A 133,447-nucleotide genomic window follows, 5' to 3' on the forward strand; every position below is an offset into this window, starting at 1 on the left:
CATTTTGCCCCCACCAGCCTTGCACGCACCTCCACTGTCACAAAGGCCATATCAATTTTGGTGTGCAGCGGATATACTCCTGAATAATACGGAATTTGTCTACCGGTCAGGAGCAGTGCCCAGCACAATTCTGTGACCTGCGTATAAGCAGCCCACTGTTGGAGCATTCAAGTGTTAGCTGACACCTGTGTGCCGGAGACCAGAGGGTGCAACCTATCCAACTGCAGATCTTGGACACAGTTATAATCACCACACTGGATAGCCAGAACCTGCACCGTGGTGAAGAGAGTGGCGGTAAGAGGCACATAGAAAGGAGACTGGTTGGCATTCAGTGCATACAGTGCCACCAGTGCCAGAAATGCTCCATCTAAGTTGCCCTCGAGTACCACATACTCTGGGTTTATCCTGGTTTGTCTCACAGTGAACGGTACACCAGCCATTTCCCAAATCAGTAAAACATGTCCCTTTCATAGTTTGGCACATTTTTGTAGTTTCCCCGCCATCAAATGCGTTCCCTGCAGTCACGCAAAATGTACATGCCTGCGTTTAAGGTATGTGTATATTTTGTAATGTTTCTCATTCGTGGCCATGCCATGGACTTCCACATCAAGAAGAGAATCCTGCCATTCTCCATGTCACCACATGGTGCCCCCCCCGCCAGCGGGGTTCCCTCCTCATTCCCCACACTGTCTCCGCCAAGCTTCCGTTTTTGCATACTAACACTTGCTTCAAGCATCTAAACATGCAAGCAAACACTAACCCCAAATACTCCCCTTCCCAGACTAAGCAACCGAACAGTCTTAGCCAGACAGACTGCACGCAGAACATGTGCATAACCATTCCACTTGAATTGTGAGGTGACGTGGTACAATGCAGCATTAAAGAGGCCATACGTTATGCAACCCGCCTTTCCCCCAAGTCCCCAAATGTTCCCCAGATACAGATGGTAGCATCAAAAAGACCTCTAGAACTGGAGTCCACAGCCAGCACCCACTGGTGTTTCTTGACATAACACTGGACTCCCCAGCCCCATCAAGTTGCTTGATCAGCCGTCATTGGGGTGATATCAGGTCCTACCCTCTATGTCTCCACCAACTCATTGATAGTGTCTTGATCCGGGGTCGCAGGTGACCCCGCCCGAGTCCCAATCCTCTAACTCCAACGAGCCCCTCTCTCCATCTCTCCCACCACTCGTGTTCTTTCATGTGCTCCCTGTTCTTTAATTGGTATGTTGCGGGTCCTCTTGCCGGTGCGACGGCAAGCACTCCCCTGGACTCAAACCAGTCCCATGCTTCCCGCGGCGTCTGAAAGAAAAGTGATTTTTCACCATCCTGTATTCAAAAGTGCAGGGAAAAACAATGTGTATTTGATGTTCAGTTGTCGTAGTTGGCGTTTGACCTCCCTAAACGATTCCTGCTTCCTTTGCATGTTTGCACTATGGTCAGGGAACACTGCAACTTCTGTTCTCCACCTGCCAGGGACCATTGTTGCGCTCTATCTGCTGGATGTTGTCTCTGTCACTGTAGCTGAACTTGCTCGCCACTACTGGGCGGGGCACTTGGCAAAAGCCGACATCCGGGAATCCTATGGGCCCTTTCCATCGAAAAAAAAGTAGATGTCTTGCCACCTAGGACTGCGGTCTCCAGCCACTATTTCAAGTATAGTTCCACACTTGGGCCCTCCACCCATTTGGGCAGGATCACTACCCAAATGTTATTGCATTGATTTTGGCCCTCTGCATCATCTGCTTTCAGTTGCAGAAGGTGGACCTCTTCCATTAATGTTGTGATCTGGGATTGAGCCTCTGCAAGGGAGGGATGAACTGCCACCAGTGCCCGTTCTTTTGTGTCCATGCAATCCCAGAGCTCCCGTTAGTCATCTCAAAGGATACCCACCTTCACCACCAATTTCCCAATCTTGTGGCCCACAGAGGTTTTGTCAGGGCTTTAAGTGGGGTGAATAAAATGGAGGGTCTCTCAAAGGGGCGTGGACAATGTAATTAAGGGTGTGGCTTAAAGCACATAAGCTAAAGATCTGTGCTAAGCATAGTGTGCCGCCCGACTTGTATTTTGTTGTTTCTGTCATTGCATCTAGATATATGATACAACAAGTAACATCATACCTACAATAAGTCAGGACGATTGGCTTTGTCAATGATTGTTAGTTGCCTGTGACACCACGACAATGTTGCTGCTCCTGAGTTTCAAAAAGAGAAGGGAAATCCAGAGAGAAAATGACTCTTGAAAGGATAGCCCTTCCCCTACAACGCTCACCTGGCATGATGTCATTCCGTCACTTCTCCACTAGTGAGAAGTGAGCAGAGTACATCGATGTGCCAGCTGTCACTGCAGTTCGGAAAAAACACAGACCGCCTGTGCCAGGGCACAAATCAGAGCCCGATAGAGACCCGTTTCGAGGCCTCCTATAAAAAATAGCTGGTGCTCAGAACAGGTGAGACCCGGCCCACTTAAAGCCCTGTGTTTTGTCATTTAGTAAAATCTGCAGCAATTCAGCAAACGTATCACTATATTCTTGCAACCTGCTCTCTAGGGCATTGGTTGACAGTGTTTTTGCAGGCCACAGGGTCCCAGCTCCCTAACTCACAGTCTTCGGTTTCCCCATTTTCTCTCATTGGAGCCCCCACAGGACTCCCAAAGCCCCTATCACCCTCTCTACACTCCCAGAGGCCCCTCCAGACCCATCAGCTGCAAGTTGTATTGGGCTGACTGCGGGGGATGGGGGAAGGAGAATTCACAAGTGCACTAGGATATATACAGCACCCAATCTACAGTTCGTCAGGGCTGCTCGCTCTACATGCATCAGAAAGGGGCAACACCATAGTCACATCCTTGGTCCCCCAGATGTAGCAACAAGCATCCCCTGGTCAATCACCCCCCTTTCCGGGAGGCCCCTGGCTCCAGATCTGAAATGACTTCCCAGGCGGGAGTCGTTTCTGTATGCGCCTAGGACTTCAGGCACAGGACACACAACGTCCCGGTCCTCAACCCCCCAGGCCAGAGAGGGCTCATCCATTAGCCGCCTGCAAACGGTTGCAGTGCCACCATCACTCTTCACGGTGCTGCGGCCCCCCAGCAAATACTCTGCTCCTGCGATTGGGAGCTTCATGGTCAGCAGTCAGTGCCTGTAGTGTGCACCGGGTGTTACCTCGGTGGGCCACCAGGGTGGGGGTGGGTTTTAGGCCACTGGTGGACCATTTTTGTTACCGGTGGCTGTCAATATCGGCCCCGAATAACAAAATCAACTGAAACTGGTCCTAGCATACAGCTCGGCTGCACCCCCCTCCTCCCCCTCAAGGGGGCCAGCCGAGCAGTTCGCTGAGGACGGTTTCGGTTCCCAGTCCGGCCCTGTCAGCAGTCCAGGAACACAAAGAGGTGGCTGCCACATCAGTCTCTGCTTGCTGTGTATCACTAGACCCCGATGCTGCAGGCAGCCAGTCCGTCGCACCTTGGTCCCCAGGGCTGATACATGCATCAGAATCAAGTAGCGCCCGTGCCGATGCACTGCCCTCGGTACACTGCTGCCATCCGATATGAGAAAAAAAGGATTTGGACAGATTTTGTCTGGGGTTGGGTGCGAAGCTCCACACTGCTAATTTTTACTAAAAGTTTAAAAAAAATTGTAGCCAATCTAAACACAAAAGCACCCAATACAAAGCAGTCTTAGACAAGAATCCCAATGGAAAGTATTGCCTCTGCCTTCTGGAACACCTTTAAATCAATAACAGCATGACTCCACATCACTGAAAATATCAACAAAGACATCTAAATACACTCTAAGGAGACTTCATTCCAGACTGGATTCCCAAGAGGAATAGCAAAGCCAAGTTGAGCAGAAACAAAAAACCCTGAGCCCATTTCCTCACTGCTTGTACCACAACAGAGGTGAAACAATCAATCAATCAATTAATCATCCAGAATCATGCAAAGAAACAAATACATTCATAATAACAGTTCAAATTTACAAAATAAAATCACACTTAAGCATATCATTCCAAAAGGTCAGAAACCTCTTTAAACAAAAAAACATGAAAGCAACCAAGATTTAATGCAGCATAATGCAAGGCAAGACATACACAAATACAAAAGCCAACCTACTGTTAGGAATCACCAGATAACTTCCCGATCTCGGTACATCCCAAATAAAATTACAGACCGTAAAAACAATGACTGGAGTATTCAACAGCTGCAAAGCCAAACTTTCTGGGCGACATGACCTGTCCCCTAGATAAAGATAAGGTTTATGTACATTATGGAAAAGTGTAATGTGCTTTCTCTTGGATGATGTTAAAGCAGCCATATTGTCAAAGATCACTCCTTGAAGTGAAGTCAAAATCCCATAAAGTAGCATGATGGATTCAATTTACTAACAACTGGCGATGCGGATGACACAAAGGGAGGGACGATGGGGGAATGCATCTGGAGAACAGGACCTCTGGGACCTCCCTGGTCCAATGCCAAATAGTGAATCTGGGGCTATCTTTATGACCGGCTGAGATGGGTACAAAATAATCAATCCCTGGAAAGATCAATTTTCACAGAAGGTTTTTGGCAGGAAGAAGTTGGAGAAGATATTTCCTGTTGCTAAATATTTAGTGTCAAAACGAACAACGACCTCTCATAAAATGTAATACACCTGACAGGCTACTTACCAGACACTGTCCCGGGAGTCTTGACGTTCTCCTGTCATTTTATAATAATCATCAATGCTCAGATTTACATCAGTGTCGTGAGCAGACTCAAAGTTTGTGATGGTCCGGGCAGGTATTCCCAAACACCTAAGTACTGGTGAAATAAGAAATTATAAATACTACAAATGTATAATTCTGAATCTAATAGCCTCATTGCGAATGCCTCGTGTAGTGCAGTTGGATAATGGAAGTATTTACCATAGATCTGCAGGAATATCACAGCTCTGTTGTATTTCACCTGGACTCATGATCTGTGGAAACCTGTGGCCCCCACCCCTCCTGGACAATGTCCCCAGTATAAATTGGGGTAGGAGGGCAACTGGACGACTTTATGGCTATCTTGTAACGGGACCCATAGCATGCTTCCAGCACCTCTCTCTGTAATATCTAGATGTGAGCATGTTCACAAACAGAATTTTAATGAGGTTTTATACTCATGGGAAAGGAATGACGTACCTGTGCATAGGACCCCTCCAAAGACCCAGCATTGCCCGTATTTCACTGGCTGATAGCTGTCCTTATACCACTTTCTCAGGATGGCAGCGCTTCCACTCCAGGTAGTCGGCTGAACCCCACCTGTGTAAGGCTCTCTCCACCGTCCTGCAAGTACTCCATTATCGTCAATGGAGTTCACCTAAAGAGAATGCAGTACAACTTTTTTTCCAGTTCTATTGGCATTTAGGTTATTGACAGTGTTAGATATTCATTCTATTGTTATTGCTTTGGTATATCTAAAAAAAAAAACATTTGTACAGAGACATCTATGTTTTTCATACAGAGCTTATACCTGCATCTCCCTCCTGTAAAATCTAAAACCTACCGCAATGTCTCCTGGTACCGACTTTCCATATCTCCAGTGTGGCAACCATACATTCTACAACTTATGTGTTGTGTAAAATTGCCTCCACCTACTTAATCAACCCATTACTTGGGGATGTCCACAGGAGTACTTTCTGTTTGATGCTAATTATATCAAAGATTAACCAAATAACTAACAACCTTGAGGAACTTTCAAAAGTGTGCAGTAAAACTTAAGTCATTTTCATTAAGTCAAACTAAATAGGCTGGGAAAATTGACCTGTTGGTGACATACAGTGCACATTACCTCTCTCTAAATGAAGTGAGCACAGGACATTAGAGATGGGATAGAAGATATGAGAATCCATCTTTGGGAAAATTGACCTGTTGGTGATATACAGTGCACATTACCTCTCTCTAAATGAAGTGAGAACAGGACATTAGAGATGGGATAGAAGATATGAGAATCCATCTATGGGAAAATTGACCTGTTGGTGACATACAGTGCACATTACCTCTCTCTAAATGAAGTGAGCACAGGACATTTGAGATGGGATAGAAGATATGAGAATCCATCTATGGGAAAATTGACCTGTTGGTGACATACAGTGCACATTACCTCTCTCTAAATGAAGTGAGCACAGGACATTAGAGATGGGATAGAAGATATGAGAATCCATCTTTGGGAAAATTGACCTGTTGGTGACATACAGTGCACATTACCTCTCTCTAAATGAAGTGAGAACAGGACATTAGAGATGGGATAGACGATATGAGAATCCATCTTTACTTAGATGAACAGAAGAAGCAATTCGGTCAACCTGTTACTTTAGCGACACAAAAGATATCTGCAGATTAAGGCCCTGTATTTCCCATTAAACTGGACAAAAGTAACAGATAGGTGCTAACATCACCATCAGCCATGTCTCTGTTATTTCGGAAAAGTCAAGACATATTGGCACATAACCGTTGTTTCCACTGGTCTTTACCTCAAATCTCTCACGGCATTAAAAAAGCTGTATGGTATTACCATCCCAGTCCCTGTAATTTCTGGAAATATTTGTAATGCTCCACCGAAAAAACACTCTCTGTAACTTAAACACTGCATCGACAGTTAATTAACCCTGTCACTTGACATTTCTGTAGGGCCTGGAAAAAATAAAAGTACTATTTGTATATAGATTTTTTTAAATCTCAGTAAGGTGTTTATATGTGTTGCACTGATGGGATCAAAGTTTTTCTCATTAACTGTATGAAACAACAATGGTTGGTATAGCTCTCAGTAATATTATGTTATAGGAAAATACGGAAGTAATATAGCAAACATATAAGTGGTTGTTCTACATGGAAAACTGATCGATTTCTATGTTAAACCTTTTTTTGATGACAGATATTGTAACGTATTTTTAAAATTGTTTTATGTGATTTTATACTGCAGATGAGACTATTTGTATCACAATTTTTAATAAAAGGACAGATATATTTTCAAAAAACAGGTCTCACAGTGTAGTTGGTTAAAGGATAGAGCGTTGAATGTATGTCCCAGTAAGGTAATGATAAATAGACAAACACAGAAAGGATACACAAGAGGGACCTTTTTATGTTGATAAAATGTAAAGTACGACGGCGTAATTCGAATGATTTCAGGAATTTTGTGTTATGCTTGTTATCAAAATTCCAGAACTTGCGCCATTACACCACACCACTTATTTATGCACTGTTCATGGGAAAAATGCCCTATTTGTGAGAAAAAAAATACCCGAATTGCGAAAACAACAGAATGCGAGTTGCTGCTTTTGTTTTGTAACTTTTTTTTTGTGTAATATGCATCTTCGCCTTAAAAATGGACGTGGAAATTCCTATCACATTTTATATCACGAAAGGATAGATTTGCATTTTGCATACATATGCGTAATTTAACGTATTTTGCGCATAATTAGGCGACAGCCTATTACACGAATTTCGCACATTCCCTACAATTCTGTAGGCAAAGTCTGAATGAATCTTTTGGTGAAAATAGGCAGAACATTTGAGAATTACAGTAGAATCATGTGTGGTCTTACAGTGCTGTTTTAAGAATTTTTAGGGCCTTGTGAACGATCCATCTCGTGGCCCTCTGTAACAACTTTCAATATGTTACCATTTTTATGATACTTCAAGCTCTTGGGATGCTATATAATATAATATTGGAATATACGTTAAACTTTCAGAAACTAGGCCACACAAGAACAGCCACAATTTCAAGCTGCCTGGCGTCAGCAATCCAAATTGTATCAAAGGAAATCTTGAACAGGCATCTTTGACACAAGGCATTTCATGTTGTACTTGCACATTCTTTTTGTTTGTGTCTTTCAACAAAACAATTTTGTGCGAAATCCAGCAGCGTGTTCTTTCCATTGGGCATACGACACCTTAGTGGTGACTTAGAAGATGTTCATTTGACTAGTGCATAATATTAAAAAAACACATATATCACTTGAAAATGGAGTGCCAATTGCCAGATCTCTGGCTAGACAATGAGCTTCTCTGAAGAGTAAGAGAAATGGAAGGCAGCAGCAAAAAGACAAGGTGGTAAAGAGACAATATACCAAGAGAGGTGAAGTAGAGAGGCAAAGTAGGCAGAGCTAAAGAAGAGAGAGAGATAATTTAGGGAGAGACAGATGTCAATAGACAAAAGTGTGGTAGTCAGAAATGTTGGTAGAGGTGGTTTCTAAAATAGAGGTTGGTGAATGGTGGGATTTTATGATGCGGTAGAGTACTAGAGAGCTAGAGATAGGAAGAAGGAAATGTAGAGAGATGGAGAGGGGAATCATACAACAGGGGTGCAGTAGAGCAAGAGGTAAGGTGGAAATACTGGTGACTTAGCAAAATTTAGTGATGAAGAAGGACAGAGGTGGACAGAGTGGTGAAGTAGTGAGAGACATACAGAGAGACAGTGCTTAATTTGAGGTACTGATTCGCGGAATAAGGCACCAGCACTTATTGTTGGAGACTGGTACTTATTTTTCCATAAGATATTTTACACATGCAAGAGAAGGAAAAACACACTTGAAAGACTGAGGAAGCAAAAGACGGCAAAACCGTCACAAACAGAAAGCGGGAACCTGCAAGAGTAAGAAAAGGGAGCAGGGAGTGTTTGGTATTGGATTGAAGACTACTGGCCTTGGTAATCCGCATGCCAACATATAATTGCACCAGTTGCTGGCTATGGAGCAGAGCTTCAGGCACCGGCACTCTTTCTTTTACAAATTAAGCATGCAGAGAGATGCAAAGTAGAGAGAGTGTGTTAAGATAATAATGGGAAGAAGCCAAGACAGGTCATAACAAAGAGAGTAGTTAGGAGAAAGAACAGTAGAGAGTGGAGATTGATAGAAAGAGATAATGAATGCAGACCCTTACAAGATGAGCAAATGAAACACAGGCGACACAGAGAAGGAGAGGTGTGGTTGATAGAGAAGCAGAGAGAGTGGGGATGAGGCAGAGTTATGATCTAGCGAGAGAGGTGGAGACAGAGAGGTGAGATATACGTATAAAAAGAGAAAGGTTTGGAAAGTGAGGGAAGTGAAGGCAGAAAGGAGATGAAGAGATTGACAAGAGAGAGCGCCAATAATGACAGAGAAAAGAGGCAGAGGTAGATACTGAGCGGCAGCAAGAATGCAGTAAGTAGTGAGAGAGGAATGAGATGAAGAGAGTCCCCAGGCAGCAAGAGGTGGTGCAGATAGCTGAGATAAAGAGAGAGCTAAGAAGGAGGTAGTGAGAGGTGAGTTATATAGAAATGGGGAGAGAAAGAGGTGAGAGGAAAAAGAGTAATGAAGTAGGGGGAAACAGCGTTTACAACGCTATCATTGCATCGTGCTACCATTACAACTCAGTCGTTTCAACGACCGCGTTGTTAGTATGTGATGGCATTACATTGCAAGTCATTACAACGACTTGCACTAAAACATTGCTTAATTTGACCCAGTGGTTTCCGGTGCTCTGCACCGGAACTTAATTGGCAGCATCGGCACTTATGATAGTCTGCCACATAGTGGGCTGATTGATTTAGAGGAAGGACCACAACAGTTGTTTACACATTCAATATATGTTAAAAATTACTAATACCTGTTGTCCATGCTAATTGTAATGCTTTGCAGGCTTGCAATAGTCTGAATTGTCACACTTGTACAGTGTGAAGGTTAGTAGCTGGTTTGGTACTGTCATTTGCAGCACGAGCAGGGGCAATGGATGGTGTAAGCTGCAGTGGCCTCCTGATGGGGGCCCCGACACTTCATTTTTTACAAACTAAGCACTGCATAAAAAGATACAACATGCCTATCATCAGAGCCTCCATACTACTAAATCGTTGCTTGTAAATTCCAAAATAAATGTAAACTTACACAAAAGAGTAAGTTTACCTTTGTGAATCAGGTCCAGAGTGGTGAAGTAGAAGTGATATTGTTTAGGAAGGTGAAAGACATGAGACTGAAAAATGTGTGTGTTTTTTTTTAATGTGATTGCCTCTGACTGCTGAGTGTGCGAGGGTTAAGGTCAGTCAGCCTGGGCAAACAAAGCAAACTTTTGTGAAATCTACATGTCCAGATGTCAAATTAAAAGATAATAGCTTTTATGTACACCGTTATTGCTTTAGTAAAGTAGTGAAAAATATTCAGTTTTACTGCGCACTGGAATTACATTTTACTGTTGAATTTCAGGCTGTCTCTATTCTTAGAACCTCCTTGGAAGTTGGGCCTCTGTGCCATTAACCACTTTGTCTATGCTTTAAAATGTCTCAGGATAAAGCCTAAGCTCCTCCCTACCACCTTCTGATTGTTTTATATGATTACAAGGGTTCTGCCATCTATAGCCAAACTCAATGGAGCTCTATATGGATAAACAGGAGTACTGTGATGAATCTACGGTGGTTACCAGTATAGAGGAGACAATTGGCACCCACTGGTGGGTGCCACTCAGTATGATTCTGGTGTGTCTTTTGGAGACAAAAAACAGACCACAGTCAGGATTCACGGTGCCAATGAGGTAGGGGTTGCAAAAATCTATTAATATCAATTGCTGGTACTCATATCCGACCAATAAAACATCAAGGACTTGTATCCCAGAAACCAAAGTTCACAGTCAGGAGTTTCTGGGGCACCCAGGGATCCGGAGGCTTTTACTGGAATTTACCAAGAATAGAACCAAGCTGTTGTGGGGCTAAGATTGCATGAGGATATTTTAGCACCAATAATTCAGGAACTGTTCTTTCTAGGATAATGGTTTAAATTGTTCAAAGTAACCACGCTTAGATGGAAACACCCATGGGGTATATTTACAAGAACGTGTGATAAACATCACCAAAAAATGTTAGCGCAACTATACACCTTGCAGCCTATTACGGGAAAATAACCCTGTGTCAACGTGGAATTCAGAACAAGGCGGTACCATGCGATAGTCTGCCGACACCGTGGACAATGTCCGCGGTACAACCACCTCGATGGAGATAAAAACACAAACCACAACACAAAAAAACCTGCGATGGGCCAAAGCATGATAAGAAAACAGTGACAACCAGCGCGAGGGCAGCAATACTCATGTGTGATGCGGAAAAAGCACAAGAGCAGCATATGGAAAATTCCACAGAAAAAATACATCAACTGCGGAGTACCACGGACGAACCCTGACCGACTGCAGAGGACAACATGTACCCCACAATATCCAAGCACCGTGGAAAAACAGAACTGACAGGCACACCGCATGAAAGAGACCAGTGGCAGACAAATCATAGCCGTAGGAGAGACTCACACACCGTGCAACATACGCACATAAGCATAAGTGTACCTCGACATTGACAACATCCCGGTACAAACAGCAACACCTCCACAACAGAACACAGGACACAACTGGTTCCGCAAATGTGCACAACATGGCAAATCACATCTGAAACCGCAGGAAAATGTAACATGACAATGTACAAGTTCAACCTGTAACCTACAAATATGTTTTAATCACACATGCTGTGCAATTGGACATCTTGTATTGTCCCATAATTGCCATGGACGGCCACAATGCAACGTGCTCATGAGAAGTAAGTGTCAATAATGGTGTTCCTACGGGCCATTCCTGCCGCAGCTGCAGTGGGATGTGAGCTACCTGCCTCATCATCACCATCATCGTCCGGTACCTCTGGAACTGGGATCCATGGGGCATTGGTGCCAACACAGACGTTTTGCAACACACAACATGCAACGATCATCTTGCACACGATGTTCGGGCTGTACAGGAGCTTTCCACCTGTGCCGTCCAGGCACCTGAAATGTGACTTCAACACGCCAAATGTGCGTTCAACGATGCCCCTGGTGCATATGTGGGCTGCATTGTACTGCCTCTGGGCGGGTGTGTCCGGGTCTCGTGGGGTGTCCAAGGGCAGAGTGCATATCCTTGATCACCTGTGACAGTGCAGGGAGAAAAGAGTCAATACTTGGTTCGGCAGGATGTGATGGCGGGCCCACTAATCCAGTGACGCTTATGCTGGCTCTGGATGGGGTGAAGGTAAGCCAGCCCTCAGGGAGTAGCTGGCAACAACTCCAACAGTCATCAGGCACTCAGAAATGCAATGTCAGAACAACAAGGGGGAATTACTTGGGTCGCACAGGGCTAGTGGCCCCAGATACACAGCAGCCGACGCGGGTCCACCGCCACGGGACGCTGACCTGTGGGAGACTGGGGTAGGGTCATGAGGGCAGAGCAGGGCCTCGCATGTGTTATAGCTGCCTTCCGCGGAGTGTCATGGGGTAGAATGGGAGGTCTAACGCCAGGGCATGATGCAAAAGGCACATGCCAGCTGTGTCCGGCAACATGGTGGATATGAATGCCACAGACCCATGCCAGACACCAAGTCCATACCTGCCCGTTGCTGATGACAACCCCCAGGCCACAGGCTCAGACACCAACTATGTTCTGCCGGAGGATGACGGTCACTCATGGCGCACAGGATCAGTGGCACCACGTTTCGCTGGCTTGCGTTGAACAGGGTTAGTGGCACCATGTGTCGCAGGCCTGCGATATGGAATTATGCCTCACTAATCGAAGGGAGTCTGGTGCTGTGGCCACTGCCACGAACTTGGGGTCACTGCCATCCAGGACTCAGGACATAGTTCCACATGTGGGACCTACTGGGTCAAAGAGGACGCTGGTGGAGTATGTTAATTAAAAAGGAGTGATGTGGGCCAGCATGGGGGGGGAGCAGAAATGGTCTGTGGAAGGTGCAGAGGTTGCTGGACTGGGGCTTGGAGGATGCACCGGCACGTGGTGGGCCCTCTTTGACAGTGTGGCCCTGGCACGCTGGGGCGGGAAGGCCTGGTCTGTGCATCGGCATCCTGGGGTGCAGCAGGCGCACAGGGTCACAGGTCCTGCTGCTCACGGTGTCGGCCTTGTGGCAGGCTGTGCGGCACCTCACTGTCAGTTGGCCTTCCTGGGAGTGAACCACGCTCTGCGCAACAGGGTTTTTGACCACACCCCTGCACAGCCCTGGCGTACTGAGGGCCAACCCACTATGCTCACGCACACAGGGGGACCCAGCGTGTGACACTTCCGCTATCTGACCCACAGCCTGGAGTGACATGGTTGCGACCACTGCTCACTACTCTCCAGTCACCAGCAGTTGTGGTCTGCATGGACATGTCTGTGGTTTGCATACCCATGTCTGTCCTGCACATCCACGCCTCACTTGTCGTTGTGTACATTCCCATTCACGGGTCACTTGCACCCTTCACACATGGCTGCATCCCGCATCTCCACCCGTTCAGCGTTGTGTGGCTGTGGTGCCTTTATATGTCTGTACTGGGTGCAGGTGTAGCCCAGGATGACCATGGAGTGGTGTTGTCATGTCTGGTAGGTTTTCAGGTAGTTTGACATGTTGTATGTGGTTTGGTCACGTGTGCATTCTCACAGTTGTGCATTGTGTGTTGGTGGATCTGGGGTGTGTGATGTGTTGATTTAGCACTTACCAACGAGCAGTCCAGTTCCATATGTGCCATGAGGGAAGAGGTGTGGTGCCGCGGCCAGGGTGACTGACTCCGGAATTTGGGGATCACGGTTCGATCCCCAGCGCCGGTGGCAGATTAGCGCAGCACCATGTGACTTTGGGCAATAGCTTGCTTAATTTTGCTGTCGGCCTCCAGCACCTAGAGACCCTTACGGGTGATTGTTCACGCTTTATAAATGTGGATATTATATTATAATCCTGGAAGCGCTGGTTGATGATGGACTGTTGGAAGATGATGAAATCATGCACACTGCCTGGGTAGATGGCGACGACTTTGGTGAAGAGTCCCTGGTGTTCCACTATTGGCTACACATTGATGGAATGCGTGTGCTTTCTGTTGCGGTAGTGGTGTGCAGTATCAGCAGGGGGCACAAGTGGGACATGTGTGCAGTCTATTGCCCCTAACACCCCGGGAATCCAGCTATGGCGTAGAAGCCTTGCTTTGTCTCCAGCTGTTCCTGCGCAGTGTTGGGGAAGTGAAGGTACTGGGGTATGAAGCTGAGGATGGCATCCAGGACAGGTGTGATAAACTTTGAAGGGCTGGCTGTGAGACACCTCTGACTCTGGCAGTTGTTGGTTGCAAGGTACCAAAGGCCTACAGGTGCGGCACAGCACAGTCAGCAGCTTTGTCTGCAGAGGGATGTTGGTTCTCCGCTGTTTTGGGACCGTCAGCCTGTGGGCGATGTGATGTGGGTCATGATGCGGAGGATGGTTGTCCTTTTGAGTCTGTAGTGGGCAATGACTTCCTTGGGCATTAGGTATGTGAGAGTGGTGCATTTTCAGTAGGTCTGCTGTCTTACTCTGCGCTGGCGCTGCCTCTGTGGTGGTCCGGGGGGGTGGGCCGGGTCCTGGGGGTGGTGGCTGTCCTGGGAGTGGTGGTGGTGGGTGATATGGCCCTGTTGGGGCTCCAAGCTGCATGAAGAGTAGCTCCATGGCGTTGTTTGTTCTTCAGGTGTGGCTGTGTGTGGGACTTATTTGCCTACTGCAGTTACTCGTCTGTCTTTACACCTGCTTGAGGCAGGTGTTAAATACCTGTGGCTACCAAGACTTATCGCCTGTTTTTCGCTTCGCAGATCTGTCAGTTCGTTTTGAAAGTGGTGTTGTGGTTTTTTCATGTGTTTTTGCATACATAGGCACGCCTACTCTGCATCTCATTAGGGTTAGTTGGTGGTGTCCACCGTGGAGATAAATTTTGGGGCAGTTATCGCGGGAATACTGGCGATGTCTGCAGTTTGCACCAGCTTGTGAATAGGGTGTTAGATCTAGCTCCACTTTTGATGCATTGAGGTGGAGATGAATCGCAGATACGTCCTTGTGAATATGCCCCCAAGTGTCTTGGCTGCAAGGGCTAAACCTCAGTGTACCTCTTGGTCTTGGAAAGGGAAAACACACAAGCTAAATGAACTGAAAGTAGTCACATCTAACCTTTTCAGGCCACACACATGTCCACCACTGTGTCACATGCCTAAGCACAGGTTGCTGTCTCCTAAGGCAGGTATATACGGGTGGGCAGTTCAAGTGAAACAATGGACGACAGTAAGCTCACCAGGTAGATACCATATTTCTCCGGCACTTCCCATTGTCTATGGTCCCTTGGTTCATTTGTCCGCTGGACTTCAGATTCTCACGGCTACTGGAACCTTATTTCTTCATGCAAGTCAAAGGCAACTGATGTTCCTCTCTCAAGTGTCCAGTGTCATAACCTCTGCCCACCACAATTGCACCTTTTGTTCTTAAACTTCATGATCTCTCCACAGCATTTGATACTTCTGATGATCCAAGTCTACTTCCTCCCCAGCTAATTTTGTGCTCAGAGACTCTGCTCTCAACTAGTTCCTTGAACATATACTTTATTACTATACAGATCATATACTATTTACAATTTGCTTAGGATTAGGAACCACTGTTTTTACCAAACTGAATAAGCCTGAAATCCCGTGGCAGAGATAAAGTGACATTAGAAATCTCAAACTTTTGGCAATGTTTTGCTGAAGGGATAGCATGCCTCGCTTTTAATACTGATTCTAGGATCACTCTTTTCCAATGCATTTTGCACGAAAATATTTTGACTGTATGACCCACATTTCTTATTGAAAGGTTTGTTACACACTGACATTGTGCCTTACCATAGCAGTGCAGACACGTCCCACATATACTGGGTCATTCCTGCGAGAGTAGTCTTTTTTACGGTCCTTCTTGTAATTCAGGTTACAGTCCAGCAGGGCAAGGCAGATCATCAGAATATTTTCTTCAAACTGTAGAGCAAACAAAAGCATGAAAACTAAGTCTGTTGCAGAGAAAAATGGTCAAGCCTCTCATTATGGTGACCTGGTTTGGAGCACCTAAATAAATCCAACCTCAATCCTGAGACAAGCTGTGAGTGACGTCTCTTTAGTAGGGCACTCTCCATTTTTGGAATATGCTTGAGTTTGAAAACTGGAATTCTTGAGTATACTCATTCAATGGCTTGTTTCAAATTCACTTTTATTGACCAAGCCTGGATGCTTTTAAAATAGGTATGAGTTAGCTATACAACTTTGAGTTCTTGAATCTTTAGTTAAAACTAAACTGTAAAATGTTTGGACACTCTTGATTACATTTTTGACATGGATTATTAAAGAGAAGGTTTCTGATGGGGAACATGTGCCTGTCTTTTCTGAGTGTGTGTCTTGAATCTGCATGTTCTACATTTTCCCAGTGCCTGCTTGAATTACTGGAGGGCCTTTGTATGCAGCTTGGGCTCCTGAGTCAATTGATCCTTTGTATTTACTATGATGTTTGTCTAGATACCTGCCCATAGTCCCATTGGCAGCCGCTGAAATCTTCTGCATTTCCACGGTAAATGATTCCACCATCATTCAATACATACTCTTCTCTCTCTTCATGGTTCCCCAAGAAGACGCTTTCACCTAAAAACCCAAATGACAAAAGTGGTGTTAAAACTGATAATCTAGATCTTAGAGGTTCAGACCATACTTTCTCCTATTAACATGGGTTTAGTCCTGAAAGTCTCTTGCTTCAGCAATGAGAAGTTAAATAACCTTATATCAGAGGTCTTTAAACTGTGGGGCGCGCCCCTGGGGGGCATGGATGGGTTACCAGAGGGGCGCGAAGGCTTCTGCAAGCACATGTAAATAAAGATGGCCCAGAAGTGCGCTATTTATTTTCTGCATTTCCAGACTGTCTTCATTTACCTGGGGCCGAATGTCAGTGAGTGTGCAGCTGTGGGCTCGGCTGGGCAGTGTCTGGAGTCTCATCTCTGGCACACCCACGTTTTTCACAGGTCTTTAAAGATCATTTGCATACCTTTGTAAACTGGTTACCAAGGCTTAGTTTTTTTCTGTTTCCAGTACCCCCTGACCCCACTCTACCTATTCCTTACATTTGTATTTAACATTTACAGCTGTAGTGTGAAAATGCATTTCATGAAAAGGAATATAAAGTATGGTTGCCAATAGAAAAAACTCCAGCCATGTATGTTTAAAGAGCCTGCAAAGACCTTGTCTTGACACTAAATAGGGTTATAAATAAAAAAAGTATGTATTCATTTGTAATGTGACTTTTCTGTCTGTTCCCTTTTATCAGTCATGAATCATTCAGCCCACCCTAGGACACAATTAAAAGTGCTCCCTATTTATATTTGCTGTTCGAAGTACACACAGATAAGTACTGAAAATAGGGCTTTAGGTGACTGTTTATTTTTGAACAGTCTGCGACATCAAAATAATGAGCTGGCAATCCTAATCATAAAACTGGAAGTTTGTTGCAGGATCAACACATTATTTATTTTCTTCACCCTCGATCCCAGATTAATGCCATAATAGCAATAGTTTAACTTAAATCTCAAACCCTACGCCCCCGTCAATAACATGCTGAGATACTTCAAGAGTCTGGGAATGCACCCTGCATTCAGACAACTCGCTCCTCATTCTCGCCCTTCACTTTCACTCTTACCCTGCACTCACAGCGCATAGTTTTGGATTTCCCGCATTTGCCACATAATCCATCATCTGCTGAATAATTTGCAGATTAAAAAAAATTGTTTCTAGCTCAAACGGTTTACAAGTTACTAAAAAAGAGCAACACGTTACCTCGCTGTGGAAGGCCCTTTGTAAAGGTTGACTGGTCACCTTTCTGTTGCTTATTTCTATATGTGGGTATAAAATGTGGTGCTTATGAGGGGCATTAAAGGCCAGGACAGTGATAACAAGTGTAAAAACAGCAAAATAATGCAGTAATGCTCTCACAAACTTTGCAGCATAATTCCAGTGACTCTGCTTAAAGCTTCATGGTGGCAAAGATATATTCTTCTTGAGATGTAATGTAAGAGTGTTATCAGTTGAGATCTGGAATAGTGGAGACAGTTACAAAAATGTCTGCATTACATACAATTTGATTACTGATTACTAAAAAGTATATTTTGTAAGAACTTGTTTTATCTCAATCACTGCATCATTTTGCAGCAGCCTAGCTTAATGTATGTAAATACTGTTTTAAAATAATTACTTATATATTCACAGTGATTTATGAGAGGCAGGGAGACTGGAGATGGGTACTGTGAAGGCTGTGTGTGTGTATGGATACCAGTAAGTGGCAGGGTTTATTCTGAAAAGTAAACTGGTGTTATACCTTTAAATATATCAAAGCACTAGACAATTAACTTTTGGACCATAAGAACTCTATCACCCACACTGTACTTCAGTGCCAGGACAGCTGGGGGAGGTGGGCTATTTGTATTTGGCATGGCTAAGGTTGCACCAGTTCCCCACTGCGCAGGAGTAATACCTTCTATTTAAGGTTGAGAGTTCAGTTCCAGTGAACTCTCAGTACCGTGCATTCTGTGTTGGAATGTAATGATGTAAGTGCTTATGGAATGCAGTGTTCATGATATTGGCAGTTTAACTGTTGCTTTAACTGATGCTGGCAGCGGACGGGTTTCTGCATGTTCCCCCTCTGTTAAGGTGTAGCTTATCAGTAGTAAAAAAACGTACTTTATCTTGCCTTATCTCTCTGGCGTAATATTTTTATTGTGTGCAGTTTTTCAGTTGCCTTTGCCTCTTCAAGCATGAAGCCTGTCATCTACATTTCCTCATCTTTACAGCCTGGTATCTGGTTTGTGAGGACAGCAGTGACATCTACATCTTCATGGTCCCAGTGGTAAGGTCCATACTAAATGTGTACTGTTCAGGTTTATAAGGAAGGCATCTTCCATTCGTTTCATGGTGGATTTTCAACCTGAGGGTCCCCAGCACTTTGAGTCGGATCATTGAGTTGGATCATTGAGTCAGAAAGAATGTAGGGATGAAAAAAATTGAACACTGCCCTTATTTTTGTTGAGGGGCATTTACTTTGGCCCATATTGTGCTGGTTGATAGTCCTCTGTGGTGCATAATTTTGCATGCACTAAGGCTCCCATTCTATTGTTTGATCTTGGCATTTTGGGAGGGTATTTCTACCATCCTTGCCGTTATATTCCAAGCCTTGGAATGTGATGCAGCTTATGCACAGTTTGGCATCTTAGTGGCCAGTTTGTTGAGGATCTGCGTTTGTCACTCTGTGTTTCAAGAGCGTGCCGGTCATCTTAATTGAGGAACTGTCTAATTGTCAGCTTGCAGGTGACATTGTATCTACACGGGCAGTCTATCGCGCTGATCAGCAGTGCATTGCGGGGGCGTGAGTTATAGTTAGCTTAGCTAGCTATAACGGCCAAATTTGTCTGGCTTTGTACAAGTGAAATGTCAGCCTAACTATAACGTCCTTGAAACCTGTTTTTTGAAATGCTTATTCCTAACTATAATGTCTCTGAAACCTCCGTTTTTTTCAGTGAATTTGTAAGGTTTTTTAAATGTTAATTTCTAACTATAACGTCCCTCAAACCATTGTTTTTTTCAGTGAATTGCTAAGGTTTTTTAAATGCTAATTTCCAACTATGCCTACATAGGTAGAGCATGTGCAGAAGGAGGAAAAAAGGCACAGAAAGAAGCAAGAGAAGTGCTGAAAGAATCAAAAGAGGTACAGAAAGAGGGGTGCAGAAAGAGACAAGTATAGTGTAGACAGAAGGAACAGAGGTGCAGAAAGAAGCAAAAGAACTGCAGAAAGAGGAAAGAGAAGTGCAGAAAGAGGCAAGAGAGGTGCACAAAGACAGAAGAAGGGTACAGAAAGAGGCAAGAGGGGTGCAGAAAGAAGCAAGAGAAGTGCTGAAAGAAGCAACAGAGGTGAAGAAAGAGGGAAGAGTAGTGCTGATAGAGGCAAGAGGGGTGCATAAAGAAGCTAGAGCGGTACAGAAAGATGCACAAGAAGTGCAGAAAGAAGCAACAGAGGTGCAGAAAGTAGCTAGATGGGTACAGAAAGAGGCAAGAGAAGTGCATAAAGCTGTAACAGATGCACGGAAGGAGGCATGAGAACTGCAAAAAGAAGCAAGAGAGTTGCAGAAACAGGCAGAAGAGGTACAGAAAGAGGGAACAGGGGTGCAGGTAGAGGCAAGAGAGGTGCAGAAAGAGGGAATAGGGGTGCAGAAAGAGGCAAGAGGGGTGCAGGAATTTACAAGAGAGGTTCAGAAAGAAGCAAGAGCAGCACAGAAGGAACCAACAGAGGTGCAGAAAGAGGCAAGAGGGGCCCAGAAAGAGGACAGAGAACTGCAGAAAAAGGCAAGATAGGTGCAGAAAAAGGCAAGAGTGGTGCACAAACAGGAAAGAAGGGTACAGAGAGAGGCAAAAGGGGTACAGAAAGAAGCAACAGAGGTGCAGAAAGAGGCAAGAGGAACAAAAAAGAGGCAGCAGGGGTACAGAAAGAGAGAACAGGGATGCAGAAAGAGGCAAGAGAGTTGCAGAAATAGGGAAGAGCGGTGCAGAAAGATGCAAGAGGGGTAAAGAAAGAAGCAACAGAGGTGTAGAAAGAAGCAAGAGAAGTACAGAAAGAGGCAAGTGAGGTGCAGAAAGAGTCACGAGAGGTGTGGAAAGAAGAAAGACGTGCAGAAAGAAGTAGCAGAGGTGCAGAAAGAGGCAAGAGTGCTGCAGAAGGAAGCAAGAGAGGTGCAGAAAGAAACAACAGAGGTGCAGAAAGAGGCAAGAGAGGTGCAGAAACAGGCAGCAGAGGTGCAGACAGAGGGAAGAGGGGTGCAGAAAGATGCAAGAGCAGTGCAAAAAGAAGCAAGTGAGGTGCAAAAAGAGGTAACAGAGGTACAGATAGAGGCAAGAGAGGTACAGAAAGAAGCAACATAGGTACAGAAAGAGGCAACAGAAGTGCAGAAAGAGGCAAGACAGGTACAGAAAGAGACAAGAGAGGTGCACAAAGAGGGAGGAGAGATGCACAAAGAAGGAAGACAAGTGCAGAAAGGGGCAGCAGGGGTACAGAAACAAGCAAGAGAGGTGCAGAAAGAGAAATGCAGAAACAGGCAGGAGAGGTGCAGAAAGAGGGAGGAAGGGTGCAGAAAGAGGCCCAAGGGTGAAGAAAGAAGCAAGAGAGGTGCAGAAAGATACAAAAGAAGTGCAGAAAGAAGGAACAGAAGTGCACAAAGATACAAGAGGGGTGCAGAAAAAGGGAAGAGATGTACAGAAAGGGACAAGAAGAGAATTGCTCAAAGTGGGAAGAAAGATGCAGAAGAAAGAGGGGTGCAGAAAGAAGCAAGAGACATGCAGAAAGAGGCAAGAGAAATGCAGAAAGAATTAACAGAGATGCAGAAAGAGGAAAGCGGGATTGCGGAAATAGGCAAGGGAAGTGTGGAAAGAAGCAACAGAGGTGCAGAAAGAGGCAAGAGAAGTGCAGAAAGAGGCAAGATTGGTACAGAAACAGGCAGGAGAAGTGCAGAAAGAGGGAACAGCGGTTCAGAAAGAAGCAAGAGAGGTGCAGAAAGAGGGAAGAAGGGTGCAGAAAGAGGCAAGAGGCATGCAGACCAAGTGAGGTGCAGAAAGAGGCAAGAGAGGTGCAGAAAGAGGCAAGAGAGGTGCAAAAAGTGGAAGAGATGTGCAGAAAGAGGCAAGAGAAGTGCAGAAAAAGAAAGAAAGGTACAGAAAGAAGCAACAGAAATTCAGAAAGAGGCAAGAGAGGCGCAGAAAGAACAAGAGTGTTTTACACACCATTAGTACCAATTTAACACCCACATTTAGCAATAAGAAACTAGTGACCATTCTAGGTTTGCAAAGGGCCTCCCACCAGGCTGCATTTTTGGTAACGTTTGAGCTGTTTGAGCTAGAAAAAAGGTTTCTTTTTGTTCAAATCTGCAGAATATGCAGCAGATGATGGATTATGTGGCAAATGGAGTATAATTGTGCGAAAGTCGGTGCAGCCAAACAGTTGCATAATTCCAGTGACCCTGCACATACCTCTGACCAGGTCCAAAAGTGCTCCTCAGTGGTTCCTTCTTTTTTTTGTCTCATTGAGTTTATGGTTTAGCTTCTATGGAAACAAGGTAGACTAAACCTAAGGTTACCACTCCACAACACATACTACCATACCACATAATTACTCTCTATAACACATAATCACACTATACATAATTCCTATACACTAAATACCACATGCTTTCTATCCACAAAATATCACTGCACAACATAACACATACTTCCACTACACACAACCTACATCCACTCCACTCCAAAAAACATTAGTATAAAACTTTTACATTTACAACACCAAAAGCTCTAAGTCTTGCAAATGCAAGACCTATTACATGGCAAATGATTAATTAACTGGTAGTTGCGTTTGCAGATTGGTGGAGAAAGGGGGCTGGGCCAGCCTCAGAAATTCAGAAATTCCGCTGCATAGGACTTACAGGAGGTACCAGTAGGGCTTTTTGGCCCCCAAAGTCCCTCAGGAGTAAAGTGGACGTCATCCCCCAACCAATTGTTTGCCAGGAGGTGCTTTTGCAGAGTGGTGGAGAAAGGGGAGCGTGGCCTCCGAAGACCTCTTAGCAATCCCACTGTGTGAGACTTAATTGATGTAACAGGTGGGTCCACTTTTGGCCCCAGGGACCCCATCCCCCGGGGCCTGGCCTCAGGTCACCCCATTAGTTTTGAAAATTTCACGAAGATTCGTCAAACGGCGCCATAGATATTGGCAAATCAAAAAATGTTTTTGCTAAGGAAACTAGGTTCTAACTATAACTACCTACTAGCAACTGCCAGTAGGCAATACATATATATATATATATATTATATGCTTTAATTATATGTTTTAGATTCCCTTTATATATGGGGAACTCAATATGCGCGTAAAAAAAAGTTTTAAGAATGATAAATTATGTTCATACAAGCATTAGTATGTCTTCCATGTTTATCAATGACGATGTTGCACTTGCACTTTAAAAATGGGCAATTCTGTGACGAATGATCAGGTGATCAAGGCCGCTTGGACGGCCGAAACACGTCCTGACACAGAGGAAATAAAATAATAATGCTGCACAAGTTGGTCTACGCTGGTGATTTCCGCGCGCAAGCGGGTTAATATCGCAAGTTGCTGTGATATATATATATATATATATATATATATATATATATATATATATATATATATATATATATATATTATCTACTGGCGGTCGCCAGTAGATAGTTATAGTTAGGACCGTGTTTCCATAGGAAATCTGAAAATTCTATTTTGAATAACTTTGGCGCCGGTTGACGAATTCTCGCGAATTTTTCAAAATAGGTGGGGCGCTCCGCTCCGCACCTACCCTGAAAGTCTCGGGGTGATTAGTCAAGCAGGGGCTGAGAAAAAAGGGGGGTCCCAAAACGCGTTTTCCCCATGCATTTTTCCATAGGGACCTTTAGTCCAAGGTACAGCCCGAACGGCTGAACAGAATTACTTGAAATTTGGCAGAGAGGTAGTCCTCAGGTCAGGGATGTGCCTTTTGAAAATCTGGAGTCAATCTGTTCTGTAGTTCCTGAGAATATTTCAGTTAAATGTACATATATATCTATAAGCGCGCACCGTGCGCGTACGGTAAGCATACCATACGTGCACGCTGCCGTGGGCGAGCGTAATTCTGATTGGTGGTTACATGACAGTAAACATTCCAGTCGGTCGAAATCAGGAAGTGTCGGCCGCCATTTTGTGTGTCTCACACTAAAAAACAAAGGTGGAAAACGTGAAAAGGGGGCAAGGTAGAGAGTTGCAGACCCCCTAGCCTTTGTCAGGGGGTCCAAAAAATCGCGGGGTACGCGTTCCGTGCGCGTACGCTAAGCGTACGGCGGAAAAAATAAATTCAAAAAAAAGAAATAAAAATCCAAATGAAATGTTTGGATGTTGGTTGGCTCTAAAAAGAGCCGTTGTGTTCATGGAGTGTTTTTTGTACCTATAAGTAAGTATCGATGCAGAGTCTAAAGTTCAAGAGGAAGACTCTGTTCCCTTCATCATTGAAATGTACACCGTCTCCTCTATAAATGTCTTGCATGTTGTAACGCAAGTTGTTGTGGTATATAGAACCCATTCCATAGTCTCTGAGGAAAGTAGAAACAGACTTATTGACGTGCTTTCTTGCTTTGTCAATCTGCAGACAAAATTGGTTGGACCAGTTCCACTTTTGCCTTTGGCATATATTAGAATATACAAAGGCAGTTTGTGGAAAGAGTGACATCAATTGCACAAAGGTGTCCTTAATAAGCATTTCCAGAACTACCCCAGTTAAAGTGCCTAGGTCATTTCCACCACAGTGCACAATAATAAGGTTAGGCTGTGGGAGATGTAGAAAGGTTTTCACCAAAGGCATTAATTGGTGCCACTTTAACCCTCTCTGACCAATCCATTTAATGTCTACATTTGGCAAAGCAAGGTCTTTCACAATACCTCTTTTTTCTGCAAACTTTTCACTCCAGAAGACATAGCTGTGACCTACAATCCACACTGTGAACATCTTCCAAGGAGATCTGGATGCACTCAGAAGGTGTCTTTCAGTAGAATGGCAATATGAAAAGAAGGATAGATGTAAAATGGAGGGTAACATACTTTAAAAAAACAAAAAAAAACTGATTGGCTGATTCAAACCATTTTACAGTTAAAACTAGGCTGTATGTTTAGATTTTTAAAAGCATGTTTTGTATTGGTTCAGAAAAATGTGCACCCACAGAACATTACTTTGAATTTGCTGTTAGGTTTGAAAAGTCAAGCACTCTTGCTCTTTGGCTTAGAAACATTGTGTGCTGAACTTCTGACCTCTCTGCTCACACCCGTGTTCCATGATCTGTTGCTATGGTAGCAGTCAGAAGTCATGTTGGGGGAAGGGATCATTTGGAAAGGGATGACATTTGCAACCAATAGAAATGTGTGTTTCCATTTTAAAAAATTGTGGGAAGGACTGTGATTTGGAGTTAACATGTATATGTGTGGAAAAAGAGAGGGAAACATTGCCATTAACTGGTTCTGGTGAGAGGAGAGAGGTGTACAGCTCAGAGATTCTGGCTCTGCTAATCTGCTGTTTGAGTGCCACATTTATTTCTGAAATAACTACTTTTAAAGGTGAGTTATGAATTTGAGAGGGAATGTATGTGGAGCATTTTGATATAAATAATAGAAATGTGATTCTTCTTTTAAAGTTGTTTATCACATTTTGTGTTTTGGGAGATATTTAACTGTCTTGAACTTGTCAGATATTATTGAGTATGTCTTCACCATAAGTTAAGGTGTACTGGTATCACCCAGGAATAATGTTTTCTGCCTAGAATAACACCATGAGTCTGTGTGCACAGAGGAATTGTTATCAGAGATTTAATTTGTGTTGCTCTTGCTCTGTTAGCCTTGCACTCGTAGGCAAGGGGTAGCTTGTTTTTTGGAACTGTGATGGTTTGCATTCAGCATAAAAAAGCTGTTTGGGCATGTGCTAATTTCTGTTTCTGAAAAATAAAATGAAAATGTGTGAGACTTAAAGTAATTATCACTTGCTCTACCACAGTAGTAAGTGTGCTTTCAAATTGCAAATCAAATTTCGTTTTCTGCCTAGAATCACACCATGAGTCTGTGCGCACACAGGAATTGTTGTCAGAGATTCAATTTGTGTTACTCTGGTTATTTCAGAATTGCATTCGTGGGAAAGGGGCAGCTTGTTTTATTGAATTGTGATGGCTAGCATTGAGCCCAAATTAATATGTCACAAATGAGAGGGGAATGCAAACACATTTGACATCAACATGGTAGATTTTCCTTACACTCCTGCAATGGGTCATGTAGTTTGTATATGTTCAGAAGTCAAATTAACCCTTACCACACATGTAGTGTTACATACATGTCTCCAATGTTTATGCAGTTGCGCAAGGATCAATGCATATCTCTTTTGCACTTGACAGTAGACAGTCTCCAGAAGCACACTCTTAGCAGAGAGCAAGCTGTTTCTCATGTACAGTGAAGCTTACTATTCAGCGCTGTGTGGTGTTTCAGATAGCAGTGAGTAACGCTAATACATTGAACCTTACCAAGGCTCATTTCCTTTGCTAGAGTGTAGTATGTCATTCAGGTTGCACATGTTCATGGTCTGAAAAAGCAGTTTGGGCATGTGCTGTTTCCTGTTTCTGAAAAATATAATGAAAATGTGTCAGACTGTTACAGTAATTATCACTTGCTCTACCACAGTCGTAAGTGTGCTTTCAAATTGCAAATCAAATTTCGTTTTCTGCCTAGAATCACACCATGAGTCTGTGCGCACACAGGAATTGTTGTCAGAGATTCAATTTGTGTTACTCTGGTTCTTTCAGAATTACATTCGTGGGAAAGGGGCAGCTTGTTATATTGAATTGTGATGGCTAGCATTGAGTCCAAATTAATATGTCACAAATGAGAGGGCAAGGCAAACACATTTGACATCAACATGGTAGATTTTCCTTACACTCCTGCAATGGGTCATGTAGTTTGTACATGTTCAGAAGTCAAATTAACCCTTACCACACATGTAGTGTTACATACATGTCTCCAATGTTTATGCAGTTGCGCAAGGATCAATGCAGATCTCTTTTGCACCTGACAGTAGACAGTCTCCAGAAGCACACTCTTAGCAGAGAGCAAGCTGTTTCTCATGTACAGTGACGCTTACTATTCAGCGCTGTGTGGTGTTTCAGATAGCAGTGAGTAACGCTAATACATTGAACCTCACTAAGGCTCATTTCCTTTGCTCTAGTCTAATCACTCACCCACGTTCCACATGCTCATGGTCTCAAGTAGCTGTTAGGACATGTGCTCTTTTCTGCCTCTCTAAACTATAAGGAAAATGTGTCAGACTGTTACACTAATTATCACTTGCTCTACCACAGTCGTAAGTGTGCTTTCAAATTGCAAATCAAATTTTGTTTTCTGCCTAGAATCACACCATGAGTCTGTGCGCACACAGGAATTGTTGTCAGAGATTCAATTTGTGTTACTCTGGTTCTTTCAGAATTACATTCGTGGGAAAGGGGCAGCTTGTTTTATTGAATTGTGATGGCTAGCATTGAGTCCAAATTAATATGTCACAAATGAGAGGGCAATGCAAACACATTTGACATCAACATGGTAGATTTTCCTTACACTCCTGCAATGGGTTATGTAGTTTGTACATGTTCAGAAGTCAAATTAACCCTTACCACACATGTAGTGTTACATACATGTCTCCAATGTTTATGCAGTTGCGCAAGGATCAATGCAGATCTCTTTTGCACTTGACAGTAGACAGTGTCCAGAAGCACACTCTTAGCAGAGAGCAAGCTGTTTCTCATGTACAGTCAACCTTACTATTCAGTGCTGTGTGGTGTTTCAGATAGCAGTGAGTAATGCTAATACATTGAACCTCACCAAGGCTCATTTCCTTTGCTAGAGTGTAGTACGTCATTCAGGTTGCACATGTTCATGGTCTCAAAAAGCAGTGTGGCCATGTGCTCTTTTCTGTTTCTGAAAAAAAATAATGAAAATGTGTCAGACTGTTAGAGTAATTATCACATGCTCTACCACAGTAGTAAGTGTGCTTTCAAATTGCAAATCAAATTTTGTTTTCTGCCTAGAATCACACCATGAGTCTGTGCGCACACAGGAATTGTTGTCAGAGATCAAATTCGTGGTACTCTGGTTCTTTCAGAATTGCATTCGTATGAAAGGGGAAGCTTTAATTCGTGTTGGTTTTATTGTGTTTTTCACTTGTAGGAAAGGGGGAGATAGTATTATAAGATTTGAAAAGCACAAAAAAAGATAGTAATAAATTTAAATTACATTAAGGTATTTTTTTTTTTAGTTTCTTTCAGGTATTGCTGAACAACAGTGAAATAAGTTAAAGATGCCTATAAAATCAAGGAAGAGAAAAGAACAGAAAAAACATTTATATTTGAAGACAACTGGAGGACCCAAATTAGTTGAAGATCCTCATGTTGGAAAAAAGAAAAAGTCTTCTGGTAAGCAAACCAAGGATTTTTTTAAAAATATCTTCAAAAAAAGAACAAATTTGAAAAATGTCCCCACTGCAAATAGAGTTTCAAGTAGAAAAGAACAGGACAAAAGTGAGAAATTAGAAAATGCTAACGTACAATTAGAAGCAATAAAGATTGACTTAAGAAGAAAAACAGCATTTAAAGACATTCGTAGAAAAATGTTTCAGAGAAGAGTGATGTCCAATTTGCTAAAGGATGTGAAAAAATATAAGAAGAAAGCGAAATTTTATAAGCGAAAAAAAGAAATCGAATCAATTGTAGGTAAGGCTTTAGATTTAAAAAGAAAACTATTCATCTTAATTTTGAACAGGATCCGTACATTAGATAAAATGGTCAATGTAATGAAGTCACAAAGCAAAACGAAAAGAGTAGTGAAAAGAAATAACTTTTGTAAAGTGTTTTTAGGAGAATGGATGCATAGTTCAAGTACTGAACCATTTTTTAATGAAGAGAGTTATCTTCAAAGTAATAGTTTGCTGCATGCAGTTGACACCAGTGGCCGAGCTTATGAAGTGAAAGATGGTTGTATAATGGAAAAGGAGAAAATGGTTCCAAGAAATGAGGAAGAAGCGATAGCTGATGAGGTTATGGGGAGACGTCCTAAAGCCCCAGTGTACACTTGGAATTGTAGTAGTATTTGTACTGTACGAAAGGAATCTATTGATAAATTACGTGAATTTCTAAGAGAATATAGTAAAAAAAGTGTTAAACAGAAGATTAAGGTGCTTCAAAGACTAGATCCATGCAGAGTGAGAGAGAATACTGGTTTGCAAGGACATTCTCTGGCTGGTCTTTCTAGGAAAGTTTGCCAAAGTGTTTTTCACCATTTTAGGATGCTGGCGGTTCATCATACTGAAATGAGAAAGTTTGTGAGAAGATTGTATTTTGCTAAAAGTCCAGCACTAAAGTTAAATGAGTTGAATAGGGCTCTGTTCCATGGATCTGTATCAGATATAGAGAAGGTTACTGATGAAATTCAGTTTTGTTACTTTGGTCCGGAACAAGAAAGTGCAGAAAATGACTGAGTAATTGGAGAAAATGTGGAAGACAATGTAGAACCTACTATTAGTAAAAATTTTGAAGATCAAATGACAAAATTTACTATCATCTCTAATGAAAGACCAAATATTACTTGTATATGTTGCCGGAGAAGCCATTATAAAAAACAAACAAGGTATGTTGATCTCTATAAAAAAAGTGAAAAAGAAGATAATACTAAGTGGTTGGATTTCGCTACATATTTATTTCTGGAAAATTGTTTTGATTTGGGTGAATATCACCGTATTTGTAAATACTGTTATAACAAGTTAGAAGAAAATAAAATTCCAGCAAGAGCTGTACATAATAATTTAGAATTGGTTGAAATTCCTGCAGAACTTAGTGATTTAAATACGTATGAGTCTATACTCATTCAATGTGTCCATCCGTTCCAGACTATAGTTCGTATGGAGCCCAAAACAGGCAAATTACCTCCTTCGGATTTACAAAGAGGTTTAAAAGGAAGAGTTGTCTATTTGCCATTGGATTTGAAAAAAAATATGGAAACTATTGATGCAGATACATTGGAAACTGAACCATTAGTTATTTTGGTTAATGGAGTACCAACAAAGAACCAGAAAATTTGGCAGGAGCTGGTAGATGTACGAAAAGTACAAAGAAAAAAAATTATATTTGAAAAGAAATAACAAATGGTATGAAACAATTTATATGGATGAAGATGAAGAAGTTTTACTACCAGACTCAGGAATACCAGCTGGGCAAATTGAAAAAGTGGATAAGTCAAAAGAAGAAGAAATTTATGAACATTTCAGCATACATCCTCTTTATTCAAAAGAAGTTATGGCAAACACTATTGATCTGTTTCAGATGAAGAAAGCACAAGGAACTCCCGTGAGTGTACGGGAGGAGAGCTTGGAAGCTCGTTGTTTTCCCCAGCTGTTTCCTACAAGAAAAGGTGGACGATATGATGAACGTCCAGTACAGATTCCTGCTTCTGAGTATCGTACTACAAGATTATATGCAGAAGATCCCAGATTTCGTCAAAGTATTCCTTATTTGTTCCATCTTTTATTTGAAAGTGACTTGTCAGCACTATCTTATGCAGTAAATCACATTTTGAAAACTGGAGTACATCTACGTAATGTGTCTGCAAGGGATTTTATGAACAAAGTGCAATAGCGAGATGATCATTTGGAATCTCAATTGATTAATCTAATGGCTTGTCAGCGTGGGACAAATGAATATTGGTACCGACGCCATGGAGAATTGAAGTGTATGTTACGGAATTTAGGAACTCCTACATGGTTTCTCACCCTAAGCTGTGCTGAGTACGCTTAGGATGATCTTCTGGATTTTATTCGAGAGGCAAATTCAAATATTGAAAACATCCAATACAAGACAGCAGGAGAATTGTGGTCATTAGATCCGGTTAATGTTTGCAGATATTTCAATCATAGATTTGAGGCTATGATGTCCTTCATCTGCAATAAAAAAAATCCACCTCTTGAAGAAGTTGTGGATTTCTTTTGGAGAAAAGAGTACCAAGCAAGAGGTGCTCCTCATATTCATATGCTGTTGTGGATCAAGGATGCCCCAAAATTTGGAACAGATTCTGATGATGCAGTTTTAAGTTTCATCGAAGGATATGCAACATGTGCTATACCTAAAAGCACAGAAGAGAAACACTTAAAAGAGCAAGTTTTACGTTTCCAAAGTCATCGGTGTGGAAAATACTGTCGACGAAAGTACAAGAGTAAAGAAAAATTCGATTTGGATTTCCACGACCTGTTCTTTCAAAAGGAAGAGTCAACAGTTTTATGTCAGCTGTGCGACATACTATTACAAGAAAATCGCCTAAGAATACCTACAACCTAAGAAGAAAAGAAGAGTCAAAATATATAAATGACTACAACCCAGTCATTTTATCCATGTGGAATGCTAACATGGCTATACAGTATGTAGCTGACAATTCTATTGCTGTTGCTCGGTATGTCACATCTTACATCACTAAATCTGAGAAAACAGAATTGAAAGAAATGTGGGAAGAGATTTCTCACGAGAAGACTGTCAGTAAAAAGCTATACAGTTTCAGTTTAAAGATGTTATCGCATCGAGAAATTGGATCCTACGAATGCTCAGATAGGTTATCATCTGCAAGTCTGTACTCCAAATCCAAAAGAATAATTTGGGTAAGTTTAGGCCTTGCAGAAATGCGAAATCGGGTACTGAAATCTGTTGGAGAAATTGAATATTTGGCAGAGAATGACCCGGAAAGTACAGATATTTTGAAATCAAACATGTTGGACACATATTACCCAAAAAGAAGTCGTCATCTTGAGAACATGTGTCTGTATGAAGTGCTGCAGAACTACATTTTTACACGGAAAGCCACAGAAGACATCAACAATGTAAAATATAAAGTCATTGGTGAGGAAGGATGTTTGGTGAAGCAAACAAAAGGAAGCTTGATTAATCACAGGAAGCTGAGTTGCGACACTCCTGACGATAAGGAATTTTACTACTTAGCACTTTTACAGCTGTTTAAACCATGGCGTTCAGAGGATGAATTACTTGGAGATTTTCAGAGCTATGAAGATTCCTTTAATGCTTGCAAAGATACGATTGAATGCAGTACTTTCACAAATTATGTGCAAATGTTAAATGAATAAATTGAACAGGAAGCTACAATTGCAGCTGAAGTAGCTAGAGACAGTTCTCAAGACAGCCAAAGTTCTGGAACACTCAGTCAAGATCCCCTAGGACAACCAATCGTAGAAAATGAAGCTGCAATAGCCATGACTGAAGTGGAAACAGCTATGAATCAAGCTGATGATGACGGCTGATAGCCAGAAACCGGTCCTAGGATGCTTGATTCCGGTCCAGGGAAGACATGACTTGGCAGTTCGGGCTGGACTGTTCCCATGAGGCACAGGGTCAAGACTGATTTGCATATGGCCATGTCTAAACTGGGGTGGTGTAGTGGGCAAAAGAACGATGGATTTAACCCAGATCTCTTGACTGGGGGAGAATGTCTGCATTGTCAGCATTCCGTCCATCATTTGTTTGTTGTAACGCTTTTCGCCCTAAGTGGGATGGGTATTCCCAGACGTGGGACCCGTGCTCACTACGCCACTGAAGTCAAGCTATCCTGGCTGATGACGGCTGATAGCCAGAAACCGGTCCTAGGATGCTTGATTCCGGTCCAGGGAAGACATGGCTTGGCAGTTCGGGCTGGACTGTTCCCATGAGGCACAGGGTCAAGACTGATTTGCATATGGCCATGTCTAAACTGGGGTGGTGTAGTGGGCAAAAGAACGATGGATTTAACCCAGATCTCTTGACTGGGGGAGAATGTCTGCATTGTCAGCATTCCGTCCATCATTTGTTTGTTGTAACGCTTTTCGCCCTAAGTGGGATGGGTATTCCCAGACGTGGGACCCGTGCTCACTACGCCACTGAAGTCAAGCTATCCTGGCTGATGACGGCTGATAGCCAGAAACCGGTCCTAGGATGCTTGATTCCGGTCCAGGGAAGACATGGCTTGGCAGTTCGGGCTGGACTGTTCCCATGAGGCACAGGGTCAAGACTGATTTGCATATGGCCATGTCTAAACTGGGGTGGTGTAGTGGGCAAAAGAACGATGGATTTAACCCAGATCTCTTGACTGGGGGAGAATGTCTGCATTGTCAGCATTCCGTCCATCATTTGTTTGTTGTAACGCTTTTCGCCCTAAGTGGGATGGGTATTCCCAGACGTGGGACCCGTGCTCACTACGCCACTGAAGTCAAGCTATCCTGGCTGATGACGGCTGATAGCCAGAAACCGGTCCTAGGATGCTTGATTCCGGTCCAGGGAAGACATGGCTTGGCAGTTCGGGCTGGACTGTTCCCATGAGGCACAGGGTCAAGACTGATTTGCATATGGCCATGTCTAAACTGGGGTGGTGTAGTGGGCAAAAGAACAATGGATTTAACCCAGATCTCTTGACTGGGGGAGAATGTCTGCATTGTCAGCATTCCGTCCATCATTTGTTTGTTGTAACGCTTTTCGCCCTAAGTGGGATGGGTATTCCCAGACGTGGGACCCGTGCTCACTACGCCACTGAAGTCAAGCTATCCTGACTGATGACGGCTGATAGCCAGAAACCGGTCCTAGGATGCTTGATTCCGGTCCAGGGAAGACATGGCTTGGCAGTTCGGGCTGGACTGTTCCCATGAGGCACAGGGTCAAGACTGATTTGCATATGGCCATGTCTAAACTGGGGTGGTGTAGTGGGCAAAAGAACGATGGATTTAACCCAGATCTCTTGACTGGGGGAGAATGTCTGCATTGTCAGCATTCCGTCCATCATTTGTTTGTTGTAACGCTTTTCGCCCTAAGTGGGATGGGTATTCCCAGACGTGGGACCCGTGCTCACTACGCCACTGAAGTCAAGCTATCCTGGCTGATGACGGCTGATAGCCAGAAACCGGTCCTAGGATGCTTGATTCCGGTCCAGGGAAGACATGGCTTGGCAGTTCGGGCTGGACTGTTCCCATGAGGCACAGGGTCAAGACTGATTTGCATATGGCCATGTCTAAACTGGGGTGGTGTAGTGGGCAAAAGAACGATGGATTTAACCCAGATCTCTTGACTGGGGGAGAATGTCTGCATTGTCAGCATTCCGTCCATCATTTGTTTGTTGTAATGCTTTTCGCCCTAAGTGGGATGGGTATTCCCAGACGTGGGACCCGTGCTCACTACGCCACTGAAGTCAAGCTATCCTGGCTGATGACGGCTGATAGCCAGAAACCGGTCCTAGGATGCTTGATTCCGGTCCAGGGAAGACATGGCTTGGCAGTTCGGGCTGGACTGTTCCCATGAGGCACAGGGTCAAGACTGATTTGCATATGGCCATGTCTAAACTGGGGTGGTGTAGTGGGCAAAAGAACGATGGATTTAACCCAGATCTCTTGACTGGGGGAGAATGTCTGCATTGTCAGCATTCCGTCCATCATTTGTTTGTTTTAATGAATCAAGCTCAGGAAGATTTAGTAGACTTACCAAATTTGGAACAGCAACTGAATGAAGAACAAAAACAAATTTATGAAGAAGTCACAAAAAAAATTGAGCATGGATTACTACATGAAAAGAAAGAGTGCTCATGCGCATCATTTGAACCAATCAGGATGTATGTGAGTGGACAAGCTGGAACTGGAAAAAGTTTCTTAATTAAAGTCATCCGAAGCTACCTACAGCAAAAAACAGATTCAACTTTGTCTTGTGTTGTTACTGCTCCAACTGGGTTATCAGCATATAACATAAAAGGAATTACCTTACATCGCTTGCTAATGTTACCAGTGGAGCATGAGAACAAAATAGAATATCACAAGTTAACAGGAGAAGCATGCTTCGAAGTTTCATGAGTGTTGAAGAAGATGAAAGTTCTCATTATTGATGAGGTAAGCAAGGTATCCAACTTAATGCTTGCCTTTGTGCATTTAAGAATGCAGCAAATTCTAAAGAGAGACTATGACGTGTTATTTGGAGGAAAACATGTTATAGTTTTTGGGGATCTTCTGCAGCTCACTCCAGTTAAAGGACAACCAGTGTTTAATACTGTGACACATGAAGACACAAAGAAGTTATTAGGAAGTATTGGTAATGCGAATATTTGGTCATTCTTTCAGTACAAAGAACTCACTACCAATATGAGGCAAGCAAACGATGAAGATTATGCAAGTATTCTGAAAGATATCAGAATTGGACTACTCACAGAAGTTGGCAGAAAAGCATTACAGAGTCGGTTGCTACATAATTTATTTCCAAATGAAGAAATAGTTGCAGAGAAAATATACCAGAAGATTGCTGAAAAAAATACTGTAATCTGCTTAATGCCAACACTACGTGAATGCTCGATATTCTTTTTTTTTTTTATTTTTTATTTTATTTTTATTGAGCAGAGCAGAAAGGTACATACATATTTTTCGAGAGCAACATTTGAAACACCACAATTTGACCAATGATTGATGTTGATTTGTTGATTGGCTACTTACTAAGCAAAGTGCGGAGTGTAATGGATTTTCATATTTTATAAGCAGTCACACACAATTTCATTGTCTAGTTAAAAAATATAAATAATAAAGTGCAAATACAAGATGTAGCCACAAGTTAACTTATAGCTTAGCTAAAACACAAGACGAATACAAGATTCACTGAAGACAGAAATTAGAATCCTGATTTAAAGTGCCCAGTGCGATTGCAGCCGAAGTTAACCTTGGCAACTACAGTACTCTTAACATCACAAATAAAGTGCAAATGCAACATTTGAAACACCAGAATTAGACCCACCATTCATGTTGGTTGTTAATAGACTACTTACTAAACAAAATACAAAATGCTAAGCATTTTTATATTTTGTAAGCAGTCACATATCATTCCATTGTCTATTGACGAGAAGGCAAATAAAGTGCAAATGCAAAATATAACTACGAGTTAACTTATAACTCAACTAAGACATAAGATTCATTGAAATCCAGATTAAAGTGTCCAATGCATTAACAACCGGAGTTAGCCTTGACAAATACAGTACTCTTAGCATCGAATAAAAATATAGACGAATAAAGTGCAAATGCAAGATAAAACTACAGAGTCGCATATAACTCAACTCATCTTAAAGCTCGAAGGACCTAATAAGGTTCTAAATTATAGTGTCAATGCATAAGCAGCCAAAATCTGCCTTGTTAGAATACAGTATTATTAACATTATTACTGTTTAAAGTGCAATTGTACTAGCAGCGAAGCTTAGTCGTATAATACAAAATATCAGGCAACAGGGTAAGATGCAAAATACCGATGGCAACCATTTAGAAGCTGCTAAAATCACATAAAAAGGAGAGCAACATTAACATCAATGAAACCAATGTAAAACTTATACAAGTAGAAAATCGTTGCCCCAATCCATTTGGGGATCAATGGTAATTTAATAATTAATACTACATTGCTCTAGAACAATTAGAGAATCCGCGCCATCTATAAAACCTATCCTTGAGTAGGAGTAATTCTTCAAATTTTTTCCAGTTTTTCTTATATTTCCTTATGCCCCCTACTCTTTTGGCATATGCCTCTTCGAATTTCCAAATCCTTTTCATTTTATTAAACCAATTTAAATGATTCGGAATCTCCTTAGATTTCCAGATTTGAAGTATCAAGGAACGTGCCACCATACAAGATATGGCTACAAAAACCCTGTCGGAGCTAGATAAATTGGCCTCGTCCCTTGAATACCCGAATAATGCAGTTTCGATCTGGGGAGAAACACTCATGCCTGTAACTGCTCCCAAATCGTTGAAAATCTCCTCCCAAAACTGTACCAGTTGTGGGCAAGAAAAAAAAATGTGTAGCCATCCTCCTTCCTCCTCCTGGTGACAGCGAAAACACCTGTTGGGATGGTCAGGATATCGTTTCTGAATCATAGATGGGGTCCAATAAGCGAGCCATCTTGATAGAAAGGACATTCTTTTAAAATTAGCGGCACGTAGAGACCTATGCCCTAGAAGGCATATTTTTTCCCATTCCCTAGGGCTAAATCTGCAACCAGTATCCCTTGCTATTTTTTCGATATGGGAGACTATCCCCTTTGCCTGTTCATCCTTCCGCAATACAGAATACCATTTCCCCAATCCCAAAAGCTTGAAGTCATAGAGTTCAACCATGGTGTAGTGTGGAATATTCAAAATACCCTCAATATTGGAAATAAAATGAACTATCCGCATATATTCAAGAAATGTGGGCTTTCTACAACCTTCTGCCCTATCCATTATTTCTTGCCAGGATATTATTTTGTTATGGGCGATGAAGTGTTTAAGTTGAGAAAACCCACATTCGCTCCAAATCTCAATATATCTTAATTCCAAATGGAGGCCCAAACTGTTGCATTCTCCCAGACCCAAAAATTGAAAGCCAGAGGAGTTATTTTTTTTAAAGACTGCTTGAAGCCTAAACTGAACTTCTCGTAGAGACTTATAACGGGTCCTCTTGGGTAATTTAGCAGTTTTTAAAAAGGCGGGTATTTGCGTTCCCCCTTCTACTATCATTTTATCAAAAAAAAAGCTATCATAAATGCACTTATAAAAAGTTAGGTCAACCACTAAATTCAATAAGGCAGCCTGATAATATGTTCGTATCTGCGGAAGTGCTAGACCTCCTTGATTTATGGGCAGCTGTACTGTAGTTAATTTTACTCTGGGAACCTTTTTTGCCCAAATAAATTCCCTAAACAAGGTATCTAATTCATTAAAATAAGTTTGATTAATGCGAATAGGGACATTTAAAAACAGAAAGATTAATAGAGGGAGAATGGACATTTTAATCAAAGAGACTCTCCCTATAATTGTAAGGGGGAGTATTGACCATTGTTCGAAAAGGCTCTTGATCTTCTGTTTTATTCTAAGATAATTTAGTTCAAATAATTTCTGATACTGATTAGTGACGTAAATACCCAGATATCTAATTGGGTCAGTTTTCATGGCTTGGAATCTCAAATTATCAGGAAGAACATTAGGATCAATATTGAGAGCCAATATCTCGGTCTTTTTTTCATTAATTTTATATCCACCGATTTGTTGAAATAAAGAGAATTCTTTAAAGGCAAGCACAAGATTTTCTTTAGTAGGGGTTAAATACAAAATGATGTCGTCGGCGAACAACTTAACTTTTGACATCCCTGGTATAGGAGGAGAAATAGCAGCATTATTACGTATTTTTAAAACCAAGGGTTCAATAAAAAAGGTAAAAAGTAGCGGGGAGAGCGGGAAGCCCTGCCTAGTTCCCCCCTTAATTATAATTTCCCCTAATTGTTCCTGATTAATAACCACCTTTGCGCTTGCACCATAATAAATACTCTTTAACATATTAATAACCTGTTGTGAAAAACCGAAACTCCTTAACGTTAAGAACAATGTTTGCCAATTCACAAGATCGAAGGCTTTTTCTGCGTCGACCATAATTATTGCAGCAGGGATTTCGTTTATGTTAAAAAAATCTAAGGCATGAATTAAAAATTGAGTATTAGTAGCCATAGATCGACCTGCTATAAAACCTGTCAGATCCTTATGTATTGTTTCTTGAGCAGCAGGGAGGAAGCGCTGAGCCCATACTTTCATTAAAATCTTGTAATCAGAATTAAGTAAACTGATTGGCCTAAAGGAGTTCACACCTAAAGGGTTCTTGTCTTTTTTCACAAAAGATACTATTAAAGATTCTTTAAATTCAGTAGATATAGTTGCACCCTTTCTAATGTCGTTAAAAAGTCTCTGTAAAGGAGATGCTAATTCTTTAATAAAGACCTTATAAAATTCGATCGGGAATCCATCCTGACCACATGCCTTTCCCCCTGCAATAGATTTGATTGCATTTATAATTTCTTCTTCCGTTATTTCATTATCTAGTTTTTTAATTCTGTCCCCTGAGAGTCTAGGAAGATCAATGTCCATCAAATACTTTGAGATTTGTTCATTATTAACCGGGTACACAGTTGAATAGAGCTGTCCGTAATGGTGGAGGAAAACCTGTGAAACACTCTCCCTATCTGATACCACTAATTCCGTGACAGGGTCCCTGATGGAAGTGATTAGAGAGGATTCCATTTTTTTTCTGGTGGAATTGGCTCGCAACTTCCCCATTAACTGACTCTCTTCATACATTTTTTGCTGATATATTTTGGAGTTGCATATTTCCTCCAAGATAAAAAAATCTCTTAATTCCCTACTAGCTTTGTTGAAGGACTTGGGGGAATGATGTAACATTAAGGCATATTCTTGATCTGCCTTGTTTTGAAGGTTCTCAATTTGAGACTTCCGAGTTTTAGATTGACCGGCCATAACAGCTATTACTTGGGCCCGGGCCGCCGCCTTGAAACCTCCCCAGATAGCAAAAGGGGTGGCGGTATTATCATTGATCTCAAAATAGTGAACAATCCATTCCCTAAATCCCAAAATCCAATCGTCATTTTGCAGAAGGAGACGATCCATCTGCCACCTAGATCGTTCCTTGTCTCTCCCCCCCAAAAGCAAGGAGACCCCAACCAGTGCGTGATCAGAAAAAGAGTTACTACTGATCCACGCCTTTGTCACCTGTATAGATCTAGATGTTAATAGATAGTCTAGTCGGGAGGCCGAAGAGAAGCGATTGGAATAAAAGGTAAAGGATTCCGTTTCTTGATGGAGATCCCGCCAAGAATCCACTAGCCCAAACTGTTCCATAATTGTCACCATCATTTTTTTGGTATTGGGCTTCGACTGTCTTTTATTTTTATTAGTGGTGTCCTTCCTAATATCCATAATATAATTAAAATCCCCCCCTAGGACAATCTGTCCAGGAGAACTAATCAGCTTTTCATGGATCTGGGTCAAGGGTAGTACATCATCGGATAATGGGCCATAGTAGTTAATAAAGTTTATTATCCGACCCCTAATTTTAGTTATTACCCAGATCCATCTCCCTAAAATATCTCGAAATACTTGAAGAAACTCCCAATTCATTTTGTTCGAGAAATAAATTGCTACCCCCCTCATTGCTGCCCCTGAGGAAGCAAAAAAGGCCTTGGAGAATTTTTTAGGGATGAACAAGTTGGGGGAGTTGGATTTAAGATGAGTTTCTTGAAGAAAGAGAACATGGGGGTCCAGAAAAGCGGCCCATCTTATAAGTGCACCATATTTCTTCTTATTTAATATCCCATTGGTATTCAATGACAAAATCTTACAGCTACCAGTTGCCATGCTTCTTTACTCTGCGAATCATTCCAGGCCTTCTTGCTACTGCTCTTTTTCCTGCTAACACCCAACCCCCCACCACCCTAAAAGAAATCCCTCCCCTGGAGATGTGGAACTCATCCCCCCTACACCACGCAGGCCACATCTCCCACTTCCCATACTTGTACCTGGGTGTCATGTTGTTACACACCAAGGGGCGATCATTATCGCACCCCTCCTCCCGCACCAAATTAGAACAAGCCGAGGAAAAACATTTTTTTCTTTTTTTTTTCTTTCAGGGCATCTTTTTTTTTTTTTTTTTCTTTCTCTTCCCTTTCCCTTTGTCACGGATATCCCATATCAGCTTGAATACAACCAAAAAAAAAAAAATAATCACGCTTGACCTGAGGAGCCTGATATCCCCTTCAAGCAAGTCTGGGCCTCCTCAATATCTGAAAACATAAAAAAACCTCCCCTACCCCAGTACTTTTAGTTTTGATTGCTGAACGATAGATGCCTGAGCCCCATGTGCCTTGAAGAGATGTAACATCTTGACGAACTCTTTTCTTCTGCGAGCTGCCACAGCTGTCATATCGGAGAAAATTCTACATTTCTGTGTCTCGTTGAGGGGGAATTGACGTTGTTGGATAGCCTTTGCCAATACTCTTTCTTTAACTCTATAGTCAGCAAAGTTTAGAAGAATTGTTCTTGGATAAGGAGAATTTGGAAAGGGTTGGGCTGGGATTCGATGTGCTCTAGTGATTGACAGATCTCCTTCATAGTCAGGCAGTACTTGCTGCTTTATGAACGTGCTAACCCAAAGGAGAGTCTGGGCCCCTTCAATCCCTTCAGGCACCCCCACAAGGCGCAGATTAGACCTCCTGGAATGACTTTCCAGCTCGTCAACCTTGTTCTCCAAATATCTGTTCTTCTTGTCCGCTTCTTTTGACTCGGTCATCACCGTCACCAATTGATCTTCGATGGTGGAAATTCTGGCCTCTACCTCAGAGAATCTTGTGGGGAGACCCATAATAGCCTCTTCGATTTTATCTAGGTGCTGGTTAAGGGTATTGATCTCAATTTGCTGAAGCTTTTTCATCTCCCTTATTTCTCCTAAAATTAAATTCAGCATATCACGGATGTCAATTTGAAACTTTTCCGACTTCTCCGAGCCAAGTTGCGGTAAGATTCCAGCGTTGGATGATGGTAAAGTTAAAAGTAATTCTTGAGATTTTGAACAGAAATCCAATAATTGCGGCCGTGGAGTTTGACTTAACTCAGGTTGATCTAACGAAACTGGCAAATCCTGGATCAAAACAGGAGTATCTACCTGCACACCTAGTGTAGATGGCACCAAGTTAGGGTGGTCGGTGTCTCGTCCCCCGCCTGTAGACGCTGATCCAGTTGCTGGAGAAGACATGCCGAAATCAATAGGCTGTAGAGATACAGGGGAGTGGGGAGGTGGTAAACTTTGGTTTTTAGTAAATAAAGGGAATTTTTTCACCTCCTTTTGCACCTTTTGCACCTCCTTTTGCACGTTACTACCGGTGCAGACATCTTGGTTACCCCCTTCCGGGCTAGCATTTGACTGAACCACCAACGTCTCCTGTTGCAAGGTCTGATTATCGGCCACCATGGTGAAGGACGTATCCTCATCTGAGGTAATGGGTGAGCTGCGACTATCTGGTGAGGAAGGGATAGCCCCTATGTCGCTTTTTTGACCTACTAGGCGTGCTGACTTGGCGAGAGCGCGACGGTTTTTCTTCATTTTCTGCGCCTCAATTCTAGCCGTTTTAAGGTTAGCGACACCCTCCCTCTGAGGTCTCACCATTTTCAACAATTAGGGAGGTAGAGTTCCCCCCCCGCCAGCGAACTCATCAGGCCGAGGGAACGTAAATAATACCCCAGTATGATTGTCTGTCTGTTAAATGGTTTAAACAACCCAGTCCATGTTACTAACCAGCAACCCCCTTTTAATCCTCCTTACGTCTTGGTGCAAACTCAAGGTGTACAGAGCTGCCTTTTAACGTAGTCAAAGCAGGACCGTGGAGCTGCAGGTTTAATGTTTTCCGTCAAGATGGTGTAATCAGACTATTCTCCTCGTTTTCCTCCGTTTCACTTTCATCCAAAACGGCAGCTGAAGGCACGGAACTTCTGCTCGTATAATCTTGAGCAAGTTCGCATTATCACTGCATTTGACCTCGTTGTCCTTGTTCGTTCTAACGGCTACAATCTGCCATCAGCGCGGCGTCCGCGCGCGGCGTTTCAGCGAGGTAGGGAGGAGGAGGGGCGATGGACGCGCCTAGCAGTGTAGAGGCGTGGTGGTGAATGCTCGATATTCAATGAGGAACTTTTGAAATTAGAAAAGGAAGAGATTAAGAAAATGGAAGCAGTGGACAAAATTCAGCATGAAGGAATTACTATTACATAAACAGGCAAACTGAAAAATAAATTGGATTCTCTAGAGAAGAATATTTCGAAAACAGCTGGATTAGAAAAAAATCTTTATGTTTGTATGAACTGTCGAGTATTTTTAAGAAGAAATTTGGATGTAGAAAAAGGTTTAGTGAATGGAGCTAAGGGTAAAGTTGTGGGTTTTGTGAAATACCAGAAAAAAGATGGAATTGAATGTTTAAAAATAAAATTTGATCAGATTTAAGAGGTTAAAGACATTTGTCGTTGTTCAGTTCGTTTCTTGCTTGTGAAAGACTTATATGTACGTAGGAAGCAGTTTCCATTTTCTCTAGCATATGCTGTAACTATTCACAAATCTCAAGGATTAACTGTAGATAGTGCTTTTGTAAACATTGGTTCAACTGTGTTCAAAGAAGGTATGGCATATGTTGCTTTGTCACGAGTGAAAACATTATCTGGTCTATTCATGATAGACTTTGATGAGTCAAAAGTTAGTGCTGATGTAAACTGTGTAAAGGAATATAATAGATTAAGAAGAAGCTATGCTCCTCATTTAGGTCAGTATCCTGTGTATGAAAAACGTGTTGTTTGTCGGAAAAGGAGAATTGAGAATATCTGTAATGAGGATGTACAGAAGAGAAAACAAAAGGAGAGTGATGTGACTGCAAGCAAAAAGAAAAAGGACAGTGTTGAAGAGGTTGTTGGTTGTCATTTTGAAAATAGCTCTGGTGTCAACTGCTACGCTAATGTAGTGCTGAATGTTGTATTTTATCTTGAAAGTTTGCAAGAGCAGATAATACTAAATCATGAAAAAAGATTGTGTTCTCTGCTGAGTTTTCTTTTTCAGAAGCTGAGTAACGATAAAACTAAAATAGAAAGTGCTTCTGATGTTAGAAAACGTTTAGATGTATGTTCAGGAAGTACACAGTTTACTCAAAATGTCCAGCAAGATGCACAGGAATTCTTGATGTATATTCTTATGGTACTGGAAGAAGAAGGGGTAGAAATTGAAAATATGTTTGGTCTGTCTTATAAATGGGAACATAGTTGTGAAAACTGTTTCAACACATGCAGCTCTAATGTTGATTCTGAAAGGTTCATATATTTAACATTACCAGAGAGTCAATCAGTCACGTTTAGTAAATTAGTTAAAGATGCCAATCACAGCATGGAATGTTCTAAATGTAAATCAGACATGTTTTCAACGTTATTTTTAAAGAAATATGGACAGTATGTAATTTTAATGATGCAACGTTGTAGAGCTGATGGTACAAAATTGGACACTTCTATAAAGAAGTTTGTAGGAAAACAATTATCAATATCAGGAAAAACTTTTGTTGCAGTTGCAATAATTTTCCATGATGGACCTACGATAACTTCTGGTCATTACACAGTTTATCTTAAATGTGAAAAAGGCTGGACACTGTGTAATGATTCTTAATTGATTTTCAAGCAACGTTTGCCTGCAGAATTACCAAATTCCTATTTATTTTTTCTAAAACCAAAATTTTAGATACAAATTGCAACAACTGAACAAATCATTTTTTGCGATTTTATTGGATTACGATTGGATATTTCATCAAAAAAGAATTTAAAAATTACCATTTGGCCTCATGGAAAGGTAAAAAATTCTCTTGTGGACTTCGTTGACAGATATTATTTGGGTGTATGAGCTTAAGCAACAAGATTTACAGACGTTATTTATTACAAATAGTTATTGTTGCTAGATGATATATTATTATATATATTATATTTCTATCAAGGTATGTTTTACTGAGAAGAGATTCAGGGCTTTTTTTAAACAATCTTTCAGATTGTTAATTTTTTTGCCCGCTGTTAAGTGATGAATGCAATTGGTTTCACAATTTGCAGTGAAATTCAATATATTCTGAAAACAGCAAAAAAAGGGCAAAACATGTCTTTGTTAAATATGAAAATATGTGTAATGTATTGTAAAATGTATTGTTAAATATTAATACTTTTTTCTTTTGTTACAGATTGAGAAAGAAATTTTATGAAAATTAATCCTTTTTTTCTAGCAATTTAAAAAAACCATTTAATGAAAATTAAGTTGGTCAGGTAAGTTTGAAATATCTGTATTTATCACACATTTACTTTTGTAGTTCCTTGTTTTCAGTTCTCCTCACTCTGCTGTTGTCATTTCTCTTGTGGTCCATGAAGTACATTGAAGGGTGTAATAAATATTTTATTTAAAAAAAAAAAAGATGAAATAAATAAAAATAAAAAATTGTGAGGTAGGGTGGCTCTTAAAAGAGCCCTTGTGTTAATACAGGGACAGAGGAAAGAAAGAATGGGAGTATTAAAAGGAACCGCACTTGTGCTGCTCAATCTTATTATCTATTAGAGGAATACTAGATTCCCCCACAGCAATAAGTGAGTAACAAGCGATGCACCTTATTTCTACCCTCTGAAACCGAGGGTAGATGTCCAGAGGAGCAGAAGAGGGTGATGCTCCCACCGCAGAGGAAGTGCTCGGCTGAGCTGCCGAAGATGTACTCGGCTGAGCTTCTGCGGATGTGCTCGGGTGACTTACTGAAGGGTTTGCTTCAGTATGTCGAGCAAAAGTCCTGGGATGTACATCCCTAATGTGTCTCATCATAGTGTGATTACCAAAGGAATACTTCTTCCTTGGATTACCTCTAGATAAGACACGCTCACAAAGTGAGCAGGTGACTAATGGAGCATTTACCTTTTTCTGCCCCTCTGGAAAAGTGAAATACTCCCAAACAAAAGAATTCTTCTGTTTCCTCCTTCTCTGTCTAATGATGCTGCTGCCCTGCTCACTCTCAGAAGAGGACTGCTGCTCTGCCATTGTATCCCAAAGACAATTCAGCTCCTTCTCCTAAGGAATCACAAGCAGTAATGAGGGGAATGGGTGTGGTGTTGGAAGTTTCTGGAAATGAAACAAGTTTAAACCAATGAAAGTGTTGTTTCTGGATCACATGACCTACCGTGCGCGCTACGTACGCTTACCGTACGCGCACAGTAAAAGTACGCATGTGCGTACGTGAGACATGCGCACGCACACATGCGCATTAGAGGCACGCGCGCACGTGCGCATGCGTATTAGAAGCACGCTCGCACGCCCGCGCGCACGTACGTATGGCGGTTCCGAGTAACGTGCGCGCGCGTAGGGAGCAAGCGCTTACGCGCCGCACGCAAATTACGGACACATACGTAACTCGCATACGCATGCGCACACGGAGCATAAACATTACGTACGCGCACCGTACATAAAACGTACCATGCGCGTACAATAAGCTTACCGTACGCGCACGGTAAAAAATCGTAAAAAAAAAGGTTTGTAGAAGATATTAACTATGTTATTCAACTATATCTAACCATTTTTTTAAAAAAAGGTGAACCTTTCTATATTGCAGGATTCAGTAAATCAATGATTATAAACATAGGTAGCATATTGTTTTTTTTTAAAAAAAACAAAAGAAAAAAGAAAAAGAAAAAAAAAGGATTTAAAAAACCTTACAAATTCACTTAAAAAACCATAGGTTTCACACACGTTATAGTTAGGAATTACCATTTTAAAAACCTTGCAAATTCACTGAAAAAAACATAGGTTTCACGCACGTTATAGTTAGGAATTAGTATTTAAAAAACCTTGCAAATTCACTGAAAAAACCATAGGTTTCACACACGTTATAGTTAGGAATTAGCATTTCAAAAACCTTGCAAATTCAATGAAAAAACCACAGGTTTCACACATGTTATAGTTAGCTGGACATTTCACTCGTACAAAACCATTGAAATTCCCCCGTTATAGTTAGTTCAGCTAACTATAACTCGCGCGCCCGCAATCCACTGCTGATGACGTCACATATTACATCACTCATGACATGGTCAGTGACATCACTCATGACATCACTGATGACGTCTCAAATGACATCACTGATTACATCACTGATGACATCATCCATGTGAAAAATTACCACATCTTCTCACACCCTAATATAACCTTTGATACACCGACTAAAAATTTAAGAGTTCCATTCTCAAAACCATATATACTGCAATACCAATCATTACATACCCACTTATTAACTCTTAGGTCTTCATATACCTCCACTCACTCACCTGTACAGTCACTCATACTTACAGTCACTCCATACAAAACTATCATATGCATTTATACACTTATATAGACACTCACACACTAACAAGTATCCATAGAGCTACTCTTACACCTACTCAGTCATGCAAATAAGCACACTCCCATTTACTCACCTATGCAGTTATACACACTCAAGTTCACTTACTCATAAAAATAGTATCACATTCTTACGCTCTTATAGAATCATTGATACAAGCACATACTCATCCATACAGTCACTTTCACAATCACACACTCTCACATCTACCCACTTATATGCTCTAACACGCACATATACTGCCTTTCACATATGTAGTTAGTTACAAATGTACCACTGAGATATACTTTCAATCCCTAACACACCCATACATACACTCACTCAACCATACAGTCCATCACAGATGCACTCTTAAAAGCATGCACCCACTGAATCACCCACTCACACATCTATGCATAGAGTCACACACACCCTTCCCACACAAACACTCAGACACCCATACAGATACTCAGACAACCATTCAATAACTTATATAGACACTCTTATAGCTATTCACAAAACCATGCAGCCACTTATACACCAACATACAGACACATACAGACATTTACACAGTTTAGTCACTAGTCTGCAGTAAGATACATTTAATGACTCACTTATAGAGTTAGTTACGTACCACAGAAAATCATCCATTTACACACTTGTACACCCACTCATTCTTCAACAGGCCTTTCCCTATATATATTAAACATATTAAAATTGTTCAGAAACACATACTCAATGGATGATGTCATCAGTGATGTCATCAGTGATGTCATTTGAGATGTCATCAGTGATGTTATGAGTGATGTCACTGACCATGTCATGAGTGATGTAATATGCGACGTCGTCAGCAGTGGATTGCGGTCGTGCGAGTTATAGTTAGCTGAACTAACTATAACGGGGGAATTTCAATGGTTTTGTACGAGTGAAATGTCCAGCTAACTATAACATGTGTGAAACCTATGGTTTTTTCATTGAATTTGCAAGGTTTTTTAAATGCTAATTCCTAACTATAACGTGTGTGAAACCTATGGTTTTTTCAGTGAATATATATATATATATATATATATATATATATATATATATATATATATATATATATATATATTCAAGGCTACAAAATGAGGAGCACTCACGGGACATGTTCAGTTGAATTCAATAAAGCAAATGCATTTCGGCGTCCAGCCTTCCTCAGTGCTTGTCAATTAGGCATTTGGCATTGCACATGTTTAAATACATTTTAGAGTAATCTAATTGGAGAGGCACACAATCATAGTCAGTAACGAAGGACTCACACAGTACAAGGTCATAATACCTCTCCCTCTGGCTGCCATGTCAGCGTGCGTTTAATCGCTTGCAAACTGATGAAAAATATTTCGTTTTTGCATTTAAAAGTTCCCAGTCTCTCATAGACGATTTTTAAATCAAATGTTCAATGTCACTCACACGCTGCATGACCTCTCTGGTCCCTCGAGATTAATCCAGCCACTATGCCTCCAGTTGCCAGTGCCATGTTGTTGTATTTCAGTCCCTCGCCTACCAGGGTCTAGAATGCTGCACAATCCTACAGGTTTCAGTATGTATTACTTCCATCCTCCAATTCAATAATTGACAGCAAAGCTGGTAGGATGATTTCTGATTCTTTCCTGGCGGTTCTGGCAGTAGTTTAAATTATTGGCTCCAAGTCTCACCCTTTCACTGCAGACCTCGGGGCGGGTGCCACTATCCGCTGACATGAGGGTGAAATCACGTAAAATATTCAAGGCTACAAAATGCGGAGCACTCACGGGACATGTTCAGTTGAATTCAATAAAGCAAATGCATTTCGGCGTCCAGCCTTCCTCAGTGCTTGTCAATTAGGCATTTGGCATTGCACATGTTTAAATACATTTTAGAGTAATCTCATTGGAGAGGCACACAATCATAGTCAGTAACGAAGGACTCACACAGTACAAGGTCATAATACCTCTCCCTCTGGCTGCCATGTCAGCGTGCGTTTAATCGCTTGCAAACTGATGAAAAATATTTCGTTTTTGCATTTAAAAGTTCTCAGTCTCTCATAGACGATTTTTAAATGAAATGTTCAATGTCACTCACACGCTGCATGACCTCTATGGTCCCTCGAGATTAATCCGGCCACTATGCCTCCAGTTGCCAGTGCCATGGTGTTATTATTTATTATTATTAATGGCATTTATTAAGCGCATGGTTGCACACGGAACAGTGCGTCCCCGCGCTGACAATTCCACTAACATCACACGAGCAACGTACTTCAGTCCCTCGCCCACCAGGGTCTGGAACGCTGCACAATCCTACAGGTTTCAGTATGTATTACTTCCATCCTCCAATTCAATAATTGACAGCAAAGCTGGTAGGATGAGTAACACATTCTTACGCTCTTATAGAATCATTGATACAAGCACACACTCATCCATACAGTCACTTTCACAATCACACAATCTCACATCTACCCACTTATATACTCTAACACGCACATATACTGCCTTTCACATATGTAGTTAGTTACAAATGTACCACTGAGATATACTTTCAATCCCTAACACACCCATACATACACTCACTCAACCATACAGTCCATCACAGATGCACTCTTAAAAGCATGCACCCACTGAATCACCCACTCACACATCTATGCATAGAGTCACACACACCCTTCCCACACAAACACTCAGACACCCATACAGATACTCAGACAACCAATCAATAACTTATATAGACACTCTTATAGCTATTCACAAAACCATGCAGCCACTTATACACCAACATACAGACACATACAGACATTTACATAGTTTAGTCACTAGTCTGCAGTAAGATACATTTAATGACTCACTTATAGAGTTAGTTACGCACCACAGAAAATCATCCATTTACACACTTGTACACCCACTCATTCTTCAACAGGCCTTTCCCTATATATATTAAACATATTAAAATTGTTCAGAAACACATACTCAATGGATGATGTCATCAGTGATGTCATCAGTGATGTCATCAGTGATGTCATTTGAGATGTCATCAGTGATGTCATGAGTGATGTCACTGACCATGTCATGAGTGATGTAATATGTGACGTCATCAGCAGTGGATTGCGGACGAGCAAGTTATAGTTAGCTGAACTAACTATAACGGGGGAATTTCAATGGTTTTGTACGAGTGAAATGTCCAGCTAACTATAACATGTGTGAAACCTATGGTTTTTTAATTGAAATTGCAAGGTTTTTTAAATGCTAATTCCTAACTATAACGTGTGTGAAACCTATGGTTTTTTCAGTGAATTTGCAAGGATTTTTAAATGCTAATTCCTAACTATAACGTGTGTGAAACCTATGGTTTTTTTCAGTGAATATATATATATATATATGTATATATATATATAAATATATATATTACCTACTGGCAGTCGCCATTAGGTAGTTATGGTTAGGACCTATTTTCCATAGGAAATCCGCAACATTCTATTTGGAATAACGTTGACGTCGATTGACGAATCTTCACACAATTTTCCAAACTTTTGGCCAGCTCCGATCCGCTCCTATCCAGAAAATTTCACGGTGATTCGTCAAGCGGGGGCTGAGAAAAAAGGGGGCTCCTAAAACGTGTTTTCCCCATGCATTTTCCCATATGACCTGTTGACGCAGCTACAGCCCGAACTGCTGAACGGAATTACACCAAATTTGGCAAAGAGGTAGTCCTCAGTTCAGACTCGTGCCTTTTGCTTAAATGGTGTAAATCCATTCAGTAGTTCCTGAGAAAATCAAAATCACATATATATATGGGTGGGGCCTAACCACACATCTCATCATGAGATCTGATTGGCTGTCAGTACTTCATCCAAGAAGTGTTGGCAGCCATCTAGGGACCAATATACATGATAGCACCTCATTAAAAAGCATTGCAGTTAATAGAAGGTTTTAAGACTTTAGTTACATTATAAATCATTTGTTGATGGTACCATACTCATTTTAGGAATTGTGGTGTGTTCTAAGGTGATTTTACCATGTGAAAAAGCCTTCTGTTGTGATATCTTGAATCATGTTTGAGAGAAAACTATTTTCTCATGCTTTTCCCACAGAGGTTTGGAAGGTGATCTATAAGCTAAAGTGAGAGCATATTTTCTGTAAATTCACATTATCTTTCTCAGTCATGTGAGAATTAAGTCTGACATTCTCAGTAAAACATGTACATCTAACAAGGGCAGAGACTGTCAGTTGATTTCTTTGTGTTCTACTGCAGCTTCCCAGAGTGTTCTAAAGAACATCTAGAGCACTAACAGTCCTACTTAGGACAAACGCATTGCACACCTGAAGCCATCTTGATTGGAATAAAGTGGTAACTCTTAAAACATTTAATTTAAAAAGGAACAATATGAGGGGGTTCATTTTGCCATAGAAAGTATGATTTTGAGTGTGCAAAGGGGGCAACATCGTCTTGTGGGATAAACGCATGTACATCGATGAAGCACTGAAGTAATTATCTGATGTTAATTTTTATTGCAAATGTACCACTGATGTTTTCAATTGTAGCATAAGTATTACGTGGGAGAAATTAGCAAATTGGCAAAAGGAAGGGCTTATCTCTTGGCAAGAATACTGTTTTCTTAAAAAAGATTTTCCTAAACTACCCATCTTGTATTTACTCCCGAAAATACACAAAAATGCAGAGGTGCCACCAGGGAGCACCATAGTTTCGTCTTTGGCTAATGTCAACGAGAATGTATCTAAATACGTTGACTTTTTCCTTAGAGAATATGTCATTCAATTACCATCATACCTTAGGGACACCAAAGACTTTCTAAATAAAATTGCAGACATCGTATGGGAAGAGGGATATCTACTCATTGCCCTGGATGTGAGTTCATTGTATACCATCATTGATCACACCCAGGGCATAGAGGCCTGTCTATACTTTCTTAAGGCAAGAAACATCTGCTATCTTGAACACACTAACATGTTAGCTGACATGATGAAGTTATGCCTCAACAATAACATCTTTTTGTTTAATGGTGAGTTGTACAAACAGGTGCGCGGCACGGCTATGGGAACGTGTTTCGCACCTAGTTTTGCGAACCTCTTTCTGGGCAAGTGGGAGGAGGAGCTCCGTGAAAACAATGATCTGGATTCTGACTTCAGGAAGGTTGTAGTATGGTTGAGGTATATCGACGACCTCTTCGTCATATGGAAAGGTAGTGAAGGGGAAGCTAAGGAGTTCATCAAAAAACTGAATAACAACGGTTACAATATACAGCTCACTTCGAGCATAAGCAGAAATAAAATTGAATTCCTAGATACTCTCATTACGATACAGGATGGTAACATGGTATCAAGTATACACCGGAAGGAAACTTCCGGGAATAGCTTGCTACATGCCCTCAGTGCCCATCCAGAGCCACTTAAATGGAGCATCCCATTTGGAGAGCTACTGAGGCCACGGAGGAATTGCAGTACCGAGGAGGATTTCCAGCAGGAACAAAGTACCATGCTGGGTAGATTCAAGGAGCGAGGTTACCCAGAATGGGTGCTAATAAATGCCAAAGAAAAGATTAAGAAAATCAGTAGATCCCAAGCCCTTGAATACTCTGCTAAGAATGACCAAGATGAAATACCAATGAGGGTTATAACTACATTTAACCATGAATCCAAACAGGTCCAGAAAATTCTGGCTGACAATTGGAGAATCTTGAAATCTGATTCCATCATTGGTGGTACTATTAGTGACAGATCCCTGATTACATACAGAAGAGGGAAGAATCTGAAGGACATGCTGGTCAGGGGGGATATTACAGAAACCCCGAATAGGAATCCATTCAATCTTAAGGGTTTCTATCCATGCGGCCATTGCAAAGCATGTAAATTTAGCCACATGGTCAAAGAATTTGAGATTACAGGATCAGGTCAAAGTAAAACCATAACACAGTTCCTTACTTGTAGTACAAACTATGTGGTGTATATTCTTGAATGTCCGTGCAGACTCTGGTATGTTGGGAGCACAACTTGTATGGTTAGAAAACGGATACAGGAACATCTCAGAGCCATCACTAACATAGACCAGAACTATCCCATTGCACAACATTTCCAGGATAGACATCAGTCCAACAACTCTCTTCTCAAATACTTTGCCATAGAACAGGTAAATACATCTAAAAGAGGGGGTAACAGAGAGTTAGCCCTCAGAAAGAGAGAATCTAAATGGATAATGGAATTGGAAACTAGGTTTCCGGGGGACATAATCTTGACGAGGAACTGGCAACTCATTTACACGATGACTGAACCTTTGTACCATGTGTATTGCCATCTCCTGAATATTCTTCATGCTATTATATGGTAGCCCAAGTAATTTCATGTTTTTGTAAGGATGATAATTTTCTGAGCTGTTTGTAATTTTAACTTGTCTCTTCTATTATCCAGGAGGAAAGGAAGGGACCATTCACTTTTCAAAGACACGGCACAGGTTCCCTACCCTTTTCTTCATATATATATTCACTGAAAAAACCATAGGATTCAGGGGCGTTATAGTTAGGAATTGCCATTTAAAAAAACCTTAGAAATTCACTGAAAAAAACATAGGTTTCAGGGGCGTCATAGTTAGCTGGACATTTCCCTCGTACAAAACCCTAGAAATTCCCCCCGTTATAGTTAGTTCAGCTAACTATAACTCACGCCCCCGCAATGCACTGCTGATGATGTCACATATTACATCACTCATGACATGGTCAGTGACATCACTGATGACATCTGAAGTGACATCACTTATGACATTACTGATGACATCATCCATGTGATAAATTAGTGCATCTTCTCACACCCTTTGATATACTCAATCAAAATTTCAGACGTCCTTTCTCAAAACCATAGATACTCCAATGCCAATAACTACATACCCACTCATTGACTCTTAGATCTACACACACATCCACTCAATCACCTGTACAGTCACTCATACTTACAGTTACTCAGTACAGGACTATCATATGCATTTATACACCTACATAGACACTCACACACCACCAATCATCCATAGAGGTACTCTCACACCTAGTCAGTCATGCAAATAATTAATCACACTCCCATTTACTCATCTATGCAGTTATACACACACAAGTTCACTTACTCATAAAAATAGTACCACATTCTTACGCTCTTATACAATCATTGATACAAGCACACACTCATCCATACAGCCACTCTCACAATCACACACTCTCACATATACCCACTTATATACTCTTACACACATATATACTGCCTATCACATATGTAGTTAGTCACACATGTACCACTGAGATATACATTCAATCCCTAACACACCCATACATACACTCACCCAACCCAACAGCCCATCACAGATACACTCTAAAAACCATGCACCCATAGAATCACCCACTCACACATTTATGCACAGAGTCACACACACCCCACCCACACAAACACTCAGGCACCCATACAGAGACTCAGACAACCAATCAATAACCCATAGAGACACTCATATAGCTATTCACAAAACCATGCAGCCGCTTATACACCAACAGACAGACAGACACAGACATTCACACAGTTTAGTCACTAGTCTGCAGTAAGATATGTTTAATGACTCACTTATAGAGTCAGTCATGCACCTACTAAATCATCCATTCACACACTTATACACCCACTCATTCTTCCATAGGTTTTTCCCTATATATATATTAAACATATTTAAAATTTACAAAAACACAAACTCACTGGATGACGTCATCAGTGATGTCATCAGTGATGTCATTTCAAATGTCATCAGTGATGTCATGAGTGATGTCACTGACCATGTCATGAGTGATGTAATATGTGACGTCATCAGCAGTGCATTGCGGGCACGCGAGTTATAGTTATATACCGCGCGGTCTGTTGAGAAGCCCATTCCCCTGAACTCTCTTGTCTGTGCCAGGTCCTGACCCTCCCTTCTATCCTCCATGGTCCTTTGTGCATGTCCCTGCACCCTCCTTCCTGCCCATCATAGCCATTGTGCTGCCACATTGCGCTTGCCATGCATGGTCTTCTGTGCTGCCATGGCCCCTCCCACCTTCCCTGTGTGGTCAGCTAGCTGCCCCTGAGCCCCTCCCACCTTCCCTCCATGGTCTGTGTGTATGCCATCATAGTCTCATTGTTGCTCTCCATGGTGTGTCTTGTTTCTAGTGCCCATCCTGCCTGACTTCCATGGTCATTTTGCTGCTCCTGCCCTGCCCCCTTGCCCCCAGCCCTCTGTTTCCATGTGCAGACCCCTATTCCCTCCCTCCTGGCTTGTCTGTTCAATTGTAATGCCCCTGATCCGTCCCTTCTGCCCTTTATGGTCTGTTATGATGTAGCTTTCTCTCCTGTCTGTCCATTATGGTCAGCTAGCTACCATTGCCTCTTTCCCCTCTGTTCTCTGTTGTCCATGTGCATGGTCCTGTCCCCTTCCCTATTGCTTTCTATGGATTGTTGTGCTGCACTCCCTTCCCACATGCGCTGTGTGGTGTATTGTGCTGCTGCAAACCCTGATGCCTCCCCTGTAGGGTCAGTTTGGTGCACCTCTCCATGTCCCTCCTGTCCTCTGTTATTCGAGTCCATGTCCCTACCCCAACTCCTCCTGCCTACCATGATCCAATGTACCATACTTGCGAACATTTTGAACTTGGTAAGAGGGAGATTTTGAAAAAAACTGGGGTATTGATTTTCCCCTTTGAGTTACATTGAAAAAGAGGAGATTGTAAACAGGAGACAGATCAAATAAAGCCCATTTGAGCTTAAAAACATTGGACGTTTCCTGGCTGAAACGGGTCTGTTGGCATGTATGGTTGTACTACCACTGCCTCTTCCTTCTGCCCACAATGGTCTATTATATTGCCACAGCCTCTCTTGCCAGTCCTGTATTGTTGGTTTGTTGCCCCTGCCCCCCTTTCCACTGCCCTCCATAGTCTGTAGTGCTGCCACTGCCCTTCTTGCCTGCCCAGTGTGGTAAAATTGTTGCCTCTGCACTCTCCTACCTGCCTTCAATTTTCAGAGTCCGTGCCCCTGGCCTCTGCCTCTCAACAGTATCCCAATGAACAACTAGATTGCTAACATTCTATATTTATTACAAAAGTGTGGAACGCCTGACGTCATCTTGATGTAATCAAAACTGTAATACCTAGAGTATTTCCTTTAGAAATTACATATATGAGAGGGTCTTATTTACATCAAAATTATGGTTAGTGCTCTAAAAAACTAAAATGAGGACATATTTTCTGAGTTTTCAAATAGCGACAAAGAACTTTTACATTATTTGTAATCTTTATGTTTTTTTATCCAGTTGACCACTTGATTAAATGTTGCACTTAGGGGAGAGGATGTGGTGTTACTTCTAGAGCTGCAGACTTTGCAACTGGGGAACCAGGTTGGAGTTTCTGCTTCAGCTCAACATTCTGTGATTCTGGTCAAATCACTTGATCTCCCCATGTCTACAACCAAAAGGAATTTGATCTTGTGTGATGTAACCAAAGCTCATGTAAAGCACTCCAATACCTGACAAGTCTGCACTATAATAATGGTATACATTTTTTTCTGTTTTTCATTCAAATATAAATTCATATAAATTGCTTATTGTAAAATTTGGATCTGTGAAAGAAAAGGGAAAAAAAATTATAACATATAATAATACATTTTTTACAACACAGCATAATTTCCACAAAGTAATTTTTTTGCCTTTTTTGCTGTTCTCAGAATATATTACATTTCACTAAGAATAGTGATTTCAATCGTACTCATCACTTAACAGCGGGCAAAAAAAACACAATCTCAAAGATTGTTAAAAAAAAACAACATGCTATTCTCAAAACAAGATACAAATCACAGATATATGAAATGCACACAGCTAACAAACTTTTTTAACTTTAACTTACAAAAACTGTAAATGATGTCGCTTTAAAATATACACCAAATCTAAAGATGAAGTTTTTGAGGATGCACCACGCCCACAACGTTTTCCTTCAGTGATGTGGAAATGTTCTACTTTTCTCGAGGGGCAAACAAAGACCAATGCCACCTTTGTCACACGCAAGATTTTCAAAACAGCTCTGTTACGAGGGGATCCTAACAAAAAATACTTGTGCGGCACAGCAAGTATGATGAAACACCTAAGGACCCTTCATCCAAACAATCTTGCACAAGAAGAGTGCAAACAGATGACAAACACTCCTGTTCTGTATCTGTAAAAAAGAATCACAAATAAATGTATATTAATAACTTCCAAATTGATACTATTCCATTACTGTACAAACACATTTTATATAAATACTGACTAAGAAACTATAGCCCTGAACCACAAGTGTAACGATGGTTAAAACACTACATGCATAGTGCATACTACCTTGAAGCAGTTCATGCCCTAAAGCCTACCTCACTAAAACACTACATGCTAACTGACTAAATGATTACAGTACTATAAGGAGACACACTGGGTAAGTGACAGGGTGTTTGCTAGAAGTGTATAAATACTAACTAGGGAATTGAAGGTGTGAAAGACAACTGTGTAGGTGATTAGAGGACTGCATCCATACTGCATAGGCATTTAAAGCAGTCCATGTGCTAAGGCCTGGCTCACTGCATGACTACTTGGGTACTGACTGAATGCTTAGAGTACAGCAAGGAGAGTGCCTAGGCGAATTTATAAGTGGAAGGCTTTTCGCACAGGGAATGGATTAGTACTTGGTACTGAATGGGTCACTAGAGGAGTGCAAAGGCAGTGACAGGATGTTTGCTGGACTGTATGGATACTGACTGGGGAATTGAAAGTGTGAAAGACAAGTGTCTAGGTGGTTAGAAGACTGCATACATAGTGGATAAGGGTATGAAGCAGTCCATGTGCTTAGGCTTGGCTCAGTGCATGAATACTTAGGCACTGACTGAATGATAAGAGTACTGCAAAGATAGTATCTTGGTGAATTTATAAGTGTTTGAGTTTGAATGGAGTGAATGGATTAATACATGATGCTGAATTGGTCACTAGAGGACTGCAAAGGGAGTTACAGGGTGTTTCCTGGAAGTGTATGGATACTGACTAGCGAATTGAAAATGTGAAAGACAAGTGTATAGTATGTTAGAAGACTGCATGCATACTGCATAGATATTTGAAACAATCTATGTGGTAATGTATGGTTCACAACATGAGGACTTGGAAACTGACTAAATCATCAGACTACTACTAGGTTAGTGCCTGGGTAAAACTTTTAAATTTTCAGTTCTGGCACAGTGAATAATAGTACATGGTACTGCACTTTAGTGTCAAACCCTGACTCATTTTATCAATGCATAAGCAAAGAATAGCTTCTAAAGCTACTAAAACTTGACAACATGACCGATTTTAAAACAGTTATCTGTCATCAAATACACTATGTTACCAAATGCTTCTCTCACAATCCTTACCCAAATGTACACAGACTCACAGTGTGATTTTAGACAAGCAACACTATCCCTAGCAGTTTACCAAAACTCATTCACTAGTCTAGAAGAGTTAATGGTACTGCACACAATCTACATATTTAAGTACAGCACATTAGTGTCAAAGCATGACTCATTTAATCAACGCATAAGCAAAGACTGGCTTCTAATCCTACTAAAACTTGACAACATGACAGGTTTTAAAACAGTTATCTGTCAGCAAATACATGATGTTACCAAATGCTTCTCTCACAGTGGTTCCCAAATACACACTAACTCACAGTGTGATTCTAGACAAGCACCACTATCCCTAGGAGTTTACCAAAACTCATTCACTACAGTGCAAGTGGTAAGGGAACTTTACACAATCTACATATTTCAGTACTGCACTTTAGTGTCAAAGCAAGAATCATTTTATCAATGCATAACCAAAGACTGACTTCTAATGCTACTAAAACTTGACAACATGACAAGTTTTAAAAGAGTTATCTGCTAAAAAATACACGATGTTACCAAATGCTTCTCTCACAGTGGTTCCCAAATGCACACAGACTCACAGTGTGATTCTAGACAACAACCACTATACCTAGGACTTTACCAAAAATCATTCACTACTGTGGAACTGATAAGGGAACTGCACACAATCTACACATTTCAGGACTGCACTTTTCTGTCAAAGTCTGACTCATTTAATAAAAGCATAGGCAAAAACTGGCTTCTAATTCTACTAAAACTTGACAACATGACAGGTTTTAAAAAAGTTATCTGTCAGAAAATACACAATGTTACCAAATGCTTCTCTCACAGTGATCCCAAATACACACTAACTCACAGTGTGATTCTAGACAAGCACCACTATCCCTAGGAGTTTACCAAAACTCATTCACTACAGTGCAAGTGGTAAAGGAACTGCACACAATCTACATATTTCAGGACTGCACTTTTCTGTCAAAGCCTGACTCATTTAATCAAAGCATAAACAAAAACTGCCTTCTAATACTACTAAAACTTGACAACAAGACAGGTTTTAAAACATTTATCTGTCAGCAAATACACAATGTTACCAAATGCTTCTCTCACAGTGGTTCCCAAATGCACACATACTCACGGTGTGATTCTAGACAAACAACACTATCCCTTGCACTATACCAAAACACATTTCTTCATCTAGAAGAAGTACTACATTTTAGTATAGAAACATAACATAACTCATTTCACAAATTCATAAACAATGACTGGTTTCTAATTCTACCAAAATATAAAAACAGCACAGTTATCTGTCTGCAAACACGTGAAAAACACAAATGCTTATCACAGAATGGTTTCTACATGCACACACACTGTCAATAAGATTGTAGAGAAAAAAAAGTACTCCCTACACTTTAGCAGGAGAAATACATTAGTCTGATTAAAATCAAAATAGTCTACATACATCCCCTCACAATTAAATAACTCATCTTTCAAGTTGTTTTGTAGATTAAGAAGTATATCAGTCGCTCACCATATTTTCTTTTACAGAATCTCTGCACTGTGCACCTCTCAGCGGAAACAAAGAATGGAAAGGTTTCCCTTTCATTTTCCACACATATACATGTAAACATCAAATCACAATCCTGCACACATAAACCCAAAAGCAAACACACATTTCTATTGGTTAAACATTTCAACCCTTTACAGCTGAAATATATTTCAACCCTTCCCCCAATCTGCCTTCTGCCTGTTACCATAGAAACAGGTCATGGAACACTGCACTGAGCACACAGGTCAGAAGTTCAGCACACAATGTTGCTAAACAAGAGAGGAAGTGTGCTTGACTTTTCAACATATCAGCTTATCATATATAATGTTCCTTACAATCTGTTTTTGTTAACCAATAAGAGTCCTACCTTTAAAAAACAGAAATATACACCCTACCTTTCAGTGTACAAAGTAGTCATACAACCAATGATTTCTTGTCTTTTTTTAAAAAAAAAATTCCGTGGATCCGCGCACCCAACACGAGAGAATCCGTGCACCCAACACGATAGGATGCACGCACCGTGCGCACATTTTGCTGTTTTTTTTTTTTTAAAAAGGGGTCCCTAGGACCCCCAAGCACCTCTAGAGGGTCAGAGTATTTCCACTCTGCCCCCTTTATATGTTTTTCACACTTATTCCCCTTGCTTCTTCAGCCTCGCTTCTACCGAGACAGAAAATGGCCGCCAACAGTTCCTGGCTTCGAATGTAGACAGACACTCGACAGCCAATTAGCATTCAGCGCGCGATCGGGAGGGTGCACGCTCGGTTCGGGGAGGGTGCGCTTACGGTGCATGTAGGCTCCGCGGATCCTCCCCGGCCATAGATATTTATGTACTTTTAACTCTAATTTTCTCAGGAACTACTGAACGGATTCACACCATTTATGCAAAAGGCACAAGTCTGAACTGAGGACTACCTCTTTGCCAAATTTGGTGTCATTCCGTTCAGCGGTTCGGGCTGTAGCTGCGACAACAGATCCTATGGAAAATTGCATGGGGAAAATGCGTTTTGGGACCCCCCTTTGTTCTTGGCCCCCGCTTGACAAATCACCACGAAACTTTCAGGGTAGGAGCGGAGCGGAGCTGGCCAAAAGTTTAGAAAATTTCACGAGGATTCATCAATCGGCGCCAGACTTATTGGGAATAGAATGTTGCAAATTTCCTATGGAAAATAGGTCCTAACTATAACTATCTACTGGCGACCGCCAGTAGATAATATACACACACACATATATATAGTGAGCAATACATTTTTTTACATGTATTGTTTTTAAAATTGATACTTAGTGTCTAGTTGTATGTATTTTTTTGTATCTGTAAACTGTGTTTTTGCTATTATGCAGTCCGTTTGTAAACTGTGATTTTGCTATTATGCAGCTCGTTACGCCTCCCTCTTCATTTTTGGAGTCACTAGGTGGACCACCGGTTAGGTGGGGATGTGTTTTTTTGCCTTTAAAACATATCTGGAAGTGTCAATGTTTAGAGATAATTTGGCAAAATATTTGCTATTACATTTGCTAGGCTTAGAAGGAATGTCTATCTTCAAGCATCTACCGGAATTACTAGAAAATAAGGATAACGTTGGAGATCAATACTTGCAAGCAGTCAACAAACTCATGTTGCATTATGAGAAACAAACAGAGTCTGATTCAGATACAGATTTAATGGGTATGTGTGATATGGAGCTTGTTGTTGATGATGCTTCTGCCACATCAAAACATACCATCGTGGGGGAGGAACCCTTGATGAGTGATCCCGGCTTGGTTGTTTACTGATATGTGGTGTTACAGATCTTTACTTCCCTCTGACAGATCCCCTATCTCCTATGAAGTATGCAAAATAAACTGTTGGGCTATTTTGAAGATGTTTTGTAATTCAAAGGGAGGAAGACTGAGGACAAAATGTATGAGTCTGCGAAAGGTCCGAACATATTAGGTTGGGTTCATCATGGGCTTTTGGAATGGTTCTTAAACCGGGTGCCAAAGAAGAAGTCCTGGTGGTGATTTGTGAAGATGCGGAGTATGGCTGGAGAAAAAAAATCTTAACACATTTGGAGAAGAGCTGGGTAGTATTTGTGGGTTTGAGCACACAGTCAAAGGAAATGAAGTGTTCAGTGCCAATTAAATACAAGCTTAGAGGTTTTCCTTTCAGCATCGAAAAGATCTTGAAAGAGAACTCAAATCTCTTTGTGAGAAGGGAATTATTGAGCCAGCAGAATCCTCACTCTGGCTTTCACCCTTAGTAGGTGCATGCAAGAGGTGTCGTCAGCTGCATGTTTGTGTGGTTCTCAGATCTGTTAATAAAGAGATTTAGGTGGATACTCTTCCATTGCCTAAAATCTCTGATTTATTTGCAAGTACTGCCTGAGCCACAGCTTTTTCCAAGCTTGAGTTGGCAAGTGTCTATCATCAGGTAGAGCTCCATCCAGACTACACACATCCTACTGCCTTCATTTCTCACATTGCCCCTTTTCAATATCATAGGATGCTGTTTGGCCTTGCTTCTGCATCCTCTGTTTTCCAGAGAGTTATGGATAACATATTGAAGGATGTTAAGGGGGTTCTGGCTTTCCAGGATGGCATGTTGGTGTTTGCCAAGGATATGTAGTCTCAAAATGTTGTTCTCCAATGTGTGTTGCAAATTTTCATAGATCACAGTGTGGCTTTGAAAGAAAAGAAGGGCAAGTTTCACTGCAGTGAAGGGGAATATATCTTGGATATGTCATTTCAAAAGACAGGCTTGCACTCAGATCTGGTTTAGTGGACTCTATTTTTGTGGCTCCACCTCGTTCTGTTAAGGGGGGTGTTAAATCATTCCTGGGTCTGTACAAGTTGTACTTGCGGTTCATTCTGGATTTTGCCACCAAGTTCAGACCAAGGTCAGACCCATCAGTGATTTACTTAAAAAAGGATCTAAATTTGTGTGGAGTGTAAGTTGACTTTTCAGCATATCAAAACTGCATTTGGCCAAAGTGAGGCTCTCAAACCATTTGATCCCAATTTGCTTAGTTGTATCTCTGTTGATGCTAGTCAAGTCAGAGTGAGTGCAATGCTTATGCAGGAGGATGGAAATAATGAATATACCATAGCTTTTTCATCCAGAGTTCTTCGTAAAGTGGAATTGCAATGTTCTGTTATTAAAAAGGAGTTGTTGGCATGTTGTTGGGCCATAGAGAAGTTGTGCACATATGTGTGGGGAAAGCCTTTTAAATTGCAAACTGATCATAAATCATTAGTCAACATTCTTAGTGGGGGTGGAAGCAAGTGCTGTTCTCATCGCATTTTAAAATTGATGCAATTTCAGTTTGATATTGCTGGTGGTAGGAACAGCAGGGCATATTTTCTTCCCAGTTTTCCCTGTATGTCTGATGATGATGGTGATAGACATTTAAAATTGTCACATTTGTTGGATGAGGATGTTGAAGATTGTCTTGTAGCTTCCCAGAGCTAAAGGTTTGCTCATAAGAAGAGCGAATAGAAGCTATGTCAAAAGACCATGTTTTGCAACAAATCATAGATTTGGTTGAAAAGGGTTGGCCTACATAAAGGGTACTCTCACCATTGTAAAGTAAGCAATTAAATTTCTTTTGAGGATGGGATGGTGTTTAGGTCAGACAAGTTTATTCTCCCACATACCATAAGGAGTAGCATTATAACTAATTCTCATGAGGGGCATCTTGGATCTTCTCTAACTAAGAGACACATATCAGAGTCATTTTGGTGGCACAGAATGCACTCTGATGTAGAGGAAGAGGTGGAAAGATGTGTGGTTTGTATGTCTGCTGACAAAAGTTTGAAGGCATCCACTCCGCTCCTCATGCCTCTAGAATGTCCACCTGGCACTTGGGTCAAGTTAGGTATAGATATCATGGGGCCGTATGATTCCTTACTGAGAGGTTATTTTGATAGACTATGTTTCAAAATGGTCTGAGCTCAAAATAGTCAGGGATTGAAATGCTTGTACTACTGTGGAGAATCTCCTGGAAATTTTCCTAAGGGAGGGTTTTCATGAACATTTTGTTTCTGACAATGGTACTCAGTTTGTAAGTAAAGAGTTTGAGTCTGGTCATGTGATGTCAAGCATTTGATGAGCTTCCTGTACCACCCACAAACCAATGCCCTTGTAGAAAGAATGAACAGAGTTGTGGGCAAATGCAATAGGAGGGCTAAGAGTGGTAATATTGATGTTATAAAGGCTGTCTGTAGCATGTTGTATTTTTACTGCACCACACCTCATTCTACTACCAAGGTTTCAAAGTTTGAACTTCTAAGAAGTAAGAATGCCAATACCAGTTTTCACCCTGCGTGGATGATGAAATGGATTAGGAGTGAGTCTGATGTACAGCAACTGTTGAAGTTAGTAAGGAAGGAATTAGGACTAACTCAAGAAAAGCTGAAAATTTGGTATGACAAAACAAATGTGTCAAAAAAGTTGCTGTTAATATTGAATACTTGGTTCGCATCAACTCTACTATTCATGTGAAAAAAGGAGGAGAAACCAGCTGTTCCGTCAGAGTAGATACAATTTGTTGAAATGCCATCAAAATCAGTGGTGGACACTTGTGGAATCTGGCAAAAGTTGTTAAGGTTGGAAATTTACCTGAACATTGTGAGGGATATCATGATGTTTATGACATGGTGGCATAAGATGATATGGGCCACATGTAGCAACCTTTTTTGCATTCCCAAAGGTGCAACTCACTAATTTCGGCCATTTGCAAATGCAAAATAGCCTTTCAGGATGTATGAGAGGCTTAGGGAGTGCATTTTAGGTAATAGCAATTTTTGTGATTAACTAAAATTGCGAGTACAAATAAGAAATCGCAATTTGCAATTCTGTAATCACACGTGCCAAACATTTTCTAAATGCATACTGTGATTTAGGAAATGCTATAACCATTGACTCCAAGTCGATGGTAACCATGTGAAAAAAAAATTGTATGTATTTTTCAAAGTGCCATGTAGTGCACACATGCCAATATTTTAAATTCACAGAGTATGATAAACAGATTTTTATTTACCCATCCCTGTGAAGAGTAGAATAAGGTCTTCCTGGTCCTGACAAATTACCATGGTCCACAAGGGACTGTAATAGGCATGAAACAGTTGACCTTTTTGACTCATATTTATTGCAGCTATATAGACCATTATATCTATTCTATGCTCAAATCATGTTTTTATCCTTGACAAAGGGACCCTAGTATTAAAACTTTGTTTCCTGTCCGGATCCATTTAGTCAATTTTAACACACTTTGCTTTCACCCATTCCACTCACATTTCATGTTTTACCCATGCAACACACATCGGCTAAAAAGAGAAGATCCCTGGTAAAGAGCCCACTTGAGGGGCTGTTTGAGCATTGCAGAACATAGGAACAGTACACTCTGGGGGCTATTCTCAAGAACATGTGATAATCACCTCCAAAATCAGTTAACGCAATCTCACATATCGCCATCTATCGTGGAAAAATATCTCCGTGTCAACCACCTATTCACAACACAGCGGTAACATGCGATAGTACCCCAATAACACGTCAAATGACCGTGATAAAAGTCCCTGGATGGAAATAAAAATCTAAAGCCCAACTTCAAAAAACCTGAGATGGGCACAACTGTGAGAAAAAATTCCAGAGAGAAGCAGTGCCAGCCTGCAGGCCCCACAAGTTAGGCGGTCAAAATCACTATAAAATCGGCAACCAAATACACAAACAAGACCCAAACAACCGCGAGGCACCATGGAGGTAGACTAAGCAAGTATAGAGCACAATCAGAACCCCACAAGCCCCACGGAGGACCAGCCTGGGACCATCATTGGGGAGATGGTGGCAGGATTTGGGGGACCGGACACTGCACAACATGACCTGAGCCAACATCAACAGGGTGAGTAACGACCAGGGACTGTGGTGATGGGCGGAGATGGGCGCAATGGCATAATGTACATTGTCATGCTGTTTGACAGTACACATGTACAATGCGTGAACATACATGTGAACACAATGTCAATCTTCATTTCCCCTTCACATTGCAGAGGGAGAATCAACACCTCCTGCAGAGCAGACCCAACAACTCAGCACTGATGACGAAGAGGACCCCCCAAAATCTACACTGCAACAGCTCAGGGATAGCTCCGGCACCCCACCTCCCGGAGCACGGCAGCCCAGCTGCATCCATGAGCCCCCTCCCCCTGTACGGACCACACTGCACGAAGCACCCACTGCCACAGCTGTGTTCTGCTCGGTTCTGCACTCTGCATCATGCGCTGGAATAACACCTCCCACTGTCCCCCTAAACACTGAGCAACACTCACCTCGGGCCTGGACATGGACTGCCATATTTGGTTTGGCCACTAATAACACAGCAATCACATGTGGCCATGACCCAGATAGGCATTGAGACATACATTGTCATTCAAATCAAGGCACATCACAGTTGAATAGAAGTGAAGGTGCGTACTTTATAAGCATATACGTGTCAGTACGGGCAAGATAAGTGACACAACATGCAGACCAATGCAGCAGTATGTCAGAATTAGGAATGTTGCCAAGCGCCGCAGTCCACTCCGGGGGAATGCCTCACCTTCTACAGGTGTGTGTTGAGCCGCGTGCTTGTCCGCTCATGTATTCTGAGTCCAGACGAATGCAGCCATGTCCACTGTTGTCGTGGGATATGTGACCAGATTGCCAAGATGCAACAAGGTGTCGGGACATGTGCAATGTGTTCTGATCTGTTGTGGCTGCAGGTACGTAGTTACTCGCCCATGAAAGCGATTGCAGCTTCCTAGGGTAACATTTCCAACATGGGGTCATTGTCGACTTCATCAAACAGGACGGCGAGAGGATCCATTAGCAGGTCCAGACAGATGTGCTGCATCCACCCCCTTACACCAATTAGCACTACAGCCCAATAGGGGAGAGGTTCAATGTGGTCACTGCACACGAGGATTTGTGCAATCTCCTAGGTCCAGCTGCCAGCATGTAAGCCAAGTATCCAGGCGTCCCATAAACGGGTATCAGGGTGACACTCCTGGTCGTGGCCCAACAGGGGGCGAACACACATGTAAAAGTCCAGTTCAGCTACCGTCCTGTTGGATAGGTAGACATCCATGGACCACTCAAGTATGCATGACTGACAAAGCCACACAGGCTGAACGCAGGTGATGTGTGCAAGGGGGAAGCTTAGCCAGTAACTGATCCGCAGCACTGCCATTGGCACCCAGTAAATGGAGCATTTGTGCCCGGTACAGTTCCATGTGACAAGGGTTGTGCAGGTGTCCATGTTGTTCGGCCATTGCGTTAGTGGCTCTTGTTGAAGCAGCAGTATTCTGACCTGCGGCCGACCTGTGGATTATTACCACATCTCGGATAACCCTGGGCGTAGTTCGCAAAGTAGCGCTAAGCGTAGCTACGCAAAGTGCACGCGGACTGGTAGTTTCTCATCATGAGCGGTCGCGAGCATACGCGACCACTCGCAATTAGAAACCTGACCTCCCCGCGTTGAGAATCTTGCCGGGGGGTTTATTTTCCACGCTCGCGATCGGCAACTTGATGTTGCTGATCGCGAACGAGGAAAAAGTCTCGCCAGGATGTCATTTTGCTTGCTCGCGGTCGCCAACTTGATGTTGAGGACCGTGAGCAATCAAACAATGACCGCTGCATTACGCTACGCTACACATGTTTGCACTGTGCTACATGCAATTCGTAGCGTAGTGCTTTGCCCAGGGTTAATCTCGGATCAATGAGTTGTTTTGGTGTTCACCGTTTGTACGCCTGGGATGTTGTGGCAGTAAGTGTGAAGGCCATTCCATGCAAGATTTTTTCTTGCGAGGACTCCTGTGTGTGGGGTGTGTATACGTTGATTCCTCGTCGGACTATGCCTTGTGTGGGAGTCGGCTTCAGCTGCAATGGTATCTGTCAGGGGTTGCCTGGCACATGCTATTCCTAGGTCAGAGGTGCAGCTGTGCTTCTGCTTGATGTGTCAGACAAAGGAGCTTTCATTCCTGGTGTAGGTTTGGGATCTGCCTGCATTCATGAGATGTTAAGTGGCTTGTTGGTGGTGGGTTGTGATGACTGCGACTTTGTCATTCATTTTTGACATGTCTTGCCTGCGGCATATGAGCGGCATCACTGTGTGTTACGTTGCCTCACAGCTGCTCCTCCCTCCCACCGAAGCCATTTACTTATGTGTGCGGCACGATTGCATCACTTGCACTCCTACGGCACAGTATTGTCATGCCTGTCTGCGCATGTCCACAAGCCTGACAACGACACAGTGATGTTGGCCATGGAGGGTGGTGGGCTACGTGAGTGTATGCCTATGGTAAGGATACGGCGGACACAGATGTGGAGTACATGACTGGCTGAACTGGCGCAGCTAATGTGTCTAGGCATTTGGCTCATGCTGCTGCAAGCCAGATACACACAACACTTTGCATGTATGATCATGGACTCCCAGTGGTCTTGCGCTCCTTAATTACTCCGTTTGTGCAATCACGCCCTCCGGGTGCATGCTACATTGCAACATTTCCGCTTACAGGGGGTGACTTAGCTACATGTCCAAGCTCTTCCCCACTGCCTGATATGCCATGGTTGCGTCCACTGTCCACAACACTACAGACACCAGCAGTATATGTCCACATGGACTGGTCTGTGCTCTGCATACTGAAGTCTGTCCAGCACATCACCGCCACACTTGGCATTGTGTAGATTCTTATTCATGGGTGACTTGCCTCCTTCTCACATACTTGGTTCCCACCTCTACCCACATTCTGCTATTGTGTGGCTGAGGGGTCATCCCTTTTGGGAACGTCCGCCGTCCTGTTCTGCACTGCCTTGGTGGTAGTCGGGGAGAGGGGCATGGGGGTGGTGAATGTGGGTGTTGTGGCCCTCTCGGCTCTCCAAGCTGCGTGATCAGTGTCTCCATGCCATGTGTTGGTCTTCAGATGTGGCACTGGGCTGGGTCCCTTTCATGCTGCAGGTAGTCGTCCTGATTAACAACAGTAAAAGGCAGGTGTTAGATCCCTGCTGATAACGCGCCTTATCGCCTGTCTTTGGTTTGCATCGCAGATCTGACTGGTCGTTGAGAATATCGCGAGGTGGTGTTTTCGTGTGTTTTGGCACGGGAACGCCTACTCTGCATATCATTAGCGTTAGTTGTCGCTCTTTTCCGTGATGATGATTTTTGCGGACGCTATCGCTGGTAAAATGGGGATGTGGGCAGTTTTCCACAGCTTGTGAATGGGAAGATGTTTCTTTTGCCACTTTTTCTGCACTAAAGTGGAGTTGACTCAGAGATAAGTCCTTGTGAATATGCCCCGCTGTATTCTTGTATACATTCTTTACACATTTCCTCTAAGTTAAGCTTTACTGCTTTTGTTCCAAGCTACCAGAAGGTTGAGCACATATTAATCTAATTACTTTTGTGGTTCACCCTGACAAGCATTGTGGCTGTTGCTTGAGAAGGGCTCACACCTCGCTCAATCGACTACCCAATTTCTCACAAAGGGGATCCTAAGTGCTACAGTTCAATATCTCCAATTGACTTGACAATGAAAATAATTGGCAGGTTCCTTTTAGATCCCCTTGAGGTGTGGGCATAAGACAATCATAACCTATCTGATCACCACTTTGGGTGCTGTGAAGGCCTCAGTATGGTTGGGCTACGCCTTATCATTTACCTTCTAATAAATAAGTATTTTTAGCCAAACTGGGCATATATATTTGGGTTTCATTGACTTAAGCTCAGATTTGGACTACATCAACCAATCTTAATTGTAGAATGTCATTTCTAACATGTGTGGTGGATGAACACATTGTTTGCTTTCTTAGGCAACTGCACAGTGACTGCAAAGTCCCTTTAGTGAAACCACTATACCCTTTAAACTCGAGAGTGCAGTCCGGCAGGGCTGTGTTCTAGCCCCTTCCCTGTTCACACTGTACATTAATGGGCTCAAGGAATATTTGGTCATTTCAAGTATAGATCTGCCCGGAGTAGGTACCCATTCAAAACCAGTGTTACTTTCAGCTGATTAAATGGCTCTTGTTGCTAGAACCCCATTTGGGCTCTAGAGATTGCGAGACCTTTTTTTCAAGTCCATGGCCAACCTAGATCTGGCAATAAATTCATCCAAAACCCACATATGGCTTATGTCTCAAAGTCATTCATATTTTGTTTTGCAGAGTGTCACAACTATAGTTATGTTATGTGTATTTGTAAAGCACACTATCACCCACAAGGGTGTCCTGGAACTCAGCAGGTATTTTGTGCCTAACTCTGCCTAGATTAGATTGGTTAATTGAGAACACACAAAAGGTGATGAGAAGGTGCCTGTTATAGGTTATTCACAAGCAATTGCTCAGGGTAGCATTACAGCCCACCGTTCTTTTACCCACCATGCCACCTCAGTTTGGGGCCAGGCATACACAAATCAGTCTTGACCCTGCTCCAATAGGAACAGACCGGCCCTGGAAAACGAACAATATGTTGGAATTCTATCTGAGTCATTAGACAAATTAGAAGCATTCCTTCCATCACTTTCTGTGTGTTTAATGTACATATGTGGCAAGGGTATGCCCAGACATGGATCCTGTACTCACTGTGCAACTGAAAGCAAGCTACACTTGGCCTACAAGTCCCAATCAGGGTGAAACCTGTCTTGCTTTGCTTGTGTTTCGTTTTATGAAGGACCGGTCCCATCCTCCTGATCTCATTCTCTGAATGCATGGGATGTGTGTGAGTAAGAATCCTGCACAGCAGAGGAGTCTGAGTTGGAAGTAGAGGGAGGTGTGACTATTCAGGTAGGTGGGGCCTAAGACATTCAGGGCCTCAGCTACAAGAAAACGATGCAGTGTGGCAGCGCAAGCCATTTAGTTGCACCATGCTGGGTCATTTTCAAAGCACAGGGACGTGTCGTAGTAACAATAACACAATGCAGCCCTGTGCTTTACCCTATGCAGCCCTGTGCTTTACCCTGCACTGGCACAGAGTTGGCTACAGTTAACCGGCACAGGCCCCCTTGCGTCATTATGAAAGGGTGCCTGTGCTCCAAAAATGTTTGTTTGTTTGCAGGAAGGGACACCTTCCTGCACCAAAACAATCATTAATTTCACTGTCCTCTTTCTATGCGTGCTGCAGAATGCAGCACACATAGACAGAGGAAATGAGGAGAAATAAAAGTATTTTTCCCCGTTGCATGAGGCATAGGATTCTGACGCATTCCCAGTTTTACAAAATGTTGTAAATCTTTGAATCAGTCAACTTCCGTGGATGTTGCGTGGGAACAGCCACAGAAACACCCATGGAATGCATCTTTCATGCAGAGTAATGCGTGAAAGGGGCCCATATTTACAGGGCCATGAAAAGTCATGAAGGGTGACTTTACATGGTCTTGTAAATATGGGCCAACCCATTGCGCCACCGGTGTGTCCAATAAAGTGACCCAGCGTTGACGCAACGGGCTTGCAAATAAGCCCCGTAGTACCTTGAATGTGTGCAAGAGAAGTTTGAAATTAGTGCATTTGTGTATTGGGAAGAAGTGGAGCTACCTGAGATATTGTGTGATGTGAGTTCTGTAAAGAAAGCTGAGGATGTGCTGGGCTCGTGAGTTCTGGCTGTTTGTAGTCTTCTGGTGAGTTCCTTGGTAATTCCAGCATAAAGGGTGTGTCCGTAATCCAACTTGTTGGTGACCAGGGAGTGAGTGACAGTGTTTCTGGTGTTGCTTGGGAGCCATTTGAAGAGCTTCTTCAGAATCTTCAGAGTGAGAAAGTATGAAGTATGAAGTGACAGTTTTGATATGTATGGTCATGTCCAGTTTGCTGTTGATGAATACAAGGTTCCTGGTGTGGGTGGATGTTTGGGTCCAAGGTCAGTCAGCCACCAGTTGTAGTCTCATGGTGAGGTGCTCTTACCAAAAATCACTACTTCTGTCTTGTCATTGTTTACCTGTGGTTATTCCTCCTATGTACAGGGAGGAGGAACCATGGGTTTAGATGGGTATAAGATGTCTCTATATGGGGAGAGCGGCTGGGTATAAGATTTACCAACTTATGATGGCTCTCCTCCTTCTACAAACCCTAAATGAGCCCTATACTCCTTGCTGTGGGTGCGGTTAGCAGTAAAGGATATATCTATTTTAAGGGACTGAATGAGTTATCTGCCTTGGGAAGTCCCTGTCTACTTGGCACATGCCATTAACTGGTACATTCCTCAGTGGGATAGACAACTTAATTGACATTTTGCACTCAAAAATATTTTCATAAAGGAAAAGTAGATTTTCTGTATGTACTGAACTATCTCCTCGTTTGAGACAGATACTATATCTGGATGACTTCGCAGAGGTTTCAGGTTACACTGACTGGACCTTATAAATACAATCTTTCACTCGCGTGCACACTTATTATGGAAGAGACACCATTTTACCTGCCCACTTAAACAAACAATCCCTCCTAACATCAGCAGCAGTGTTGTTCCCTTTATTTGTTTATTTATTTTTTTACATATCGCGAACTTTACCTGAAGGTGTCAGAGCGCTTTACAATAGAAACAGCTACATTACATAAGGACTTCGGAGTACATGAATTACATAAAAGATACAAACAGATAAAGGTTAAACTCACATAAGATTTTACATCAACAAAGAACAATCAACACACTCTGCCAGAGTTTGTACCATACCTGAAGCCCAAGGATTGAAAAGGAGCACTAGATTCCCGAGTTTGTGGGACGAGATTTTATTTTCCGAGATCTGAACGCTCAGGCTGTAGTGCCCAATAATGGCGTTCCTCGGACTTGAGATAGAGATTTCTAAGAATTTCAAAGATCCATTGCCTGCACTTCTAACTGCTCCCCAGGAGTTTGGCATCACAGTTCTTGAAAGAGGAAACACAGCTCTTGTATTGGTGGCTTCTTCCGGTTGTGGTCCTTGGAAAACATAACAAGAGGCATGTAAAGATTTAACAATGGTATGCGCATCTTCATAAGATTAAAGCACGATAGTATCACTGTTTGTGATATATTTTGCATACATGACATTTATATTACAACAGTTTTGATTTAAGCACATCTGTGAATTAAAGGTATTGGTTGGATTTCTGGTGAGTTTGCATTATGTGTTACTTGTGTAGAAACTCTGGACTCAATGTACACAAGGCTGGGTCTGAAAGCAATCAATGTTTCTGTACACCAACTGTTTTCCATCAGGACCCATATATTTGCACTAAAGATGGTGTACTACTCCCAGCACAAAATGGCCATTAAATAAGATTCGCAGAATCTTGTCACATCTATATTAATGAGGCAGGATTTTCTTTGTGAATCCCACTGATTGGAATGAGAATTCCTGGATGGAGCCCTACCATGGGATGCCAATAGCTATTCCTGTAGTTGCTGAAAGACTACTCTTTCTTCAATTCTGCACTTGTCTCTTTGAAGGGTTGCAAGAAAAAAATATAATTGCCATTCTTTGAGGGCACTTTGATTGGAGCATGGACTATTATCTGCTTCACCCAGTGCTGACATCTCACATTCAGAAACTAGAAGCTATCCCTGAAGAACCTCCTTTCAATTGCTGGTGTACAATCAATGACAAGTGTGTTACTAAACCATTGAAACTGGTATTGCAATGCAGAAAGGGGAGGGGACACTCCTTTCAGCCAAACAGCGATGTGTTGCCAATTGCACAATGCGAGGTAGAAAGCCTTTTCTCACTCCCAGCATGCCTTTGATACATTCTGCTTGCAGTACTGCGGCTGCGACACCTGTGTTTTTGCAAATATCAGGCTTTACAACCTCAAAACCACTTAGTACATCGGGCCCTAAATGCGTTGCAGACACTACTTGTCTATTCGCACCTGCAAATTGGAAACTGCTCCTTTGTGACCATTGATACTGATGCACTAAAATGTCAGAGAGAACTGAATTGGCATCACATAACCCTTAATCCTTATCCACCAACCCATGACAGCACATGGTTGATGACTTTCCGCACTGTTTGCCTCTAAATACCTTCAAAGAACTAGAGAAAGGACAAGGAATGGGCAATACAGAATACAAATGTATGATAGAGCCCTGTTTAACTTTTAATCATGCTCTTGTCGTCATGAAACCTGAAATTAGAGGTATAAAGGGCAGTGTCTGCAGTTCCAAAGGGCAAGCAAAGGGTATCAGCATATACTCCTAGTTACCTTAACTAACAACCAAGTCTGCAGAGCTCTCAGTTTCACAGGTCCATGTGTTATTACTCTTCCTGGACAGATTTTTTGCTTTGCATTCTAGGTCATGGATTCTGGATTTCATAAAGGAATAATGATTAGTTCAAATCCCTAAATGCAAAGAAAGCAGATAGAAAGAATGAACAGCTCACACAAGGACCTGGGAGATTAGAGAGCCCTGCCATATGTGTAACAGGAGAGTACTAGGAGCATTGTACCTGTCTCCACAGTGAATGCAATGCGCTCTCCTTTAAGAGCCCTGTTGAAGGTGAGGCTAACTTTGAAGGGCTGCCCTCTCCTCAGAATCAGCTCCTTGCTGATGTATTTGTCAGTGTGGTGAGACTTCCTGTTTGCTGAAATGTGCAGGTTGATCATCGTCAGTTCCAGACCTGTGAAATAAACAGAAAATGTGAACTCTGTGAGATGACTGCAAAGAGACTGATTGAAGATAGGTAGAAACAGGAGAAAGTGTAGAAGATGTGATGTCTTCAGCGCTCAAGAGAAATATTCATAAACAAGGAGACATAAGAGTAATATCCATGTAAATACAGAAGTCTGTGGAGATAGAGATACCCAGAATGCATAAAATGGACTTTGCTAGGGCGTACCAATATATTTTGTAAAAATAAATTGAAATCCTTTTTATTTTTCTCTCCTGTCTCAATTTTTCCCACACTTGAGTGAAGCAAACAGACGTCGGCAGCACCAGCACCTATTGGAGTGCTCATTAGGGCTTATTGGCCCTTTTTCTTGCCATCCCATCACCCCACTTGTGAATTTACTATTGTGGTATATATACTCTTCAACTTGGACGTCAGGGACATATAATATTTGTTATTTCAGGAATCGGAAATACTTAGGTAGTACACTATTGTGTGCTTTCTCTTGGATCTTTTTTGTGACGCTTCCACTTGGTGGAATTTTTTTGGGTGATCATACTTGCTCTGCAGAAGTCCATTGCCATGGACAAAACACGTTGGCTGTCTTCACTGCATACATGTGATGCTTTTTAAAAAGAAAAGTAACTAAAGACAAGAACTAGATTCACGTTTTTGGTCATGACGCCTCTCTACAATTCACACTGGTGTACCAATATCAGCATAGTAAATCTGTGAGTAAATATTTTAATAAAGCAACTATATAGAGACATAAATGTTATGATGATGCCAGTGGAAACTATATCTGTCACCAGTGATGGAATCAAGGATTTTGTTGTACCCTGCACATAGAGACACTGGCAGCCATGTTGTATATTTCAAGTCATCTTTATTGGTTCCATGTCAGGGTAGTATCAATCATAGTCCAACCAGCTCTAGTCAGGTACTAACCACGTACAAGCCCCACCAGGAGCAGCCTGCCTAGCTGCTCATCCCATCTCCAACTGTCACCACTCATCCACACAGGCACCCAGGCATTCCTTTCATCACAGTCACACCAACATTCCGCTACCAACTCTCACTCAGGCTGAGCAACTAGGAGTAAAAAAACGTGATTGTAGAGACCTTATTAATAAAAAGGAGAGAGAAGAGTCAAAGATGACATCCAGATAATGAGTGTTGGTAATTAGTGGTAACTAGTTTTGGTAGGACACAAGCTGATAACCACATCATGGGTGGGCCACTAAAACTGTTCTATTAAGCTCAATGACTTGAGTGGTGGTGAGGCTTTTGCCCACCAAATGACCACCCAAGAAATGCTGAAGAGATCTCCTTATGATAAAGTATACGGAAAGATAAAAACAAATATTATACTTGCAAAAAAATTGAAAATACATTTTTAAGTTAACGTAAATTAATTTTGTATATTTATTTTGAATGGTGAACAGACTAAAACAGTGACATCAATTTATTTGGAATGTTATTATTTTTAATATACTAAAAAGGATTACAATTACATTTTCATAAGTTTCAATTAAAAATCCCACCTAATTTAAAAGAAAATATTTTCATCACATGTTAATAATTAATAAAAGTAATGTATAGAAATAATTACAAGTATTTTAATTATATTTTAATAAAAACGAATGTTGCAATAATTAAAAAAACTAAACAAAGGGTACTAAAAATCTTAAACAAATAAAACATATGTTTTATTTTTGGATTGTTCTTTTAACATTAAAATAAATTAATGTATAATTTTAACAATTTAAAAAATGTATTTTAATTTAAGATTGTTTTCTCAGGGGTTTTATTTTACATCCATACCTCCATTATTTTCTATCACAGGATTTTGCAGTACCAGTGGTTGGCCATGTGTGGTGGTGGACTTACTGCAGCTTCGAGATGGAGTGTGTTTACAACTATTTTATGTCCCTTAGGGCTGTCGTAACTTTAGAAGTGCAGTTTGTGAAGAGGAATCAGCTTATTCTTTTATGGGTGGGTGTACGTCCCTTTTTACCCTTCCTTACTCCTCCTTAAAACCCCGCCATTTAGTAGTAAGTATTCCCCTTTTTCCTGCCACTTTCCTGGTCCCTCCCACATTTTCTACTAAATGTGTGATTCTCCCCATAGAAAAGATAGGAGAGGTGGAGGTGAAAATTTACACTCATAGGGGGATATTCTCAAGAACTTGTGATAACCATCGCAAAAGTTACAAAACGCAACCCTCAACATCGCAGTCCATCGTGGGAAATTTACACCATGTTAACCAGGTATTCACAACACGGCGGTACCATGCGATAGTCACCAGATAACACGTTAACTGACCGCGTTAAAATCAATGCCACGCCGCCAAAATGCGAAATACGAATGCCAAAAAAGCTGCGATGAGGCCAATCGCAAAACAAAAAGCAGCGAAAACCAGCGTCAGGCCTGCAAATCCCACGCATCTGGCGGGAAAATGCACTATAAAAGCAACAAAAACAATACACCAGAAAGAATCCAAAGTGTGTAGCAACAAGGATGCACCCTGACTGAGTGCAGAGGCCAACGCGAACCCTACAAGCTCCACAGATCACCAGCAAGGAACAACGGGGTTGGGGAAGGCGAAGGAGAAGAGGGAGAGGAAGACGGGGTGTAGTCCGCAGGAAAACCAGACCAGCATCACGGAGGTGACAGAACACAACCAGCAACTGACCCACAATCAAACTACCATGAATGCAGCCGGAGTGTCGAGGAGGCCAATGGAGGAGGCCAAGAGGTGCTAGCATGACGTGAAAATCTAAACCAGGCACAAAGCCGCTGCCATCAGGAAGGCAGCAACGGCGACAGAAGGTGGGAGTCCTGCGCCACAGGAGGAGCTGGAGAAAACGGAGGCCACAGTCAACAGTGCGGAGACGGTGCAAGGAGTCGGGAGTGCAGACACAGCTCGGGAGGACCTGACACAACATCAACAGGGTGAGTAAAGACCAGGGACTGGGGGGGACGGGGGAGATGGGCACAATGGCACACATGCACAAATAAGCACAGCACACTGCACACCCACAATGACCCTGGATCATGTCCCTCACATCCGTGGCACACTACAGCACACACACATTGCAATAACAGCACATCCACATTGACGACAATGTGTTAGAATGTGCAACCCCGACACTGTAGAACAGAGGACATAACTGGCTCCGCCCACGCAGAGAAACAGGCCCACTACATCTGACAGAGCTGGAAACTGTGAAATGGAAATGTACGCAGAAGACCTCACACCCGTCATGTAGTCCAAATGTAAACAAGAACAATGTGCCAACACACAGGTCAACACAATGTCAACATGCATCTCCCCTCCACATTGCAGAGGGACACACAAAACCTCCAGCGAGCACAGAAGACCACACATCAGTGATGCCAGAGAGGACCACCATACCTTCGATACCAATGCCCTACAACAGCCCATGGACATCTCACGCAACCCACCAACAGAACCAGGGCAGCCAAGCTACTTAGAAGAGAACCCAGCCCCTGCAACAGACCACACAGCATGAAGCACCCACAAGCACGGCAGGCTCACAACACATCACCGACCCACACATGGCACCCCAATGCCAGGTGTCAGAACGCCAAAAGGAGGTGGCCCAACAGGTGCGGGTGTGTTCCGAACCCATCAAACTAGATCACATACATAGGTGTCTATTACCCTTCAAGTACCACCTACACCCCACAAAGGAGACCCACACTGCCATTGAGACACATGCAGATGCACATTCCCAGTACAGAACCACGCCCAGGGGCACGCACATATCAGTCACACACCCACGTTGGCTCTGCGTACAATGGCACAGTCTACTTCCCTTACGAATTGTGTGGGTGACGACAAAGCTACATGTCCAAGCTCTAACCCGCTGCCTGTGGTGACATGTCTGCATCCGCTGTACACAGCACAATGTAATGTCCTAGGGCCCAGGGCCCTTATGCATACAACATGACAAACAGGGACACACACAGATATCATGTTGAACTGGCTACGGGCATGTACGCCTGGCCCCTTTATTGGCAGGGCCACATGTACATTGACGCCTGTGCTGGATGTGTGTGGAGTGAGTATAAAGCAGCCCACACAGAGTGCTTGGTGCTGGTAAACACTTGAACAGTGGACACCAGGACACCAGGGCAATGGAAACAGAAAACACCTGCATAACAGAGTCAACTGCTGAGCAACATGGAGGGAGCTGTAGCAAGTACAGAGGTCACCCAACATACAAACAGAAGTGTCCGTGAGTTTCAATGCGTTGCGGTTGGGTCCCCAGAGCTGAGCGTGCTCATGTGAAGAAAATGTCTAGGATTGTGCCCCTTCTGGACATTCCTGATGCAACTGCAGTGGGGGGGCTGTCACACCTGCATCATCTTCCTCATTGCCGTCCCAGGTGACATTGCTGTGTGAGCTCTCCACAGCACATAACCAAAACAGTAATGGACGATGCTTCATGGTGCACAGACCTAGTGGCATCTGGAGTGCTGAACAGGGGATCAGGCAGAAGATGGCATCCACGACAGGTGCGGGCAACTCCATTAGTCTGCGAGTACAACCGCTTCGACACTGGCAGTTGGCGGTTGGAGTTGGTCCTGGCGGGGATGGCGTGTGCCTTCAGCAGTGATGTGATGTCTGGGCCAGACAGGACTCAATTTGATGTGTGAGCCCTGGTAGGCCGCATTTGAGGCTGGAGGCAGCGGACAGTGCAGGATCACAGACACATGGCATTGATGACCCCAAGTCTATTGCCGCAGAGGCCATCCAACATCTCAGAAGAAGGGGTCCAGGACCTGACCAGCACAGGGTTAGTGGCCCAGGATCCACTGCGGCCAGCACAGGCAACCCACCACGAAACGGTGACTTGCGGTGCAGTCAGATGGGCCATGCGAGCTGAGCGGGTCCTTATCAATGTCCGAGGTGTATGTGGTGGAGGGTTGCGGGGGACAGTGAAAGGTGTCCTCTACGGCATGATGCAGAGGGTGGAAGCTGACTGGAAGCAGCAAATGGAGGAGTGGAATGCCACGGCATCGTTTTAGCCACAAAGTCAGTATCACCAACATGATGGTGGCGATAACCCCAAGTCCATGGACTCAGTCGCCACCAAAGATCAACCAGAAAGTGTCCATGGGTCTCCGGGAACAGACTTAGTGGCACCGAGGCTGAAAGGGGATGCAGTCTGCGTTGAGGCCTGTACAATGACATCAAGTCAGCCATAAATAAATCAAGACTGAATTGCATAGTGTGACCTACTCGACCGCAGTGGAGGTCTGAGGCAGCGGTCAACGTGGTCCAGCGAGCTCCTCCTGGAACTCTAACACATGACGTTGACATGACATTTGGGGGTGACTTGTGGTTGACGGAGGTAAAAGCACCATAGCCGAGCGGGTGTTCAGTCAGCGACGATGACGTGTCCTGCCTGGTACGGACTGGATTGGATGGCGTGAGGTCTGCTGGACCACAGTGTAGGCCGACGGCGTAGTCATCAAGGGCCCATATACACATGTGGTTGGGATGCCAGGCACATAGTTGGTGTCACCACATTGAAAGGAGTACAGTAATGTAAAGTCTGCATTAATGTGCATTCTCGGACAATGTATGATCAAGACTCAGTCCCAAATGAGTGACCTACTCGCCCGCAGTGTAGGCTGGAGACAGCGATCAGCAAGGGCCCACAGCCACGTGTCGTTGTCTTGCGATGCATAGAGTTAGTGACACCAGGGCAGTTGTCGGGAGTGTTCAATCACCTCCGTAACAATGATCCTTTTACCCTCGGACTGAAACGTGTCATCCTCTTACATCTCTCCTTGCGTGCAATGATATGTACTCTGCCATTGATAAATCAAGACTCAGTCCCACATGTGCGAACCACTCAAATGCAGCGTGGCCCGAGGGCAGTGGTCCGCGTGGGCCCACGGACACCTGTGGATGGACTGCTATGCACAGACTTGGTTACACCACATCGATGGGAGTATGGTGAAATAAAATCTGCCATAATTGATGTTCCCAGCCATAGTGCAATCAATACTCAGTTCCAAATGTGTGACCTACTTTTCTGCTGTGCATGCAGGTGGAGTACCTCAACTAGAAGGGAGTACAGTGGACCGGTGTTGCGGAGGCTGTGATGGTCTAAGGAGGCTGCCAGGTTCACAGCACTCTGGCTTGGAGCTTGCACTGGCACATGGTGGGCCCTCATTGACACATGCCGGTGTCGGCAGGTGTGCATTAAGGCCTGGGTGCGCCGGGCCTGGCAGGACTGGTACGGGGCCCTGCGGCCCAGGGTGCAGCATGCAAAAAGGAACGCAGGCAACAACGCTCACGGCATCGGCGTTGGCCTTTTGGCAGAGTAAGGGGCGCCGCCCTGGCAGAGTCGCTGGGCATTCCGGAAGAGGACCACGGCCAGAGCTACGTGCTTTTTATTTACACCCCTTTGCATGCCCAGCATACGCCGGGCCAGCCCACTCTGCACACGCTTACAGGGGGGTACGTAACAAGCTACATTTCCAGGATCTTCCCTACTGGCTGGGGTGACATGGTTGCGTCCACTGTCCACTGCACTCCATACACCAGCGGTGTATGTCGACATGGATATGTGTGTGGTCTGCATACTGCAGTCTTGCCACCGCTTTGACGCCACACTTGGCATTGTTTACATTGTCATTCATCGGTCAGTTGCCTCCGTCGCACATGCCTGTTTCCCACCTCTTCCGACAACCTGCTATCATGTGGCTGAGGTGCCATGCAGTTGATGGCTTATGTGCATGGCTGGCCCAGGTTGCCAGAGTGAGTTGTGCTGTCGAGTCTGGTGGGTGGGCATGTTGTTTGTCGTGTTGTATGTGAGTTTGTGACGTGTGCATTCCCAGTGTTGTGAGTTGCATGGTTGTGGAGTTGAGGTGTGTGGTGTGTTCATTTGGTACTTGCCAATGAGCAGCGCATTTACGTAGGTGCCAGCCAGGAACCGCCGGGAGATGATGGGCTGCCGGAAGATATAGGACTCATGCACTTGGAATGGGTGGTTGGCGTCAAGGTTGGTGGAGATTCCCAGATGGTCCACTATTTCCTGCACTGTGATGGTATGTGTGTGCTTTCGGTTGTGGATATTGTGTGCAGTGTCACCAGGGGGCACAAGTAGGACATGTGTGCATTCAATTGCCCCCTGACAAGTGAGGGAATCCAGCTATGGCTTTGACGCCTTGATTGGTCTACAGCTGTTCCTGCACAGGCTGGGGGAAGGATAGGTAGTGTGGTACCAAGCTGATGATGGCATCCAAGACAGTTGGGGGGGGCCTTGGATGTAGCTGGCTGTGAGGCTCCTCGGACTCTGGTGGTTGGCAGTTCCCAGAGGCCAACAGGTGTGGCGCTGTCAGCAGCTTAGTCTGCGGAGGGATGTTGGTTGTCCGCTGTGTTGGTACCGTCGGCCTGTGGGCAATGGTAGTCAGGATGCGTAGGATGGGTGTCCTTTTGAGCCTGTGGTGGGCAATGATGTTCCCAGGTATTGGGTCTGTGAGGTTGGTGCGTTTTCAGCAGGTCGCTGTCTTCGTCTGCGCTGCCTCAGTGTTGGTCCGGGCGGGGGGCAGAGAGGTCGGGGGGCCTGGGGGTGTTGACTGTGGGTGTTGTTGCCCTATTAGGGCTCCGGGCTGCATGTTCAGTTGCCCGGGTGCATCTGTTGTTCTTCATGTTTGGCTCTGGGCTGTGCTCCCTTGTCTGTTGCCGGTTGTTGTCTGACTTTGCACCAGGTCAGAGAAGGTGTTCATTTCCTGCTGCTAACGCATCTTATCGCATGTTTTGTGATCTTATTGCCGATCTGGCTGGTCGTTGAGAATGTTGTGGAGTGGTGTTGTCGTGGCTTTTTGCACGGTAATGCCTACTCTGCATCTCATTAGTGATAATTGCCGGTGTCATCTGTGGCGATGTTTTTTGCGGCTGCTATCGCAGGTAAACTGGTGCTATGGGCTGTTGGCACCAGCTTGTGAATGGGGTGATACATTTATCGTGACTTTGGCTGCGATAAAGTACCGTTAAATCGGCAATGGCTCCTTGAGAATATGCCCCCATATGTTTGTGAAATGCATTTTTGTGGTAAATAATTATTGTTATTATTATTAGTAATGATATGCATCAATTAAAAAAAAGACAAATTACCTCTGAAGAAGTGGTATCAAATAGGACCGGGAATATGTTAAGTGAAAAGTGATATATAATTTTCAAAGCACCACCACCACGGCAAATAGTATTGTTTTTTCATGATATTTAATTGAATAAGACCTAAAAAGCAAGACCTATGCCAGTTCAATCACAGAGAGAAAAGAAAGTATGTTTATCCATGACATTATATTACAAAGATTTGTGCTGGAGGAGGGCTGAACATTCAAAAGTAACTAAGACAATTCTTTGTATGCCTTGTGAAGAGTGTTGAGGGTAGAAACTTGCTCACATAAAAATGCCAAACTGACAGCCTCAATGGAAGGAAAGATTGCAATAACCATACCAAGGGGTGCAGGCCTAGAAGTTGGTCTTGAGTGCAGCAATATGCTAAGGTAGAGCCAAAGGTGCTGGCAGTGGGCACAGCCAGGTTGCGGACAGGCAAGGTCAGCTTTACCTTTAGCACTCTTCAACCCGCTGCAGGTGCCATCTTGGTACACGGGAGGGTGAGCCCTGCCAGGAATCCGTACAACACTGCAAGGAGCTTGTTAGTATGAAATGAGGGAGGAAAAAAACACACAAAAGCGGAAGCCCAACCAATCCCGCAATGAGAGGAAGTTCCCTTGCACCTCGATTTTACAGGAAACAAAATCAATATAAATAGGACGTGAGAACCTTCACAAAAGAATAGAAGTGTTACTAAACTTTCAACGCACTGACAGGCTTAATTTATTTTTTTAACGAATCAAAATATATAGAAGGCTATAAGTGGCCTGGTACCCACGATATAAAGCAGTCCAAATTATTGCTAAATGAAATGGAAGTATGCTTAGTGCGAGTTAGGGGCAGCCTACTCATGAACCCTGAAACATTAAGCAGCTGTTCCTCCTCACAGACTTCCAGCCTCCCACAATGAGTTAGGACTTTTAAAGCCTTAAGTTCCACTCAATCAATCAGACCTCTTACTATTCACTAACAGCAAGCTCCCAGAATAATTCCTGCAGAGTCCACCAGCGATGCTGTCACTCAGAAGCAGCACTTGATTCGCCACCATGATGCCAATCTTGTCACTTACTACTAATAGCCTTAGACTCTTCCAATGTTTATTTACTGTAACTTCAGATGCCAGCAACTCTCCTGAGTCTGAGACTTCTGAATTTACAAGAGACCACACAATACATTTTAAAAACATTACTTAAACCTGCTTTCAAATTTGAGCATGGGGTCTCTAAATGCCCTTACAGCTAGAGACTTCAACGTCCTTTTCAACATACGAAAGGCAAATGTACAGTATAGTCATAATCGTATCCCCTTTTCACTAGAATCAACATATATGGTCCATCGAAATCTTTGACCCCCTTCAGTTACATCCTCTGCAAATATTTCCTTAACCTCAACACCACCTATGGAAATAACCTGATTTACAAGACCCCAGAATGACATCTTCGTTCTTCAATAACATTGCTTCTGCCTACCTGAAAAAGGTATCCAAATTCTGCATCACATGATTTGCTCTATGCAATATCAACATTTGGGGAAAATATAAGCAACCTTTTTATGTGGTGATTTTGCTAATATTCCAAATGTCACCTTTTACCCAAGCAGTAGAAACCAACTCCTTCAAGTGGTCATTCACTCATCTTAATTTCAATGTATGATCTCAGTATCAATCATAAGACAGTGTCTCTAATTTCCAGGTTGGGATCCCCATGACAATACATATCACATACCTGGCTTAATCTCTCATCAGAAGCTTTCTCTGACTTCTTCAAGGCCTCCTAGAAAAGGGATTCTTTCCATTATCATGCATACCAAAGTTTAGGTGCATCCTATGATTTCTACCATCATGTGTATCAGGTAGTAGTAGTGTCCCATAACACTTGTCGCTTGCATTTGCCAATAAGACGCTTTACCAGAAGATTGTCTTAAATTAATATTGTGTCCAAAAATATTGTCCACAAAAAAATCAATCCACTGGAATTAATAACAGACAATCTATACCCAATCGGGCCATATATTTGCAAACGATATTTAGGACCCAATAGTTATGTCAGACAATAGTTCTACAGATCATATTCTGACATGTAACCAACTTGGGATGACTTTCAGCCTTTCCAAGCGAACATCAAGAGGCTGAGTTTCAATGAAGTTGAAGAGCAAGGGAAAGTTGAAATCAGGCAGTGGTCAGAACGTTTTGGTCAGACAGTGATTTCTTAAGGAGAGGTGTTTGATAACTTCAAAGTGAAAGGAGACTTTGGCTGTGAAGGTAGGATCCACTGTAGCATGACAAGGAACTAGTTCATGGACTTGGATGAGCAGGGGGTCTACAGGCAGTTTATGTGCTTCAATTTTTGAGCCAACCTGGAAAACTCCTCCATGTGTTTTGGATAGAGTGTGGTTACTGAGGATTAAAGTTGAAGTGAGAAAAGACGTTTTCACAGTGGTAATGGTTTTACAGGTTGTCAAGGTTGGTCAGCTCCCAATACTGAAATCTTCTATGCTTGGTCAGGATGCCCTTAGTGAAGTATGCCTTTGTGGCTCTCTTAAACTCTTTGTTAGATTGCGTTCCATTTACATGTTGCAAATAATATCATACACCAACTGAAAATCCTCAAGTTGGAATTTTAACAGCATGCCCTGTGGTCTTGCCTCTGCATGACGTTGAGCAACAAGTCTCTGAAGCAGGCCATTGTCTTTTTGAGTCATGCGCGCATGGTGACAGATAATTGTGTAGGATGGCTTGAGAGCAATAGTTTTCCTATATTTTAGAGCACTGGCTAAACAAAGATGCACTGTGCTGCCAACTACCCTACAATGCATAGGTCCAATCTGAAAATATGGGACATACAATGTGTGCTGTCTTCACCAATACCAAACTTCTGTAATTTATTTGGTGATTTTGTTTTATCATTTTGCCTCCATAAGGATGAAGCATGTACTTTTTTCCCTGAGCTTGTAGGAGTTTTTCTGTTAGTGGGCAAAACCTTCCTCTCAGAACACCGTTAATTATGACACAACTTATGTTAAATGGTCTCATTAGAAAGTGGTGCTTCATCGCATGAATAGATGTTTGACCAGGCACTATACCGCCTTAGATAGAAGGCATCAAGTAAAAGTTAATATCCTTCTATTGGAATTGTACTGGCATCTTTTTGTTCTGGCCTAAAGGCAGTTTGGCTGTCTGCCGTTCCTAAGGAATCAAGAACAAATATTAATACAGAAAACTAATGATAACCATACCTCACGGTGCCTGCCACATGGTTATGGGATTTACAGGGGGGCACCATAGGGCCCCCTCCAGTCCGCAACCAAAGGCAGCAGAAGGTTGAGGGTGCCCAAAGTCGCTTTCTGACAGGCTTTCCATGTCGGAAAGCCCAACATGGAAAGCCTGTCAGAAACCAACATAATAATCCAAACTGCTGAAACGCCATCCCTAATGGATTATGTGGCAGTTCTGACTGACTGACGGACTCCTTGAGCCCATCGGAAGCTAGTCGGATTGACCGGCCGGTTTGGACTCTGACTACAGTCATTGAAATACGGCGGTCGGTCTTCAAACCAAGGATGTAGGTCCGTAAGCCTCCGACGAGTGTTTGGATGCTTACCGACCGACATCCTAATCAGGCCCCATGTGGCATGACGATCAGCGACATCTCCAGGATTAGTGGGACTCTGTCCAAGATATATTTTGAGGCTCCCTGCATCAAGAAACATGGAATTTATTACCTCCTTTTGGGTCATTCATGCCCTTGTGATTATTGAAAACAATAACTGCCAAAAGTTGACGCTATCTGCTGTCTACCCACTCAATAGGGCCAAAAGAAAGCTTGAACAAGCATTGCTAAAGACATTTTGATGTAGATATTTTTACTTGCAACTTGCAGCAACATTTTATGTGGAATACAGTGTCCAGACAGCTGGTTAGTCCCATTGTATGAAAAACACACTAAGGGAAAATGGTTAGATGTCTAGTGGACTAGTGCATAATATTAAAGTATGCATATGCACATTGTAGCTTTAGATGCTGAATATTTGTAGCTACAAATACATGCTCCCTCACTGCTGATGCTCTTGCTACAAAAGTGAAAATCAACGCCCTTATTTGAGGTTTTTCTTTATTCCATTGGTTAAACAATTGAATAACTTTCTCTTAATTTCCTCTTCTGCCTTTCCCCTCCTCTCCTCTTTATATGTGCTCACTTCTTTGTCTCAACAGTTACCTGTGACTCTGCTGAGTATTAGGACTGAGCAGGATAAAAGAGGATACAAGAGATGGCTAGAGACGTCTGTGAAACAGTATAGAAAGTGACATGAAGTAGAGGAAGAAGGGGTTAGAGAGATAGATTAGGTAGAACGATATGTGTGGTAGGGAGAGAAGTAAAGTAAATAAAGAAAGGTGAGGTAGCCAGAATTTAAGATAAGCAGAGGTAGAAAAAGGAAGATGTAGGTACAGAAAAAGGGACGTAGAAATGTGTAAGGTTTTAGAGTGTGTTAGAGAGTTATGGGGAAAAGAAAATGTAGAGAGTGGCAGAGCAGTACTGTACTCCAAGGTGTGAGGTAGAGAGAGAGGAAATGTAGGAATAGAGATGAGTTAGAGAAAAGTAAAAGCAGTGAAATATTGCCATGGATAGAAAGAATTGAGAAAACCAAAGAGATGCTTGGCTTAGTGAGAGCAAAATAGGAAGAGGTATAGCAAAACTGGTGAGATAAAGAGTAGTGAGGAATAGGGAAAGGTGGAGAGAGGGGGTGAAGGGTAGAAAGAGAAATGTGCTGTAGAACTAAAAGAGGAAGCTGAGAGACATACTTGAAATAGAGAAAGAGAGGTGAGGTTTATACAAAGGTGGTGAGTTGTGAGATTGAAAAAGAGGAAAAGATGATGAGGTAGAGAGATCTATAATGAAAGAGGTTGAGAGAGATAATTGTGGTGGAGGGGTGAATGACAGAGAGAACAAGATAGGTTTAGAGAGACAAAGATGTTGATGACAGAGAGAAAAAGGTAGCCATAAAGAAATAGAGGTATCCAGAAAGAAGTACGATATTCATAGAGGGAAAGGAACAGAAACTGAGGAAAAAAGAGAACAAGGAGGTGGAGAGGTGAGTGAAGTAGTGACCGAATGGTGAGATAAATTGAGAGGTTAGGTAGTCAGCCAGAAAGCAGGGGATATTGAGAAGTGAGACAGTGAGGGATCTGTCAGGTAACTAGATTGAGCTAGAGAGATAAGAGGGAGTGGTGTAGCAGAGAAAGGTCTGAAAGAGAGTTAAGGTATTATAGATTTGACGACAGAGAGATGAGGCAAGGATAGAGATGAGGTTTAGTAGGTGGAGGAGAGATACAGGGAGGCCAGATGGAAAAACTGTACTGAGATGGAGAGATAAATGAGATACAGGCTTCAGGTAGAGAGTCACAGATATAGATATATGCACAGAGAGTGATAGAATGAGGCAGAGAGAGATGAAGTCAAGTGAGACAGATGTGAGGGAGACAAAAATTAGATAGAGAGATCTGGAATAGAGAGGGACCATGAAGGTACATGGAGAAATAGAGTTAGAGGTTAGGAGAGATGACTAAAGGTAGAAGAGGAGAGGTGAAGTATGGAGAGAGAAATGACAGTAAGAGTATTATTTCATTTAAATGACACCAACTGCCCGAGAATGCAAGAGTTTAGGCTGGGCAGGTCAGACATTCACGCTAAGGGGCAGGTTTATTTTTAGCGCAACACAGGACAGCAACCAAAATTGCTGCATGGAGGTTTGCAAGGGGTGAAAGCAGAGCAGCACCACATTTCTTTTATTATTGCTGCTGCTTATGCTCATTACCCTGCACTAGTGCTTAACCTTTGCATCATGGTGCCAAGGTGTAGGAAGCTGGCTCTGTATATACTGTACCAAAGTGAGGTATAGTGTGCAAAGAGTCTAGTGGTACCCCAAAAGTAGGCAGAGGTAAAGTTAGATAGCACCTCACTCTAAATTTGTGGTATTGTGGTCGAGCAGTAAGTCAGTTTCAGAGGACAGTGTTAAGCATTTGTTGTACACACTCAGTCAGCAAATTAATTCACACACTCAAAGACTGAACTTCATATCAATTATTTTTGTATCAAAAATATTCTTTAATGGTATTTTATTTCCTAGAACCAAAAAAGCCTAGCACAGGTAAGTGATAAGTACTTTGCAGTAAATATACAGATTCTAACACAGTTTGTATTGCAATTGTAAATGTACTTTGAGTTGATTACAGTAGTGTTATTGATAATTCAGTGCTTTTCAGAATACAGTACATATACTTTGGATGAGACATTTGCTGTAAACAGGTACGTAAAATCGTTTTTGTTAAACAGTACAATTTTAAAGAATTTCTTTATGTTTTGAAACTCCACACAAAAACTTTTCACAGAGAAACAGTCAATGTTATCCTATGGAGGAAAATAGTGTTATCGGTTTTGAGCTAAGCATTTGGTAGTGGGAGTTGAGGTTCTGGGGGTAGACTCAGGGGTCCCCAAGGGTCAAGAATGCACTCTAGTTACAACCTCAGAGGCACTAGGGTGGCAGGGTGCAGAGTGCTGAGGCCCAATGTTATCCAATAGGGGATAGGGGGCCTCCGGTTGGTGGCTGCTGGCAAGCAGTCCACTTGGTTGTGGGAGCAAAGCTCCTGGACTTTAGCTCAGGGCAAATGGGGAAACAAAGTAGCACCAAAGGATCACCCTCAGCGGCACTAAGGCGGCCAGGTGCAGGTTGCTGTTTCAACGCCCGGCGCCCTTGTGTTCTCAATGGGGAACCTCCGGTTTGCAAAGGCACTGCAGGCTTGGGGATGATGGTCTTCTGGGTGCGACCACCACTTCGAGAGGTAAGTTGGGAAGTTAGGTGTTTGTTAGGCACTGTCGGTTTGGGCACCCAAGGCCATGAGGCATCGGTGCAGAGGTGTCTTTTGGGGTCGGATCTTCTTACCAGCTCCTTGTCGCGGTTGGGGGACCTTCTGGATTTAAGCTACAGGCGTCGGCTGAAGGCTTGAGGAAGATCAGGGGTTGCTGGATCTCGGGTCAGGATCAGCAGGGTGACCTCCTCGTGGTGTTTGCCCACTTGAGCTCGGGTCATGGACGGTGGGTGCAGAGTGGGGCAGATTCGCAGTGTCCGGCCGGAGGTTGCGGATGAACAAATACAGTGTTCACGGGAGACAAAGTCTTTGGGCTTGAAGGCAGGTAGGTGTCTTTAAGCTTGCTGGCTTCAGAACACAACAGGAGTTTTGCAGGAGCAGGTTCGAGGGGGAGACAGTCCGGTAGGGCTAGGGCCAAGTCAGTGGGCATCTTCCTCTTGTTAGCTGCTGCGCGGCTGTTCGGTCCTTCTTCTTCTTGTAGTTTCTTCTTGTCTGCTTTCTTGGTTCAGGGCTTCCCCCTAGGTACTGTATTCAGGGGGCATTTTAGGGGTCTCGAGGTCAGTAGGCAATGGGCTACTGACCATAGGGTGACAACACCCTTGGTGTGCTCTCCCCACATGGGAGGGTGAGAACAATCCCTAATCCTGATTGGGGAGTGCCTCCCATCTGCAAGATGGCGGGTACTGAAGAGTGGGCTTCACCTCACCTCCCCCACCTGAGGGTTGAAGTTGGCAGAGATGGGCACTCCTTCTAGGCTGGCTAGATTTTCCACCTTCCCGGTTTCGGCGGAGCGGGGTAGGTCTTTACACCACCCTTGGGCGACTAAAACTTAGGCAAGTTCGCATCCCCAAGAGGCTCGCCAAGTACCGACTGGAGTGGCACTTTCTAATACGTTAGGCCGGTCCAGAAAGTAAGAGTCTAGTTATTCCGACACTTACTGAGGGTAGTTTTTATCACTGTAAATAATTAGTATCACACCCTCACATAGTTGTAGATAGTTGTAATCACTGGTCCTGATGAATTGCCGCTGGATCCTCCTGACCTTGTAGGCATGAAACATGTCGACCACCAGAGCAGAGTAGAGTAGTCCCTGACCCATTTAGTCAAGACTACCACCTCTCTTTTCATTTTAGCAGGGTGGTTTACTGACCTAATAAAATCAGTTATTCAGACTAACCGACCCTTTTTAACCACACTCACTTAACGTCTACACCTCCCTGGCCCTCACCTGCACTCACCCTCGGCAAGGAACAAAAGATCTCCGCCAAAGAGCCCCATCTCTGGGTGCCCGTCGGGAATTGCAGCGCCGACCCGACGAGGAGCAAAACCCAGATGATGAAGCATGACACCTAGCTTGCTGGGTGTGTGAGGGTTTTAGTTCCACCAATGTGGGTTCCCCCACCCCACACAGTCCTATACCCTTTAGGCTTACTGAACACCACCCCCCACTTAGTCTAATTCTGAGGAGAGTATCCTTCATTCTCTCCTTTATGAACAGAGGAACTGTATACCCTTTCCGTTTGACCTAGATTTTCCACCTGCCTTCCCGCTGAAAAGGAGGGGGAGACAGAAAGGGGGCATGCTCCTGATAGCAGGAGAGGCTGAGGGTTACATTACAAAGGCTGCCAGGCCTTTGAAGCTCCCCTGCCACAGATGGCTCTTCTTGGCCTGGGGGAGGTTTTAACACCTCCGCCCAGGCAAGGCTTTGTTTCTGGGCTCAGGGAGCGAAGGTTCCCACCCTAGGGGTCCAGAAACAGTTCTCGTGGTGGCAGGCTGGTGTTTACCAGTCAGGTAACCCACCAGAGGCTGGTGGTTTTTCAGGGACATCTCTAAGATGCCCTCTGTGTGTATTTTTCATTAAATCTCACACTGGCATCAGTGTGGGTTTAATGTGCTGAGAAGTTTGATACCAAACTTCTCAGTTTTCAGTGTAGCCATTATGGTGCTGTGGAGTTCGTAATGACAAGCTCCCAGTACCCTATACTCTTAATGGCAGCACTGCACTTGCAAAGTCTAAGAATGGACTTAGACACTGTAGGAGTTCAGGGCTCATGATCTATGACAGGGCAGTGGGTTGTGTGCCATGTCGACTCTTCACTTTGTGCTGCATGAAAACACGCAGCCTGCAAAGGCAGTGTGTGTGTGTGTAAAGGTACAGGGCCTCTAGGGGTGGCACAATAAGTGCTGTAGCCCTTAGAGGTCGTCCCTGTTCAGAGTGTCCTGGGTACCTGTGGTACCATTTACCAGGGGATGACCTGTGGCCAGAGATGCCAATTGGGTTAGTTTGGGGGAAAGAACACAGGCCCTGGGAACCTGATTGGCAAGGACCCAGGGCACATCAAGCAAAAGTGCATCAGTAGTCTGGCAAAATGTTGGGGGGTTACTGCAACAGAAACCCACTTTCCTACACAAGGTGTGTGCGTTCTAGCATTGCATTGTACTTGAAGCATACCTTTCCAATCTAAAATCCTATGCCAAGACAAATTCTTAAACATTCCATACTTTTCAATGTGTTATACAGAGCAGCCCACTTGCAGTGTTAGGCCTACTTCAAGAAGGCATTAAGTTTTTGTACGCAAAGGCCAGTCTGGCTATTTTAGTAGATTGAGCTTTGCATCAGAAACTATAAATGCTTGCTTTAATTTGCCCAAGTTACACTCAAGTAATAAAGTGGCACAAAGTGATATTTCCGCTTTGCTGAGATCAGTGCACTATTCCAGCTCTGGATTGTAAACACGCTTGCAAGTGTTTGCACTGCTTTGCTTCACTTTTAATTTCTTTGCTCTGGTGCAAACCCTTAGTAAATGTGCCCCTAAGTTTCTGTTATAAATGCGCAGCTATGGTGACTCTTGGAAGGTGGGAGCTCTGAGCAATAGCCCACCTTAATACATTTCTGAAGGAAATGTGTCCACCTCTTGAGATAGCTTGTTTTATGAAAATACTATGATTCAAGCTGTTCACTGTAATGCATGCTCCCATAGTGAAATATAGGAATGCGACTCAACAGTGGTCGGTCACATCCTAACGGGGCGGTAAGGACCGCAACCGGGTGTTGGTCGGTCCCATGACCAAGTCGGTGTCGGCGGAAGTGATTCTGCTCGACATCATAATGAGCCCCTAAGAGTTTGTTTGCTTTCTCAGTCTTTCTATCTGGGTCTAATCTGGCCCATAACCATGGGCGTCTGCAGGGGAGGGAAAGGAGGGGAGCTTGCCTCCCCCGGCTCACCGGTGCAGGCCGTACTAGTGCTGTGGTGGAACATGTTTCAAGCAGAGGTGTTTTTTTTAGTTCCTCCCGATAGACATGTTGTAGGGGTAAGTAGAGCAAACTACACTTTTGTTAATGTTTTTAACAAATATTGCACAGCAGCACATCTTCTGTGCAGCATGGCTGATTGTTTTAAAAAATAAATAAAGTTAAATAAGGATTTCCCCCAGAATAAACAACAAGCATTGAAGACTGCAATTTGCGGTCTGCATATTCAATGGGTCTCGCCTACGTGTCTTTATAAATGTTTTTCGCCATGGCTGCCGATCTAAGAACATCGAAAAAGCCAGGAAATACATTGCATTGCCCAGACGTATTGGATTTGCAAATGCGTGTTTTTCTCTCTTCTTTATTTGCTTACAAAGCGCTGTTTCTAATGTATAGGTCACAAGTCCAGTATCATGCAATGTAATATATCAAAAAATGTCCTGCCCTGTTCAACACCAAGGAGCACAGCAGATCCTGTAGAAGCAAGCATTTTACCATTCTAGCTGACATCTGTCATCCTTTTTATAGTCTTCATAAATGTAGCAGTTACATGCACTGGATTCAGTTCGCAACTTCAGTAGTTGATTTTCAGGAATGAATGGCAGCTTATCTACTTACACAATAACTCCTAACATCCCTGACTTCCTCCACTGTAGATTCTGCAGACAGTGGTGTGGGCGGCAGGCGCCATTCTTTTTTGTAATGCTGGCACTAGTCTCCAGCATGCCCAGTAACACACTGGGCTGCTGGAGTGCGACTGCGAGCCATGTTACAAAAAATAATGGCGGCTGACGCCCGCACCGTCCGTGGGCCAGGGAGATTAAGTCAGTCAATCCAGTACGGGCAGGCTACGGCCGGGCGGTGTGGGTGCCATTTTGCAGAGGCGGTGCCAGGTGCTGTGCGTGCGTCACGTGACCGTCATTGGTAGCTGAGCACTGTGCTACTACCAATTAAATTTAGCATAGCGCTCACAGCTACCAATGACTTGGGACTGCTCCGGCCATAGGTCTAAGCAGCCACACAGGTGGCTTGTGCAGCATTGAGGCAGGCGAGGCAGCACTGTCATTGGGTAGCAGAGAGCTTCCACTGAGAGCTGCCTGCCGCATATCCTGCCATATGTAAATCGAGAGCTGGACCAATCATGGTCCAACTTCGACCTGCCCCCCCCCCCGCTCTAGCCTGCAGCAAGTGCACAATGCGCAGGCTCCTCTCCAGTCAGACGGAGAGAGCGTTGAGAGAGATAAGTTGCCTCTCTGTCCTGCACAGCGTTGCAGAGAGAGCCTGGGTTTTGAAATTAATTACTTAGCTCAGAATAGATTAAAAGTTTTAATCTAAAATTTTGATTTAAAACTTGAAGTTCTAGGGCTTTTGACAGCCTATATGTTTTAGTTTGCTGCCTGGTATTGTTTAATTTCTAAAACGTGACGTGAGGAAAAACAGAAGTAAAGGAAGGTAAAATTCAGGGCAGAAACTGTCAGAACAATGGGGGGCAGTAAAAAGAAAAAGCAAATGCAGCAAAAACAGGGCAAAAGCAGGGTAAAACAGTCAGAACAATGGGGGAGACTAAGGAAAAAGAAGTAAAAAAACATGACAAATGCAGGAGAAAGCACTCAGAAAAACAAGGGGAGTGGAGAGGAAGGAAAAAGCAGTAAAAATAAGGAAAATCATGAGAAAGTACTAGGGGAGAGGAAGGAGAAAGCAGTAAAAAATGGGGCAAAAGCAGGAGAAAGCAGACTCGCCGTGTCTGCAAGAATGAATGTGCCCTTGTTTTAAGTAACTGGTGCTAATGTCAAATGGCATAAAAAAGTAACTAGTGCTAATGTAAAGCTCTCCAATGTTTTGGGTAGTGTTGGTTGTTGGTGGCATATATAAAACTTCACTAAAAAGTAACTTGTGCTTATGTAAAGCCCTCCAATACCTTTGGGCAGTGTTGGTGTTTTTTAAAACTGCACAAAAAAAAGTAACTAGTGGTAATTTAAAGCGCTCCAATACCTATGGGCAGTGCTAGCGTTTTTTAAAACTGCCCCCCCAAAAAGTAACTAGTGCTAATGTAAAGCACTCCAATACTTTGGGTGGTGTTGATTTGGCGGCGCTATATAAAACTTCACTAAAAAGTAACTGGTGCTTATGTAAAGCACTCCAATAGCTTTGGGTGGTGTTGATTGTTGGCGGCGCTACATAAAACTTCACTAAAAAGTAACTGGTGCTTATGTAAAGTGCTCCAATCCCTTTTGATGGTGTTGGTTTTTGGTGGCACTATATAAAACTTCACTTAAAGTAACTGGTGCTTATGTAAAGTGCTTCAACACCTTTGGGCAGTTTGGGCGTTTTTTAAAACTGCACCAAGAAAAATGTAACTAGTGCTTATGTAAAGCACTCCAATTCCTTTGGGTGGGGTTGGCACTAAATAAAACTGCAAAAAAATGAGAAAAATAGAGTTGGTGGTGGAGGGGATCTGTGCAACAGAGTTCAGCGGGTCAAGCAGCGACCAGCGGGAGGTGGACAAGCAGCCAGGTAAATGTGGGCAGCATTGGGGATATTAAGTGATTTGCTTGTAATCGCAAAATGTGTAACTGAGGCCGGGGCAAAAGCAGGAGTAAGCAGTGAGAAAAACTGGGGGAGAGGAAGGACAGAGCAGAAAAAATGAGGCAAAAGCAGGAGAAAGCAGTGGGTTTATATTTTGTGCCACCATTGAGACATTGGGGGTTATAGAAATTATTATCTAGCCGGGTGTGGTTATACCTGTTGATGTGGGATTATATCTGGTGAATTATATGGATACTATCCAGTGCCACTGCCAAGGCACACTTGGCAAGTGCTGTGGGTGTAAAGCTGGTGGTGGTGCTGTGGCACGTGTTTTGGGTGCAATCTGGTGCTGCTGTGGCAACTGCTATGCGTGCAATCTGTTGCTGTGACAATTGTAATCTGGCACTGAATATATATAATGTGTGTGCATCAGTGCGTATACATATATCCACACACAGACACTTTCCTTTTACAATTTTTCTGTTACTACATACAACCTAAACGTATTCAATAATTGGGAGGTAAGTTATTTAACGTTCCCAAATCTCATCCTACCTATATAATTATGCATTATGTAAGGAAACCTGGTTCCCATTGCAGGAGACATTTAAAGGGAATTTTCAACTCCCTGCAGCTTATCTGCAACTCAGTTTATTCAATGCAGCCAGCCTGGTGATGAGCAGAGTATTTAATGATCCCCATTTCTTTTTAGAAATCGACATCTAAAATATTTTTCAAAACAAAAATTGGATGATGTAGAATCTGATATTACGGGAGCAAGAAAAGAATCTAGACATGGTGAACAGGAGGAGGCAGAAGAACCGAGCACAAGCAGTTCTGCAGGTCCACTTTCAGCTCCAACAGAATCTAGCCATGATGTTTATTTTCCTGTTAATGATATTGGATTACATTTTAATTCAGCAAAAAACTAACAGATGATGTAAAATACAATCTTCTAATAAATACGTATACTCCACCAGAAACGTATGAGTTCAAGAAGGATTCAGGTGGAACACCCTGTTTCCGTGATATGTGGATTAATCAATATTCAACATGGCTTAGCTACTCTCCAAAACTGAAAGGTGCAATTTGCAGGTTTTGCTCAGTTTTTCCACAGCCAGTTCATCGTGGGATACAAGGAGCATTCATAACTACACCTTTCACTAAATATAAAGACTTCCATGAAAGTGCACGCAAGCATGTCTCACCGCCAAGTGGATGCAACTCACCTGTTGAAGATCAGAAAGAAACCGGAATCTAGTATTGTTTGCCAAATAGACAACGCTGTGAAAAGGCATATTGAAGAAAATCGGAAAACGTTATTTCCAATTTTGTCTACTCTTTTATTTTGTGGCACACCTGACATTGCTTTACGTGGGAAAAAAAGTACAACCGGAAATGTGCAAAGTCTGTACCAATTTCGCATTGAAGCAGGAGATGTGATCCTAAAGAACCATCTGGAAAATGCACCAGTTAATGCACGTTATACATCAGTTCGAGTTGAACATGAATTGATTACATTATGTGAAAAAACATTAAGAGAAGATCTAGTATCCTTAATCATAAGGTCAAATGGACTTTCAATCATTGCTGATGAAAGTGCTGACATATCTGGAAAAGAACAGATGTCACTAGGAGTATGTTTTGTAGACACAACAAGTAGCACCGTAGCTGTCATCAGAGAAGAATTCCTTGGATTTGCAAACTGAAAAGAAATGGATGGTATCTCAATTGCAAATATGATTATGGATACATGTTCAAAATCTGGTTTAAACTTAGAAAAACTCCATTGCCAAGGATATGATGGGTGCTCTACAATGGCAGGAAAGGAAGGTGGTGTTCAAGCCATAATAAAGAGAAAATATCCTAAAGCTGCTTTTGCTCACTGTGCTGCACATAAACTTAATTTGGTTGTTAATGACCTGAATGCTGTTCCTGATATATGGAATTCTATTGGCACAGTGAAAGCCCTCATCAAGCGTTTCTGTGAGAGTCCAAAAAGGAGACCTCTTATTCCTAATCTGCTATTGCTGAGTGAAACACGATGGACAGCAAAATATAAAAGCATTCGAATTTTCAGCTCACACTTTGGAGAGATTTTTAAGCAATTAAGCCTACTGGGCACTACAGCATCAGGGGAAACACGTCAGGATGCATATCAATTGCAATGTTCCTCCAGCACAGTGAGCTTTCCCTTTTGCTTGTCCATCATTTCAGATTACTCATCAAGATTGGAATCTGTAAACCAGCCTCTCCAAGCTGTTCAGCTGATATCCTCAAGGTGTGTAATCATGTGCAAGACCTTCTGACTGTGTTCCATGATGACAGACAAAAAGCCGAAGAGCAATTTAAGAACATTTTAACAAATGTTCAAACACTGGAAGAAAAACTGAACATCGAACTTTGTGTTCCCAGCCAGTGTGGCTGGCAAGTATTTCATTCTAATTTGGGCTCCTCTTCTATGGAAGAATACTATCACCAGTCTATCTATGTGCCATACATGGACTCTATCATCGCATCATTAGACAGCCGGTTTGGCAATGAAAACAAGAAAAATTTGAGTTTGTTCTCACTTTACCCAAAACATATGGCAAAAATGATACTGGAGCAATACAATTGCCATATTGCAAACATCAGAGAAATGTCTGACATTGAAAACCTATAAGTCGAAGCAGTCACATTGTTTCAGATCTGGTCAATGAAGGATGAGCAGTTTGACAATGGATTTCTGGATTTGCTAAACCACACAGATTTATTTCCATCAGTCCAGCAAGCAATTCTCATTGCTCACACATTACCAGTGACCACTTGCATAGTGGAAAGGTCTTTCAACACAATGAGAAGGGTGAAAACCTGGTTGAGGTAGACAATGGCAGATGGTCGCTTATCAGGTTTGTGTATGATGAGCATACATCGAGCAAAAATTGATGAAAAGAAACAACAGCTGATTGAGAAAGTAATTGATAAATTTGCATAAAACTACAGACGTTTACATTTCCTTTTCCGAGATCAGTACACTAACCAGTGAACAAAAACTGTATAAAACTGCTCCTCATTGAAAAATGTGACAGTTACATTTCAGCAAGACTATACATGTTTGCAGTTCCTGCAACAGTAATGTAGGTTAGGTTTATATGTTCTATTTGCCAATTTGGAAGAGAACCGCAGTTATTTTATTTATGGTAATATATTTGATTGTATTTATTTTAATATATTTAAGTTTTAATACAATTCCAAAATAAATACATTTGTCATATATTTTTATCTCTATTTGTTTGTGTGCCTTAACACCAAATGCAGACTGACTCTACATGTTTTTGTAATATAATGCCGTTATAGTGCCATCACTGCCTTGATCATGAATGTATGAATAATGTGGTGTATTCAATAGTGGTGACATAAAAATAGATTTGAAATTGCTAATCAGACAATGGCAGCTTGATCCTTCCATTCAGCCTTTGCATCAGGCTTCTAAACCCTTTACATGCCTGTGCTTTTTCACTTTTGGCCAAGAGCTGCTCCTGTCTGCAGCTCTGCTTTTTTCTTTGCCAACTGCTAGAAGGAGTGAATGATATCTACCAAAGGCCACAAAAGAAAGAGATGGCTGTGGCACAACAACTCTATTGTGTATGAGATCATATGCGGCCTGCTTCCTGCCCCCCATGGCCCCTCCTGCACCCCAGTGTTTCTTGTGCCCCACCTGGCACACATAATGTCGGAGGATGGTGACAAGGTTAAAATCTTGCCCCACCCCCCGGAAATATTTCTGCAGACGCCCCTGCCCATAACACCCTCTTGAGGCATAACAAAGGAAAGTGTTTTTTGCACTGAGAAAAGAGCATATTTCCAGTGCAAAACACTGTTTGTACTAGAATGTAAAAACCATGCTGTCTGTTTGTGCTACAGAGTAAATACCATACTTAGAGCTGCTTTGCCTTCTTTTGTGCTAGCAAAAAGCCTTAGTAAATCTGGGGCTCAATATAAGGATTTCTTTCCCAGAGTTACCTCCATAGAACTCATGGCTGACGTTTCAACACCATGGATACTGGCAAAAATAATCCTTATATATGGGTTTCTGAACTTGTTGCTGGTTGTTCTATTACATAATATTTGGGTACGGGTAGTCTACAAAGTTCAGTAAAGAGCAACAGTCTACACCTTTGGTCATATATCAGATACCCAAATGCTGTCACCAACCCCAACGTATAATCACAGAGTGTGATGTAAATTCAATGTTTGGAAAAACTGGGGGCCAGATTTACCAATTTCTCATGAAGTGCCGTGCAACAGCTGCAAATGCTGCGCTGCGTGAGAAGGAGAGAGCAGGGGAGCACCAAATGTACTGAAATATGGCTCTCTTCTCCCAACTCCATAGCGCCGGCATTAAAATTAGCTATCGTGCACCACAGGGACACCTTTGAGCTATAGTGCAAGGGTGTCTCTGTAAGTAAAACAGTCAAACAGAGGTTTTATACTGGGAGGATACCCTTCCAGCACAATATAGTATGCTTAGACTAATTTTAAACATTTTCCCACTTCGTATGTGTGCTGTACAGTGCAGCTGACATGCAAAGTCAGAAAATAAAAGAGGAAAAAACCTTTCTCCTTCATAGCGCTCATTTGTGGGGGGGTGCTATTTTCTTGCATGGGAACGCCCATGCACCACCCACGATACACCCCCTTGGCGCTAAGTAATGCAGAGCAGCACTATGCTCTTCTTTGCATTACTTTCACTTTATTTCCAGCGCTAAACAAGTTTAGCGCTGGAAAGATAATTGGACAAAAACATTTTGCACCGATTTGTGTCACTTTTGTGATGGAAACACAGCGTAAAGTCTTAGTAAATCTGCCCCGACATATCATATATCATATGTCATACAACACAATGTTTCTAAACTGAAGCTCAAAATAGAAATGTTGGGGGAGAGTCATAAATGTCAATAACATCCTTTTGTCAACTCCCTCATCATTAACGGATATTATTAATGTCATTATTAAGAGATGGTGAACAGTATATTTGTCACAAGCCAGGTGGGGGTTCCGCCTGCCCTATTAAAAGTGCTGTGTATTAAATCTCACTTATTTTACAGTGAATGGTTCATCAACCATGTTCGTAATGGAGTACCCTGTCTGCCAAATTCTAAATATGGCCCTAAGAGAAGAATAGCATAAAGTTTGCTTTTTTGGAATTCCAGTTCAGTGATGTCTCATCCAACTGGAAGGTAGATGGATTTTTTAGTAAATAAATAATCTACAAGAGTTAAAATAGGTGTGTTTGCCCCTTTGTTCTACAGCGGTTAATTGTGCAATGTTAGCCTCGTTTCCGAATATTATTGACACAGGCTATTTATCCATCTTGGTATGATTATAAAATACGGCATGGGTTATTATATGCCCTTTTTAGAGTAGGTTGTTGTCTGAAAATGGGGCGATCCTAGTACCTCCGGTTGGATGAGACATTACTGAACTGGAATTCCAAAAAAGCAAACTTTAGGATCGCTACAAAAAATCATTGCTGCCTTTATTTAGTACCCGAGATAAGTCCCTTAAAATGGAAAATGTACATGTATAATGAATAAGCCTTGAAAAAGTTACCGCAAGTAACAAAACACGTGTTGGCTGCTTTGGAAGGCTCTAGAAATAGGCTTCTGTACTTGTTTCTTTTGTTGAAAAACAATGCTATAAGCATACAACATCTTCATGCTTTCTCAGTTACTTGAACGTGCTGTTTTGACAATTTTGAATTAAAAACACAGAGTCATATATAATTCATGTTTATTTGACGTATTTTTCCTGTGAGTAAACATACAAAAATATTTGAAGAATTGAGCTTTATAAGTGACAATATTGTTACAGACTAATTCAGAGACTGCTTATGTTAACTATTAAAGTGCCGAGGTACAACATTTTGTGTAAAAAATACAATAACGAGTGTCATTTGAATACTCGTTAATCCAACATCCTTGGTAGTGGGATGTTTCTGTTGTTGTTACCTTGAGGGGCACCGTAACTCATAAAAATATATAAAAACGAAATTAAAGAAATATACCATTGATGGACTGATGAGCGACTGTTTAGACCACCACTACCGGGTTGTGATATTGCAAAAACAATATTGTATTGATCAGTTAAGTGCAGTAAAATGCACCATTTAACAAAATTGTTCCAAAGAAAATTGGGGAACCTCTCACTTCTTCATTAGAAATGTCCCTGGCAATGTTCATCCTCAGCTAGATGCTATTGGGATTATCTTTTATTCAAATAATCTGGAAGAGAGATACAAAGTAGGGGAGGGCATAAATAGCAGATTTCTGTGCAGCATAATCATGCAGAAACACACAAACATTCTGTGAGATTATGCAGAATTATGCAAAAAGAGACATTTTGAATTTAGTGCAATTTTCTTATTCTAAAAATGCCCCCTGGTGCCCAAAATGTACATGAGGATGCGGTTCACACTAAATGCAACAGAATAAGAATAGCAGTGCGAGCAGCTGCTTGCACTTACTAAATCTGCATTTGGGGTTGGATTTGCCCCCAGCTTATTCCTGGTATTTAGTGCTAATTTCTCAGTGCAGAATGTGCCCTTGCATCCAAAATGGATGTGAGGATACATTGTGTGCTATGAAAATAGAACTAAATGCACCAGAACATAAACAGCAGTGCGAGCAGCCCCCCGTACTCTCTAAATTTGATCTTGCAGTAGAAATTTCCCCCCAAAATTACTCTTAATCTCTCAAATGGGAACAATACAGTAATTATAGGTAAAATCACATCAAAGAGTAGTGTGGAACTACTGAAATTACTGTGATGCAATTAAATTTTTGCCCAGGCCTAGTAAAAATCCCATGTTAGGAGTATGTAAACATTAACGACTCCTAAAATGGGATTCGAAAAGGTTGCATATTCAGAGTTTGGAAGGAGTGTATTGTGGGTAACTGTTCCAAATTGTGAATCCGTGCTTTATGTATCAGTGTTTTACAATCCAAATCCGTATTTTGCAAACTGACCTAATAGTACATAGTTGTTGGACCTGACCCTCCCTGTGGGGTCACCCCCAAACCTTTTACCTTTACCCTCCACCTTTTTGCTGAATTAATTTTTGTTGGCCTTAGGCCTCTATGCACTTTACCGCTGTTAACCAGTGCTAAAGTACTTGTGCTCACTATGCTAAACCTGATTTGATTTGCTTACACCTGATTGGCTTATTTAATTTACCTATAAGTCCCTTGTAGAGTGGTATACCTAATAACAGGGCCTGTAAATTAAATGCTATTAGTGGGCCTCCAATACGTATTGTGCCACCCACTTAAGTAGCACTGAATGCAGTCTTAAACTGCCAGTTTGACTTGGCAATATAACCCCCCTTGCCAAAGCCTTAAAATCGTCTTTCATTGCATGAAAGTCACCCCTAAGGTAGGCCCTAGGTAGCCCACAGGGCGGGGTGCATTGTGATTAAAAAGTTAGATACGTGCTTTTAAGTTTAAGCTATTTATGTCCTTGTAGTGAAAAATTCCTAACTTGACTTTTCACTACTGTGAGGCCTACCTGTCCCATATATCACAGTGGGTTGCTTTATTACATTTAACAGGTGCTAATGTTTGATTACGGCCAGGTAGCAAGTTAATGTTTGGTACATAATAAATTGTAATGAAAGATCTTCTTTAATGGTAAAGTTGGATTTTTTATTACAATTCTGAAAATACCACTTTTAGAAAGTTTGCATTTGAAAGCCCTTTTATGTCTGTAGCCTATCTTGGGTTACATGACTGGGTGTAAATGTCAGTCAGACTTTGTGAATTCCTCCCAGACAGCCACACAATAGAGGGATTAGGTGTGCCTGAATGGGTCATCTTCTGGCAGCATGGGGAGGGGCTAAGGCCAGCCCCACTTGCAACTAAACAGGCTGTACACTGCCTTCACACAAATTACTTTTCATCTCCAAATTGTCACGGCAGAAAGCTTGGAGCCAGTGAAGGAGAATCAGGAAATTCCATGCACTTCATAGAACATTTCTAGAAGCTTCTCTCACCTTCCAGAGGAAGGGCACCATGGTAAAAAATAGGACCTTTAGATACACTCTTAAGTTCACTCTTGGACCTGCGGAGGTCTCTCTGAGTACTGCCTGCTGCTGTGACCTGCTATGCACTCTACAAGACTGCATTGCTGTTCCTGGGAGCAAAGATGGGTCACACATGTAATGCTGTGGGGCTGTGAGGCAGGGCAGGGGTGGGGCGGGGGCAGGTGGGGGAAGTAGAGTTCGACATACGACATGAAAGATTAAAGTAAATAAATAAATAAATGAAACCACTTACCTTGCGCTCCCCACATCGCCGAGGTGGCGATGCGGCGAGCGCAAGGTAAGTGGGTTTATTTATTTATTTACTTTAATCTTTCCCGTCATATGTCAAACTCTACTACCCTCCACCCTGCCCTGCCCCGCCTCACCGCCCCACAGCGTTACCTGTTGTGAGCCGCCACTGCATAGAAGTACTGCTTTGCTACCTGGAGTCTGCCATGAACCCTCATAGCCCAGCCCTGCTGTTGACCCCTGCATCTTTTCCTAAACCTAGGACTTCCAGAGTTATTGCAAGGGGCTAGTTTTCTGGTCTCCTGTTCAGAGCCACAGGTACACAAAAGGCTCCCACCATATTCAACCTGCACCTGGACCTAGTTTGAGTCAGTCCTGACCTCCCATCCTCAACCTCCACAAGTGGTATCCCACCAGTCCTGGACCCTTGGTTGTCATGCTAAAAGTGCCCAGCTGGCCAAAATTGAGTACTTAAAAAGTTTTTGCCCAGAAACTGCTCTGATAACCAGGAGGAGACCGGGACCAACCTGCTCACCTATCAACCTGAGATGCATCGCTGGTCGGATTGACTTTGCAGCTTCTTCCATTACTTTTTCTCCACAACAGCAAATCCTTTTCAACTATCTTTTGCCATAGAGGTATCCGAGCCCCTGGAACTGTCTTCAGCTACAGCCCTCTGCCTCATAAAAACGACTAAGCCTGAACGTAGAATTCTTCACCACAGATATGACCCAAGGCTCCTCGATGATAACTCGCCCTCCTCAGTCAACTCCGGGAAGCCTTGCACCACTGAACTTTTCCTTCTCAGAACACTTTTTCTCAACATTTCTTTTAAATATAATGGTAAGAGCAGACAAGGCCCAATCCACTTCTTGTATATGAACCTCGCTTCATCGCGGTTGGCCATATTTTTCAACTTTGACCCAGTCTTGCATGACCAGCTGTCTGGGGTTGGCGCTTTGAGTGTTTAGGCTCTAGTTTACACTAGAAACTTTCAAAACTCATAACTCCAGTTCTACTAATAGGATTTTTATCTTTTTGGCGTCAAATAATCTATTACAATTTACTCTATCGTTTTAATTGGTATGGTCTTTTTCTTGTGTTGTATTTTCACTTTATCACTGTTTGTGTGCTGCATAAATACTTTATACATTGCCTTTAAGTTGCGCCAGACTGCTTGCCATACTACCCAGAATTAAGCACAGATTAATTTTGTGACTTTTTGTGGTTCACCCTGCAAGGGACTGTGGCTGTTGCTTTATCAAGGTTCATACCTTAGCCAACCAACAACTCAATTTCTCGCACTAGGTCATTTCGCAAATATGTTTCTTATCACAAAAGATTGCTTGCAAATTGCAAACACTTTTTGCGGCCAGAGTCTTAGTATATCTGGCCCATAATTTTTAACTTCAGTACTTTCCTGGATTATTCATGTAGTGGAGAGGTGTGGTGTAGCGGCCAGGGCAGCTGACTTCAGAGCAGCGGGTTGATGGTTCGATCCCTGGCTCCGGCGGCAGCTCAGCTCAGCACCGTGTGACTCTGGGCAATAGCTCACTTATTTTCCATGATGGCCCCCAGCGCCTTGAGACCCGTAAGGGTGAGTGGCTGCGCTATATAAAAACGGACTGACTTCTTGTAAAATAAAAACAAACTGGAATTATCGATTCTAGTTGTGCACAGCTTGAAGTTGTAAAGCTGCTTGGCAACATTGATTGACTTAAAGTGGATTGTGTTTGGCAATCATTGGCTCTCTTCTTATCGCAAATAAAAGCCTTTTCACATTTGAAACCCTATTTAAGTGAATTAGAGTGTTGGGCTCAGGGAGATTAAGGCCACATCCTTGATGTGAGATCGGATTGATCTCCCATAAGGCTCACCCCATAGGAAAGAACCATTAAAAGAGTTCAGTATTATTCTATGGGAAATGAAAAAAAATACGCAAAGATTAATCTCCCATATGCAATTCATGGGCCATGGAACCCTCTCTCTGTAGCTGTGAGTGAACAGGGTATGGTATATGTTAATGCTTCATTCTGCTGAAACTGTTAACCAGACTAAACAATCTTCTGGCTTTATCAGTCCTCCAGAAGAGACATTATTTTCTGCAAGTCATGGAGCAATGCTACTTTAAAGTTAGGCCATCTAATTATTAGGCCTGGCTTCTCAGCTTGAGAATACTTTTCATTGAATATGCAGGCAGGACTGTTGAAGGGTAGGGGCTGACAGACAGTGCACCCAACGGAAAACTCCTCTTACGGTGAGGGTTTCCACATGCGCTAGCCTACGGAGCAACCTTCTACCTTTAACTAGGTTGCGACAGGAGCGGCACCGCTATTTAGTCTGTGCCACCTTGTATTCGCACACAGATGTGGCCCGCTCTGATCTAGCAGGGTTCTTTACCCCACCACGTCCACCCACTTGTTACTCACAGTATTTGGTCCTGTAGAAGCGCCATGGATCATTCTGAGCAACCAGGCATGAAGCATGTCGACCTTTATTTACTAAGGCACATTATGCCCTATCAGTAAATCACAACCTATGGGTCTTTTAACCTGACAAGGAAACCTACACATTACATTTTACTCACCATCGGTATCCCTTAGCCAGTTTTATCTTTCATGCACCCATTCACTGCCCACACAGAACCCTCTTTTTTTCACACCCACACTCATCTTACGGCAGTTTATACAAAAGATCTCTGTTAAAGCGACCCTTCGGGGGACCCGTAGGGCATTGCAGCGCCTGCCCGACAGGAGCAAAAACACGATGATGAAGCATGACATCATTCGGGGTGTGTGAGGGCATCAAGAGACAAGACTTGCGCTTGCCTCTAATACGAGAGATTTAGACCTAGGATCTCATTCCCTTCTTCATTTTTCTTTTTTTTCTTGCCTGTGGGTGACTATCTACGTCCACACCTGGAACAGTTACCCCTTATTTGATTAGTACTTTTCATAGGTGCCACAGTATGTGCCCACAAATCTGACCTCTAGTCAACAAGAATTGATCAGTTCTAGCTGCGGCAATGGATTTATTCCAGGTAGCCTTCTCTGTCTAAAGGCATTCTCCATCTTCAAACCGCAAGACAGAAGTTCCAAAGGGGAAACAGGCTTCATTAGCAGGTCCTTGCACCAATTTAGCCCTGTATGGGAGCAGGAGACTTGTGCCACCATGCCCTAGAAAAATATGTTTGAGCAGGCAGACCGGTATATTTCAGTGCAGCAGCAGAGAAGTATGCTTCCCTTCTGGTCCTGGAGGTGGGTCACCTAGGGGTGGTTGAATTGGTAAACCAGTCATTGGTAGTAAGATCTATCTAATCTTTAAAAATGCAAGAGAATCCCACTCCCAGTTTACCAGAAGGTGATCCAGTTTCTGTTCTGGGTGTCGTGTTTTGGTAACACAACTGTTACAAAATTGCATGCACACAAAATCAAATTCCGAATTCCTGTCTCACTTTAGGGTTGCCACATTTTCTAGAGGAAAATACTGGCCAGTTGTTGATATTTTAAGATTCTGCAAACGCCTGGACATGATACTTAATCCAAACCTTATATATCGTTTGTAATCATTTTTATCAGAGCTTTCTGTTTTTGTTTAATTTAATTATTAGTCAAGGATCATGAAGTCAGCTCTAGACCACATTTTTAAATGTATTCACTGTTTAAAGGTTGTAGGTATAAGGGGAACAAATACCAGCTGTGATATCAAAACACTGGTCAAACTGGCAAAAAAACACACGTCGTCCAGGTGGCAACCCTACTTGTGAATAGCTCTGTCCCGTCTCCCATTTTTATTCTCAGCTCTACATAGGAACAGAGTTGGGCAAGGTTATGGGGCAATCTGGCAGTGCCAGAAGGGCTGGTGTGACAGATCAGTGTAGGGGTGTTTTTGGATGTTTGTGAGCCTGTTTTATGGTCTGGTGGGCTGGTTGTGACTTTTGATTTCTCTGATATTACCGCAAACATTGCCTGCAGCTAGAACAAATGAATGCAGTCTACTATACCTTGCAAGCACTTATCTAGCATCAACCACAAGTTCAAAACTGGACCTATTTGCAAGTCGGGCCACTTTTTTAGCAATCTGATTCGCTAATGGGGGACACTCTTATTTTGGTGCCCGGACCTATTCCCTGTCCCTGTCTGACCCTGCTTAGGAGCTCTCCTGTTGTGTGCTCACACTTACACACTGCCTTCTGTTGAAGAAGGATCCACTGAGTCCCCCGGATCCGTTCTACAGCAAGTCTATTCAAACATAGATGTCTTTCTTAGCAGCTCCTAAGAGTTTCTTAACATTCATTCGGCATAGAGCCAAAAGGGGTGCGAAAACTTTTCGGGTTCAGTCTGCAAACTTTTTTAACGTTGCAGATTTTACTCCTTTTCTCATTCTGCTAAGATTCAGGATTTTTCTTAATTTTCTCAGCTGCAAAGTTTTTTTCAAAAATTAGCAAGATAATTTTCACTCGGGTAGAAACCTACCAGGCCATAACGACCAGCAGACGAAATTGGTTTTTATCATTTCTTGTTGGGAAAATGTATGCAGTATTTTTGTCTCCGATGTTACATTAGTTTTTTCTCAGCATATTGGTTTTGCGGTGTGTCCAACAGACATATTTGTGGGTTGCATAAGCACTGCAAGTGCTGCCCTCCTGTGCCTGCAGCACCCTCCCCTGGGTCCAAACCCGGACTGACTGTCCCCCTGCATTTCCATGGTGGGCTGGAGCCTTTGGTGGCTGTTGTTAAGGGGGAGGTGACACTGCTGGTGCCTATTTCACTATATTCAGCTTTCCCTGGTAATTACAGCTGACACAGAGGGGGCTTTAAAAGAGAGAGAGCGAGAGAGAATAACGCCAAGGTGGTGGGAACTTTTTGCCTGGGTTGCCATCCATGCCACAGACTGGGAGGCCGCCATAATGGGACATGATCAGTTTCATCACGTCATTGAGGAGTTAGTCCTACACTGTCCCCCACACCTCCAGTCCTCACTGCCTCATTGTAGGAGCCACCAATGAAAATGGCGAAGAGTTACTCTGCCACTAAAGCCTTCGAGGTCCCCATTGGAAATTAGAAATTACCACGTAAACTGGTAAATCCGGGCCTGCTTCCTCTTGTAATCAGGGACATCTAAAGCATTTTGGGGGCCGAGGCCAAGCATATTTTGGGGGCCCCCATTAGGAACAGTCTTCAATTTTTGATCTTTTATGCCCATCTTTCGCTGAGTCACTAACAGCACACAGGCACACTAGTCCATATTCTAAATGCGTTTAAATCTAATATGTAGGGATAGTGATATGTTTTTTCACTTTTGTAACACAACAGCAGCTAATTAATATCATTCCAAATAACCCCTGTGACACCCTCAAATTTCTCATATGTGAGGTCATGATTTGATGCAAGAGAAACATTTTTATGAATGTTACATGTAACATAAACACATTTCTCAGTGAAACATGTCTTCAATAGACACTCACACATCACCCACATTAAAAATAAAACAAAAGAAAACGGTATTTAAATCAATCTGTTTAAGAATTACCTAGGGTAATTAAGGCAAGACTCTCTGAAGAACTGAGCTGTTTTTTCAACCTCCCCCCCGACCCCTCTCCCGGAAGGCTGGGGCCCTGGGCCAGAGCCCACTTTGCTCTTGCCTTAAAACGGCTCTGCTTATAATTCCTTATTTCACCCGGGAACTCCACCTGCCCTTCCCAGGTGGAATCTGCCAATGAAAAATCAGGGACCGGAGTTGCTGGGGAACTGGTAATTCCGGGGGGATATTAAATCCTGGTATTGGCCCCAGTAGAATTAAAAGGGCACTTATGATGAGGGCCTTAGAGTTATATATTGTTAACTCGTATTAAATTGTTTTACGTTTGTCTATGTGCATTCTGGATCTCACCCATCAGACATGCTACAACAGCTCATTAAAGCAGGCGCATTTATGTAAAAGAGTAACACACACCATCCACACTACGCAGAGCCCACACTCACAGGACGAATCAGATAAAAACTTTAAAGCCATTTTGCAGTTAAAGTCATACTTACAGAATGGAAGTCCTTTTAAAATCTATCGTACCAAATCTGGTGGGCTTGGGTTTCATATATCCGTGGGGCTCCTAAGTCACTCTTAGGGAAACATTCCGTACCTCTAATCTCTAGTAGGGTGTAGCGGTCCTTTGATAATTACATGGAACTAGGCTCTCAGGGCACACTGACCCTTTCCACTATTGCCTCTTAGGGATCATGCTGGTAAACAAGCCTTACAACAAATCCGTCACCCAGCATGCAATTACAACGCGGTCGTTACAATGACCGCGTTGTAACAACGCATGCCATTACCCAGCAAGTCATAACAACGACTTGCGGAGGGGGGAGAAGGTGTTTGATTTTAAACCCAACACCTTCCCTACTGTCCGCACAGACTGGAGTTGGAATAATTAATTATACTATTACAACATCCAGCGCCCCCCTCTGCAAGTCGTTGTTAGGACTTGCGGGGTAATGGTATGCGTTGTTACAACGCGGTCGTTGTAACAACCGTGTTGTAATTGCATGCGGGGTGACCGCATGTGTAATAAGGAGGCATATTCATCATGCTAGAGTCAAATGACAAACATCGTAACCCAGTGTTTCCCAAACTGTGGTCCGCGGACCCCCAGGGGTCCGTAACACATTCCCAGGGGGTCCTCAGGCAGTAATTTTAAAAGTACAACAAAGTTCCTTGAAGAATTAGCAGTTTTCCAGCAACAATAAAAGTGTCAAGATAACGTCAGTGATTAATGTACCTGCTGGAGAGAAATGAGAGTTGTGTCAAGTGGCAGCTTTGACTTATCTAATGTAGCACAGAGGGTTAATATGCCTACTGCAAAGAACGTGTACCATGCATTTTGAAAAACTGTTTTTTATGTGCATAGGTTAGTGGGCTACTGATTTTGTCACAGAGATTCTTTTGTTACTGTGCAGTTCATAAGTTACAATAGTAATCTAGCACAGTGACCTATAAACTGTCATCAAAGAGCTGCTTGCAAACTGCATGGTACAAGTTAGAAACATATGTTTTTTTCAAGTCTTTCATTATCCTGATGCTGCTAAAAATGTTTATTTGTGTGGAAATACATTTTTATTGTTAAAGTCAATGCTAACCACTGTGTTATGTTCTAAATCCTGAGTTTGTGCTTCTCCAGACCAAGCACTACTTTAAAAATGCCTACCAGTATGAATGACATGTGAATCCTACACCTTGTAGTCGCATTTGCCTTATGTAACATTTTCTATACAAAGATTTACACGTATGAATCATTGTCTCTATGGGGCAGATTTACAAGGAAAGTGACTCAGTGTGTGTCGCAAACCATTTGGCTGCGCCACACTGAGTCACTTTCAAAGCACAGGGATGCAACATATTTACAACAATATGTTGCATCTCTGTGCTTCCCCCTGCGCTGGTGCACAAACTGCTGCCACGCGCCTGCACAGGCACATTTGCACCAAGGTGCAAGGATGCCTGTGTCGTGGCGACATTGTTTATATGCAGGAAGGGTTCCCTTCCTTACATAAACAATCAGAAATGGCGTTTTTCAACTTCTAAGTGTGCTGCATTAGCATACATAGAACTTGCAAAACGTCATTGTTTTACTGATTGTTTATGTGCAGGAAGGGACACCTTCCTGTACATAAACAATCACCAGAGGTGATATCCTCTTTCTATGCATGCTGCAGAATGCAACACGCATAGAAAGAGGAAAAGGACGAGGGGAAATGAATACATTTCTCCTCATTGCGCCTCCCTATGCCTCCCCTGGGGTGGTGTAGCATTCAGACACATTTCCAGATTTACAATTCGTCGTAAATCTGGAAATGTGTCTGGTTTCATGGGTGTTGCGTGGGAACACCCACAGCAACACTCATGGAACGTCCCTTTCACGCAAAGTGCTGTGTGCAAATGGGCCATATTTACAAGACCAGGAAAAGTCACGCAGGGTTCCTTTGCCTGCCTTGGAAATATGGGGCACTAAAATGCGTCATCGGTGCGTCACTTTTTGTGATGCACCTGTGGCGCAAGGGGCTTGTAAATCTGCCCCTATATGTGTGTGATGTAAAGTGCTCTGACATCCTTCAATGGTATGAGAGATGCTTTAAAACAAATGAAATACATGTGACAGAGGGGCTATGGAGAGATGAGAGGCACTGTTGGAGGGTTATAATCAGGGAATCATTGAAGAAGCCCAACAAAGATTGTCGTATCCTGGTGCATAGTAAGGTCATCATTTACTATTCTTTAAAAGCTGATACAATTCAATATATAATGATAAATTTGCTGTAGAATGCACCATTGTTTTCCTACATTTTCTTGGGGTAGAGCCTCCCAAAGCCCCCTTTGTAGTGGTCAGGCTCATTCACTGCACTTGGTGTGCGCTGTGTGGTTACTGGTCTGAAAACATTTGCCTGGGTTGCTTTGGGTTTCCAGTCTGGCCCTGGCAGGAGCCTCATACTGCGAAATAAAACCAACCATTTAAAAGTTAGTCATGGAGATGCAGCACTAACCCTCCTGTTTTTTGCAAATTCTTTCAATATAAAATACTAAAATCCTTAGTAATTCGAGTATTTGTTTTGTGTGCACACGTGTGTTTATTGTTTTCGAATTACTGTTTTAATGTTTGAAATTTAAATCATACTTGGGGGTCCCCGGCTTTCAGTGGTGACTCAATGGGGGTCCTCAGGAGTAAAAAGTTTGGGAACCACTGTCGTAACCTATTTCTCAACCCCCTTCCCCCCTGGTTTTTTCTATGTACCATAGGCGATACAAATACGGTCAATTTACTTGGTACTGCTCTACACCATACTTAGTCTTACTGGTAATACGGCTATTTTTGTGCTCTTGATCACATCTTTTCTAATTCGTAATATTGCGGACGCTTCCCTTTGCCGTGTCCTCGCTCATCTATCTAAACTTCTCTGACTCTGCTGTACCAATTTGATCTGTGTAATCAACTGTATTTACATGTGCATCTTGTATTGCTTGGATTCTGCTTGTATCTCATGAATTTCTGAATTGTTGTGCCTTTTTCATTTTTAAATATTTTTAAAAAAATGAACAAAAAAAAATGCTTTTTGAAAGTCACCCCAAATTAGAAAACACGCTGCTATGTCATACACATGCAGGCATTTCCCCCCAAAAATGCCAGTAATGTAACATAGTAGCATAGTTCTTGTACAATAAATTTCGCTTTGGTGTCGGGACACGCCCCTCAGCAGCTGGACTGCTTTTCAGGCAAGGGCATCGACACACATGTGGCTAGCATGTGGTAGTAAATGCATTCAAAGTATGAATCCTAAAAAGGCAAGTTGTCATCTTTAGCAAAGCTTCTGGGTCACTTTCGACTTGGTAACAGTTTTATTTGATCCTGTCATGAAATATCTCCTTGTATTTCTTGTTTAAAACTGTCTGGTGATATTATTTCGGTTTCTTTACATCACTGTTATCAATTCAAAAAGGAATTGCAGAAAACATTGCATTTCTGTATAAAAAAATGTTGAAGTCATAAATGGCCCGCATTAGCAATTAATAATTTGCCTGCTGACAGAATATATGTTTTCTATTAGTTACATGGGACATTGAATAGTGCAGCAGTGTATACGATACATTGATCCCATTGAGAGCCATTAAAGTAGACTTAGGTTCTACAATATTAACCTCTTCCTTACCTCCTTGGACTGCCATGGTTGTTCTCCACTCTTTGCTGTCAAGTTCACTGAATGTAACTGCGACTGTGGGGCTGCAAGTGAAGCAGGTTTTAGTGGAGTGACATATCCCACAGCAGGGCACTTCCTCTAATTTAATCAAGCACATGCAAATGAGCAGGAGGGGAGAGCATTCTATATCCTGTCCAGTTTTTTTGCTGAGATCTCCACAGAAACACGCTCAAATATGAACACACTCATTAGCAAAAATGGTCTCTGACCGAATTATATTAAAAATAAAAAAAGCGTGTTATAGTACATCAAGGAAAATGAGCGTCCACAAAAAAATAACCGCACACATTCGATTAAAAATATTTGTATAGTAAATAACGAGTAATTAACGAGTGATGCTATTGTCTGACTATTGATATCCGTTAGGCTACTTGTGGGATTCCAGTTCTTGGCTTGCACACACATATGTCAGCAGCGACTCGAGGGCTTTACTGAATGAACCGATTGAATGAACTGAGTCTCCTACCTTCTAAAAAAGGGCAAAATCTGTTCATTTTTTAACACGTGAAGGATGGCCTCACTTGTGCAAACTGAAACTGACACTAGGCTCTGATCATGAGTGAAGCGGACAAGGGGGATCCCCTTATGGAAATCTACGCTGCTTGATCACAACTGGCATGGTATTCCCACACCATGGGGCATGTGTACAAGCCCCTATCGCCACGGGAGAGTTACTTTTCGGGACGTTTCCGTGACAATAGGGGCTTCGCCTTATTTACAAGGCAGCGTCAAGACACTTAACGTGGCTTAACGCTGCCTTGTAAATAAGGCCCCCTTACACGCTAGGCTTAGCGTGTAAGGGGTGGGAAGTGGGTGTTGTGGTGGGCATTCCACCCCAACAACCATTGATTCTGACGCTGCCCCCTATTTACAAGAGCAGCGTACATAAGAGCCTGGTCTTAAGTTGGCGAAATGAGGAGAAATGCTTTATTTCTCCTTGTTTTTGCTTTTTCCTTGTGTGCTGCCTTGTGCAAAATGCCTTGGATTGTTTATGTGTAGGAAGATGACCCTTCCTGCACATAAACAATCCTTAAAAAAAATGACATTTTGTAGCTTCCATGTGCGCTGCATTAAGCAGCAAACATAGAAGAGACAAAATGGCATTTTAGGATTGTGTATGTGCAGGAAGGGTCACCTTCCTACCCATAAACAATCCTCCCCTGCATGCAGACACCCTTGGGCTATGGTGCCTGCATTGGCGCTACCCTGCTAAGTGTAGCGCCATCTCACGGGGAAACGCAAGGGTGCACAATATCCTTGTAAATATGGCGCAGCCTTGCTTTTCTGAAGTGGCGGAGTGAGGCATTAAGCTATGACGGCTAACACCTCACATCGCCACTTCCTTGTACATATGCCCCCAAGTTTTCCAATATTTTACAACTAACAATTCCAGCTGGTAAAAACACACTAAGTTTTGGTTGTAACAACAGCTAAGTCTCATCTGTCCCCCCTGACTTTTTTCTATAGCAAGTACAGAAGCCCTGCATACATGTTACCACCTCCTTAAAGCAGATGGTAAATACACAAGTCTGAAAATGGGAATAGGAATATCTGGGGAATAGTGGACAAAATTTCTTTGGTGAACAGGTATTTCCCAGTCTGAGGTGTTTAACTCATGATAGAGCTCAAAGTGTGTGGAGATGCCCCGGAACTACTAACAGATGCGCAGAATCTCATCTGTAACTGGCATACGTGACCCTTGCTCTGTGCACTTTGCAGAGCTGCTAAAGATTGGATGACCAGGTATTCTGAACACCTTTTTTCCCCAGTGACAGACACTAACAGAAACTCGTACTGCCTTCAGGGACACCTCAAATGTGTGCTAGGATAAACACCTGGACGGGACTCAATTCTAATTATGCACTAGACAAGAGTAATATGTTGCTGGAAAATAAAAAGCATTTGCAATGCAATAGGCCTCGCATTTGTGTGAGTTAGAGCGATTGGCCTTGTAAATGACAAGGGGCCTCATGTAGGTAGCCAAATACCGGTCGGTAACGGCCGAAATTCGGTAAATTTCCCGTTACCGACCGGTATTTAGTCAAGTGAGATGTAGGAGGCCAAAAACCAAAATTCGGTAAATATGAAGCGGTAAATACCGATTCATATTTACCGATTTCTAAAATACCGATTCATATTTACCGAATACATATTTTCCGATTCGGTAAATATGAAGTGGTAAATATGAAGTGGTAAAACGGAAAAAGACATGTAGGTAAATTCGGTAATTTAGAAATCCATGAAATTCGGTAATTAAGAGTCGGTAATTAACACAGATTGAAAGCAGGTGGTAATCATCAACAGTGCATAAAAGAAATCCCAAAATGCATCAGCGTGGACAACATGGCCGCTCTGTATGTCATTGCAAGGCGCCTACGTCTACAGGCAGCAGGTCTGAGGATATGGAGACGGGTGGAACGCATATACAGACAGCGCATCACACTCTTCCAAATGACTGAGGCTGAGATACATGAAAGGTACAGGCTACACCCACAAACCATCATGGACCTGATAAGGGACCTGCACCCACTCCTGGACCAGCCAACAAGAAGGGTGCATGCCATACCACCACATGTGCAGGTTCTCTGCAGCCTACATCTACTTGCTTCTGGAAGTTACCAGGTGGTGATAGCTGCGGTGGGCGGTGTATCCCAGAGTTGCCTGTCCCGTTTCTTCAGGAAGTTCCTGGATGCCATGATGCAGAGAATGCACCACTACATCAGCTTCCCAACCACACAGTCTGAACTGCAGAAAACTAAAACTGACTTTTATCACATGGCACAGTTCCCCCATGTCATCGGCTGTATTGATGGCACACACATCCCAATCTGCCCACCAGCTGCCACTGAGCACATCTACAGGAACAGAAAGTCCACCCACTCCATCAATGTGCAGGTAATCTGCGATGCAGGGAACATCATCACTGACATTGTTGCGAAGTTTCCTGGGAGCACCCACGACTCCTACATCTTCCAGAACAGTGGGATCTACATACGACTGCTTGCCGGAGAATTTGGAGAAGGATACCTGCTAGGTAAGTCACAGTCACGCTCCATAATACTTAGTGCAAATCATAGTGTATTGAGGCATGTGACTGATGGTTCCCTTTAACTCACCTAGGCGACAGTGCATATGCCGTGCGGTCATTCATCCTGACTCCCTACCTACACCCATCAACCCAGAGTGAGAGACGATATAATGTGGCACACAAATCTACACGAAATGTGGTGGAGCGCACGTTCGGACTATTGAAGAGCAGGTTCCGCTGCCTCCATAAAAGCGGAGGTGCACGCCAGTACACACCCATCATCTGTTGCAAGATCATTGCCACTTGTGCAATGCTGCACAACCTTGCCACAAAGAGAGGTACAGAGGTGGAACTAATAGATTTTGAGGACAATGATGATGAATCAGGTCAGCCAGAGGACAACGCTGCTGGAGTGCCAACAGCAACAGATGGGAGAGAGAGACGGGCAGATATCACATGCAACTATTTCTGAGTAAGTAAGGGGACACAGTCAGTTGTTGTCTGTAATGACGTAGTTTAATAATGCGCCACTACGCCACTAAACAAGGATAATGCCATTCTGGCAACATTGCTCATTCACAAGTGTGAAGTCCAGGGTTACGTCACCCAATAGTCTATTGCTACGCGGTGCAGCATCAAAGTTTGCAGCCACGCGCTACATTGTGGGATGGCACGGATTCAGCCTCCTCACTGGTGCCAGCCCCATGCCGCCTGCTGCTCCTGCATGTTTCTGGGACGGGGGGTGTGATGCTGCTCCTGCTGCTGGTGTCCATGCTTTCAGCAGCATCCCCTGCACCACTTGTGGCCGCCTGACTGGTCAATAGGACCTCCAGGGCACTGGTGACCTGCACCATCCCCCTAGTGACGTCGCTGCTGCAGTGTGTCTGGCCCTCCTGCATGTTCACTGAGCGCCGGCAGAGTAGTGATGTTGCAGTTGCCAGGCGGTTGAGTGCCCTGGTGTGCCTGTCTCCCCTCTGCCGTTCCCGGCACCTTGCAGCTCTATCTGCGTCCAACTTGCTGCACAACAGCTGCATGGACTGTGACACGTCCCGCAGGCCCGCTGCCATGTCAGTAATCCCCGCCGCCATTGCGCAGATGTTCCTGTCCATGTGTTTGAATGTGGTTCTCAGTCCCCGCACATGCCGCTGTACTGAAATGACTGCCTTTGTTTGCAGGCGCTGTTGTTTTAACATGTTGGCATCAAGGCCCCCAAAGACCACATGGCTGTGATCGTTTGGTGGTGGACTTTGCTCACGCGATCTGCGGCGCCGTCCTGCACCCGTGTCTTCTCCCTGTGAGGTGGAGGGCACAGTGGTATGTCTCCCATCCTGGGGCATAGTATTTGGCTCCGGGCCCCTGCTGTCATCAGATGATGTGTGTAACACGCGCAGCCTGGCAGCAGCACGCCTCCTCGACCTCACTATTGCAGGCGGTGATGTGGCCGGTGACTCCAGCATGAGTGGTGATGCTGGCTCAGGTACTGGGGATGCTGGCTCAGGTACTGGTGATGCTGGCTCAGGTACTGGGGATGCTGGCTCAGGTACTGGGGATGGTGGCTGTGGCAACGCTCTCTGGCCAGAACTTGTGCTGCCCGTAGCTGAACTGGCTTGACGGTGTGCCCCCTCTACTGTGCCATGTGCAGTCCTGCGCGATGTTACGTCTGTGGACAGAAATGCAACATCAGCTCAGTGTACCTGAAGGCATGCATTGCAAGCTTGACAATAAATTGATGTAACACTCTCACATAGTCCTCTGTCTGCTTTAGGCTAATGTGTGTACCATGCATCATTGTTCTGTGCTATTCTGTTCATGGTGGGGGATCCCTGACTACATCTCCCATAATGCATTGCCTGTCTGCAGTAACACATGGACTGGAGTGGGATACTCATTTCACAATGGGGGATGTGGGATAGGGGTAGGGGGGGCTACATTGCTGTGCATTCCTCTTACCTTGTTGGGTGGCGGCTCTGGCAGAGCTGTCGGCATCCCCAAGGCCCACGACACTCTCGTGCTCGATTGTCGACTGCACCAGCTCCTCCAGTTCGGTGAGGGCAGGTGCCCTGTTACTTCCACCTCCTGTCCGGCTGGCCTCCTTCTGGATGTCCCCCATCTTCCTCTTAGTCACGATGCGCAGGTCGTACCAGCGTTTTTTTAGTACGTCAATGTCCCTGTGGGTCACTCCCACAGCATTTACCTGCGCCTGGATTGCCAGCCAAATAGTGCGCTTCTCACACTCTGCCACTTGCAGGGATTGCCTCCCAAAAAGCTTCTGGTGCTGCTTCACCACCTCCTCCACTAGCACCTGGAGTTCCTTGGGGCTGAATTTCACCTTGCGCCTCCTTTCCCCTCCTGTCCTCTGGCTGGACATAGTGAAGTTTGATCTCAACAATCAGGCACTGGCTCCCTGCCTCTCCTCTGCACTCCCAGCCTCTCCTGAGTCTGTTGATTGAGTGCACCTGCCTGGGTGTGGCCACTTCCTACTTGGGTGGGGTTTGGTTGCACAGGATTGGCTGTTTCAAACAGTCATGTGATTTCGTTTTTCCGCATCGGTATTTTCTGAATCGGTATTTACCGAATCGGTAAATACCACCTCGGTATTTACCGATTCGGTAAACACCACCGCGGTATTTACCGAATCGGTAAATTCCGATTCTTGAATACCGAATGTTACCGATTCGGTAAATATTACCGAATTGTTACCTACATCTAACTTACTGATTCTTAAATACCGATTCGGTACGGTTCGGTATTTAAGAATCGGTAAATTTTATTTACCTACATGAGGCCCAAGGTGTTTTACCCATGTTTTTTGGTTTGGAGTGATGGTTGTGGTGGTGTGTGGGATTATGTGAGTTGGATGAAAAATGTAAAAAAAAAAAACTGTATCAAATACACACAAAAAGAATAGCCATTAAGAACGGACAGAAAGCAGCACAACCCAAACATAATGTTTTCAGAAAGAGCGGCACGTGTGAAACAGACGCAGCCCTGAAAGACAACCAACGAAACACGAAACATTAACATTAAACTCATCATGATAGAGTAACTAAAGCTTCCGAGGAGAAAACGTGAGCTGAATCACAAAGCTATTTGCACTTTTAAATTTACAAATGCATATGGATGATCATACTACTGTTAGACTTTAAGAAATATGTGAACCAGCAATTATAAATCCATTTCCTTCTTGGGCATGTTTTATTGTGGTTTTGCCTTCCCAAATCTTGGATTAACAACCTTAGCTGAGAGAGTAGATCAAGAGGTTGTGGAATATAATAACAATCCTCCATATGCCTTGCTTGCTATAGTGGCCTGCATCACCCCAGACGCTTGAGCACCGAATGTCACAACCCACTGCCCCTCCTGCTTTAAGTACTGGGCAGTAACAGTCCCTGCATTCCTAAAGATGTTTAATGTCATCCTACTTCTGAGTACATCGATGGTGCAATCCTAAAGGGTGGGACTATAACTACCATGTCTACGCCCTTGCCTGAAGTGAAAATATAATGCGCTTCTCCGGCAGTGTTAAGCTTAGCTCTATAGGGGCTTGTCCTACAATTGTGTTTTAGTTCCTGTGGGGAGTAAGTTGTGTCATGGCTGGTTAGCAAGTATTTTATGTTGGACAGAGATACTTGTGGCAGTCTTTGAAGATGGTAAAAGGGCCGGGTGTAAACGTTTCGCTTGGTTTTTGAGGGGGATGAGGTGTCAGAGCAAGCTAGTGCTAATGCAGAATGACTTTTGCATTCTTTTTCTAGGGTAAATTCCACCTGACTATATACACTACACTGTTGGAGGGTTGTTACAGCCAGTCTCTTTACTTCACTCCTGGGGGCTGTTACTATGGCCAAGACACAAGCGGGCGGCAGGCTACTGACCTGACAACTGCACAGCAAACCACTGCTTACAGGCAGAGTGCCTGCGCGAGGGGTAGGTGCGGGACACATGAGTCTGTGGCAAAATCCAGGAGAAGGAATGCAGCACCGGCGGGAAGAGGAGGAGCGGGACACATGGTTTTGTGTAGGGAATCCACGAGAAGGAATGCCCATCTCTAGTTTTATTTTGTGTTTGTGTCTGCTTTCGACATGGCGCTGCAGCACCCATATAGTGCCAGCGTTCACGCCTTGGCAGATATAGGTCTCTGGATGTGGAAAGTAGATATGGTGAATAACATAAGGGGCACACCCTACTGCTCCTGAAAATGCTGACGCAGCTGTCATGAACCCGGCCCTGTGAATGGCTGCACTAGCACTCCGCCAAAACAGTCCGTCCCTTTTCACATCCGAAAATGTACTTAAACACCACCCAAAAAAATACCCAAAACCTAAACACTAGCTTTTCAGGCCACACAAAAACATGAACACCATGAAGCCCAGCATACAAGAATGATGTGTCTGCAAGTGGCCATTGTTAAAAGAGGAGGCGGGGGAATAGCTTTTCCGCCTGGAGACGGCAAAGGGCAGAGCGTGGCATACCATGAGTAGCACTTGTGAAAAGTGCTTAAAACAAGGCCCAGCATACAAGAAGGGTGTGTCCGTAAGTATCCATTGTCAAAACAGGAGGTGGGGGTGGTTAGCATTGCGATCTGGAGGCAGCATGCGACATGGCATGAGTAGCGCTTGTGAAAAGTGCTTGCCAACAAGGCCAGCATACAAGAACGGTGTGTTTGCAAATGGCCGTTGTTTAAATAGGGGGTAGCATTGCGTTCTGGAGGCAGCATACCGCAGCGTGCGGCATGGCATGAGTAGCGCTTGTGAAAAGTGCTTCTAAACCAATAATAAATGAAAGCAGCAGCACAGAGTAGAAAAAAGATGGGCAGAAAGCTGTATTGAAATAATAGTTTTCTCAAAACAACAGAAAAGCACTGCAAGCCTAACAACACTGTACATAGCCGGTGCTGAAAAACTGAAGTGACATATCGCTGCCTGTACCAGGTAGGAGGCAGCAAAGAAAAGTGCAGGAGTTGAATCATTTGTAAGTAGCCGGCAGAAATAGAGTCTTATTATGGATTACAGCAGGTCTTGCAGACAGTAGATGCGAGCTGGCTAGGTTCGACCTAAAAACATAACACTGCATCCTGAAAAAAGCAAACACTTGGAGGGAATGCAAGATTAATGAAAGCATGTGAAATATCCGAAACAAGATTTTTACTCTCATTGTTCAAAAATCAACCAGCGTTTGTGCATGAAAAGTTAACAACATGAATACAGGACCCGAAAGAGACCAGTTTCAGTTTTAATTTTTTATTACTACCGAGTCTGAGACCCAGATTGACCCAGCCCACTTAAAGGCCTGCTCGCAACCACACACCGATATCCACTCCAGGACTGGACCCTGGCTCATCAGTCTCAAAGTTCACATCTCTGGGCTTTAAGCCACATCTCCTCCTAGAAGGTGTCTACCCTGAAACGTTTCTGTTTGCGATTCACAAAGGCTCCTGGACATTCGTGATGTGCAGGGAGTGACATATTTACCACACACGTAAATTTCAATTTATCATTAGCTGAAGTGACAGTGTCTGCATATTGCCCTGTGTGACATGTGTAAATACTGCAAATTCTATGGAACCAGTGAGCAGACTAGCAGAGGCATTCCTGTACCTGTGGCAAGTGAGGCAGGCCAATTCAATTATGAGGTAGAAGAGTTGTGGTGGCAGCAGCTCTGGGCTGTTGTACACTCTCTGGGCTTACTGGCATGTTATGGCGGCTGGTGGGATACTGAACCAGGTACTTGTGCTATGGAGTGCAGGGTGGGGAGTGGGGTCTTTGCAGTGGAGGTAGCACTGCAAGCCCTGCAGGTGATGGTAGGGAATGGGTGGAGCAGGATGGCTTTCTAGTATGGTCTGAAACTCAGGATCTTGTTAAGCAGAGGTTGATGACTGGGATATATCTATGGTAGGTGGTGCCAGATGGTGGTCAGCAGATGGTGGAGGTGGTGGTTGTACTGGTGATGTTGGTGATAGTGGTAGTTAGAATGGTAGTGAAAATAGTGGCGGTAGTATCAATGATGGAACTGATGATGGTAATGATGATAGTATTGTGACGATGGTGCTTATAGTGGAGGTGGTAGATCTTTTTCACACTTAGCCCCGTTTTTCTGGAACAAGTTGCCGCACAATTTGCGGTCCATTCCCGTCCTTAGGTGTTTTCGTAGCAAACTCAAAACCTGGTTGTTTGATCAGTAATCCCACCCTACCTTTGTCTCTTTGCTTCCAGCCGCTGCAAGCGCCATGAGACTCTTCGGAGTGATATGTTTGTGCTATAGAAGTGTTGTTGACTTGACTTGACTTGAGGTGATGATGATAGCAGTATCAGTGGCCATGGTGGGATTGATATTGGTGATGTTTGTGACAGTGCTCATGGTGATGGGAGTAATGATGGTGATCACTGTGGTGGGTAATTGTGGTGATGATGGCAGTACTGGTTATGCTAGTGCTGTTGTTAATTGCGATAGTGGCGGTGATAGTAGTAGTGGTGATAGGGATACAAGTGGAAGAAAAAGAGACAGAGATGATGGTAATAGTGGTTGTGCTTGCTGTAATGGTGATGATGACGATGGTAGTGGTAATAGCTGATACGGTAATGATGCTGATAATAGTGCTGGCAATGCTGATGTTGTTAATGATGATAATGGTGGACATGGTAATGGTGATGTTGGTAATGCTTTTAATGGTAGTGCTAATGTGATAATAGTTATAACATGGCACTGGTGGTAATGTAATGGTGGTGGTGGCCATGGTAACAGTTGGTAATGGTGGCAATAATTTTCTTGAATACAAGTCAGAAAATGTAACCATAAATGAAATTTCATTGCCTGGATGGGCAACTCAGCCACGCAATGTCAAATCATGAACTACATATGAAAATGAATGGCTGATAGCAGCTGACCCAATGCCCAGTCACTCTTCAAATCTTACTGTACATTTGGAAAAAAAGCTATGACATGAAGTATTCCACACAGCTTATCTTTGAGATATGATTTAAGCAAGCGAAAATGTTTGGCTTTTGTGTAATACATGCACCCAATGGCACACAATATACATGCACTTGCTTCAGCATTGGCCATACATGTCTGCCAATTTTTTGATATACAGGCATCCACGCAAAAAGACCAGTAGTCTGACAGCTGTCCATACAAACATGCCAAAATACATATGTATTCATGCTCATAGATCAATAGAAATGTTTTTCAAATGCACCCATTGCGAACAACAGACACAGATCCACACAGAATAACAGGTTTACTGACACCCATGAATACACAAACCATCTATCTATCTATCTATCTATCTATCTATCTATCTATCTATCTATCTATCTATCTATCTATCTATCTATCTATCTATCTATCTATCTATCTATCTATCTATCTATCTATCTATCTATCTATCTATCTATCTATCTATCTATCTATCTATCTATCTATCTATCTAACTATCTACATCGAGTTGCATTGCACTGTATTGAATTTGATGAAGATTTGAAAGGGCTGCAATGAGAGGCACTGTGTCGAGAAGCATCGCGTTAAGTCGTTTCCTGTGTCGGGTTGTGTCACAATGTGCTAGTTCTGAGGAAACCCACAGTTGATGTCAGTCAATGGATTAGGACCTGGTGATATTTCTTGGGAATCAGGACTCCAGCAGAGGCCAACAGCCAGGCACAGGCAGGTCCAGTTGAGCCTGGGCATCTGGGTGGATGCAGGGCAGGTGTCTTGAGCTTGTTATGTCCCCTGTAGCTCAGAGCAGGAGGCCAGTAAGCTAGCCCCTTGAGTCACTCTGGTGGTTCCGGGTTCAAGGAGCATGTCCAGTCTTCCTTCCTTAGGCAGTAGAACAGCCCTTCTTGAAGCAGGGCAGCTGGGCAGTCCTACTTGCAGCAGGGCAGCGGGGCAGTTCTACCAGCAGCAGGGCAGAGGAGCAAGAGTGATCTACAGGTCCAGAAGTGGTTTGAAATGTTGGTCTGAGGGTCCAATATTTATACCGGGTGCTAGCTTTGAAGTGGGAGAAACTTCCAGACTTCCACAGACATTTGGCTCTGGAATGTCCTGCCTCCCTGTCCTGGCTCTACTGGGTCTGGGATCACTAAAGACTAGTATGAAGTTCTTTCTGTGTTGGATGAGGCAGTGTCTTTGAAGTGCAAGTGTAATGACCATCAAGTAAGGATGGCACATCCTGCCAACACCCAGTCCCGGTAGTGTATGGCAGTCTGGGAGATATACACAGGGGTAAACTGCCAACTACACCTAGGGCCTCATGTAGGTAGCCAAATACCGGTCGGTAACGGCCGATTTTCGGTAAATATGCCGTTACCGACCGGTATTCAGACAAGTGAGATGTAGGAGTCCAAAAACCACTTATCGGTAAATATGAGGCGGTAAATACCGATTCATATTTACCGAATTCCAAAATACCGAATCAGATTTACCGAATACATAATTAACGATTCGGTAAACATGAAGTGGTAAATATGAAGTGGTAAAATTGAAAATGACATGTAGGAGCACTCGGTAATTAAGAAATCCAGGAAAATCGGTAAATAAGAGTCGGTAATTAACACGGATTGAAAGCAGGTGGTAACCATCAACAATGCATATAGGCAAACCCAAAATGCAACAGCGTGGACAACATGGCCGCCATGTACGTCATTGCAAGGCGCCTACGTCTACAGGCAGCAGGACTGAGGGTGTGGCGACAGGAGGAACAAATCTACAGACAGCGCATCACACTATTCCAGCTGACTGATGCAGAGATACATGAGAGGTACAGGCTACACCCCGAAACCATCATGGACTTAATCAGGGACCTTCACCCACTCCTGGACCAGCCAATAAGAAGGGCGCACGCCATACCCCCACATGTGCAGGTGCTCTGCAGCCTACATCTGTTGGCATCCGGCAGTTATCAGGTGGTGATAGCTGCGGTGGGTGGGGTATCCCAGAGTTGCCTGTCACGTTTCTTCAGGAAGTTCCTGGATGCCATGATGCAGAGAATGCACCACTACATAAGCTTCCCAAACACACAGGCTGCACTGCAGAAAACAAAAACAGACTTTTATCACATGGCACAGTTCCCCCATGTCATCGGCTGTATTGATGGTACACACATCCCAATCTGTCCACCAGCTGATACAGAGCACATCTACAGGAACAGGAAGTCCACCCACTCCATCAATGTGCAGGTGATCTGTGATGCAGGGAACATCATCACAGATATTGTTGCAAAGTTTCCTGGGAGCACCCACGACTCTTACATCTTCCAGAATAGTGGGATCTACACACGACTGAGTGCCGGAGAATTCGGAGAGGGATACCTGCTAGGTAAGTAACAGTGACGCCCCTTGAAACCTGCAAATCATAGTGTATAGAGGCATGTTACTGATGGTTCCCTTTTACTCATCCAGGCGACAGTGCATATGCATGCCGGTCATTCATCCTCACTCCCTACCTACACCCAGCAACCCAGAGTGAGAGACGATACAACGTGGCACATAAAACAACACGCAATGTGGTGGAGCGCACGTTTGGACTACTGAAGAGCAGGTTCCGCTGCCTGCACAAGAGCGGAGGCGCACGCCAGTACAAACCCATCACCTGCTGCAAGATTATTGCCACTTGTGCAATGCTGCACAACCTTGCCACGAAAAAAGGTACAGATGTGGAACTAACATATTTTGAGGACAACGAGGATGAGTCAGGCCAGCCAGAGGGCAACGCAGCTAGAGTGCCAACTGCAATCGATGGGAGAGAGAGACGGGCAGAGATCACATGCAACTATTTCTGAGTAAGTGAGGGGACACAGCGAGTTGTGAGAAGTCCTGACGTAGTTTTAATGTGGCACCACGCCATGAACACATGAACAGGCCAATCAGGCAATATACCATCTATACAAGGAGTATGTCCAGGGTTACGTCACCCAATGGGAAGTGGCTTAGCAGGGCTACATCAATGTTTGCGCATACGCGCTGCAGTGGTGGATTGCACGGCCTGTGCATCCTCACTAGAGCCAACCCCAAGCCGCCTGCTGCTCCTGCGTGCTTCTGGGACGGGGGGTGTGATGCTGCTGCTGGTGTCGATGCTCTCCGCAGCATCCCCTGCAGCAGTTGTCGACGCCTGACTAGTCAATAGCACCCCTAGTGCACTTGTCACCTGCACCATCCCCCGAGACAGGTCGCTGCAGCACTGTGTTAGGCCCTCCTGCATCGTCACAGAGCGCCGGCACAGTAGAGAAGTCGCAGTTGCCAGACGGTTGAGTGCCCTGCTGGTAGTGTCCCTTCTCTGGCGTTCCCGGCGCCGTGCTTCGATGTCAGCATCTAATTTGCTGCACAACTGCTGGATTGACTGGGACATGTCCCGAATGCCCGCAGCCATGCCGCTAATGTTACTGTCCATGTTGACTAATGTTGTCCTCATCACCCGCATGTGCCTCTGGACTGACATGACTGCCTTTGATTGCAGGCGCTGTTGCTTCAACATTTGGCCCTCGAGACCCAAGAAGACACCATGGCCGTCAGTGGGTGCTGGTGGACTCTGGACACGCGACCTGCGGCGCCCTCTTGCTCCCGTCTGTGCTGCCTGTGAGGTGTGGGGCACAGTGGCATGGCTCCCTTCCTGGGGCCCGGTGCGGTCTTCTGGGCCCATGCTGTCGTCTGACGAGGTGTCTAAGGCTCGTAGCCTGGCTGCTGGACGCCTCCTCATTCTCACACCTGCAAGCGGAGATGTGGCCGGTGATTCGAACATGAGTGGCGATGCTGGCTCTGGTTGTGGTGATGCTGGCTCTGGTTGTGGTGATGCTGGCTCTCGGTGAGGTGATGCTGGCTCTGGGTGCGGCGAGGCTGGCTGTGTTGGTGGTGCGGCTGCCAGTGGGCCTGCTCCCTGGTCTGCACTTGTGCTGGCTAGAGGTGATACTTGTGGCCGGTGTGCCGTCTCTCCTGCAGCATGCCCTGTCCTGCATGATGTCACATCTGTGGACAGAAATACAACATTGGCTCAGTGTCCCCGAAGGGCTGCATTGCAAGCGTCACAATAAAACATTTCACATTCCAATATGTCCTCTGTCTCCTTGTGCCTCGAGTGCGTGACATGCCTTGTTGCCCTGTAACATTTACGTCATGGTTAGTGTTGCCCTGACTACATCTCCCGGAATGCATTGCCTGTCTGCACTGACACGTGTGGACTGCAGTGTAATTCTCGTTTCACAATGGGGGATGTGGGATAGGGGTAGGGGGGGCTACATTGCTGTGCTTTCGTCTTACCTTGGTGTGTTGCGGCTCTGGCAGAGCTGTCGGCGTCCCCAAGACCCACGACGCTCTCCTGCTGGATTGTGGCCGCCACCAGCTCCTCCAGTTCGGTGAGGGCAGGTGCCCTGTTGGTTCCACCTCCGGTCTGGCTGGCCTCCTTCTGGATGTCGCCCATCTTCCTCTTGGTTACAATCCTCAGGTCATACCAGCGCTTTTTGAGGACCTCAATGTCCCTGTGGGTCACTCCCACAGCATTGACCTGCGCCTGGATGGCCAGCCATATGTTGCGCTTTTCCGCCTCAGGCACTTGCAGGGATTGCCTTCCAAACAGCTTCTGGTGCTGCTTCACCACCTCCTCCACCAGCACCTGGAGTTCCTTGGGGCTAAATTTCAGCTTCCTCCTCCTTTCCCCTCCGTCTTTCTGTGTTCTCTGGCTGGACATGCTGTTCGTTTACCCGCTCGCACATGCAACGGCTCCCTGCGTCTCCTCTGCACTCCAAGCCTCTCCAGGGTCGGCTAATTATGTACACCTGCCTGGGTGTGGCCACTTCGGCTAATTATGTACACCTGCCTGGGTGTGGGCACTTCCTGGTTGGGTGGGCTGTCGTTGCACAGGATTAGCTGTTTCGTCAAGTCATGTGATTTTATTTACCGAATCCGTACATACCAATTCGGTATTTTCCGATTCGGTAAATACCACCTCGGTATTTTCCGATTCGGTAAATACCGCCTCGGTATTTTCCGATTCGGTAAATACCACCTCGGTATTTACCGATTCGGTGAATTCCGATTCGTGATTACCGAATGTTACCGAATCGGTAACTGTTACCGAATTTTTACCTACATATAACTTACCGATTCTAATTTACCGATTCGGTACGGCTCGGTATTTAAGAACCGGTAAAATTTATTTACCTACATGAGGCCCCTAGTCATGTGACCAAGGAACAGGGTGCAGGAACCAAATGGTTAGAAAAATAAAAGGGCAATTTTCTAAAAGGAGAAAATTGCGAGTGTGAGAATGCACTACTTCCCTTTTTCTTTTTTTAGTGTTTAAACCTCATACATTAAAGTCTGTGTTCATGTTCTGCATGCAAGCAGATGCTGTGGACCGTCCGTGTGTCACAGCTTTATTTAAATTCACACTGAGGGTACTAAACTCACGCACCCATCTGACACACTGCGCTGTATTGAATATTTCTTCACAGTGAACCACTTCCTCCGAAATTATCCAATTTGTTCGTTGTATGCCAATTGTAATACCAATCCTAGTACCATAAATCTTCCTGCTGGTATAATCACAGCGGAGACAGCATTATTGCATTATGATTCTTTATTCAACAGTTTCAAATGCCTACTGGTGCCCATCCAGGCTTTCAACACCGGCACGTGAAGTCAATCATACTGCAGAGTGGGCTCATTTCATTAAACATACCCAATGCATTTTGAGCCTGTACCACTCTTCATCAGGGGTTTCACTGAAACAAATAAAAAAACAGCTCAACTAACTGCTCAGTACCAACTTGCAATGTGCTCTTAAAATATTACGACTTCAAATTTCACCACCCTCATCACCCTCATTTGCTTCCCCAGCGATACTAATAAGGGCTCAAACTACATGTGAATTCCCCAAAATAAACAACCCAAACCACCTAGAAAATTTGTCAATGATGTCAGTAATAAACTGGTGCAGAAATTCCCAATTCACCATTTTTTTGCCACCGCTAACCACTTATTACTTTCACCATAATCACCTTAACTTAACCCCGGATTCCATCCCCATTCACCTTCCCCTTCTCCTCAAAGAAATAAAGAAACCTGATCTTAATAGATTTACCTGTTAAACGCCACAACCGGCAGCCTGACCTCTTTTAGTGAGCTTTTCGCTTTACAAATGTTTATCATGTTCTCTCACCCTGCCGCTCAGGCCTTTAAATAATCTGTACTCTCACCCGTGTGGCCAACCAATCATCATAACTCACTAGTTCAAGCGTATCACGTGACCCATCCCTCCTGCACCTGTGCTCTATTTGAAAAAATATCACGAGCTATAAATCCAATAATGCATTGCAAAAACAAAACACTCTTGAACCCATATTCCTCCCACTAGAGCCTCACATGTATTTGAACAGTGATTACGAATAATTATGAAAGTGCCAATGAAAATAGACAATCAAATAAGGTGAGTGTTTGTAAAAAGTGCTATACATGTCGATTACGTGCATAAAGTTCATGAACAAGTCCTTTACTCTTGAAGTTGTTAAAAAAAAACGCCATTCAAGCAATCAAAATTCAGCTGCCACATCAGTCTGATGTTGTTGTCCATTTCAATTCCATTAAATCCACTCTAGCTCTTCCTTTATTCACTGCCTCCGTCGTGATGAATTATTTGACTTATCAATCTTTATTTATGCAAAGTTTAACTCCTCCGTGGTGTGCAAACTCAGGAGGTGGAGTGTGTTCTCTGAGAGACCTCTTCAGGCCATACCCCACTTCTGGCACCATTCATCATGCTCCCCAAGGTTGTCCCTGGAGGGGACATTCTTGGGATGGAACCTGTTGGAAAATGACCCTCTCTGAAGGGCCACTTCAAACTTTTTGCCTTTCTTCTCCGATTTTTCTGCACTTCTTTATGTTGGCTTGCGACTCTGAGCACTTTACCATTGCTGACCAGTATTAAAGTGCATGTCTCTTCTAAAGATGGTATGACTGGTTAATCTCTATATGAAATATTTTATTTATTTGTATGTCCTTTGTAAAGTGGTATACCATATTCCCAGGGCCTGTAAATTAAATGCTACGAGTGGGCCTGCAGCACTGATGGTGCCACCCAAACAAGTAGGCTTTCTAACCTGTCTCAGGCCTGTGTGTGCAGTTTACTGTCACTTCGACTTGGTATTTAAAACTACTTGCCAAGCTTTAAACACCCCTTTTATTTTACATAAATAGTGGTGGGCAGTGAACTCCGCTCCACCTGTGGAGATGACAGAGTTTTATCATTTCTGCTTGCATTCGTCCTGGGCGAATGGGATCACAATGTTCAGCTGTCATTTTGAACGTGACCTGCAATAAATGTAATGGGGCGGAAGGCATCAGCATTTTGAGAAGGTTCTTTAGTAAAGCAGCAGAAAATCAACTTGTAATACAGAGTTGATATTTGACCTGAATGGGTATTTTATTTAGCAAATAATGCACTTTTTTTCAAACAGGAAGTATTGGACTTGGCCCTCTCTGTAGGGTCCCCCCAAAACATTTTACCTTCACCCCCTTTCTGAATTTTGTTTCAGTTAGTGTTAAGACTGCTTACCAGTGCAAACATGCTTGTGCCCTCTCCTTGAAACATGGTACATTTGGCCTACACCTGATTGGCTCATTTAATTTACTCGTAAGTTCCTAGTAAAGTCATACAACATGTACCCAGGGCCTACAAATTGAATGCTATTAGTGGGCCAAGTTGACACACTAAAGTACAACTTTAAAACTGTCAGAAGTTAACTTACTTATAACTCTCTGGTATATTGTACCAGAGGTACCCAGGGTTTGTAAGTTAAAGTGTACTTATTGTGCCACTACAAATGTGACAAAGCTAAGCATAACTCCCAGCCCGCTATTTACAACTGGCAGAGCGGTTTTTAAAATGCAAACTTGACTTTTCCATTTAAACCAATGGCAAAGCCAAGACCTTCCTTTTTTAAATCTATCTCACCCCTAAGGAAGGCCTACTGAGCTCTAGAGCCAGGGTGCATTACATTAAAAAGAAGGACACATGTTTTATCAACTTTACATGTCCTGAGTAACAACCCATAATTGATGTTTTTACTGTGGTAAGGCTAGTAGCCCTATTGGTGAGTATGGGGTTACACACTGACAACAAAACGCTGCTATCTTCTGAATGGGAATATAAAATATTATAATTCAAAGTATCAAATATTTTTTGCATTAAACATGACTTGTTGCTCAAGTCGAATGTAATGTTACGAATACACAAATGGCAACTTTAGAAATTTGCCACTTTTTTGACCCACAGTTCTCAGTAGTCATTTACGGTTCCAAACAGGCTGTTGTCCTTGAGACATCCTTCTTCCCTCCTCGAGAGAGGTGAGGATGACTCTCAGACGGAGGAACAAAGGATCTGCTGAGAGTTGAAGCATGACTTCTTCCTGGCATGATGGCCAGATTAGGTGTGAGCCCAAAATCCAAGCTTTGAAGGGGAAGATACCTATGAAGGGAAAAAGGTAATCACATACAATAGGAGCTACTCTTTTGTTTTAGTAGACAGGCTAGTATATCGGGTAGAGATGGATGAGCCAAAGTCCAACCGTTTTTTCAGAGGGCGTGTAGCCCCCTTCTAGACACACCTCTGGGTTGGGCTAGGGGGCTTTGCATGCCAAGAGAAGAGTTATGTCATGTTGGGAGTGGGCAGAATGGTGCATTCTGGGCTAGCTGGATTTCACACAATGAAGGAAGTCATCATTAGGCAAGAGGGGACCTGGAAGCCCAGTGGCTAGGTAGTCACCTCATGCACCTGGGCTTGTAGTGGGCATAAAAGTAGCAACCCTGGCACTCATACTTCAGATCACGTCTGGACTTGGGTCAGCACCAAACAAGGGCTGTCCTGATGTTCCCAGGACCAAGCAAATTGAGGCTGCATCAACGGATGGACTGCACCTGCTGAACCTTGGGCTAACAATGAAAGGATGGTGCCTGAGGTGTCCTGCTTGAGGAAAAGTCAACCTAGGTTCTGGAACTGGGCAGAGAAGGTGACTCCAAGAGTTGAATGGCTAACTTCCTGCTACAGCCACAAGGCCATAAAAGCTCAGAAATCTGCTCGCTCTGCGAGCCCAGGACCAAGAAGTCTGACTGTGTCTGTATGTGGGGGTGCAGCCTGGGAGACCAAGTCCAGACCCTCAAAAGTTGCACCCGAGCATGCTGAACCCCGGAGAATTGTCTCTATACCCAGGAAGGTCATCAGAGTGCAGTTTTGGTCACCCAACATGTAAGTTACCAGTAAACCAGTGGAAACCGTTTTTGTGCTAAACTTCAACTGGATTTTATGGGATCTGAAGCCTCAAATCCAAAATCGCCCCTCCGTGCTCACGACCGAGGGTTGACCACAGGAAGTACCTGGACACCGGCTCAACATCCTCAGCATCCTTGAGCATCCTGCATACCTTGACTTCTATGACAGTTGGCTAGGTAACAGTTCAACTGAAACCTGTCGGAGTTGGTCCCCACAAGACAACCCTTACAGACGTTTTCAAGTTACTTGTTGTGGCTAACCCTAAACTGTGAGCAGCTGTAGATTCCAATGATCAATTGCATTACATTGAAAAGCTGTGAGTTATTTTTTCTTTACAAGTTTATATCTCCACAACCCTCAGCTGGATTTCTGTAATTGGCAACCTACTTTTATAAATCAATGTCAAATTTTTATTGTATTGCATTTTCTTTTCATTCAACTTCGTAGTACTTTATACTTATTCCTTTCATAAAGTCAGACTGGTCCATGTCACAGCTACCCAGGACTGAGCTAAGGTTTTTCAAACAAACCTAATCAGACCTGATATGGAATTGTGTCATTAATATACAGTGAATTTGCACAGCCACACCTTATAATAAACCACTGTCCTCACATATATTATTAGCATATAAGTAATGTATATACAAATCAAAAAACAAAATGTAAAACGGAAAATGTTAAAACTGTCACTTTGAGGGAATTTACAAAAATCATGTTGGTAGCCTTACCTAAATTCCTGGGAGCAGCACAACAGCAAACAGCAGTATGGAAAACTGATGGCTTTGACTGAAACACAGTTTTGTGTAGCTTTATTGTCAACAAAATACAAATGACATTTATTGATTAATTGACTCGTAGATGTCAACCACCCTGTTTGCAGAAGGTATGACGTAAAGGGACTTCCAGACCCTAATAGATTACTTGCTAGCTCAGGATCAGGAATCATAAACCTGTCCTTTCAAAGGCTTACAATTTCCCTCATTTTGCTTATGTTGAAGTGGGAATAGGATAGTTGAGCCCTCCAAAGTCAAACACTTTCCCTACTGTTGTTCAGACTGGTGTAGGAAAAGTACATTTTACCCCTTGAAAGAACAGCACTTTCCCTACTGTTGCTTATGTTGAAGTGGGAGCTGTAAATCTGTCCCCTCCAAAGTCCAACGCTTTCTCTAATTTTGATTATATTGGAGTGGTGATAGTAATTCCCCCCCCCCCCAAAGTTCCATAGTTTCACAGTAATTGTTTTATTAATTTTTTTTTTTCAATTTAATATTGTTGTTCTATATGTTTAAAATATTTTAATATCCAGTGCTTGTAGTTATGATTCATTTATAGTATTTTTTACTTATGTTTAAATATTCATTTTCTTTTTTAATGTTTTGATTTTTTGTGATTTATTTAAAGTATATCTTTTTATTTTATACTGATGTTATAGATGTATTTATATAGTTTTTATATTCTAAGAATATTTTTTTTAATGTGTAATATTATTTTGAAGCTTCTATATGTTTTAAAGTTAATACAGTCTGTAATAGTTAGAAGTCATAATTCT

At 43.1% G+C, this 133,447-nt stretch overlaps 1 protein-coding gene and 1 long non-coding RNA gene across 2 annotated transcripts; both read right to left on the reverse strand.

Moving 5' to 3' along the window:
* Positions 1–4,667: 4,667 nt before the first annotated feature.
* On the reverse strand, positions 4,668–15,787 carry LOC146812210 (uncharacterized). Its single transcript, XR_014965882.1, has 3 exons — positions 15,656–15,787; positions 5,165–5,342; positions 4,668–4,802 (listed from the first exon to the last, which is right to left on the reverse strand). It is a non-coding gene; the product is annotated as an uncharacterized LOC146812210 (long non-coding RNA).
* Positions 15,788–16,298: 511 nt separating this feature from the next.
* On the reverse strand, positions 16,299–112,619 carry LOC146812211 (protein-glutamine gamma-glutamyltransferase E-like). Its single transcript, XM_085615145.1, has 4 exons — positions 112,578–112,619; positions 73,599–73,769; positions 71,846–72,091; positions 16,299–16,438 (listed from the first exon to the last, which is right to left on the reverse strand). Exons 1-4 carry the CDS (start codon positions 112,591–112,593, stop codon positions 16,299–16,301), a joined length of 573 nt encoding a protein of 190 aa, XP_085471271.1. The 5' UTR covers positions 112,594–112,619.
* Positions 112,620–133,447: the final 20,828 nt, after the last annotated feature.

Source organism: Triturus cristatus, chromosome 7 (genome assembly GCF_964204655.1).
Source record: "Triturus cristatus chromosome 7, aTriCri1.1, whole genome shotgun sequence".
Classification (NCBI taxonomy): domain Eukaryota; kingdom Metazoa; phylum Chordata; class Amphibia; order Caudata; family Salamandridae; genus Triturus; species Triturus cristatus.

Excerpts from the sequence above, each read along its gene's own strand:
- LOC146812211 (XM_085615145.1), bottom strand. Across the intron at positions 72,092-73,598 it reads TGCATTCACTGTGGAGACAG|GACCACAACCGGAAGAAGCC; the intron begins GTACAATGCTCC and ends ATGTTTTCCAAG. Across the intron at positions 16,439-71,845 it reads TTTCAATCCTTGGGCTTCAG|GTGAAAGCGTCTTCTTGGGG; the intron begins GTATGGTACAAA and ends TTGGGTTTTTAG.